Raw genomic sequence first — 144,179 nt, 5'->3', positions numbered from 1 at the left:
CGCAACCCCAAAGACCTGGTGGTGTCTTATTACCAGTTTCACCGCTCCCTAAGGACCATGAGCTATAGAGGAACGTTTCAGGAGTTCTGCAGAAGGTTTATGAATGACAAGTGTAAGGACCTGTTCTCTCTGCACAAGCTGTTACACATTTATTTTCATCTGTGCATTCTCTCTGCAAGTGCAGAAATGAACTGGATAAAAGCGCATTTCTGTTTTCCAWTTACAACAAGGAGATCGCTACAAATGCAGGGCTGCAAGGATTTAGATTTGTCTGTGCAAATTGTGGCCATACCTTGTAAATAATTGCCTTACAATATTTGACCCCATGGGCTCAGTGGTGACTCACTTCACTCAAGAGAAACTCTGGTCTACTTTTAAAGTTCAGTTTGCAAGATACCAGGTACCACGTGAAAAGTATTGAGTGTCCTCAGAAGCTCTTGATTTCCRTAGGAGCTCATTATGCTTAGCCACTTCCTCAGAGTTATTCCATTCCACAGGGCATTTGTTTTTAATGTTTTTATTTCATCCTAAAACTCAAGATTTGTCCCTAACAAGTTACTAGTCACTCACGTGACAATTGATCTGGATGCTATCAGTAAGTTGCTGTCACTCTCTGTGAGTAGGCAATTGGGCAAACTTGTAGGCTGTTGCTTCCTGAAAATACACCACTRTAGCGAGAGTACAACAACCTGCATTACAATTCATCAGCTGCTCACTCAGCCTTTTGCTAATGGATTGCTATACTTTCTAGCCAGCAAGAGAAAAAGTTTAYTAGCAAATTTTTTACTGCTTGTTTCTCTAAAAAATCTTCTCTATGATATATTAATGTGACAATAAGAATTTGCCAGAAGCCTTGTTCTCTGCTCTGAGGCCAGGATCTCCTCTAGATCCTGTGCAGCAAATTTTCCTGCAACCTGGAATTTGGAGAAACTAATGCTAAAGGAACTGTGTAATACTGAAGGGGAGAAAAAAAGTAAAAGCTAGCCCACAGTGGTTAATAAACAGGCTTTATAAATTGCTATTTTCTTCTGCAGTTGTGTGCAGAAAGGGTGAATGCTGTCCTTCCATTCCAGCCCAACTTCAGCACTTTCTGTCACATTCCCTAAGAATAAGAAGCTTGTCCAAAGCCCACAAACAGAGACTTCAAGAGTAGACTCAAGAAAGATGCATTAGAAGGCCTTCTGTGTTGGGAGGAAGGTTCTTTATTCTCTCATATAAGCATACTATGAGTTATTGAAATCTTTATCTTGTAGCAGGTAGCTATCTATCACAGCCTCCCAGAGTCAATAAAACATTACAACATGTTCTGTGTGTCCATAATTGTACAAATGGAGTGTTTTATAATGCAATAAATTTATCATTTAGCTAAACATTTGCATCTCATGGAAGCAATGCAGGGAGCAGAAAACCTGCTTAAGAAGTTAAAGTAATGCTGGGTGGAGAAGCACTGAGCCCAAATGACACAATCCCACTCTCTTTATCCCTCCTCAAACCTGGCCATCTTGAAACAAATCCATTGCATGTAGCTCTGTTGTCTGAAAGTACACAGTTGGATGGGCAGGAGATTAGTCTTGAATATGCTAATTCTTTGGCATTATCCTCTAAACTTAAGGGAATTTCTCAAGTAAAACGTAGGTAAACTCTGCTAATGCAATCTTCTGTGGATTCTTGCCCTCTACCATTAAGAGCAATTGGGAACTTTTTTTTTTTTTTTTTTTGCTTGACCAATGTGAAGTTTCTGGCATGATTTTCTTTAGGAGTATATGGAACAGAAAAGATAAAAATGGAGTTTTTCACATACCTTGATTAAAAATTGAAAATGAGTCAGCTAACTTAAAAATGACCTACAATGTATAACTTTTCCTATGAAAACTGACCTCTTTGTCTAATAAGAATTACCATTTACCAAAATAAAAGTCTTTTTCCAGGGAAAAAGGTGGCTTCAAAATACAAAATTAAAGAACTAACACTTCAGTATTTTTGTTAGCTGCTTCACTTCACAATACTATCTTTTGATAGTATTTGGTGGCAAAACATATTGAGGAAGAATTAAAACCTGTTTGCCACACTTGCTTAGCTCCTGCTTTGATTATCTGAAATATTTTAAGGGAACTCATCACTGATAACAAATGAACATTCAGAATGCATTTCTCCTTGGGTTGTCTTTCTGGTAATATTGACAGCAAAAGATATGCCTTAAATGATAAAAAAACAGCATTGACCATTGCTAGACCCACACAAATTGAAATAAGTGTGAATGTGGACATTTATCAGACAAGTGGGAAATACAGGAGAAAAAGTTATAAGGGACAGTGCTAGGACTTCCAGTAACCACTGCTTGCACAGTGCTGGGGGCAGAAGTCCTCCCCAGRCAGCACCTCAGCCTATCTTTAAGTCCCAAACCCAACAGAGGAGATGTGGGGAACTGAGGTCRGAGCTGCTCGTGGTACACAGCAGGTAGGACGCATAGGCTCTTCATCACTGGCACCCCTGCACCTTGGGCTTGCTCACAACGTGGTACATGGCGAGTGCCCTATCACAGTACCCTATGTTGCAGGGGCGGACAACACCCATCATGGTCATCTGGTTGTAGCCCAGATTTACTGTACCTGTACTACAGATACTACTGTAGTAGTAGTACTGTATCTATACTGTAATTGAGGTAATGGTTAACAATGCAATTGAGATTGTGTTCTTGCATATCTACAGGAATGTTTCTAGCTTCATGGACATGTCCAGAAAATAGCAATAAAAGAGAAAAGAYGTAGTTTTTAGAGGAGGCAAAATATGTAATACATGTAAAACATTTAATACAGTATATTCTACCAGTACTACTTAAAATTTACTTATTTTTAGTTTTCGGAAAATAACAGCAAAGGGTATTTATAGGTCTGTTTTCTCAATAGTTGTCTAAATAAGAAAGAACAATKGTTGTTAGCAGTTCTTTGTCTATCATAGAGGATGTTCTATCCATCTGTCCACTAATGCTCTATCTAGCTTCTAGTTGAAGGAAGCTGCAGTAAATGTTAATTGCTGGAATTCACACAGGCTGGAGTCACTGATGATTTGCCTTCTGCAAGGATATCTTTGCAATTTTTATGTTGACTTCAACTATGTTCAGTAGTGAAGCATTATTAATACTGAGCTCCARAGAGGTCCACCATGAAGTATGGTGTTTTTTCAGTAGATTAGGGGTAAGTTTGTTCTTCTGAATATTCCAAATAGATAGAAACTCTACTGGTTTTCAACTAAGTTCCTTCATACGCGTGGCAATGGGGAAAACCAAACACAGTTCACTTCAGACTATAAATCACTCCAGTTAATTTATTTTTCTCTTTTGTTCCTTTCTGAAGATGGATTGATAACAAGTGTTCATATTCCTCATGTAAACCATAATATCTTCTGTATCTGTAGTAGGCTATGGTTCATGGTTTGAACACGTCCAAGAATTCTGGGAACATCATATGGATGCCAATGTACTTTTCCTTAAGTATGAAGATATGCACAAGGTAGGTTAGATTTAGCAAAAATGTATTTTGTTTAATTCAGTGTCATAGCATTTAAAATATATGAAGTAAAAAATAGGGTTCGTGTGCCATATTTGCCCTCCCCAATGTTTGATCTCATTCATAAATTGCAGGCATCCAGTAGCTTCCATGGACTTCCAGCACTTTTGAAAACCCAGTAATGTACTCAGGAATCTGCCTGTATTCCAGAAGCACTTAACTACTGGCACAGAAGGGAGAGATGCGTAACTGCTGAGTGCCTGCTACTCAGCTTTGGGCATTTATTTAAAAGAAATCTTTCACTCTGTGTACTACACAAATAATAAGAAAAAATTCTCATAAGTGTTTTGTCTTACATATTTGGCATTTATTCTGATTATTTGGTTGTCCTTGAACCAATCTTGCAAGCAATTAGAGATGAGAATTTGGCATAAGGGGAACATAATTCTTGGGTCCTTATAGTATGTTGGCTAATAAATCCACTTTATTGTGAATCAGAAATTTATTAAAATACTACTTAAACTATGTAGATATCCATTTCCCATTGCAGTAATATACTTTTGAGAATTAATGAAAGTATTCAAAACACAGATTTGACTAACAGTTGGAAAATTAATATAAATGTAGTAAAAACCCTGCTCCTATGTCTAAACACGCAGAAAAGCAAAACTAGAATAAAACTCAATGGTTGGGTAAATTACAATTTGAATTTGAACTCAATAAAGATGGGCAAAATGTAATTTGCATTTATTGYATTTCTGATAGAGTGTGATTCTAAAAGAGGGTGTAACATATCAGGAATAATTTWAAAGTTTTGTAGCAATGATTTCATRGCCGTCATTCTGAGTAGCAAAGTATTCTTAACTGTTTACTGAATGATGCTGCTGAAAGTTGGGAGCATCATAGTACTTTTCTTCTTCCTATTAAACATTGCCATTTTTTTCTTGCCCAGAAAAAGTCTTGCTCATACCTTTCTGAGGGACCCTCTTTAGGGTTCTAGATACATAAATTAATGACTGCATGTTCTCAAAGACCCCCTCACCTTATCTTTTCCTTTCAATCTACATGAACATGTTTCCAAAAACTGACAGTGAAGGAAGAGCTGTTCTGACAGTTGTAGTCATGTATTTTATCCAGACCAAAATGAAAATAATTCCTATTTTCCCCCTGAAATACGCGGGTATTCCAAAGTGATCTGTTAAGAGTGATGTTGTCTGAAGTGAGAAGCATCACAATTACTTTCCAGTTCCCCATTCTCTAATATCTGAAGAAGCAAGCTTAYGTGATTATGCTCTCCACTCATCTGTCTGCCTTCCCCAAATAAGTTGGAAGGTGCGAGTTTATTTTCAGCAAATTTGAAAGGTGGTAAAAGTTTTGGATACTGATGTTTCTGCAACTTAGGCATTTGTATTTTTTCATCTTCAGCAGAATGCAATTCATTTTAAAATTAATCTAATTTAAAAAATAAATTCATTTAAAATATTGTACAATAAACTCATTTTTAAACATTCTCTTACAGGACCTAGCAACAATGGTTGAGCAACTGGTGAGGTTCTTAGGAGTTTCTTACGACAAAACACAGTTGGAATCCATGGTGGAGCACTGCCATCAACTCATTGATCAGTGCTGTAACGCAGAAGCACTTCCCGTTGGCAGGGGTATGTTTAAAACCCACAGTAAAACTCTTATTGTGGAAGCTGCAGGAGGCAGCTGACAGATTAGTAACCTCTGGGATGTGTTAAGAAGTTGGTAAAACACTGCTGTATAAATGACAGGAGGAAACTGTTGGTGCAATACGATGTTAGGGGCCTGTTTGTTTTAAAGTAAGGTAGAACCGACTAGAAAAGAATGGAAATATTCAAGACCAATGGTGCATATTCAACACCACCCAAACCTGCCTCATAAGAGAAAGGAGATATCTTTGGCTTACGTCAACTGATTGAACTGATTTGGCTTGCTTCAACTATTTAGTTGGCTCCTTCAGATTTCTGGCATGTGAAAGCCCACAGAATTTCATACACTTCATCCTGGCCTGAACCTGTGTGTTTCATTAAATCAGATTTTCTAGAATAGCAGGTAATACTAATTTGAAGGCATCAAATGACAAAAATTTGCAATTTTCATGAGCTTTTTCTTTTCATTGCTTTCTTCAGTTGTTTAAAATATGCGCCATATTTCTAACTTGAAATTGTCARGGTTTAGCTTCTAGCTGTTTATTCTTGTGAGGCCTTTCTCTAGGAAACAGAATGGCCTTTTGATGGGCTGAAACATCTGTCCTTTGAAAAGGGTAAGAAAACTGATCATTTCTCAGTCTTCTTTCTGATAACCCTAACAGAATGAATTCAGTGAGTCTCCCTCAAATTATTTTCCATAGACTGCTTCACAGGACTTAACAGCTCTTTTTAAAAATGAAGATGTAAGAGCTAGATGGAGAGTTCCTCTGTCAGCCTCACAAATACTTTATCCAGATAAAAAATGACTTTAAAAATGGAATTTTCTCTTCCTTCCCCACCCCTCTGCTTTGTTTGTCCTTCCACTTCGACAATTTTTGCTACAGCATCATATATGAAGCTTGTGTTTATCATGACCAGAAAAGTCTTTTCAGAGAAACTGCTTTACAGGTTATTATCCATTACTACAAGAGCATGGTCTGAATACTTTATTAGAATCATACAATCATAGGATCAGCAAGGTTGGAAGGGACCCCTGGAGATCATCTAGTCCAACCTCCCTGCTCAAGCAGCATCACCTAGAGCATGTTAGACAGGGTTGCATCTCCAGAGAAGGAGACTCCACAACCTCTCTGGGCAACCTGGTCCAGGGCTCCATCACTCTCACAGTGAAGAAATTCCCCCTCAAGTTCAGGTGGAACTTCCTGTGCTTCAATTTCTGCCCATTGCCTCTTGTCCTGTCGTATGGGACAACTGAAGAATTTATCCCTGTCCCCCTGACACGCTCCCTTCAGGTACTTAYACACATTGATAAGATCCCCCCTCAGTCTTCTCTTCCCCAGGCTAAAGAGGCCCAGCTCTCAGCTGTTCCTTATAGGACAGATGCTCCAGCCCTCTGATCATCTTTGCAGCCTTACGCTGGACTCTCTCATGTCTCTCTTGTACTGGGGAGCCCAGAACCGGACACAGTACTCGAGATGAGGCCTCACTAGGGCTGAGTAGAGGGGCAGGATCAYCTCCCTCCACCTGATGGCAACACTCTTCCTAATGCATCCAAGGAGACCATTGGCCTTCCTGGCCACAAGGGCACATTGCTGGCTCATGGTCAACTTGTTGTCCACAAGCACTCCCAGGTCCTTCTCTGCAGAGCTGCTCCCCAGAAGGTCAGCCCCCAACTTGTACTGGTGCCTAGGGTTATTTTTCCCTAGGTGCAGGACYCTGCACTTGCCCTTGTTGAACCTCATGAGGTTCCTCTCCACCCAGCTCTCCAGSCTGTCCAGGTCTCTCTGAATGGCAGCACAGCCCTCWGGTGTTATCAGCCACTCCTCCCAGCTTGGGATCATCAGCAAATTTGCTGAGGARGCACTCTGTYCCCTCATCCAGGTCRTTGATGAAGAAGTTGAACAGGATGGGACCCAGTACTGAGCCCTGGGGGACTCCACTAGCCACAGGCCTCCAGCTGGACTCCACACCACTGATGACAACCCTCTGAGCTCTGCCTTTCAGCCAGTTCTCAAKCCACMTCACTGTCCAGTCATCTAACCCACACTTCCTGAGCTTCTCTAGGAGGATGTTATGGGAGACAGTGTCAAAAGCCTTGCTGAAGTCAAGGTACACAACGTCCACTGCTCTCCCCTCATCTAGGCAGCCAGTCATTCCATCCTAGAAGGCTATCAGATTGGTTAAGCAGGATTTCCCCTTGGTGAATCCATGCTGGCTACTCCACCTTCTTTTCCTCCATATGTCTGGAGATGACATGCAGAATGAGCTGTTCCATCACCTTTCTGGGGATGGAGGTGAGGCTGACCAGCCTATAGTTGCCTGGGTCCTSCTTCTTGCCCTTTTTGGAGACTGGCGTGACATTGGCTTTGTTCTAGTCCTCAGGCACCTCTCCAGTTCTCCAGGACCTTTCAAAGATGATGGAGAGCAGCATGGCAACAGCATCTGCCAGCTCCCTCAGTACCCGTGGGTGCATCCCATCAGGGCTCATGGATTTGTGGATATCAAGCTTGCCCAGAAGCTCTCTAATCCTACTAATCCTATCCTCCTCAACCAAAGGAAAGTCTTCCCTTCTCCAGACTTTCTCCCTCACATCCAGGCTACAGGATTCCTGGGAGCTGCCCTTAGCAGTGAAGACTTAAGCAAAGAAGGCATTCAGTAATTCYGYSTTCTCTGTATCCCTTGTSACCAGGGCCCCTTCCCCATTCAGTAGCAGGCCCACATTTTCCCTAGTACTCCTCTTGCTGCTGATGTATTTGAAGAAGCCCTTCCTGTTATCCTCAACATCCCTTGCCAGACTCAATTCCAGCTGGACCTTAGCCTTCCTCGCAGCATCTCTACATACTCTGACTGCATTCCTATAATTCTCCCAAGTAGCCTGTCCCSTCTTCCAYRKTCTGWGTAYTTTCTTCTTCTGTCTGAATTTGGCCAAGAGCTCCTTGCTCACCCATGCAGGTCTCCTGCCCCTTTTGCTGCACATCTTACTCATAGGGATGCAATGATCTTGAGCTTGGAGGAAGTGATGTTTGAATWTTAGCCAGCTCTAGATTTCTTTATGGGAGCCCTTTCCACACTACCTCTCAGCCATTCTTGTTATCTGTAAATTTTATCAGCTGTAATTTTATAATTATTTTCAGATTCCCAATAAAAATATCAAATATCATCAGTCCTTCTTGGTTACTTGTCTTGAGTTAGCCAGTTGTTATTCATTTAATATCCATTTTATTGAGATTACATAATTCTATTTAAAAAAACACTAAAATCAAGTRCCTTACAAAAGTCTATTGTGTTTTTGCATTCACCTTTAATCAGTCAGACTGTAATCTTATCAACATTTAATCAGATTTGTTTGAGAAGATCTTTTTCYCATGAAAGCTGGTTCACTGATATTCATTACTACCTTTCTGTCTTTTYTGGCAGAACCTTAGGCCAGTTTTCTATTCCTCTGCCCAGATTATTGTCAGAGTAACTGACCTGGGTGTCTTGTACTGTTTGTACCTTGGCACAAACTTTTCAGGAGGTCAGTCTTTACAAAGAGCCATTGTTCAGACCTCCTTGGTTATTTGTGCTGTGCAAACCCAGTATGGAAATGTTCTTAATACACTTGGAGGAGAAGGAGCTGTACATTCTAGTTCTAAAAGTAAGAGCTAGAAACCAGACTCCGTTTTCTGTCATAATAGTGACAGGGCACCTCTTCTTGTCCCGGTTCACTTATGCTATGGTAAATGACGACTTCTTGAAATAACTGCCTCAACTTTACTGGCTTGAGGTAAAATTCCAGTGAAGACAATGAGTTTGCAGTTTCACTGAAAGACCAAATATATTCCATATAATTTCTGGTAAAGTCTTCACTGCCAAACATGCTGTGTTTTTCTGCTATTAAATATCTTGCTTTAAACTCCCATCGTTCCCTCTCTCTAGTTTTTCAAAGTAAAATTTGACATGAAACCTAATGTATGTGAAGACAGCAGACTATCGCATTTTCAGTAGGGTTTTACTGCAGGTTCCTAACTCTGATTATCAACTCAGTTCTCTGCTGTTAAGACAAGATCACCTAATAATAAGTCTGGTAAGATATCCTGAGGGCTTGGAGGAAGTGTGCTAGATTTTGCACGTAATAAAGTAGGTTTAAGATTGTAAAACCAACAGAGCTATATTCTCCTCAGTTCACTTGCACAAAGTTGCACCAAAACCAAAGTTTGTTCCTAAACTTTACTGTGGAGCAGTAGCACAGCTGCATGCCTTGCACAGCCAGCATGCTGTCTTCTTGCTCAGTGAAAACCAGAAAGGCGGTTGCAAAAGAAAGGTGAAATCGTCATACCAGAGAAATATGAGAAAAAAGCAGAGCTGCCAGTGAGACATTCCACGGGCAAAAGGGGTAAATACTGTCTCTGCTGGCCGCTTCATGTTCATCCAGATAAACAAGGCAATGCCCACTTTTGCTGCATGCACCATTCAGTACCAGACCTCCAGTCAAGGATCAAGAGCCTCTTTTTTACTATCTTCTAGAAATTTTTCCAAAGAGAAGACTATGGTTTGTAATAGAGAAGGAAGGGAGCTATAGCAGTTAATTTAATGTTTTGTCATTTGTTCATGGTGTGCTTTTTATTAAAAAAAATCCTTATTTTAAATTTCTTTTGTTCACTGTCTCTGGCTTTTACAATATTTTGTTACTTCAGAATGCAGCTTCATTAACAAATGCGTTTTTCTTCTTCCATTCATTTATGCAACAAAGAATTGTGGCAGTAACATGATGGCTTATTGTGATTTGTTTCAAATATTTTAATTTGTCATTAGTTACATCTATTTTATTATTTTGCTTTATTTTAGTTCTTCATTTTTTTTCTTTTAGCACATTTACTCTGAAGATAATCCTGAGCTGCTGTGAAAGCAGAACAATGATTAGATATGTTACTTATATTTGACTCATATCACATCATAATTTACAGTTGCATGATTCAAATCATAAACCAGGTGGGTGACTTTTTGACAAGTTATCAATTGGTACTGTAAAAAAACGTTACAAATACTCCACTGCTTATGTCCTTTATAAAACTTGTCATTTGTCCTTAGGTATTGTTAGGGAGATTCAGAAAAAAAGATGCTTATCTTTTCCAAGCAAGTGAAGAAAATGTTTTATCATTATTGAAGGGGAAATACAGGTTTTTATGTTACGTGCTATACTTTATGCTACTATAGTTGCCAGAGCAAAACTGAAATCAGTATCAGATGTTTATGATTGCAAGAATTTTCTTAAAGGCCTGTTGGATACAGAAATTTGACAAAAACCTTAAATCACACCTTCTCAGTCAGTGTCAAGTTCTTTTGATCTTTGGATCTTGAACACATGCTGGAAACACTATCATATCTTCAGGAGTTCTAGGAGAGTCCTGATTTCATAAAATGATCATTGCCACACATACTAATTCATTATGTTAATGTGTAATTTGTGGAGATTTCAGACAGTTTTCTCCTTGAACTCAATTATAGACTTGCTGCACAAAGCAATGGTAATTAAATTAAATGGGTATTCTTCATATGCATCAAATGCATAATTAAGCTCCCTGCATGTAGTTTTGTTCTTGTTGTTATGATTAAACTCTGCATGGTCCCAATTCTCATTTCATTTATTCCAGTTGCACAAGCCTGAATTTTGTCTTTATTTATACTCAGTATAAATGAAAAGAGAATTGGGTCTCTCAGTCTGGTTACTTCATCGGGCTGATTCACTAGCAAGTAACCCTGACAGATTTTGTTTAGGTTAAATAAATTTAAACTGTAGTGAAACAGTGGTGAAGAAGGCTGCAGCATTTGACTACTGACTTCAGCACTGCTGTCAGGTAATAAGTTCAGCAGAGCATAGAAATATTCCACGCATGAAAACATGTTCAGTGTCCACAGTGCAGCCTCTAAAGTCTTCCTATTCTTTGTGCACAAAAATAAAACTTACATGGCACAAAGTGGGTATGTTGTGGATGTTTTCTGTACATGTAATCTAGGCACTCACTCATACTTGACAAATYGCATTTCTCCATTTTGAGAACGTTAAATTAATCTATTGAACTTATATTCACCTTTAAACTTAATAGAAATTAATGATCAATATTATCAATAATCAAAATTCAGTAATCAGTTTAATACTTAATATTTGACATTCATTTTGGAGGTTCTCCAACTAGTGTATTCTGAAGGTACATTAATCTTGAAATGTATACCTGTTAGTTGATGGCATTATTAAACAACCATAATTGACATGGAAATCAGAAATCCCCAATTAAATTACTATCCAAAACAAAATCTGTATTTATTATTGCTGATTAAGGCTATAGAACACAATCTCACAAAATTCTAAATTCTTCCTATATAATAATCAAACCACGCAGATGGCAGGGCGTATGGTACCTGTTTTAAGGCTTCACAAGGGTTATAGCAGGTGAATTGAGGAAGATACTGAACCAGCCTCAGTCTCATTAAATTTCAATGAAAGTTAAGGCTTACCATCATCTCACAGATGATACTTGGTGCCCTGCATAATCAGACTAGGAATTTGGTGTCTTGTCATGTCAGCAGTCTAACTTGTGTTCCTTCTCTGTGTTTCAGGCCGAGTTGGGCTATGGAAAGACATCTTCACTGTTTCAATGAATGAGAAATTTGATTTAGTTTATAAACAGAAGATGGGAAAATGTGACCTCACATTTGATTTTTATTTATAAAAAATGCATGCATATGAAATCCAAATATAGCTAGAAGTGCTTTATGCATTCATTTATTACTTGCTGGACAAACTACTGTAGCTATTATGTGTAACAAGATTTAAAGAAAGGAGAACAATCTAAGTAAACCATAGCAAATACAATTATCTTTGATCCTACACAGCTGTTTATCTTTTAGTATTTTAATCCTTTGTCCACATGCAAGAACTTCCTAGACAATACTAGAATACTCAGCTGTTATGGAATGTATTATATGCGTATAAGGTATGTATCATATATGCAACTAGAATGTACACCTTTTCAGCCCCACATTGATTATTTAATGTGTTTTATAGAAGCTTTTCACTGAAACCTAAATAAATGTCCGTAAACCAAATAAAAATTATTGCAGAGGGAAACAAGTAACAGGCMAAAACTGTATGCTAGAATGATCTCAGGGGTTAATTGTCACATTTATTTTTATAGCAGGTATATCAAGTACAAGTAAATCCCATTCCAAAATAATAACTGATCCAAGTGGGGTTCCCGTTAAGTTCTGCACTCCTTTATCTGTATGACTTAAGAATGGGTTCTGTGTACTGCCATACTCTGCAAGTCAGGCCTTGTTATAAAATATAGCTGTGTTTGTCACTACAATCCAAAATCCACCCATGCTTTCAGGGACAGCAGCATGCAGCTGTTTTTGTGGTTGGTAAAGTTCAGCTCCATGCAAAAGGTCAGCAAATAGGAGCCTCTCAAGCTCCCAAGGCTAGTCCATGCCCTTAAAATGCCACTTAAATGCGAGACATCTACTGCAGATGTCTCTCTTCACAAATCAGTGTCTCTGATCCATATCAGTTTCCGGTGTAGATCTGAACTTCCCCCAATGGATAACGTAAGAGAAGGCAAAGTGCTGGGTATCCTCTAGTTCTATCAAAATCCTGAAAGTTAAGGGCACTCAGCACAGTTCACTGTTTGTACTGTTGGATCCCTTCACACCTAAGTAGAAGATGGATGTATGTTCCAGTGTAAGCAGGCAGAGGAAACAGCAGCACTGAAGGAAAAGAGTTTAAAAATATGCCACCAGATGGGAGTATTGCACAAATATTCATGCAGAATACAGTCTCAAGAATTATTAGCCATTAACAGTCTTGATTATTAGCAAGATTCAGGTTTATTTCTGTACCTTTTAAATTTTCTATGACAGTTGCACAAACAGCCTGAAACAGGCTCCTATCACAGTAAAATTCTCCAGAATTATTTTATCACTGTTCTTTTACTTAATGACATTTATGGTTTTTAGGTTCTCAGCTGCAGGAGGCCAATTTTTGCTAGTCTATTATTCTGTCGTGCTAAAAGCCGTGATGAAGGACTAGCATACATTTAGTGTTTTAGTTATGTTGGGAAACAAACTGTCAGTTCAGCAACTGGCAAGTGGTGTAGCATGATGTGGCTTGACAGCACTTTTCCTTGTATATTTGTGAGTGAAAATGCTTTCAGTGAAATTTTATTTCTATTTTTATATTTTTAGTACTGTATGAATATTAAGCACTACACACTATACTTCTGTGCTTGCTTGCTTATTGAATAAAAGATGTGTTCCATGCATTGTGGTTTGCTCATTTCATAGACCTCTTGTAGAAGCCACATAGGCTTTGTACAAGCCACTGAGCCTCTCCTCTTCACACACCTCATAACTTAGAACAAAGAATGATGGTGTCAAATCAACCCAGTGATCCATCAAACCCAATGTTATGTCTCTGACAATAGCTCATAATGACTAGCCAAAAGTATAATAGAGAGCAAACCGATAATGATAATGCTGGAGTGTAGTGATAGGATTTTGTATCTTTGTGTTTAATAGCCCTTCACAGGGTTTTTTCTCCCTGTTCTTCCTGCTGGTATTGACAGCATCTCATGGCAATGAGTTCCTCATCTAAATACACATTGTATAAAAAATGGGGTTTTCGTTTAGATCCTGCCATCAGTGTATTTTGATGTCCYTTTTTTTTTTCCTTATGTAGATGATGGACAGGCACTATTCTATCCATTCAAGATTTTACAGAATATTATCTTATACCTCTTAGGCCACTTCATGCTTAAAAATCCTTGTCTGTGTTATATAGGAGATAAAAACCCACAAACTACAATGAGCAACAAGAGGAAAGAGAAAGGATGTCTCCAGTGTCTTGCTACAGAGGAAGGCAAATCTCCCAACATTTCCTACTCATTAGAGTCAGAGGAAGATTTCATTACCATCAAAACTCTGCTGTCTCACTAAATCCTGAGGTCATAAGCAATACACCCTTTCCAGCTGCCTAAAAGGCTTTTTGTATTTCTRAAGACTCCAGTGAGCGCTACTCCCATTACTAAGCACAGCTTATCTCCTGTGTTGCAAAAAACAAACAAAAATAAAACAAAAATAAACAAATCCCTTTTTTTCTCAAAGCCAAAGGGGATCTAAAAAAGGCCATTGTTTTAACAGCCAGGTGTATATACAGGCTGATACCAGATTTAGCCTGTGCAGAGACCAAGATGGAAGGGGAAGAGCTAGTATAAGCAAAAAAATCTTTTCCTTATTGTAGAGAGTAATGGCCTCTGACTGATGCATCTACAGGTATGCTGGAGCTCCTTGTTTTAGACAACATAGTTGCTGCATTCTAGGCATCTGCTTTCTAGGATCAACAAGAATGTCTTCAAGCTAGAGATATTCTTTCGTACCCTTTGCTTCCCTTGTCTTCYGTGCTGCTAGGTAAAATTTATCCAAGAGTCAAGAGCCCAGCCAACACCTATTCCCAGATAAGACACACTGAAGTTCTTCCTTTACGCCTCTGATCCTTGAAGGCATTTCAGTGTTTCTATTAAAATTGGTAGGAAGTAAGCTCCTTCATATTTTGACAATTTGAACCTTCAGGACCTGTCCAAATGTGCTTTGTAGGTCTGTCTCTCTCTCCAAACAAACCTACCCYTATACATTTACTTTGACATAGTCTCCCAAATTGTCCGTGAATGTCCATGCCTCATTGATAATGGATACACTGCAAATGAGAAAGAAAAATAAGAGAAAATGAACAGACTGTAGTTTTTTTTCACCTTAACATTCAAATTTGGTAAGTTKCTTCTACTGAGGTAACTTACAAAGTTAGAACAGCAAATGGGGGTCAGTTCTGGTGAGAGTCRTCATAGTTAAATCACATAGCTCAGAACCCATTTAATGATACTAATCTGCAAAATATGGAAGGAGGATTTGGATGGCTCCATTGCTGTGGTATTTCAAACCAGCAATGGATAAACCATTTCCTATAAAGCACTGAATATCCTCAGCATTAGTTCAAACCATCCACATACTAGTATGACTTCACAGGATCAATCCATAACCACGCAGGTGCATATTAAGCATTACTCAAAAGGCTCAGTGATGATTTTCAAGCTGTCAATTTTAAGGAAATAGAAGTCTCATTACAGTACAGAAACAGGTCCAAGGCTTAGGTCCTACTTCCCCTCATCACTGGGAGCTATGAAACAGAGTCATCCTGAGGCTGTTCAGAAGTAGGGCCAGATGCTGGTGCAGCCCTGGAAAGCCCCAGGGCTGTGATGAGCACTGCTGTGGCCCAGGTGAGGCTCACGCTCCAGGCTATCTACCTTTGCATGTCCAGCCAGTAGGGTGCTTAATATACCAGCAGCAGTTGTTTGCCTCAGCCTGAGCTCTCTGAGAAGTTAACATGAGGAAACTGAGGGTGAATTAATCTAGGTAAGATTTTCACAGTCTCCTATGTGAAAGGTTTAAGTGTCCATGCATTTAAGTTTGGAAGTAAAGGGGAAAGACAAGAAAACTAATGAGTAATCATTAAAGATTCTAAGTCCTTTTGTGTAATCATAAAAACATGACATGGCAGCAACAGTTCTGACTATAATTACAAGGATTTATAAGCCTGAGTCACCATTATCATAAGCCATTCAGTCTTGCCTGGGTTATAAACAACTCCACTGAGTAGTTACAAGCAAAGGTTTAAGAGGGAGGATTAAATAACAGCATTTGCCTCTCCAATCAGTAGAAGAAGGTTAAAAAGAGATTCAGCTGAATCAATTATTAAATCAAAAACCAAATGACCACTGAAAAGGACAAAGAATAGAAATGATTAAAAGTAATTGCACTGTGCCCTTCTCAGCCATGGGTGTGATCACTAAATAATCCATTTGATTTCTTTAGGACAGGATCTGCAGACTGATGTCCTCTAGTGTTTGAATCATAAAATGTATGCAGATGACTTTCTGTTACTCAAGATAGTGGAGAAGGCACAGATCAGGCAGAAATAATTGCAAACAATAACCATGCTTTATTCTGAAAATGAAGAGGGAGCCTGCAAAAATGAACACCTTCATTTAAAACTCATAGCTTTCAGCATAATGGGGTTTAGTTCTCAAGGGTTGAGTCATACTCTAGTAAAAATAGCTGTTTTGTCTTCAGGGAGTAACAAGGAAGTCAACAATACTAATTCCACTGTTTGTCCTGGTCTATCTGCATATAAATCATCTTTCAAAAAAATGGGAGAGCAATGGCAAGTTCTTCAGGCAGACTGGAACAAAGCCTCTTTCTATATCTCAAGCTTGAATCATAGGCGCCTGTAACATCCAGTCCTTCTGAAAACATTCGGGCTGTGAGGCCTTTAAAAGTAATGCAAAAAAGTTCAAAAAACACATGGCTGTTTTCTGTACTCTGTGACCCTGACAYGTGGGCGCTATTGTCTCTTAGTAAGGGGTAGTAACGGTAGGACTCCCTACTACAGTTTTTTCACAGGCAGTGAAGTTGTTTATAGCAATAGCACAGAGACAAGACGGAAGAAGCCTTTGTGCTAATGCAGGAACCTAAATGACATTCCCTGATTAAACTGAGTTGCAGAAACCTAAATGATATTCCCTCATTAAACTGAGTTGTGGTAGTATCATTTTTCTGGACTGTTGTACTTCATCACTGAGGAAACTGTAAAGCCAAGCAACAACTTTTCTGGAGTTCTCACTGCACATGGATGACGAGCTCTGGTAATGCATGCTGGAGTAGCTTTAGAAGCTACCATCTTTAGCTGTGCACTCTGCCTCTCTGYTGGAAATGGCCACCATGGATGAGAGACAGCAGAAGCAAATGTGTGCTGGCTCCTCAGGTACTGTAATTTATAGCCTGATATATTAACTTAAACTGAAATGGATGGCAACAGGCTAATTTGTGAACTGGAGTTGTGAGGAGCTAGAGCATGTCCTCCTGAGCTGCCCCTGCCTTGAAGGTGGTAACTTTTAATGTCTCCCCAAATAACTGTCAGAGTTCTTTGGCCAGCCAAATACAGCCTGTAGTTAGGAACAGTGAGTTTCACATAAGGACTGAATTTCACCTGTGAAAAACAAGAATGAATTAGCTAAACCCCACTTTTGGAAAGGAAGTTGTTTTGTAGGCGGGAATGCTGCAGTAAGACATGCTGTGTGACAGCACGCAAGATGCAGAAAAAACAGTAATGTAATGGCAGCTGACTTCTCAGACTGATTCCAATCACCACCACTAATATGCTGACTTGTCTGATACGTATGGCACATGAGTGATACTCAAAGCAACTGCCACCCAGACATTAAATCCGCTGTCAGCATCTCTGTCACATACTCAGCTTTTGCCAGCAATGAACATAAGATGACAATTTAATCTTCACACGAAGATAACAGTAACACAGCTGGTGTAACAGCGTGCTAAGACTTCAACCCTCACAGGTCTTACAACTGCTCTCTTACAACTTTGGAAAAGAATCACGCATAAAATATGTGAGAACTAAGAACTCAGCATGAGTGAACCAATTAGAACAAAGTAAGAACTAAGCAAAAAGTTTTGATTTCAAGCTCCACATGGAAGACAGTACTACCCTTTTGCCTATACATCACACAAACACATGGCTGGTGCTTAATAAATACACAGAAACTTATCACAGGTAGCAAAGATGATGATACATATTCTCTGCTCAAAGCCTGCACTTGCACTGCTGCAGATTCTCTCTCAGTTATGCATGTAACACTTACTTTTGCACTTTGTTCCTGGTGCAGCAAACCCCAAAGAAAGGCTATCCTAACACTACTGGCACAGAAAATCATGTAAATACTGTAAGAGACTTTTATTTCCTCGGATTCACAGCCCATTTACTCCATAGTTAGTAGGATTTAAATCCACAGAGGAAGATCCACAGTGGGTTTCAAGTTCAATTCCTTAACCAGCCTGCCTCAGCCACTGACACTTGAGAGGCAGACCCTTTCAGACACGTTCATTGTTCATTCGTAAAAATAATCAAGGTTAGAGACTATTTCTGAATTGTTTTTATTACTAAAGATCTCACAGAAGCCTGTGTATTCGTCAGTTTTCCAAACGTGACAGAAAAGATACATAAACAAAAGTATGATATAGGCCAAGTTGTAAACACTAGCCTTTTAACATTGCAAGTGCAGATCAGATGGGCACTTTGTTTACTCAGTAGTCTGAAGCAATTCAAATGGAGTCTTTGAGATGAAGTATTCGTTTATAAACTCTTTATTTTTCTTCTAGCAATGGTAACTATGATGTGTGCGGCCATTACGTTTCTGCAATCTTACCCACTTTTGCTCGTTACATTACTTACGGGAGTATGAACTCAAAGGCAGCACGTAAAAAAGCCAGGTTACACACACAAATACTTGCAATGTCTTTTAACAGAAAGAGCTGAAGTGAAGAACACCCTTCTGATACTCTACATGGGGTGCCACCCCACGATAAACACGTATCGTCTGTGCTGAATCAAACCTTGAAGGGCCCAGCTTTGTGCTGAAAGGATCACCGCGGCACTGGCGGGAAACTCTCCCCTTCGAGGTTTTTCCAGAAGTTTCCGCAGCAGCCGGGAGCGCCGCCGCTGGGCGGTTGCCGCCGCGGGAGTTCCCCTGCCTCGCGGCGCTCCCTCGGCGGCCCGTTACCAGCCCGCCGCGCCAGGCGGAGCCACGGCAGCGCCCTGCCCTCATGGGCCGGCTCCAWTACGGGCCTGCCTTGCTGTTGCCARGGCACCTGGGCCCCTGCTGGCCAATCGGGAGCGAGCGCCGTTGTTGCTACGGCAACGGCGTCCCGGCAACAGGAGAAGTTCAGGGTAGCGCGAAAGGAGCCGGGCAGCTGCCGGCCCGGCCGCTCCCCCCCCCCACCCCCGACTCTTCCCCCGGGCTGCCGCCGCCGCCGGCTGGCAGGTAACGGGGGGCCGCAGAGGAGAGGAGGGAGCCCGCCTGCCTCAGCTCGGTGTAGGACCGTTGAAGGACCGGTTGTAGGCCCGGCCCAAGCTGTGGAGTGTCCGGCGCGGCCGCTGTGGGCGGCGGTTGGCCGGCGGGGGGTGGGGGCGGGGTCGCGAGCCCGGTCGCTGTCAGCGGTGGGGCCACAGGGCCGCGCTGTGGGTCAGGGTAGGGCTGCGGGAAGGACAGCAAGCCCTCCCCCCCCCTTTTCTTTCAACCGAAGTAAGTAAATAAATGATCCTGCTCTCAGGGGGAAGGCTATCTCTTATTTTCCCCCGATTGGGAAGAAAACTTTTTATGTGTAAGTTATTCCACTGTTCATTTGTCCAGAGGGCTTCTTTCACTTTCCTCTGAAGTACCTGGAAGAGAGAAGTTGTATAGCCCAAGACCTAGACAGGCCAGTAGTCCATTATTGTATCCCATCCTAGAGCACGTCATGAGAACTAGAATGACCTGTTCACGTTGATGAAGTACAGGGCAGTATAGGGGGAGGCCTGTGTGCTTTTGAATGGCTTGAACTTTCCTCTCTCAAAATGTTGCAGATTGGATTTAACTTTTYGGGAATGTCTGCTTTTGGAACACTAAATTATATAGTCCCTGACCTTATAATATGTAAAATTCTCTTACCCAAACAAAGTATGCATCCTGTAGGTTGTCTCAGGCTTTTGCGTTACTTACCAGAATTGAATTTTGGAGTGGAAGTACCATATTTGCTTAAGAACCATCACTGGTTGCACTGAGGTTGTCACCACTGACTACAAAACTAAAAGTTTCCAGATCTCCTGCCTGAGCAGGAGGAGGTATGTTTCCAGCTTTACTACCTTCTTTGATACACATAGGCACAAGTGAGAAAGTTAAGCCACTTGGCTAACATTAGACCTTTCAAAGGACAGAGCACTTGGAGGTGATTTGTCTGCATGAGTGATACGTGTGCCAGAATCTGAAAAGCTCTGCCTTAGTGTGTCACGTAGGCTGAACCTACTTGAGGGACCGGATACAGTACTGAAGCAGTAGATCATTCTTTCTAGAGAGTCTTTCATGTGTTTTTGGTACTGTTTTGCATTTCCCACACAGCAAGTGCTGCTACTGTTTTCCCTGGTTTACATGCGGCTGTACAAAATGAGAAGAAAACCTCTTTGTTCAGCCTGCAAGTAGGACAAAACCTGGCTCTGCATAGACAAGATTTCTAGAACCAACCTTTCCCCCCAAGCCATGGAAAGAGAATAGAGAGGAGTAGCAACTGCAGACTGAGAATACATTAATTAAAGATTTCATAGTTGCAGATAGGGAGATAAGAAAAATAAGGTAATATGAAGACACTATGTATACAAAGGATAGCCTGTGATTTGCATATCAGAATCTTTCATGTGACTAAAAAGCATGGGCAAAGATGCCACGTATCCCAGAGACAGGAAGCACCAAAAAACAGTTGTTAGGTGGGAGATAACAGTGACTTCCCAAGAAGTCTCTGCTTCACCTACCATTTGGATGCCAGAGTGACTGACTGTAGACGTCTTTGTGCAGCCTATTTCAGATCACCCTGTGGCTTGAACTCTAATGTGGCTCTGCTGCCAGTCGTTTGATRTTACCCCATGGGTGAGAACAACAAACTGCTAAAGCCAGTAACTATTCACTCTTTTTATGCATGGCAGAACTTATAACAGTAATTGTTCTCTTACAGTTACAGAGACTAGGCACTCTTTCAAGGAGAAAGAAACAATAAAAGGTAAGGTTGCAGCTATCTATTTCTTTTAAGTTATATAAAACAGAGTTTATTAGGCTTTTTTTAAAAAAGAGTTAACAAGTCTCACCTTCATTTTCCCTTATCAGCCTTGCCAAACACAATACAAAATACTGAAGCTTGTAGAAATAAATATAAAAAGCAAGGAAGCAGAGCTTCATTTATCCTTGTAAAAAAAGAAGAGGACACATCCTATTGTTTGTCTGAAACAGTTTCTTATTAACAGGATAATGAGGAAACTATCTTCTATATTTCTATCTAAACTGGCCAGAAATATATCCATCTGTAAGGCCCTCTATCTTATAACTATAGTCAAACATGGCTCAGATGCAGGAACGTCATGTATAGACACTTGAGGAGCTTTTATTAGTTAAATTGTTGAAATGAGGAAAAAATAAGGGCCAAATCSCTCAGTGGCTGTAAATGCTGTAAGTCTCTTAAAGATAGGAAAGCAAGCAGAGCTATTCTGATTTATGATAGATGAAGATCTTTCCCTAAGGCTAGTAGGAGTGTGCTTAAGACATCATAAATCAGATCCATGGCTTATATTTGTATGCATCAGTGTGAATTCCATGTAACAGACAAATCAGGAACTATTTAGTAAAGCTGCGTTATTCCTGATTCACACATTGGTATTTTGCTGGTGTAAAGACGGTCTAAGTAAGAAGAGAACCAAACTCAGTATCTGATAAAACTAACTGTTCTGTGTAGTAATCTTTGACTTTGAGTATATGGACTCCTTATGACCTTAAGGTCCATGGACTATTTCTGAAGAGTCTGTGGAAGATGATTAGAAAGGCAAGCCTATTGTCAGAAGACCTACAYTGGCCGGACATGGATGTTTACTTCCACCAGAAAATGTCCAAGAATCTAAAAAAACACCAGTTGCATTTATTTTCCACAGGAGCCGTTTAAGGCTGCATCCGGATTTTGTGAAGTCAAAAGCAAGTTTTGCTAATGAGCTCATTAACAGCAAGCTGTGCTTCTTCTTAACTTTTTTAACTTTTTTTTTTTTTTTTTTTTTTTTTAAATCCTAGCCAAATTACAAAGTCACATAGCTGCTGCTGTCTTTGCTGTTTGAGCGGTTCTTTTGCTAACAAATTGATTTAAACCCACAGAGATGTCTGGGAAAGCAGTAAATAGGGAAGAGTAGCGCTGAAGAGTCTGAATTTTTCTCTAGCTTGGGCATAATACAGATAGCTGGCATAATTTGTTTATTGTCAAAACCCCAGTACCTGAGATAGAGCTTGGTGATGCTCAGAAAGGGAATAGCAGAGTAGGCTTACATTTGTTTCGAATGCTCTTGCTGTCTGCTCAGATTTATGACAGTTCTTGCAGATAGATTTTGCAGCCAAGAACACTTTCATTTAACATGGTAATTTGTGCTCTCTTGGACTCTGGGAAATAGACCCTCCTTGTTTACAGTTTCCAGGCAGCCAAACTTGCATGGTGCTATTGCAAATGTATCAGTCAAATAATTATAGTAATGATGATGCTTAGTCATGTATCAGAAGAACAGGCAATAGTTGTTTTCTACCTGAAYAGTGGAGAAAGAATGTTTGGAGGTTAATTTCTTTCAAGGGATGGCTACAGAGTTAGGACTTCTTCCAGAGGTTGCTGCTGTGGATGGGCTATGCTAGTAAATTAAGTGTGCTTGTGACTGTTTCCTGACACTGAGAAGAACTGGCTTGGAATAGTCCACATCCAGACTGATAACGTTTCTCATCCTTTTATAAAACCCCTTTGAAATGCTGACTGCATGCAAACTGCCCATTGGGAATGGTTCCTGGCTAAGTTAACTCCTGAAATGTGCCCAAGAAACTGCTTGACCCAAGCTATGGTTTGGGTCACAACCAGTCTAGAGACTGTTCTAACAATTTGACTGTGCAAATAATGAAATTGCAGTGCCCAAGGACAGGACTCAGTACAGCTGAATTTGCTACTTGTTAAGTAGTAGGGATATTCTACTCAGATCTACTTAACTTCTATTTGGTAACATGAAAGTAAGACTACTCAAGTTATCGGAAAGGGTTTCGTTATTTGTTTTTTCTTCCTGGTAGTAGTCCAAAGCACTGAATTAAGGAATGGAAACTTAAGGCTTTTGAGGTGTGATATATTGTTTGTTTTGTGGCTTGGGGTCAGGGAGAGAAAGCTCTTCTGTCTCTGTGATATGCTGTACAGTGCTGTATTTTTACTAGGGGACTAGTAAAGTCTTGCTCTTGTCCCACCATTTTTACTAAGCTGTATTGGCTTTGCTTTGTTTTTACTTTTCATCTCCTTACAGGGAATTTACTAAACYTCCTATATGGCTTTTGTTATTTGTATGTAACATGCTGGATTTTCAWAGTGCTGTAGAAGTCAAAGAATTTCCTGCACTAACATTTGCCTTTTGTACTGTAGTAACTGAATGGCAGGAGCTAGATGCAGTTGACTGGCACGTATCAGAGAGAGACAGAAATATTCTACTCTCTGTCATTCATTCTGAGGGGGAGCCAAATTTCTGGTTTCAAATTGCATTTATACAAAGGAAAACAGTGCCTCAGACTTCTAAAATATTTCCTTCTAAGTCTCAGATTGAGTTAGCTACATAAGTATCAGTAGAATTACCCTGTGATGCAGTGCATAAGACTGAAACTATTTGAAAGTATTTGTATGACTAATGACCATAAAATAGTGTGTAAGAGACTGGGTGACAGCACCATCACCTGGATCCATTTACTCTTATTAGCACTTAAGACACGTTCAAAGAGGCAAAGACAAATGCCTCAGCACATCTGAATAAGCCATAGTGCAGCAGTTCCCAAAATTTTGAGTCACAGAGCGGTGTCAGTTCTCAGAATTTCTAGCAAAAGTTCACAGAATGGATTTGTAATCCTAAATGCTATTTGAGTTGTATGGGTGCACGGAGCAGATGCAGACCACTTAACATTGCCTAGTGGGTCACCACCGAGCCATGCTTAGGAAACCATTGCATATGCCATGCAGTACTGTCTCTGTCCAATTATTTTCCCTGTTCGCTTTTCTGTTTATACTTACTGTGTAGTTTGCCACAGATTTCCTGATGAGGAAAATACTAATAGCGCTTCATAAAATAGAGTAATTAGTGTAATGAGCTGGTGTCTGGTACATGCATTTTTCTCCTGCAAAAGTCTATAATAAACATGTAAGCTACTTAACTGTTTAGTTAAAATAGCATTTTTTTAACTAAAAAGTTGAGTTTTTAATGTCCGTAACCTTAAAGATAATAGCCAAAAACCCTTTGACAGATAATTCTCTGTTATTTGGTAAATGAGTGTATTAATGTCTCTTACTCTAAACAGTGCATTTGAAAGCACCAACGCAGGAGCTTTTTCATCTGGTCACTGCTAGTCAGCTAGAACTGAGTCAAAAATTTCTGTGATTGTGTTGGATACTGTCACAGTCAAAATTTTTATCAGCAGATTAGGCTTCTTGTCAAGAAGTCAGTTTTTGTCTCTCTTTTTGCTGTTGCCAGCCATGCTGCTTCTTTTTATGTCCTGTATTTTAATGTACTCTCATAATTCTGTTTTAAATCCAGGGAGACCATGGCCAGAGTGGCAAATGCAGAGGACTTAAGTGCCTTACATCCCTCCTCTCAAGGAATCACATTTACCCCACGACCTCAGTCTACACGAAGCAGAGCATCATTGTGTGGCAGTAGGCAGAAGTCAATTAAATCAGGTGAGGGTTTGTACTGAGATCTAAGTTTTCATAGCCTTGGGGCTTTAAATCAAAATCCTTCAATTGCCGAGAGGACAAGCAATTCTCTCTCTTCACTTGCAGGTAGCGTTGCCCCCTTAATCCTTTCTGTCCTGTTATTTACTTTGGGGTCAGTGGTGCCTTTCAGCATAGCAAGTTGCCGTGGCCAAAGATACCTTGTGCCATGTAGGGCTGTCCGARGCACATTTTGTGAAGTGCTTTGAGAGAAGATACACTACATTCCTTGGATCCTTTGGACGTCAGCAAAATCAGTCTTGTTCTGTTTATGGAGAGAGGGTGGAGGAGGGAGCCRTGGCCCTTCTCATCTGCCTTCTCTTCCTCCTGCTTGCATACTGGTAGGGAAACAGGCCCTTCTCTGCAGTCCATTGGATCATGAGGGAGAGATTCCTGCTTTAGACCTCTGTCTCACTCATATTCTTGAATCATACAAGATAACTATTGCCAATTATTATACATTATCAGACTTGATCTACATCTTATCCTTTAGGAAATCATTTGAAATGGCTATACACTTACCACAGAATGCTCATTTTTTGGAACAGTAAGATTTATAGTTTGTTCCAATCAATCTGGGATTTGCTGCTAATCCCAAAGTGGACATTTCTCTTGCAAGTGTTTTTAAATTATTATCATGCAAGGCTTCCTCCATCACAGTTCATGTCACTTTTCCTTCTCTCTTTGCCACGTAGTTTTAGATTTAGGGTCAGATTCATTGTTGGGGTAAACTCTGACAGCTCTATTGATTTCACCAAAGCTGTATCCAGCTGTGAATTTGAATGCTTTCTTTTGTCAGAATTGCTCAAAGTAAAAACGAAATGTACAAGGCATCCATGATTGTATCTTTTCTTTGTAAGAAAGGGATGAGCATAAGAAAAAAGTTGGCTCCTGTAAAACTGCAGCAAAGCTGTAAATAACAAAAAGCCATGTTTTGCGATTTTCCTTCTTGTAAACAAAGCTTCCTCTGAAGGCAGCTACATGTTGTTTGAGAGCAGATCCTAGATTAAAGTATGGAAAAAAGGTAAATGCATATGAAATCACCTCTGTGTTCAGATTTGTATATAAAAACTCCCATTGATTCAAGTGGTAGGTAATTAAATTCTCATAGCTGTGGCTGAACCTGGCTCATTATTAATCCAAAAGAAACATCAGGCCGAATCTTTTAGTCCTTGTTTAATTTTTACTCAGGTCTAATGAGAGCCAGAAGTGTCTGAAGTAATAGAAGGCATCCCTGTATGCTACATTGCACTGTCGAGTAGTTTCACTCTCTCTTCATTGCCAGGCATTTTTTAGGAGCGGAGTGCTGACTTGCTCTAAAAGATTTAGGAGTGGTAGACTCCACCTGCAGACAATGAATGGTGACTCTGCTGGTAGATGATATCTCTATACAAKGCTCAATAACTGAAAAAAGTCTCTAACTTTTACAAGGTGAAGGGGTCCTATCTGTAGTCTGAAAGGGGAGGGCTTTTGTCAAAGAATGTACTTAGGTACTGTGATTTTATTTGTGTTTTAACTTTGWGCACATAACTGAATGTTCCAAGTTCTTGTTTTGGCTATAGTATCAGGAAAAGATGTGAGTATCTTATTAAAATACTTACAATTGTTTATTGCTTTTAAATCAGTGGATAAACAATAACTGATCTGCTTGATCTGCTTGTATGTCTATGCAGATCATACTGAATATACTGGTTTATACTGAATTCTCAGAAAAATATGTGACTTTGCCAGGCTTAGGAGTGTGTGATGACTGCCTAATATATTTTACAGCTGCATCTGTGAGCTCTGTCCCAGATCCCACATTATTCTCCCGGGACATTGGGCAGATCTTACTTCAAAAGACAGCTGAAAAAGAAGATGAACTGAAAAAAGCATTTCAGACTCTTGATGTTGGTCAGACCCTGACAGTCACAAAGGGTGAATTCAGGAGAGTGATTGAAACTTTTCTTTTCCCTCTAACACAAGCTGAATTTGATGCTATGCTGGCAGAGGTATGCTATGTCATTGCTGTTTATAATCATTTAGAGGCTGTTCTTATTGATGTCAAGAACAAAATTTCCACAGGTTTCAATGGAAGCAGGTTCCAAACCAGTATTATGAAAGAGATGCTAATACGATCATATCGTTATGTGAGTAGTTCAAATCAAAGCAATAGAAAACTTGCAAAAGAAATGTTAACTGGATTTGACCATTGGTATTTTGTAAGAGGATTCTATTTGTGTGGCTGGTCTCACTAGTTGAAAGAGTTGCGATTTASTAGAAGATTCCATGATTAATAAGCAAAATAAAACAAAAAAGAACTCTTGCAGCTGAAACTAATATACATGCAGTGTTACCAATGTGGGTAGATTAGATTGTAAACTTTGAATCAGAGACCAGGTGCTTTTTGTCTGTACTGGGAGTTTCTTGGCTAACTTCCAGTAGTTGCCACTTTATAAACCATAGACAGAGTGGACGTTATAGAACATCAGGTATTCAGATGATACTGTGACTAACAGTTATCCAAAACAGGGAAGGATTCTTAAGCACAGTCTGCACCAGGGTTATTGTGCAATTAAATTTCTGTCCAGAAAGTGTAAGAGATACTAAGGTTTATATGTTTTTCTAATAAGTTTGATTGTTGACTCTTGTTTGTTTAGTGTGGGTAAGCTGGACTAYTATAATTGCATTTTGAACTAATCAGTCTGTAAAAGGCTATCTCCGTTTTAGCTAAGATTGATGTTAAATTCTTTGCTAATAGTAAATCATCAGTATGGGGACACATATACACTTAAAATATATTAAATATTCTTTTTAAACAACAGAAGAATGTGTTACAGATGTTAATGAAAATGAATAGACTTTCACAAATAGATGTAAAAGATCAGAGAGCAGAGAAATGACAAATCCTTGTTTTACATGATGGAAAGACTTGTAGGCTATAACTCCTTGTTGGGGGATTTACCAGATATTAAATTCATGCTCTACTTAATTCTGGAAAAGTTGCTGATTAATGTATGATGAGTAGAAGAAAAGCAAGGTTATTTATTTTTGTCTCTTTAAGAAAAGAATAAATTACTATTGCAAATGGAAGTAAAGTATCTGTTATTGCTACAGGTCTTATCCATGTTCTTATCCATGTTCTTATCCATGTTCATTGAAATACAGATCCCCAACATTGGCAAAGTTACTGTGCCATATCTTGACTTCCTGTCAAAGTTCACTGAAGTTGCCAAGAGTCCCAGCATGCTAAAAAGGTAAGTGTTTCATATTATGTGCTCAAATTGCTCCTAAATTGTAGTCGTGAATCTCTTGCCTGTTGTCTATCTTTCAAAGCAGAATCGAGCTTCTCACTTGAGCTTCTAGTGAGATAGAGATGTAGTAAATGCTTTTCTAAAACTTTTCTTTTCTGAATACATAATTGGTGTAGTTGCCATAGGAATGTTATTTGATTGCCAAAGGGAAGGGAATGATTCGCTAAGCCGTTGATCTGCTAATGGAAATACATTAACCTTTAAGTCTTATGAGTCTTAAGAGTTATTGTGTTTGAAAGAAATTATAAACAATTGCATTTATTAGAGATTTAGAAATTATTACGCAGCTTGCCCTGTCTTTAAGGGAAATATAGAAACCAAGCTAAAGGTCCCAGTAATTTGAGAGTTACAATGTTAAAGGATTAATTCCTTTAGAAGTAAATAACCTGCCTGCCTCTTCACTTCCAATGCAAGTAACTTGTCGACACTAAAGTTGAAGAAACACCAACTTTGTGTGATCTGKGATTCTTCTATTTCAATGAAGAATGCTATTTGAAAAGTAAAATGGAAAGTAGAGCCATACTCTACATAAAAATAAAAATATTCTATACTCTTACAGTAGCTTTCTCAGTGGACCACTTAATGTTTTGCACCACCACACTTTTCCTCCCCACCCCCAGTGCAATGTAAAGGATGGAATTCTGCAGAGGGGATATGCAGGGAAATTCCTTTTCCTTCATTTTGTACTGTGGGGTTGTATGATCTGGGCTTCAATAAAGAGTTGCCTCAGAAAATATTATGTAAATTCCAGTCCAACTTTGTTCCCAGCAAGTGCAAAGCCAAGAAAACTCTCACACAAAGAGTGAATGAAAGAGTGTAATACTGAGGATACAAAAATGGGATTAGGACTTTGAAAGGAGGGAGGAGGAAGAGGAGCAGCAAAAGAAAAGCTGAAAAAAGGAGGGACCTAAGCTACTCTCTCTCTGAAACAGAGGAGCTTAAAAAATTCTAATTAATTAGTGAAAACTAATTAAATAACAAATGAAGGATCTTTCATTGGGTAAAAGGTTAATCTTTTCTTAATTACATGGAAATATTAAAAATGGTAAAGCGTATTCACTTCTTGGCCTTTTGGCTAAGATCATGTGTAGTATCTGTTCTTATTATATATGTGGAGTTAGATCTTCCTCTAACTTTCAGGAAGAATATATAAGATACTTTTCTTGATTTATATTTAAACTCACTAAAATATAGATGGTAAGGGTCATGCTTATAAGATATTGTCTTTCAGCTATCTTGTTTGTTAGAGAATTTCACTGAAAATATGTGCAATGTAGGGAAGCAAAAATAATGATAGGATTGTTACAGCTGTGAATATATGTATATATAATTTCACCACTAGAGGGCAGGATRGGTGCTGTTTTTCCGAAGAAGTTTTTCTGAGAGGAATTATTAGAGCTATTTTCTCTCCTGTTTAGAACTTGGGCAATTCCACTGAATTCAGAGGCTGAAATTATGGCAGAGCTTGGCTTTTAGGACTTTAAAGCACAAATGTTAGATATGAATAAAATTTCAGGAGAAGGTGCTTGAGGCTGAAACCACTGAATGGGACTTAGCATCCAGAGAACCCCTTTGTGAATGTAAACTTTGCTACTAATTGACTATGAAAATGACCTGTTTTCTTGCTTGATGCAAGTCAATGGCAAGAAGAAACAAAAGCAAGTTAACGTATCTTTTTTATTATTTTATTTTAAATAGATTTTTAAAAGTTCCTAGTAATGGGTGCCACATCTGTCTTCTGCCCAAAGGGATCTAGATTTGTGGACGTTTTCTCAAGAAGCAGTGCAGGGCTGTGAACAACAGCTAGAATGAAAGCAAGATCAAGCCATTGTCATACGTTTGTAGTTCTTCACATGCTAAGGCAAAAATCCCACTGATGTCAATACAGTGGCCTTCAACAATACTATAATGTGTGTGTTACACAAACATCTAATCTTTTTTAATGATACTATTTATTTTTAGGTTGAAAAACAGCCGAAGTAGCCAAACGATGACATTAAGTCAACTGGAATCCCTCCTCAAAGAGAAAGTATGTTGACCAGGGTAATAATACCAGCTAAGTGCTGGTRTAGTAATTCACTTCAGATATAATAATAAATATTTGGTGCTGCTGGTATACTGATATTAATTTAGTAACATCTTTAGAAGGATGCTGCCATGCGGTTCCGTAATGCAGATCTGGTCAAAATGGTGCATTTGGGTTTTGTTACTGTTTTTGTTTGTTTGTTTGTTTGTTTTTTAATGATGCYAAAATACTAAGTAGTATTTTGGAAGCTTCTGCTCTAATCCTCACTGAGAATCCCTTTTTAGCATCAGAAACCTAAGCACTCTTCTCTTTTGAGCTGTCTTATAACAGATCTCTGGCATAGGACTGTGTTAATCGCACTGTGATTTTATTTCTCAATTACTAAATGCTTCTGGCTCAAATAACAAGGCCTGATTTATTTAAGAAACCAGATTTTCTGTGGCAGTACAATTTCCATAATTGTTTACCTGTTTGCAATACTATTGTAAAATATTTTATCATATCAGAAGAATGGCATCTTAGGCATTTACATTCTTTTTGCTTAAAAGTATYCAGCCACCAAATCTATCTGTCACCATGGTGATCTTGCATTATATTTGGATATTTTTAAGTTAACCCAATGCCAGATATCATGCCTGATAATAGTTACTATTTTCAAGGACACGGAGCTCCTCAGGAAAGTATTCCATGCCTTCTAGAGCATTGTATTAGTCTGCTGCCTCTACCCCAAGACTCTTCATAGAAGAAAAACATACCTTAAACATAACCTGATGTAAATTCCAAGGAAAACCCAACCTCCTGCTGTGCTTGGCATGGGCTTGGCCTGTAATTTGGGAGAGTGAAATAAAATCTTCCTGATTTCACAGCTGTTACTGCACCTCAGGGCTGCAGTAGTGTTTGCAACCCATTTGCTTCCCTTACATTGAGAAAGACGTCTGAATATATCCTCACTCTAGTCTGAATAAAATATTAACATATCGCAAGGCTGTTAGGACAGATTGTATCCAAGACAATCTTTCCTCACTGTAGAAAAGCCTATCAATCATAGCTGGATGTAGTTATTATTAATGCCATAGCTTTTATTCATTTGGCTATATGCAGCTAACTGAAGAGTAACATTTACGTTTTCATGTTAAGTATTTCCTATCACAAAAGAAACAGCTGAAATATCTTCTTATTATAGAATTTATGAATTGAAAATATCCTCCAAAGTCCTAATTAGATTTCTGGCGCATTTAGTTTACAAGGTTCTGTAGTATGTTTTTTTAAGGACATTGTGAAATATACTAAAAATACATATAATAGCTCTATTAACAGAAAATATTAACTTAAGGTGAGGTTACTACTACATAAATATTTCAGGAACAATTCAGTTAAATAAGTATTTCAAGGTATGTAAGTGTATCATGTATGCAGATAATTGTTCAGATACACTTGAGAACTCATACAATTTTTGAAATAAATATTCATCAGTGAAATATCACAGTAGTTAGTCCCAAGCCAAACCATATTGTGTTTCCATTTGAATGCCCCTCATCGGTTAAGGATACRTTTATATTTGTTACTTTGACTGGGTTGTGAATTTGTGTGTGCACATTAAAAAAAAAATAGAGAACAAAAGTCTTAATGCCCTCCATAAAATAAAGAATACCAGCTTTCTCCTTGTAGGGAGAAAAAGAAATGCATGTTTGGACCTCCTGCCACATAAACCTGGGCACATATACCTCTATTTAGGCCTTATAACTACAGCAATTTCCAAGATCAGGAAAACAGCAAGTCAGTGAAAAGCAAAGGGGAACTGAGATCTGACAGACAGCCTTGGATTTCTCATGACTCTGCTGCAGTTAGACACTGTAGCTGTGCTGACATTTCATTTAATCAAATGATCCGAACACATCCTTGAGTGCTTTTATGATGCTAAAGTTATCAGTTGTACTTGTGGAAAGTACACCTTACTGCCTTTGTAGTTAACCGTACCTGCTTAGTAAAGCAAAGATAAGCTAGGAAAAAATTTTGAATATTTCGAATGCCACGGCAAAGCTSTTAGGTTTAGCTTTGACTGTAGGAGTGTCTCCATCATTTCTAGTTATATGCAATAAAATGTTACTACTGAAGGTCAGTATCTTGGGAAAAGCAAGTTTAAAAAAAATCAAGGAAGAGAAGTAACAGCTGTAGAAAATACTGTAGGAAAATGGCCACAATGTTTAGAATCCYCAGTGCTGCTTTGTGAGCCTTCCCAGCAGGAAGCTGGGCCAAATGCTAAACAGATGTGTGCCTGGGTATATGAATGATGGTGCATGAAAAAGCTCTTCTCTACTGACTCAGTGAGTGTTTGAGGAAGTAAGGCAGCAGTGTAGTTGCAATAGTTATGCACTTTTTTATGTGTGTACTTTCATATAATTCCAGAACCCCAGACCTTTCTTTTCCATGATCCTGGCCAGTGGATGTCCTGACTACATGCTGCTGCCTTGGTGCAGTAGAGACTTGTTCAATAAAGGGCTGCTGAGCTCCCAAGCACCCAAACCTGTCTTCTTCCTCCATATTGAGTGAAATTTCACTGATTTGGCTCCTAGAACTTCAAAAATAGGAACAGAATTTGGTCGCCAATAATATTTGCAAAAGGACATGCCATCACAGAAAGGAGCCTAGATTTCAGTGACATAGTGTTCCTGAATGTTAAAAAATAAGTCGGTGTTCAAGAAACGGTTGCAGCCTAGAATAGTTTTTTATAACAGCAAAAATACTCTGTGGAGGTGAGTCCATACCTCCAAATGATACTGTCTCCTTAAGAAAGTAATCCAGCAAGCAAGAAAAGGAAATAATGAAAACTCAATTTGTCAGCATACAAAGATGGCTCTATTCTGCATGTGCACATCTATTTTATGTGAAAGTCTCACTACTAGCTAGCTTGTGTGAGACCCCAATTGTTTCTCTTTAAAGATTACTGAAGTACTAGAATTGATGCACTTTTCATGAACAGTCTTACTGTAAATGTGAAATGTAAAAATGGGCCTGGAAATTTATTTATTTTGTATCCTCATTACACGAATTTCAAGGTCTCTAAAAATTGTTCAAGGGGTATAAAGGGCTATTGGTATGAAAAAGCATCAGGCCCATATATCTTCCTCACTCCGCCTACTTTTATCTCCCCTCCCCCATTAATTTTGATTTTACATTTATGAGGATCTGAAAATAGTCTAATTCTTTTCTATCTGATTTGGGCCTATCTTTACCAGCTGGTAAATAGGAAATGTTCACCGTAGGAAGCCAATACTCTGCAGAGTGTAAACAGATGGAATCAATATAAAGTGACAAGTTAGACTGTGCTACTGAGAATACAGAGCCAAAACTAAGAGCATAACAGTCACGATACTTATTTTGTTCCAATTCATTTGGTACTGAATAGCACTTCGTATATGCACAGCTGTGTCCTTCCGTTTTTTACTTTCTTTCTTCTGGTTTGATGATGACAATTTCAAAGAAAAACTTTAATTAAAGATTTTACACAAAATGGCCCAAAGTAGAATATAGAGAAAATGAGCACTGATGTGTTTATAGCAAGAGAAGAATATTTTTCATGCATTTATTTTCTTTCTTTATTTTTTAACAAAACAAACAAAGTATGATACATGTATCTCTGTCTGTAATATACTAGATTGATAGATCTTTGCAGATTGAAATCTTCCATTTGGTAATGATGCATATCTCATAACTCTAAAAGCTTCCCCTACCCTCTTCTTCCACTGATGCCTTTTATAGTAGAATGCTATGAAGGGCAAGAAATCTAAGTGTGTATCTCTGCATGGGTGTGCTAGCTGAAGGAAAAAGACATTCAGACAGTGAGACTGCTACAGAGTGCTATCAGACTGTCCTGAGATGGACTGTGGAAGCGAAGTGACTGAAGGTCTTGCTTTTCCTGCCCTGTGCAGTTTGGCTCACATGGAGGAATGCACCTCCTTCTCTCCCTGGAATGTTATTTTGGAGACCCCATGATATGAGATGTGATGCAGCAGTCCCTCCAGGAACASTGACAGGGGCAGTTAGCTTCCAAGCTGTCCTGTGTTGCCTGCTTTGCCTTGAAAGCACATCTGAGCTCTAGTCCTTTTGCCAGAGATGGTGCCAGGTGTTAGTGCATGGGGTTTTCATTGCTAATTTGTACATTTTTGACACATTTTCACAAAAATGGAAGAAGGCAACRTGTTTTACCACTGTGTCCCCAACTTACTCCTTACAGCATATTTCTGTAGAATATGCCATTCCTACYGCTAAAATTTTACTATTTTTGCTTTTTTTTTGGCAAACAACAATCTCCAGATTTCCCATATGTTGTTTATTAGAGTGACAGAACAACTCTAATGAGGGGCAGCAACTGCAAGTTTGAACACACAGATTTTGCTTCTGATCCTCATGTCAAGGGCAAGCAGCTTTTTTTTCTTTTTTTTTTCCCTGCAGAAGAAAGAGTGTATCTGTCCCAGTCTCTCCCATACGTATCCCCCTCGATAGGCAAACCATCTCAGCACATCTGTGCAGAACTTCCCTTGCCTCCCCATCCAGCCTGCTGCCTTCTCTGGAAAGCACAGTTCTCCTATCCATAATGCTAGGGGCTTGTTTGTCTCAGGCATTCCCTAAAGCCTCTCTCTGACTCATTCAATGCCAGAGAGAGGGTATGTGTTGAGGCAACAGGAGTGCATGAAAGCCCCTTTCCAGATCTTCATTCCTGCCCTTGCCAAATATCTTGAGCCACCAGGCAGGTTCCATGAAGGCTGGGAGACGGAAGCAACACATGGCACAGGTGACACCTTACAAGTAGCGATCTATGGGACATGCAGTTGCTGAGGGAAATGCCTTGATATATAGTAGTTGGCAGTTGCATTGCTATAAAAATGAACTTGTGGCAGGAAATCTTTTCACAGTAAATTGCAGTCTGCATAAGAGTACGTTTGGAAGTCCTTGCTGTTACAATATCTATGGAGGACGTATTTTCAGTGGATACCCTTTGTGCTTCTGAAGTATAAGAAAATACTTTTAAATATTCATTCTCTCCCTTCCCAAGGGATCCCCAAGTGCTTCACATGCATAAATGCTGTTGAAATGCAGTCACTGCTGGGGTGGGGAGCAGCAGCCAGCTGGCACATGTCAGTGACAACAGAGAACATTATGCCAAAGACACTATGGCAAGGCCCTGTGGTTGCTGAAAGTGCTGTGATAGCCTTAATACTCTGGAGAGCAAGCAGGAACATTGTTKCTAGTATCTCTGCTGAAAGATTCTGGTAGCATAAACTAGTTGGTACTTATTTAACCTGTCATACCCAGCTGGCAGAAAAATGCAAGTGCCAGACAACGTGGTGTCCARACCTGTGCTTCATCCATTAAATAGCCCATTTCAGTTAAACCGGTATACAGGGAGAAATTAGTTAATATTTTTGCATTTCTCTCTCTGTGAAAAGCTTGGAGTTATGGTGGAAATATTTTGCCAATCATGGCAAGACAAATTCTAGTCTAGTTTGGTGAAGCCTAATCATTTTTTATTTGAATTTGGTCATGCCATCTTAAATACATCACTGTAGGAAAAAAAATTTTTTTATGAATAAAAATTGTTTTTCATTCTGTTTTTAGCCAGAGAAAAAAATCTGTCCTCTTCCATCCCTTTTACCCAGGCCGAGTTGCCAAGGAGTAGTCAAATCTGGTTGCTTTGATTCATAGCTACTTTCTCTGAGCAACCTTTGCTTACCTCAGTGAGTAGTTACAGCCACAGATAGGCCTATATCACTCTGTATAAGTGCTCAGTAATGGGAGTACCAGATTTGGAATCTCAACTCTTCTGTTTAAAACAAACAAATAAGATACGAAATCCTAGCTCCACTGAAGTCCTGACTTCACTGTGATCAGGATTTCCTCCAATTACTTTTCCTCCTTGTTATTCCTGGTAGCACTGCAGAGCATATGCAACTGAGCTGGATTTAATTCTGGCTTAGGCAGCCGCATCTGAATGAATGAGTAAGTAGCAGTGGCAGAATCTTTATTATTGCTGCTATTATGTGAGCCAGAAAGAACACAGCCTGACTTTCAATTCCCAGGTTGTATTTGCAGAAGTAGCAGTTACAAAGAGATATTTTTAAACAAGGCTTCTGAGCAAATTCAGCATAGAACAGAATAAGCACAGAACCCTTGAAAATTCCTTTTTTTTTTGTCAATTTTCTATCTGTAGGTGTACTTTAAGGCCAGGATTACAGAGAGTTTTAACAGACTTAGAGAAGGGAGTTGCAATTGCTAAAATGTTAATATATTCATTAATTTGTCCCYGGTATCCTTTTTCTGTTAGCCCTCTCATCTCCTTTKTGKTTTTTTTTTTTTTTTTTTTTTTTTTTTTTTTTTTGTTTTTGGTAATTTTTGAAATGAAGAGAAAAAAATGAATGTTTCAGTATATGTAGAACACAAATAATTAACTAATATTATGAAAGGCATTGATACTTACGAAATGTGGACCTGCTATGATCTTTGATATTTGGTTTCTAGAAAATGTCTAGGTTTCATTCATTGAAGGAAGCACGTTTTTTGTCTACTGTTTAATATATGAATTGTATCTGAAATTCATCGCTTTGCATAAAAGAGTTTTCAAGTTTACCAGTGCCATTCTAAAAGGAAATTGCCTTAGACATTCAATAAATGCAAAATATTCATTTCTTATGGAGTGTTATTGTTATATTTCCTACTATGCCAGGAAAGGTTGTTCTGTATTATTGAAAARGGTATAAAATGACATTTTATATTATGTATTAGCAATGCTTTCCGGTGCTTGCAGTCGTGTCAGTTGTGTCAGTATTAGTTTCCTGTTTATTGAAATCACTTGTAATTTGTAGATTGCGAAGAATGTGAAAAGCATTATCAGGAACTGCAGACTTTTTGACTACAACCATTCAGGACAGATAAAAAGGCACACGCTAAAGCATATTATTGAGATCACCTGTTTTAGGATGAAGGACTCAGAATTTGAAAAGTAAGTAAGAAAACAACTAAGATTTCTCTGTGAGAATACTAATAAATGGTGGGGCCTTTGTGATCTTCTGGATGACACTGGCTGGGGGGTGCTTGTGGGAGGCTAATTTGCCCGTTTGTCTGCTGTGTGCAAGCTGTAGCCTACAGCTTTCTTAACTAAATGGATGCAATAATATGTAAGGATAAAAATGACAGTAATTCATTCCAGAAAGAATGAGTTCTGCATCAGAATTTAACCCAGCTTCAGTCAGCTTGATTTTCRAAGCGGGGCAGTGGTAGTGGTAAAGATAGTGGCGAGACATTTGGGACTCCTCTTGAATGCAGTCTCACAGAGAATGACATATGGGGTGGACTTTCTTGGCTTCAGACCAGAACAGGATYGAGGAGGCTGAATGGAGATGCTGGTGCCTACTTGTTCCACTCTGATCAAAAGCTGAACAGAAGAGAGAACGAGAGCCCCAGAGGCTCTTTCAGAGAAAGAAGTACTGAGCAGAGGAAAGGATTTCCCTACTCTGCTGACAGGAGGTGTTACAAGAGCCTGTTGGTTGACCTCTTCAGTTTCTTTGGCTGACACATGAAATATATAAAACCTTCTTGAAATACCATTCAGCAGAACCAATAGTCCAAGTGAAGACAACATTYGTGTGCAGGACACAGACCTGATCTCTGGATCAAGAGCCCTTATTCTTTCACGGGGATTTGGAGCGGTTGGCTTCTGTATGGGAAGAGGCTTCCCACTCTTGCTGAGATCAGTGAGTGGTGAAAGCTGAGAGCTATTGCCTCTCTCCAGAAAAAAAGATCCTGATTACCAGGTGTCTGGTGAAATTTTGCCTTTGAAAAAGGCAGCAACTCTGATCCACTGTTTCATGCTTTTGCTGAATCGCTGCAGGTATTTTGAATACAGCTGTTTTTTTATCTGCGTGGTAGGAGGATGCTGTTATTTAAAATAAAATGGTAGCATGGCACACCTTTACATCCTGTGCAGCTCGAAGCAGTGAATAGGAAACTCTTACATGAAGTGTGATACTGTGATCTGCTTCCCTATCCCATAGCATGATTTTCACATAAAATAATATGGTGAAATGGAAACTCAAGAGTCTGCTTCCAAGAAGGGTAAAGCCAGAAAGCAAGCAGACGATTGATTTAGGGGCACAATAACCCAGATTCAATGACTGGCACCTGATTGAATGTGAAACTCAGACATACCACTTAACCTTTTTGATCTGGAGTCTGTGATTTTGTATAGGGGGATAATACTTGCTTGCCTCCAAGAGATTATGTGAAGTTTTTGTAGTGTTTGGAAACTAGATTGYTCTGCTTCTTCAGTGCTAAATATTATTAATATTAGGAGTCCATATGATACTTCAAACATTATGGATTCAGTGCCTCTGCTAGCTTTCCCTGACAGAAGCTATAGCAGAGCATGCTCTTTCAGAGCAGAGAAGTGAGARGGAAAAATAGCCAGTTCTTTGACTGCTGTAGAGGATTCAGGAAGCAGCATGGCCTTGGCATGACAGAGAGAGTACCAATCTGAGGAGCGTGATGTGGAGTTTTTCCGAGAATCTGTGTTGAGGGGTTTTCTAAGATTGTGCCTCTATGTTAAAGCCACTGTGATGGGATTATTGAAAGAGATCAAGTGAGGACAGTGCTGGTAAATTGATGCCAATGACATGCAGGGAGAATAGCTACAAACCTCCCTAAATCAACATGAGTCTGACTCTTTGTTTCTGAAGGTTTACTTCATATAATTATGAATGACTTTTCATGGATTTGGATTCTATGAAATCCAGCAGGAAATATTATTTTCTGGGTAGGGGCCTAAAAGAAAATGAAGTAAATTAGAATARTGTTTTATTGTTTGAAGATTTTTGTTTGGATTTTTTATTTGGTTGCTTTTTTTTTTCATTGTGAACAACTTCCAAAATAATTTTTAGTCCATTCTTATTGCCTAGTCACGCTATTTCACTACRTGTATATTTTCTGGCTGGGATACTTTCCAGGATTAGATCTAAACAAAACCAATTAAATAATTTGGTATGAGCAATAGTAGAACAGAAGCAATAATATTCTAACACAGGCAATGAAAAAAACAAAATGATACTTTATTTGACAATAAACCTTGTGTTTGGCATTGCAATCTGAAAAGTAATAAATCTATAAAAATGTTACTACATCTCAAAAGTACCAAATAATAAAAAAGATCACAAATTTTTATTTGGAAGATTTAAAGCTCTAAAATGATGAAGTTAGTCTGATAAATTTCTGAAGCTTAACAAATAATGGTACAGAGTCACCTCTGTATGAAACAATGGAATATCAGAAATAGTATAGACATAAAATTTAGCATTTTTTGTTACTGATGGRATATCACAAAAACTACTGTGATGTTCTTTTGAAGAAGCCTATTAAAATTGAGAGTGTTTGAGTATACTCACACTATACCTGAATTTCGTATTATGGATGGACCATAAAGTAACTGAAAGTGTATTCTGCTTTCAAAATAAAAGTGTAAGGTCATTAATGCTAATAATACATTTAAGGAAGGATATTMATGCCCAGTCAAAGGAATAAAGGCTTTTCCTCTGAAAGTGCAGTTAAAATCRTGGGTCAAGTTGACTTCTGTGCTAATAATTCTGCACTGATCCAGTTAGATCTCAAGGACAACATAAAACAGAGGAGTGTACTGGCAAATCTGCTTTTCTRTCTGCATGTTTATTAATGCACAAAACATGTATTTCCTGTAATCATCATGCCCTAAAAGAATATTGTCCAAGTGAGAAACTTAGGTCATATTAACTAGGTTTATTTTGTCTATATCATAGCTGGTTGAGGAGGCACGGGAAACCMAAGAAATTCCTGTCTAAATGCCCTCAGCTATCTTTCAAATATATCTTTGTCTTCCTCTGAGATCCTGATAAATTGTGCAAGAAAAATGCTTTCTTTTTCACAGACTAGGAACCTTATTGATTCACTCAGCCATCCCAAAAATCAGGACTGTTGAGAGTGTTGACAAGGGCTGAGAAACAGGAAAAATCTAAAGCAAATAACAAAAAATCTAAGCAAAATGTGGCAGATTTTTGTATCTCCCATTGAATATTTAGATTCTCTGAATTATCATCCAGGAAATTCCCTGACAAGAATTATACCCTAGTGTGACAAAAATGCTTGGGCTTCTTAGGATTTTTTAGCATGCTGGGGTGAGATAAGTAGGCGGGCCAAGTAAATGCTAAGAGTCTTTTTAGACTGTTTAGATGTATCTATTCCCCCCTTTTCCCACTCAGCTCCCCTCCTCACACTGTGTATATCAACAGTATTATAGCAGAAGATTGGAGTGTCATATTCCAAGCCGAGCAACCTAAAAAGTCAGTTTAATCAGAAGAAAATAAATTATATTTTATTTTTGAGGTTTTCAGTGATGTTTCTTTAAATCTAAACAATCTATGCGTCAAAGCTGTGGGTCCGGGGAGATTCTAGAGTGTTGGCTGCTCAGCTAGCTGCTAGACCACATTTCTCTGATATCTTTATCATGTTTCTCTGGACAATATAGCTTCAGCAGTATGGGCTCGTGGCTGTGATTTTTAGATGAAATGAATTTTATGGAAGGTTTGGCCCCTGTTGTCCTTCAGATTTCTAATTTTGAATTACAGTATAACATAATTCTCTTAAGGTGTTWCTTCCTGCAGTGATCTAGAACAAAAAGAAAACGATATTATTACTTGGATAAAGTTCTGCTGCCACTTTTCTTCCTGTTGCCCCTTCACAGTGTGGTCTCCTGAATTTATTTCTGCTTCTGGACTCTGCAGCTGTTTCTGATTCAAGCCATAGCTTGGTGAATATTTGCCTTGGATTGATTAACAAATATTTTTTCCCATAAACCCTCTTATGGTCATTCTGGGACACAATGTCAAGTCTTTCAGTTAACTTTAATGGACTTTGGATTGGTCCCGTAATATTTGAGAGGGCTTTTGCTCTCAGGAACCTGACATAAGGCACAGCCCATRAAACATCTGGTCTGGGGACACTTACTGGATGATCTAGGGAAAATACTCTTTTTCAAAGAGATGTGTTTGGGATCCACAAACCCTGCTAGAGAGCACTGTTTGTTCTTATAGCATTTATTTCAGATTGGCCAGTGCAACTCTAGAGAGACAGAGCAATTGTATTACTTCACCAAAAGGATATTAAAAATTTTCTGAAAAAAATCAGAAGTCTACTGGTTCTGAAACCCAGTCTTACCTAGGAAGAGGCAAACACTTTGCAGATGGACCTCTCATCCAAAGACTTACATGATTATGTGAAAAATAGCTCTCCTTAAGTCCAGATACCAGGTCTTGAGCTTTTAGGCTTTCACAGTTAGGCAGTCTTGATCATCTAATCCTAATGGGCTGGCAAGTTATTCAGGTTTCATACCAGTGCTGACATTCTCCATTTTTCTGGGAAACAATACCTATGAAATATATATATAAATATGCACACACACGTATATGTGTGTATGTTATATATATAAAAATAGGAAATAGGTGTGTGTACATATATGTGTGTGTGTGTATATATATATATATGTATATACACATACATACACTAACACACACACAAACCTATTACCTTAACAATCTCAATGATGTCTTTAATTCATTGCAGCTGAGCAATACAAACCTCATTATTAGATAAATGACTGAAAATATAGGAACAAAATCCATCTGATTTCTCCCTGTATCTGATAAGTGGAGTTAATTTAAAAATCAAGGAAAGAAAAGGGATATGGCAGCAATTTTTAAGTATGGAACTTAAAAGCTTTTTCTTAAAAGTCATGTGCTCAAGACGAAGCTGTCCCTAGGCACCCTTAATGTACTCATGTGGCAGTTATGCAGCAAATAACTCAAAGTTATTTTCTTTGGCAGCATTTTCAGAGCAAATCTTTGTGTAAAGAATGATTTCTTTTTCTTGAACAATGGGCTGGATTCATAAAAAGTAGAATGAGTACATTTGTTTAGTTTTGAATTTTAACAGTTAAAGGGTGTTTGTATGCATTAAAAATAGAAAGTAGAAAAATAATAAGTAGCTGTACTTATAATTAGCATATTTTGACACTTGGGAAACCAGAACCCATTTCTGCACTTACTAAATGTGAATTGTTTCAGTCTTCTGAAAATTATTAATAAAGAGTGATTCTTCAGGAATATAAACTGAAATTAAAAGCAAAACAAAACTTTAAAATGTATAGAACAATATTACCTTCCCCGTGGATGTTTGTATAACAGTCTTTTCAGCACTGAGATACATACCTTCTAGCTTTTAATGAAAAATTGTGCAAAGATCTCTCATGGATCTAGGTAGTCCAGCTGTATTCATGGCACTRATTCAAGGATATTATGGCTGTACAGGAATGGGTGCTTCAGCCTATGAGAGCCAAAACTAGCATTACAGTTAAATGTGGCTTGGATTCATGTACTCTGAAAGAATGTGTGTTTGCAAGAACAGGGCCTTAGAGAAGGTCAGATCCAATGCCCCTTAATGAATGTATTTTCCTTGATTTCAACTGGGTTCAATCCAGTGCTTTCATCCTGGGTGTATAGAGGAAACAGTGGTCAAACATAAGCGGGACTGAAGATAAGCAGGTATTTTTCTCATGTGACAACCTATGAATTAATTTATGTTATATAAATAGGGAAATAAATAGGGAAGTCAGGAAAAAATAGGGAAGTCATTTGATGGCAAGAAGGGCAAGGTAATTCAAAGGCTAACTTAACATACTGGAGGCTCATCAGCCTAGGTACCCTCTACAGTAAGTGAAAAGAGAACAGCATCTCCAGAGAGTAGTATAGAGGAGGACCATGAGTTGGGATCTCTGAATYACCCTGTGGTAGTGCTTGTTTTCTGCCTTCCTTTTATAGAGAAGGATAAAAGAGATTGCTGTCAGTGTTTAAAGGTCTTTGGGAATAATGTCAATACATTTAAAAAATCACAGAATCACAGAATCACAAACTAATCATTGTGATGATTAGGATCACTAATTTGTTTTCTAAGGCATATTAACATAGGTTACTCAAGAATGATGCTATGTAATTTGTGTTCTCTTTATATGCCCAGATGAGGGCAATAGCAAAATCTTACTGATTTTTATCATCATAGTAGACTCTGGCCCAATTTTGGTGGCAATTCARTCTCTCACACATGTCCCAGGTGTATCCTGAACCCTTCTGTAAGGATATGCAAAGCATGATGGTGATCCTCACCTATTCATGCGGATTTCAGGTCCTGTGTAAGAAGCTGGAGTATAAAGAAGTGCTGGCAAAGTGCAATTTTGAACAATTTTTGCAATTAGTTCTGTATTTCTATTTCTTTATCAAATGGGATTGACTTTTCAGCCTTGATATATGCTGATCTATAGTAAGGCACTTTGTTCAAAACAGCAGAAATTGCCTGSGAGTAGTAACAGAAAGTTTCTATGGGAAGCAGCTTTTCATGTGCTAGAAAATGGAGTATTCCATCAGTTGCTGAAAACTGTCACTAATGTAGGATAATGACTGAAGAATATTTCTGTTCTGTATTAAGGCCACAATAATTTGTGTGTATATCTGGGTTTTTTGGTTGTGTATTGGGTTATTTTAGTAGATCAAAAATGGAGCTGTAGACAAGGGAGAATTTTAGAACTCCTAAAATRTGCCAAGGTGTCATTCCTGATGCTAAGGTATACTATTAACCTGATCTTTCTCATTGCATTTTTGTAAAATAGAACTGTCAGTGTTCAAATAATCCAATCACACAAATGTTTTTAAAGTATTCCTTTTATTTTGAATGTATGCATGAAAAGTTTGTTCAAACTGGAAGTGAATCTATGCATTTTATTATATGTGTTTCTATCGCACTTCACAGATGTCAAAGTACTGTCTATGTATTCATTCTGTATTTCCATATGTACAACTCAAAGCTAAAATAATCTTCATTCTTTAAAATTTCCCTGAAAATAAATTCACAGATAATCCTCACCCTTTGATAAGACATAAAGAGAGGCTTGAGGGGTGAAATAGGATATGGAGGAATTGCTGGGGAAAAGAAGTGAACTCCTCCAGGAATTATACATATATTCACAGCTTACATGTATCAAAACAAAGGTATATGATTTACTGTGATAACCAACATAGCCCCATGGGTAGGGCAGTATTATCATTACAGCTTTACAGATGGGAAACTGAGGCAAGAGGCACATCAATGACTTCTCAAATGCATTAATTTATCTAATTTTGGGATCAAGAATTCCTGTCTTTCAGTACCTCACAAAAGTGATTGGACTATGGTGACCCTAACAGCTAATCATTCCTTCGCAGCTTGACACACAACCCAAAGAACAGAGGGGAAAACAGGGGATGTTACAATGCAGTTCTGCTTAGTTGTCCCAAATGGCATTTGCCCAATGACTGACCGGGTTCTCTTCTCTTTATCACCTGAATGGTCCAATAAATTGAAAGCAGAATTTGGCACTCCATATTAATGCAAGTACTGGATTATTAAATGGGTGGGATTTGTCTTCTTTCTCAAGAGCTTAAATGTTGTTTAATTCTTGTTCTCACAATGAGACTCCGAGACTGTACTGGAATCTTTTGAAAGCAAAACAGAGAAAGTTAGATGTAATCAAGGTTCTGATCATGCAAATACTTACCTATGTGCTTACATTAAGGATGAGAATACTCCAGGTGGTCTCAGCAGAGAAAAATAAATGACATGCATACGGATTTGCAGGTTTGGTGATTACACTGAGATGACTTGCTGTCCACAAATAGACTGGGCTGAAGAATGCAGCAGATCCAGTATSCTTGCTCTGGAGTGCAATGTCCATTAGAAAGGCAAGACATTTCAGGGCACTAATTACTTCAGCCGAGTAGTCTTAATTCATTGTGCTTCTCTGACAGAWCTTTAATTTATGTGACTTGAATTACCTCCACCACTCTGAAGAGCTGCTAATGGTTGACTAGAGAAGCAGCTTGGATTGCCATGTAAACTGGAGTTATCTTGTGTGAACACCTCTAATACTTCTGTAATTCTAGGTCCTCCCACCATAAGTTCATTATGAGTATAACTTGCCTTTTTCTTTTTTTAGTCAAAATATGATAAAAATATTCCATTGCATATTAGAAAGCCTAATGCAGRCTTAGAGATTTTAGAACACATACCAGGAAAAATTGTGGCTACTGTAGTTTTCAATGACATTTTTCATAGATTTCTAAAATAGAACAATAAATACTATTAGTCTTTAGTCTATTAGTCTGACTATTAGTCAAATATTAGTCTTACATAAGTAATAATTTTTTAAATTAATTTTTAGTCAAAAATTTTTAAAATTTGCTGGATGACTTGCTGATCTGGTAAAAAGGCTAAACTTCCACTCATAGTCTTCTACTATGAGGCTCTGAGAGGGTTAAAGTCCTCAAAATATCGAGAAAAAGTACTAAGCAGAGATAGGAGGCACTTGTGTTTTCATACATTGGCAAACTCAAAACCAGAACATGGTCTCATATCAGGTGCTGTCATGCCCAGGATGTTGGAAAGCTGTGCAAAAAAAAAGCCACAATCATGATTCAAGGAATGYTTTGAATGCTTTAGAGGTTAATGTTAGCAGACAATCTGGTTAGCCTTCAAAAAAGGAGAAAGGAGTTTAAGAAGTGACTACATCATCTAGTGTAATATCTTCACTAGCTAGACAATTCAAATGAAAAATAAAGTGCTCAGTTTAGCTGTTATTAGTCCTTGGAACAAATTCATCAAGACTAGCTAGATGCATTTCTGTCAGACGTGCATTGCTCAAACACAAGTTTTATTTTATATAGACATAAATTATGGGAGTAAATTCTGAGAGTGGAAGTTGGGAGAAAATTATTTGCCTGTGATATACACGATGTTCTAATGGTGCCATTTTAGCTCTAGACTTAATGGATCYATTTTAAACAACAGAATTTTAACTTCCATTTTAAAAATTGCATCTTCCTAGGTTTCATGACTAGGAAGATAAAATAAAAGCATGAGTCACTGCAGTGCCGTCTGAAGGGGGTTGCAGAGATAGCCATGGGTAACTTATGATAAGTTGAACCTCAAATCTGTAACAAACTATCATTCTGGTGAATGAACACTAGGCGACAGTGGCCCAATTTTTCCAAGCAATTGACTAAAATCTGAGAATGGCAATTGTCAACAGTATTATCAACATCACTGCAGATTAGAGGAAATACCTAGAAAATAAGCTCTTGCAACCAGAGATTAATTTCCAAACTRTGAAAATTAATACCACGTGGAAATGAGTTCTAATTGCAAAGTTCAGTTCACATTTAATCCAAATGAAGCTGCTGCAGAATTTCCAGGCTGCTGTAAAACCCAGACAAGTTGTTACAGTGTTTAGGTAYGGTTTATCATAAGTTTCCATGGAATTTGTTTAAGAATATCATAATATTCTTATATTATAAAAAGCAAAACTTCTCTGTGCAGATACATTAAAATTCATGTTCATGTAGATGGCCAACCAAATGGCACTGTATGTAGGATTTGAATGATATTATGCAGACAGCTCACATACTTAGACATAATCTTGGACAGAGGAAGGAGGCCAGAAAAGAATGCAGTGGGAATGCAGGAAAAAATGTCATTCTTTGCTTGTTCATTTTTTACATTCTTTTGTACATAATTTTCTATTTTTTGCTGCACTTCACTACAAACATGTTTTAGAATAGTAATGTCCTGTAAAAAATGTCTTGTTTTCTAGGCTGTGGAACCATTACTGTGTTAGAGATTCTAATGTGGTGGATTATAAAGAATTTCTGAAGAATTTTGGCATAAATACAGATACAGTTAAGGAAAAGAGTAGAGAAAACCAAGTTCCAGGTATGTATTCAGAAAATAATTGAAAATCTTAGGAAATTTGGGGGCTTTTCATCTTTCCAGTGATACTAAGTGTGCTTCAGTAATTCAGTTGCTGGGTGACTGGAGTCAGCGATTTAGTCCTGTACGTGGATGGAAAAGGTTGTGTTTGAGGTGTTATACAGCAAAAATCTACCAGATTTACACATGAATGTGCAGACCTATGGAGGTGTGAGTTTAAGAAGGTGCTCAAGTTAAAAAATTTTAAAAGACCATTTCAATACATTCCAAARTAATGTAAATATGTTTGCATATCTTAAAATTTAATTTAGTATCTTTAACAAGGTGTTTTCTCCATCACACATGTTCATACATGATATTTTTGTCATAGGATTATTCACGGGTTCTAGGCTAAACAACTAGTTATTTTCTCATGTCTTTTTATTTTTTTCAAAAAACCCAGCATTTAAGCTTTGTTCTGCAGAAGAAAGCCGATAAAGAATTATCTGTATTTTGCAGGCTAAACAGCATGAGCTAAAATTTGAGCCTGTTAGCGTCAGTGTCTCTTTTTCTTTTACTCAAACACTTCATGAAGAGAATTACAACCAAATAAACTAATCTATACTGATCTAGAAAAGAGAAGCCCACAGTCCAGAAGTCTGAATTGTGATTATCCATTTCCTGACAAAAATTCATCCCTTGGGTGGCAGGAAKTTTTTCTGAAACAACTTTAAATGGATAGCCTGATGTTCAAAGGTCCTGCATGCTGCCAGTTCACATTGGCTTCAGTAGGATTAGGGAAAGCCTAACTGGTTTAAAATCATAAAGTTAGAATATCTGGTTTTTTAATGATACTTTGTCTTCTGACAATTTTAAATGACTGCAGTGTGGCTATATAGAGGTTCGTAATGCAGTACCATCGAAGACAGTAACAATCAGTAAAAGCAAATATAAGTACCAAAAATAGAGTTTATTTCCTTGTGTGGGCTACTGACATTCTTGAGAAATAACCATAGGAAGTTCGGCTCCTCTTCCTTTGCAGTACCTAGAACTGAGCCTGATTAATCCTCATAATTACCCCAGCTGCCTAATGGGGCCTGGGACACAACCTCCCCACTTGTTCCACCATGGGATGCCTCGGACATTGAGCGCTTCCCACTCTGGCCTTGTGAGGTGTTCCTCCACCCCTGTCTTCCTCTGTACCTCACAGTTCCTTGAATTCAGCCTCATTTCACCTCTTGCCCTCTGCTTTCCAGTCTTATCTCTGTCATCCCATGCGCTTTGAGAAGTGGAGCTTTGTCCGCGTGGAGTACTTATAAAAAATTGCTGAACAACACCAGTTTAAAAGGAGGTTTAAAAATCATGCAGCTAAATCAATGGTAACCTCTCTGACACGTTTCTGAGGTACAAAACTGGGTGATACTGTTTGATAAATATCAAGCAGGATAAATATCACCTAAAACTAAACTGAATAGGACACTTTTAAATAGAATTGAGGTTCACACAAATAATTTGCATAAGTTTAAATAATTAAAAATGTAGTTTTAGTTGAATAGGAAGAAAAACCTGTGTGATCAGGCCATCCAGAGTAGAGGGAGGACATGCCTTAAGGGCAGAGTAGTCATATTTTGGTATCCTTGTCCATACTGAACAGCATTTTGTTTCTTATGCAGCCCCAGGGGAATAACTTTGAAAGACTTTTGTGCCATTTCTTTGTGCAGAGTCTTGTCCAACGTACTGGTTGCTGCTAGGCTGTGAATCAAATATACCACATCCATAGCAGTCCGTTTACCCCAGCGAAGGTACCTGCCAACAGCACATTGAATGGACCAATATACAACAAACCACTACCACAAAAAGAGCCAGTCATTTCAGCTGAAAGAAATATTCCACAGACTGCTTTTTTCCTGTGGATGGGGGATCATTGAGGAGGAATATTTGACTCACAGTAACTAAAAGCTCTTCCAAGACTGTGGGAGCTAAGAAAGGACAGTGAGATAGGCATATGAAAATGAAATGGAAAAGAAAAGAGGTTAGTAGGTTAGAGGTTTCAAGGTTGGTAGGTATGTTTATTATCAACAACTTGTAGCAAAACTGTCTTCCATAACCTTCCCCAAAATRCATTTTGGAGAGTGGATCATCCTGAGATAGAATTAGTTTCTGGTAGTACTTTCTGCTGTTAAACACAATAAGGTTACCTGTTAAGATTGTGAGTGATGTGAATTAATGTTTTCAAGGAAACGTAAAATGAAAATGATAACTACAAATGCACTGATTTGTTACAGTATTTTTTCCCTACTGATCAAGTTTGAGAAATACAAGATAGTTGTATTTCAAATTTATTTATTTATTTTAAAAAATATTTATCTAGATAACAAAAATAACCTTTAAGAATTTTGTTTTTGTTTTTGTTTGTTTGTTTGTTTGTTTTTTAAGTTGACAAAGCTGCAGACTCTTTTAAAATCGGTTTTACTTAACAGCACTAACCTGCCGGAAGATAAAGGAGCRGAAACAGAAAAATCTTCTGCAGCCTTCACCAGCAGAGTGCGCTGTGACAGACTGCAGTTTGGCTAGCACCGAGAGGGCATTTAGGGAGAAGGTAAGAGAGTGCCCTTAATATCTTGAAATACTTCCACAGATGGAGAGGCTGAGCCAGACATCACAGGAAAAGAAAATTGCCAGGTTTGGAAGCTAGCTTCTTTTATGAAGAAATTTCATGCACCGTGTTTCTTGTTTACTTTAAAGCCAGATAGCTTTGGTAGCAGCGGTAGTTGTATTTTACTTCGCACTTTCCAGTCTTACTAGATTCAAAGCATTAAAAACATATGTATTAAAATGCCGTATTCCTAAGGCTTAAGCAAAACGGAAGCACACTGAAGCTTGATAGCTAAGGTGTTTCATACTGTGAATTGTTAGATCACTCTGTCAGATCAAAGTAATTAATGACTAACTCTGATGACTAGCTATCATTGTCTGACAATTATTTTCTGTCCTGCATGAAACAATTTATTAGTGGGCGAGTGCTGCTACAGAAGCAAATTTTTCATATGTGGTGGCAAACTTAGAAAAGAGATTGAAGCTAGAATAGATATGGCAAATGACCTTTCTGCATGCCTTTAGATGTGGTTTTACCACAGACAGTTAAGTATGATGGGGGAACATAATTGTCACTACATTACCTATGTTCCAGCTGCTCAATGRGAAGGTGAAAGGAAACCAAATTTTCCAACACTCATTCATGCACTTTTATGTCATGAAAATCTTCACTAAGCAAGCAGAAGCTGAGACTTCTGGATTGTGTATTTTATTACAAACTCGGATACACAGACCTGTAACTGTGCTTTCTCAGCCTTGAAAAGATAGGAGAGGAAGAATACACAAGGTTTCAGGGACATCGATATCTTGACTGTTTTTCCTTTTTTAGATCCTTAATAGGGAAGTCAAGACCTGGATTGGAAGCAGAATACATCTCACCCTCCCTAGTCCTTGATGTTTATTTTGGGCTTTCTAAAATCTCTCTATACATTATCTTTACTCTGTGATTTCTGCAGTTTTGAATAAACAGCAATCAGCTTAGAAGCAGATGGGGTGCTTGTCAAAAAATGGGAGGGAAAGGTAAGAAAAGCCTCAGGGATCCTTGCAGTGTTCAACAACCCAGTGTGAGCTAACATTTCAGAAAAACAAACCAGTCTTCCTATTCTTTCATGAGCCTTATCAAAATCTGCAGTAAGTCAACTTTCAGGCATTTTACAAGTCTCATAAGCAAAACCACTTCCACATAGCTGCTTTGCAACAGCCCATGAATTAAAAAAATAACTGAGGAAATGTGTAATATGTTTTTACAGCAGTTATATTAACTATTCCATTTCTCCCAACATTTTCCAGCATTCATTGTGCTAACGACCCATTTTAATAAAGAGAACCTTGATAGGAGGTTATGCAATGGATGGTTTTAAAGTTATATTAAGAAAGATGTTATCAAGCAAGCTGATCCACCAAGTATTTTTAGCCCTGAATTTTGAGGTAGAGTTATTATCTGAGAAACTTGTCTGACTTGTCATTTGAGAGTCTGTGATTGGGAATACTGTTTTGTAGTGAGCTTATTAATTAAACATCTGACRGTCAGAGCATGCCAGGGTAACCTATTTGATCAGTTCAGAGAGAAGAACATTTGAAAAGGTCTTGTAAAAAATGCATTATTGTTTTAAAAGCTTCATGARCTTGATTTTTCTGAACAAAACACCATAAATTGTATTCATTACAGCTGTGTTCAGCCTATCAGGACATTGAAAAAGCCTTCAGAGCAATTGATGTCAGTCAGAGTGGATTTGTGTCTTTGGATTACTTAAAGTCGGTCATAAATGGCTTTATATTTCCTTTACCAAATGAAACTTTTCAAGAGCTAATGAATAGGTAAGAACCATATTATTTTCTTAGGGGACATTTTTTAGCATTGCTGTCTCATAACTTTATTATTGCTTTTAGTGACTACCATCATTAATTCATTTCATTTGTGCCTGTGTTACAGTGTGTAAAGTACAGTGTGTAAAAACTGATAGAAATGTGTAAAAAAGCCAAGTCCTGTGCAGGAAGGTATATAGTTTTAATGAAGTAGCAGCTTTAAGTTGCTGTTTTCTTACTTCTATTGTTCTGAAATTCATATTTAATTTCTTAAAGGAAGTATTATTCTCTTCCATTCAAGTGAATAATGATGTGGCATGGTGAGAATTTGCTGGAAGAACAGCTTCACTGTTTGCRCTGTATCTGCACAGTGATAGTGTAACTCTTCAAGGCTGGCTGTTTTAAAGATGCTTCTGTGGCGAGGCAATGAACTAAAGTCAGTGAATGAACTGATGCAGAAAGCTTTCACTGTGCCCTGTTCATAGTTACTGAAAAACACAGAAAAGGGATATTTGTGAGCTGCAGAGTAAAGTGATTTCATCCCTGGAAATTTGAATTTAAACTATATTGAGACAAAAATCTTTTGAACTTAGGCATTGACATTGTAAATGTTTATATAAAAACAGTTGAGGAATCACGTCAACTACTAGATTCAAATCAATATACTAGTTTACTTTAATCAGGCATCTAATTGYGGTATTATACAGTATTATCACCAAAACTCAGATCATCTTTTGGGCAGTATAGTATACAGAAGAAAAACTAATAGAAAAAATTTTCAGGCCTAGCTTCAAGGATCTCAGCAGACCTCTATTTAGGTTACAGCACATTTTCTAAAATCTCATTTGAGATATGATTGATAGAATTTCCTTGAACTTAAGCAGACTAACTTTGTAAACCCATATTTCCTTTTTTAAAGCCAAACTATCATAGAAGTGGATGTTTTTTGTGTGGCTTTTGGTTAAATCTAGACCAGCCTTTTTCAGGATTCATCTTTCATCCTCAGAAACCAAAAACTGAGAGAAGAAAACTGCCAGAAGATACTTCATACTTGTTGGCAACTGTGCTAAGGGCATATGGCTAGTAAAAGAGAAGAAGAAAAACAGCTTAACTCTTAGACAGCATTTTTACTCCAAAATATTGCTTGAGCTTTTACAACAATAGGGCAAAGCACCCAAATCCTACAAAGTGAGGAAGGCAATAACMAGATCATATATTTCCATTTAAGAATTCCACAACTTATAGTTTACATATTTAAATTGCTTGAAGTATAGAATCATCCAGGAAAATAATCAATTGATTTTTTCTTTTATGCACTAGTTAGCTTTAAAGACCTCRCTGCAGATATATATTTTACAGCAGCAGGTGCTGTATGAGAGTATCATCTGCAGTAACCATATTGCTTTGTGCATTCAGCAGATAAATCTGATTTGCCTCTAGTCATTCACAATGTGATATAACCATGATCAACTATTATTTTGTCAAAAAATTGCTATTACAGTTTCTTTCAATTCATGTCACTTGATAGCTTAAATCTTAAAGGAAATCTTGCTCTTAGAGCAGTTGCATAGTGAAAAGATTTCTGTATGTGTTCTTCCACTAGAGCTTTCTCTAACTTTTGAAAAATAYAGTGGCATTTTAATGATGCTGTAAACAGAAATGTGCAAGCCTATGTATGCCGTCTTTCTTAGGTGGTATTTCTCAGATAATGTAATTTGAAAGATCCACCAGCTGAATAGAACAACAGCAAAARTTTCTCATAGTTATCTCATTCTAATAATGAAATAGTTTAATTGTAGCTGATAATAAATATAATAACAATTGACGGGCAAGGGATGTGATTTCAAGATTTTAAAAATTAAATTTAAATAATATGGCATGAGATGTGGCAGGGAGCTGTTTATAAGAAATAATACATGACAGCATTTTATAGTTGATGTATTTACATCTCATGGGTTCCTGGTGTGAAATTCAGGGCCTATTTAAGTTGATGCAGTTTTGCCCTAGACTTCAGCTAGGATTTAATCCCTGACTGGTTTAGGACCAGATTACCCAAGCATTTATCTCTCAGTGTATGTCCCTGCTACAGCAAGATCAAATACTTCAGAGGTAGACCACTGAGATATACTTCATTCAAAGGACATCACTCATCTGACTCCCAAATTCCCTGAATTCCATCATTTCTGCTCTTGAAAATTCTTTCACTCAGAAGTGAAACATCATGAACTTGAACTTATAGAAAGAGTTGTATAAACAGAAAGAATGAATTACACGACATATCAGTATTACCACATGGAAAATATTCTRGTTGTGTTTTGGAGCATTCTATGCATTATGTCTTTTCACAAGTGCAGGCGTGTGAGTGTGGGTTGAGGGAGCAAGTCATGTGTGACCAGTATAAAGGCTTTCCCAAAGGATGGCCTCATCTTATGAGACTTCCTTTTCTAGTGGCCTCTCAGACTTCTAATTGGTGGCCCTTATTTGGGATATAATGTTATTGTGTCACTTGGTTGGGACTTTGGTGAATATAACACGGGACTGAAAACCTGAGAAAAACTAGCAGCAGAGATAGTTTTAAACGTTTTTTATTACTGTCATGTTTTATTTATGTAACACWAAGGTATTGATGATTAAAAATTTTTCAGTGGATACTATTGTGTTGCAGATCACTAGATCACTACTAGACAATACATCACATGATTTCACCAGATATCCATGCTGTTACAGCCCTTATCAGTCAAATCTTCTGGAAGTATACTCCTTTTCAATAGAAGATGACCAAAAGTATACTTCCAAAAACCGTGCAGTATTTTTTTTTTAATTACTTTAATCTGGTATACAATAGTAGGTTAAATACTGGATAGCACCCACAAAATGTAGTATTTTTCCTGCCTCTGCAATGGAGTGATCATTCTGTGCCCCACTTATTCCACCGATGGCATCAGCATACCATACTTACTGCCTTTCTAACAGAGCTTGAAATCTGAGGACCAGTGTGGTGACTCTGAAGAGAGATTGCTTTGGAATTAACAAAATATRCCAAAGTCCTTGCTCAGGTTTTATTCCCACTGACTTTAGTGAGCATTTTGTCTAAACAGGACTTTGCTCAATTTGATCCACAAAACTTTAYGCTAATGAGTTCCTCTTAAGCTCCTGTATGAGGGTCTGATTCATCCCTTTCTATGGTAAAAGCTACAAGAAAAAAAGTGTYGTGTTGAGCAGCCACAAAGAGACAGACCCATGGAATAGATCTTTTACCAACCTGCAGAATGGGGGAAAAACACTACATCTTCTGGATTGATTAACAGCACCACAGAAAATAATGTCAGTTCTTCACATATCTGTGTTCACATTTCTTCCTAAGTTCACTTCAGCTCCCAGCATTTTGGCAGTTGTCCTTGCCAACCTCTATGTGGAAACTGYGTGGCTTCTGAGAAAAGAGGTAGATGCAGAAGTGGAGAGGTCTGTTACTCTGATTGACGCAGCTTTGGCTGGTTGCTCRTTTTCAGTGCAGAATTGCTCTCTATAGTGTGATTTGAGTGATTTAGTAGACCATAGATATTTGAATGGGAAGGGATCTCAGTTGGGGGCTCAAAATAACAGTTGTTATCTCAGCCTTAATTTTAAAGATCATCTGTTATTTCATACTGTTTGTTTCATACTCGTTCATCCAAGACAATAATCAGATATGAAATACTTCTCCTTCACACAGAGTTTTTTAATAACTCCTCCCTCAATAGTATTGTTGGCAAAGCCCCTCCTGCGGGGAATGAAATGGCTCTCCTGGTGAAACTCAAATATCAGCTCTGTCTTTCTGCTTTTTACCTTGATACCTGGGTGCTTTGCTCTGCCCAGCCTGCTCTGGACTCTGGAGCCCTGCATTGCTTATGTAGTCTAAGATACGCTATCCATCAGCTGCTGGACTTGCTGAACTGTGCTGCATGCATGTTAGYCATAGGCAGGACCATTGGAAAAAGTCAGGCTCCATCTCTTGCCAGAAGATGCTCTGTGCTGTTACATTTTGGTGGGCCAAAGAGCAACTGCTGGGATTCTTGTAACTTTGGGGTTTTGTTTTATTGGCTGAGCTTGAGAAACTGTTATGAGGTCCAAAGATTGGAATTTTTTTGTAAAAGATCCAAGAAGTCTTACAAACCTCTGACTACATTTGGTAATTTTTTAGATTTGTCCTATGTATCCTGGACTAGCAAATACTCTGAACACCGTCTGCCACCATTCTGAGGAGCATTAGCAGTTTTAAAAACTTTTCAGAGATGACTAGAGTAGGAAGTCAGCATATTTCTGATAATACAGGAGAGCACTATGTGAAGGAGGGCACATTTAGCCATGCTCACTTGGGCTGTACTGCTGTACCATTGAAACTGAATAGGAGATATGCCAATGATTTTGGGGGGGGGCATTGCATCAGATCTTTATTTTTTTAAAAATAATTACTCGTGATACTAGTTAACCTCCCCAGATTTTTAGCACAGTTTAAYGCTTCCAAGGCCTTCAGAAATTTCAAATTAGATAGAACCAGAATCATAAGATTGAAAAAATAATCAAACTATTTGCCTTAATTAGTTTCTTGACTGTTACGTGTAAATAATGAGATGCATTAAATGTTGTCTCATTGTAGACATCTCTCATGTGAACATCTACATCTGAACTGCTTCTCCTAGACTCTATTTTATAGTCATTGGAGAGGAACAATGGGCAGGATTCATCTAACCAGTTTTAGATGTCTGCTTTTGGATGTAATGAATCCTGCCCTGAAAGTTCCTGTTTCTCCCCGATGACTATAAAGGGAACTTAGAGTGAGGTACAGATGCATACATTTGGTTAGATGAATTCTCACTTCCACAGCTAGACATTTGGAATTGAGAAAATAAGTTGGCTCAGTTTGCATATTTAGTAACAAAAAAAAGCTATAGAAGATTACTCTTAATTATGAATGTTGCATACATTAATGTTATAATGAAGTTGTGATATTCTAATTCAAAATTCTTCTCTGAATATATAGTGTTTTTAAAAGAAAAACTTTAAAAACTGTTCCCATTCATTTTTTTTTAATCAGGTATGGACTGAAAGCCACAGGTAAAATTGCTTGGCAGCAATTTTTAGAAAAATTTCATGTTCCTGGGAGTGCCTTTGAAAACAGGCAGACAATTCCTATGAGAAAAAAACATAAGTAAGTAGGCAGTTTCTTTTTTTGTTAGTCTGAGTAACTTTAGTATACATATTCATTGAAAATGAGAGAAATGTATTCATTGAATGATCATCCTTGATTAAATTCAGTTAAATAATCTTTTGGCAATGCTTTCTCGAAGTGCACACTCTTATTATTTATTCAAACCTTGAGTCTTAATGAGATGATATATTCTTCCTGCTCTAAGAAGAACACAGTGAGCAGAAGAAGGTGAGAGATTAAAATAGTGAAGACTGTCTTTCTCCTGTTACAGAGTAAATCCAGTTAGAGGAGAAGATGAAACTCTCTGCAGTGACACTGTCCTTCAGAAGTTGCGCAGATACATCCAAGATGCTTGTCCCTCTTTAAAGCAGGCATTCCTGATGCTTGTTGAAGTAAGAGCAATTATTTTTAGGTCTTGTCTTGGTTAATGACAATCAGTCATTTATGTCTTATATCTGCTCTGGAGTTACCTGATGRCTGCCTGCCTTTGTTTTGCATTATATTAGCTCAGAGAGTCCATGTTGTGTTTTTTTTTTTAACTTAGATATGTGCAAACTGGGAGAAAATATTCTGTAACAACATCTCTGATAAACAAAACTATTGACTTCTTAGAATTTCACTGGGAGTTATGCTGGCCACTTCTTTAATCAACCCTGGGGCTCCCTTTTGAACCTCTCCTAGTATTTCATGATATATTATGCCAGAAATGAGAAATGGTGCCTTTGGTGAAGTTGCATTAGTATCAGAAAAATAAATAACTTTCCAGATATGGCTAAGTTGTCCCCAGCTTATACATCCAAAGATTGCCGTTGTCCCTTAGGCAATTTATTTATGCAATTCATAAAAACTGGCAATTTATTTATGCTTTGATTATCTATTATGACCTGCAAGTCTTTCAGAGTTACTGTTCTTATAAGCAAGATTCCTCATCTCTTCTGGTGTTCTTTCTCCATTTCTCAATGCAGAACTTTACTAGTAAGCTTTTTCTCTGCTTGTGCTTATATTCCCAAATAATCATATTATGTCCATGGTTTCTTCTTTTGTTATTTATTATTTCATTTGTCTTTCAGTCACCTGTGGTCATCTGATGTTTTTTAGACTTTTTTCAGGTTATTTATATATAAATATGTTTATATATCTGTTTGTGTGTGTGCATATACACACAAACACACACACACACACACACACACACACAGTTGTGTTTACTCTGATAACACACACATGCATGCATGCATGTTCATGCATGGGCACATACACACGTCTATATATACATATGTATGCATACGAAAGATGTATAGCACAGGGCTGAAAATTTCTTAAAATGGTGTGCCAAAAGGCATAAGAAAGGCGTGCAGTCGTCTGTGGCAGCAGACTGCCCCAGGACAGCAGCTCCAGTATGGCCCAAGTGTCTTCCTTGCCTCTGTCAGGGTCCTGAACAGCCTAATCTGCTGCCACCACCAAGGGCTATAGATCCAGATGTGTGAGATGGGGGCTGTTGCCATCCCCATGTTGATTATCTCAGTKTTGGGCATGATGTCCTGATTATGCAGGGGTTCCTCTCCAAACCTGATTCCTCATTGCTTCTCTCCACGCTTGTTCCTACTGGTCAGGGCTACCCATCTCCAGGACCAAATGGATCTCCTCCTGTCCTTGCCTACTACAGTCTCTTGTGAAGTGTGGTAGCTCCCAGAAATGCTGATTTCCTTATCAATAAGATGAAATGTGATTCCTGCTGGCTTTRATACTTAATGCTAAAAGAACAGTATGGAGCATTTTTGGGTGTCATGTGAAGATCAGAGAAATAGTCTTCCTGGATGGCAAATTTCCTTTTTACAGTGAGATACATAAAGTATCATTTAGCAAATGACACTTCTCCTGCTCAGCTCCTCTATGCAATGGCTCAACAGAGCAGTGATCTCACCAGCGATCTCATCATTTAATGTCTAAATGTGTGTAAATTTGAARCATTCCTAAATATTTATATAGCTGTTGGAGAGGATTTTCAGCTATTACAAAAAATACTCAAATCAAGTAAAGCAATTTCCCCATGTCAGAGAGTTAACAAAGTAAGTTTCTTGCTCTTCTTTTTTTCAGGAGACAGAAATATAAACTTCTTCTATTCCCAGAGTTAAAGCAAATTTATGTTCTTATCTAAAAGGTTTTAATAGGATTATGTCACAGGCTTGTGATTTTTCATCACATCACTGCCCAGCCTGCCAGCAACTGCCTGCTAGCTTTTTCTTCCAGCTGATTTTTGTCTGAATTATTCTTGATTTTTTGGAGTCTAAAATGCTACTGCTCTGTGTTAATCCATATTTTGAAAACTAAGTCTTAACCTAAAACCCATATTTTCTAATGTGCAGTCTAGATTTGTAACGTATCCTGTCACTATAGTTACTCATTTCACTCTAAAATGTTGAGTCAGATCGATGTTTTACAAAAGGATAAGTGAAGTACCCTTTGATGTTCTTTTGTGAGTCTTACAATATTTTGTGATTTCCTGTAAAACCAAGATCATTGAAAAAAAATTGTTACATGAATATTTCAATTTCAAGGAACTAATACTCATACAAACCCTCTAGCCCCCACCTCCCATCAAATGTTTTCAGAAAAAGGTTTCCCATAAAGTCTGAAACACAGAAACTCATTGAGTCTGCTCGTTTTTGTTTTGTTTTGTTTGTTTTGTTTTGTTTTTTCTAATGAATGTCCACTTTGCTGGATAATTCTTGTTCTTGATTATACGTGGTGTCCCAGTTGCCTGAATAATTGGCACGTTTTTATTTTRGTCTCTTTTTAAAAAAGGAGTATATTTTTCATGTCAAGACAAGGAATTCAAGTAATACTGAGAAGTCTCCTAACAGAAGTCCTTAAATGCATGTAATTTGTAGGAGAAACTAACCTATTTTCTGTCCAATGCTGAAACCTGGCATCAGGTAAACTCTAGTGTTCCCACAGTTGCAAAAGTTTTAAAGGCATATGGTTACTAGTTCTAGTATTATACCTTAATAATGCAGAAAGTGAATACTTACTTATTTAATRTTACATGCTGAAGGAGTCCAATTGGTTGTGACCGAAATTTAAGTTAAAAATTGGCATAAATGTTTGCAGGATAAGACTACACTTTCATCATGTTTTAATCATTTGAGATTAGTAGTTTGAAATAAAAAGGGAGATTTCATAAATGTCTGTGTCCAAATACATTGCTTAGCAATGAATATATATACTCCTGGTCCCTGAACGCACAAAGAAATTCTAGGAAAGGTAAATCTGTTTTGATGAAAGTATAAAATCAGTATGAAGGTGAAGTTAATTAGAATCAGAACTAAAGAGTAATTATTATAGGCTCGTGTTATATAATATGAACAGAAAGTGCCATCAAGTATTTGTAAAATATTTGTGTTTACAGTCTTGTCATCTAACAGGTAGGCAGTAATATATGTGCGATGCTGACACACTATTGAGCGTACAGTTGCATAGTTCAAGCTTTTTAAAAGTATCTTCATCTGATTTTTTTATAGAGCTTGGATTCCTTTATCATGTCTAGTGCTTGAAAATGAACTTTTAATAAAGTATAACCTTACCAGTTCTGTAGCTTTTGTGATGTACTGAACTCTGTTAAAATGCCTCCCTGTCATTTCTGATAGAATGTCATGATATGTATGTTCCATACACTGGACTGTGTGATTGTGCCTTTAGTGGACAGATGGAATTTTTTTATTACTTTGCTACATATTGCACTTCTTAAATTGTAGAGTCTATATTTCCGAATCGAATGAGCAAATAATAGACTAAAAAAATTAAAGCTTTCAGTCTGGTTGACACAAGCAAAATGAGCACTGGGCATATCTTTCTTTAGAAGTACTATTGGCATTTTTTTATTGGATGGTTTTATATAGATGATATATYGCAATTCCTTTCTATTATAATTACATAAAAACTATTCTCTTTGGCTCTGCAGTATTTTATTTATGTACGTATATATATGGCCACAAAAAGAAAGAATTCACCTAGCAATTTATAAGAAAAGAAATCAATTTCATACACTGCCATAGATAATAATAACACCTACAGGATTCAGGCCATGATTCAGCAAGGCACTTTACTGCATGATTATAAGTGGTTTACTGGACTGGGGCATTATTGAATGAAATTGTTAACAAAGGCAGAGGTATTTGAGATAATGGAAAGACGGGCTGAAGATAGAACCACTTCATCCCTAACATCTGGAGTCTCTCACACTGAAAGGAGTATATGTAAGAATGATCTATACTTACGCAAAACATGATTTTTTGTTAGAATACATCAGTGCAGCCCCATTGACATTGCTTATGTTGGATTGACTTGTATCAGGTAATGAAAGTGGCAATAAAATTAAACCATTTTAAACAAATAAAATTAAATTTGTAAGGTAGCCAAATAAGCAAATGCAATCTACTTAATAAAGGCTGATATAGTATGCCTTCTCTTATTTGTATTATCTAAACTTTGAACAAAATGTGGTTTATTTTCATCGTAACAGATATTTCATCTTCATAGGTAAGACATAGTCATCGTGTACATTTGTTTCTTGTGATGTACAAGCTATCTTTGTAGCTTCAGTAGCAGATTCCCTAACTTGTTTACTAGGGGAAGAAGGTATATTGCCAAGTTTTGTTTCCATAAGATTTAATGCGGTGACAACAGTCTCTAAAGAAAATTCAAATACCAGATAGTAGTTTCACAAGACCATTATCTTTTGATTGCAGAACTTTAAAGTATTTCCCAGACCAGCTGATGAAGTAAATAATTGTTCATCCTCTATATTATTACTGCCACCCTGGATCTCTGTGGGGGACTAAAGGGAAACAGAATTTTCTTAGGGTGAATTTTATGAAGAGAAAGATATTTATCTAGTGCTTAGCCAGGAACTGAATCACTGGAGGAACTATTTACTCCTAATTTTTCTTTTATTGTTCCAAAGTYTTTATTCCACTCTTTCTTCTTCTTTCACCCCATCCTCAGGTTTCTTTAGAGAAGATAAACAATTTAAAAAAATAAAAGTCCAAGAACAAACAGGATACTATAAAATCCAATAGATAGATAGTCATAAAAAAGAGTTGGTACACGTATTTAAAACTCTCCCACATAAATTATGGATATTACTTGCCATGGGAACTGAGAGAAAAGCTGTGCCTTAAGTGCAGCAACATAAAAATATCCTGGTTTCATTTCATGAACACATCCATTGCCTATTACCTTACAGCCTGAGTGAGTACCCATTGGCATGACAATGTGATAAGGGCATAAACTAGCATCCATACAGCAGAGCTGGTTTTTCTGGAAGCAGAGACAGAAAAAGAGAGACCTGAGTTGACTCCACTCAGACGCAGAAGCCTTTTTCAGTCAGATACAACTTTGTGTGAGCAGAGCAATTAAGGAATGAAAAGTGGGTAATAAGCTGACCTGAATGTGAGCTGGTCTGTGTAAAGCCAGTTCACATAACCATTCGCCTRTGGCTCAGTTTACCAGCAAACTACATAATCTATCCAAAGATCATTGTACTTTCATTTCCGTAGCTTTAGTCTTCCATCCAGTTAGTGCTCCACTTGTATATTCACTGGGAACTGAAGTAGAAGTRCTAGATTCAAAGTATGCAGGCTCCTGGAAAAGCTATAGAGCTATCAGTTAATGTAGGTCAGGATGATCTAGAGATGTAGAATAGCATGTTAGAATCAGACTTGCTTTAGTAAGTTTGTTTGCTCTTTTTATATATGCTTCTTTTTTTTTTGTCTTAGAGATGAGATGGAAAGATCACAAGAGATGAGCTTCATCACATTTTAGATTACTTCTTACCTGAAATAAAAAATAAAGATTTCCAGCAGCTAATGCAAATAGTTGATCCAGAACAGACTGGATACCTTGACTGTCATAAATTTTTAGACTTAGTTGAAGAAAATGAATATCTAGTAAGTGTTCCTTTTTTTAATTTTTTAAGGTTAGCCTATTTTATAATGGCTGCAACAAAGTGCCAGAATATGTTTTAGTAAAATGTTATGCTCTGTATAGAATCTTCATCTAAGTTTGTATGTTCATGTACTTCTAGCAATGTAAATCTTCATAATTGTCACATCTAGACTCTTTTCTTCTGAAGCATCAATTGGAAAGCGTTCTTCAAAAGCATCAGTCTCATGGTTMTTGGAGATTTTGAAAACTCCCTCAGAATCATTGGCTTGTTTACATGTGTACRAGAGATGAGAGGCTGTAGTAAAACTTCATAGCTTTTGGGTGTCAAATCTATTTTGCTGATATTTTGCAAAAGAGATGTTTCTTGTTTTACCTGTTATTCTTTATAATACTATGTTGTTTCAAAATATATGCTCTATGCTACATAAAGATTGCATATTTTCCTGTGTACAGCTTTGACATCTTCTGAGTTTGTAGTTTTCTTCTAATATCTTCCTCTAAAACTATTCACCATGTGTACAGATAGGTTATTTGCTGGATCCTGCAGTCAAAACTTCTGTTTAGTATGTCAGTTTCCTTAGAGAAAGATAATATTTTCAATCCTTTTTTGCTTACTGAACTCTACTAAGAAATAACTTAAGCTACTGTTCGCATATTTGCTTCCTAGTATTAAGAACCTGTTGTTAATAATTTTCTATATCAAATCTCTTTCATGTTTGCATTAATATATCAACTGACTAATTCCATGTTTAGCTTTTGTCTTAGSTAGTCTGGTTAGTGTTTTTGAGAGATATCAAAGGAATCCAGCAGTGTCAAGAGAGATACTAGATGCACAAAAAGAAGGTCCCATTGAAGAGTCCTGAATAGTATGCATTGCTTTGAAATACTTTGATGTTACTAACTGAAATAGGCTGCATTCCTTTCTAAGGGCTCCAACAATAGCTACATTTGATGCAGCAGCTCAAGCCCCTTCTAGCTGCTTTTGACTAGAATAATGGTCTGGGTGAAATTCTGGGACAAACTTTAGTAGTTGTAAAATTGACATATTGTGGAAAGCACAAATACTGACTTTGCCTGCGTATGCAACTGATGTGCACACTAAGTTGGACTTAAATTGAGCTGGTTAGGCTCTTTATTAGAGATTGTCACAGAAAACTGACCATTCTTGTCATTTTAAATAAACATCATAAATGAAGTAAATGATAGCATAAGGGAATGCAGGTAAAGGAAATGCTAAACCTTGTAGAWCATGGTCACCATGGGATGAAATACCACGAGGGATGAGACAGTAGCTGTGCATGACATGAACCTGGTGGTTGTGATTTCACACTTGGAGAGTGATTTTCTGCTCTAAGGAGTAGGTTAGTTTTGAACTCTGTGGTAATTTGCAGCTACCTCTTTATGAAAGCAGCTGCAATATAGCCTGAGTGTCCAGGAATCCTTTCCATTGGTCTCCTGAGTAGTGATGCCAGCTCCATCAGCATGGCTTATCCTCTAGAAGAGGCAGGTTATAGGTTCTGCAAATAAGAGATCCAAGAAATCTCTGCATTTTTATTATTTCTTTAGGGAACAATTCAGTCAGGGGAGACCTAAAAGCAGGAATGGGCAAAACCAGAACCTGTAAACAATCTGGGCTCCCAGCCAGATAAGACAACTAAAATGACACAGACTTCTGCCTCCTTCCACTCACTGGAGATTTGGCATAGTGCAGTCCTGAGTCAGATCTGCAGTTACGCTGAGATTCTCTGTTAAATTGAGATTCTGTGTTTGTTTCTTCTCAGAAGCTCCTGTTTTTAATGTATTCAATTTACAAGTGAAAAGACACTTTTATTCTAATTGCTAATGCTACAGACAGATCCTGAAGCAGGTTCAGTAAGCCAAATTTTGTCATTATTGTCCCCCGTGCAAGTCTATTGTCTTCAAATTATGCCCTGAGTAGGATGAGTGCTATTTGCAACTCATTCAGTCCTAGTGAATTTTGCTTTACAAGACTGAGGGGAGAAACAGTAAAAAYACTGCATTGTTATCAGTTGGTAGACATGACTCTTGAGTCACTTAGAGGAGCAGGTGTATGAAGTGAGGTATACCTTTTCTTACACAGCCACTTTTCATTCAGTTTTCAGAACAAACATTTTCAGAGGTAAATGTTGGTGAGTGAATGTCCTGCCTGATGTTGTATCTTGCTTTGAATTCAGTAAGCTAAAGTTGTTTTAATTGAATATAACTTTGTTTTAAGTTAGATGGGTCATAAATGGCTTAATGGAACAAAACGAATCAAGAAGACTGCTTCTGTTACTGTAGTTTGGAATACCATACATAATAACATGGTCCATTTTCAGTGGATGTTGATCTTATGACATTGTTTGTCATTTTAGTACATTCTTATCATGTGGTAGTACTATCAYAGTTTAACCTCAAGGATTCCTGTCCTTCCCCCCTTATTAATTCATTCATTTCTTAGGTGACGGAGATCCTTCCAGATAAAATCATAGAAAACTGGAAAGATTTTCATAAGACTTTGCAATCCTATGATCCTAAATGTACTGGCACTATTAGCAGAAGTCATCTAAGAAAAGTTCTACAGATGTATTGTCCTTCTTTGTCAGATCAACAATTTATGAAGTAAGTTGATGATGTATAAATTGTAACAGATTTAGTGTAATTTCTTTTCTTACTRCATCTTTCTGCCTGTCTTTGAATGTGATAGCCAGAGCTGGAGTAGTTAGGATTTCAGTTTGCATTGAGCTTATAGAAAAGAAAAAGCCAATGGAAGAGATGCTTCATTCCATATGTGATCAGCTTATAGTAAATCCCTTGTTTATTTCCATGAAAATTTTGTCTTGGAAACTCTTGTGAGTTTGGCATTTCACCATTTCAAAGGTAAGACCTTTTCTACAAAGGAACAATTGATGTAGTGGAGATCCAAGCCATTATCAAATATTATTTAGTATTTCCAAACAGAACATAATAAAAAAAATAATTAAATTAATGTTGTGTCTTTCCTCAGTAGATTATTGCTGTATGGAGCAAGGAGATTAATTTTAACATTGTCAGCATGAAAGATCATTTTGAATATTGGCAGAAACCCTATATTGGGGAGCATGGGCAGCATACAGTCAAAATATCTATGTCCAAAGAGCAGGAAATTTAGGTATTTTATTGCAATAACAGTTCAGTTAAGTTATAATCAGATTTAATCTGCTCTCCCACAGGCTCTAGCTTTCTCTGCTTACACTTAGTGACTTTCAGGAAGATGTGGAATTATTTCCTACCTTTGATAACATAATAGGAAAATCAAAGAAATCAGTTGCAGTCTGACCCTTACAACCCAGTGTCCTGCTGATCATTGTGAGTGAAGAGCAAACACAACAGCATCAATAGAAAATGGCTTTTGGAAAATAATCTTTGATCCTGAAATATGAATGAGCATGAGTGTGATCAGCAAAACCAATTTCACTGTGTGCATTTTCCTTTCTGTAACTATCTTAGAGAAACTTTGGGTGCTATACATTGGGTTCATAAAAGTCATGTTCCCAGTGCAGTGTGTTATAACTACATGCTTTTATCATCTGTCAGTTTTATAGCTCTGTGTTGTATGCTATATAATCACTGGTCATTGATCATGAACAAGTAATWATCCTTTGAATTACCTGGGACTCAGCAGTTATACAATTTTCTAAATAATGTTTCTACCATTATTTGTGTCAATGAAAGATCTCTACTGTAAGAGAAGTCAGGAATTACTGCCACTTTGAATTGTAAAGTGGCCTTTACTTGAAATTCAGAGCATTCACTGTAAGAAAAATGGCGTAGAGAAAGGCAAAGAAAGGCAATTTTTGGGGGGTTTAATTCATTCATCATTGTGGTCAATGAGTATTTTGCCTTTGTTTTAAAAGGATGCAAGATAAGTCCCATGAGATCTGCTTAGCAGAATCTAGCAACTAAGATCTTGTTCTAGCAAAGCACTGGAAGAAGTTTGTCTAATGCTTTTAGGATTCCTGTTATGGTGAATATGGAGTACATTCTCATATGTGCATTGTTGAACTGCAGCATTGCTGAACAATGCAGCAGTCTGTGTGTTGCATAGCCAGACATGTTTCACCGTAGATGGAGTGAGGTTGTAATCTTCTAATAAGAGCAGCATCTTAAATATATGTCTAAAAGATAAGGTTTGAATTCCATTGTCAGAGACATTCAGGGAAATCAATTGCTATATAATCTTGTATTGACCATGTTCAGTCCATGAACACAGTATCATTCACACTTTATTATTAATTCTTCTCTAGTAAACATTTCTAAAAATCCCCTGCTCTTAGCAATATCATGTATCAGGGCCATGTTCCAGAGAGTAGATGACTGCATTGAGGAAGAAGTTTAATTATTGTAATAAGAATTTATTCTTATTATAAGAAATTATAATAAGAGGATTTATACTCAGCCAGGCAATAGATGGTCTGCTTGATTTGAGAAATTTTTGGTATTAAAATAAATAAGTAAAAATTAGAATGGCTTATCCACAGCTGAAGAGATATTTTGAAAAATCTACTTGGTGATAATCTATTTTTAAAGTTGTCATTCAGTGACTTAGCCTGACTTTTAAAAAATATATTTTTACTCACATTCTTTTATCTATCTATTTTTTTTCAAATATGGTATTAATTTTTATGTTAAATCTTATTTAAAACTACCCTATGAAAATATTGTGGATTATGCAAAGAAACAGTGGATGGCACTGTTCATTCACTGCTCTAAAGTGGTAAGAGATGCCACATTTAAGATGCTGTATTTTAAAATAATAAGAAGATGTAATTGACTCTTTTAAATGCACACATACTGGGTTAAGACTTATCACATCTGTGCTGGGAATGTCATAACCAGATTGGAGATTTAACATGGATGCTTTAAGGGACGCAGGGTTTTGGAGCAAAAGGTGATGAAGTGACTGAAATATATTCTGAATTCCAGTGGTTCAGCTACATCAGTCTTATTTATTTGAAATGATACTTCTGCTTTGGGGGGCTTCTACTATACTTGGTCTTTTGYGTTGATGTGACTCATCCAGAGGCACTTGAGGACAATACTGCTATGGCTGCAGCAGAATAACTGGTGTGCTTGTCCCAGATGGCTTCCTGTGAGATGACATTCAGACTGGAGAAAAGAGGGAACACTTTTTAAGGGCATTTGGAAGCCTTTTAYGGATTRTACTCACAAAGCAGATGTTGCTCTATGGTGTTCATAGACATTTTCWGTGTGAAGACTACTTATTTTAACTGAGCAGGGCTTAGCAAATACTAGAAAATTGATATTCTTTCCTCTCCTTCTTATCCCTCTGACAATTTCTCTCCTGCAGTGTGTATGTTAYGGGTTAGACTTCTCAAAAGAAATGGAGATTTTTTTCTATCTATCCATCTATCTATTTGTTTATCCATTTATGTATTTATTTATTTATTTCAGATAGAAGGCATTGGGGCACTTGATATGTTAAGTGCCAAGTGTTTCTTTAAGGTATTTTTTAGTGGCATTCTAAATAGAGCTGGCACTTGGGATAAGCTGAGTGTAGAGAATGCTCTGCTTCCACAGTACAAGTACAGGAGCCTTCTACTTTCGTTCAGGAATACCCAAAAGCTTTATAAACACGAATTAAATCTTGGAAGGCTAAACAGCTCACTGAAGCAGTGACATAGTGATGACAAGGGCTCTGATTCATGAGGTCTTCTAATTTATACAGGATTGATTTAAGGGGGTAATTTAACAGGCTTGGAGAGCTACCCACCCAACCTCTCTGCTGGAAGTTACTGTCAGTGTAACAGAGGGGGCTGAACAGAGAGTGTGTCTGCCCCTGGGCTGCTAGGGTTACTAGTCAGGATTATTAATTTAAGTTGCTAGTGATTTAATTTTACATTTATATGCCAGGCTGCAAGTTATGGTAAGCAGAGGCTTTCATTCATAATTTCTGTTAGGTTTGGTTGTGCAGTAGCTTTCTTTGTAGCTACATCTTCCACTGTTGCAGCCAAGTTTGACAGACCAATGTCAGGTGAGACAGATCTCTTGCAGTTGTCCACCATTTAATTCAAGTGTTAATGATGCTGCGTATTCACTAAGGCTAACTATAGGCGGGAGAAGCCTGTCTCCTTAAGCTCCTTCTAGAGCTTAGAGGAACTCCTCCAGATAATCATTCAGAGTTTAAGTTCCTGATTTCTCTGTAGGCTACAAAAGTAGTCTAGGAAAGCTAGTTTCCAAGGCCTAAAGACAGCCTTCTGAATAATGTCCTTAACTGTATATGGAAAGCAAATATATTCCTTTGATCATCTTTGTCTTAAGACATTTCTATTATGCATTGTTCCCAATCTCCCAAATTATTTCAAATTCTTATTTTATCCAGGTTATGCTGTAAATATCAAGATAATTCTTCTGGTGGGATCTTTTACARCATGCTTTTGGATAGCTTAAAGGTTGCTGTTCCTCCTGATGACTTAATTGATATCGGCTCATGTATATCAAAGGGAAGCCAACAAAGAGCAACAGATGCTTCAAAAAGGTATGCTATTAATACAGTTTTCTGTTTAATGTAAAGAAAAAATACGTATGGAAAAGATACTTTCAGAAAGATTGAGATTACATGTTGTTTGTCTAACAGTAAGTACTGTCCTAGACTGATCTCTTATTTCACAGAGATATATTCAAATTTGTACAACACTCAAAGCATGTCATCAGGAGAGAAAACATGTATGGATCATTCACCAAAGACTCTTGGATTCAGGCAAAAATGGCTGAGCTCGCTTTACAGGGTCCACAAGGACTGTATCTTGCTGCATCATTCAACAGTTGGAGGTTTGCCCTCTAGATAACATCTGAAGTGTAAGCTTGTGATCCTCTGTAAAACCAGTGTAGCTCATTACTCAGGAACTGGATTTGAATGTTCTCGGAGGATTGGAAACTCTGCTCCATCTGATGTCTGCTACTTCTGCAAGCCATCACTACAGCCTCCGGCTGAATCTTTATCATTGATACTGGCAGCCAGGTTACAAAGATATATGAGCCAATGATTCTTTTCACTTCTTACCTTTTAATATATGGAAATGCCTGCATAAGCCAGGAAAAAAAAAAGAAAAAGAAAGGAAAAAAAAAAGCATCTCTTGTAATGCAATGAGCTTTGCTTCCTTCAGAAATATTTTTTTTATTTTTGTGTGGAAATCTGCATGCATACTCAGGCTCCAGACACATATATTTTCAATTGAGCGCAGGTAATGCTTTACCCTGGTCCTTGAGCACTGGGTTAAGGTTAGGATTAGAGTTGGGTTAGAGTTAGTCCATGGAAGCACATTCATGGCCTGTCTTCCCTCATTTTGAGAGTAATATTTGCTAAAAAAGAGGATGCTATATAAGAAAATGCTATGTGCAAAGCTCCCATTGCTGTCAACAGCTCTCAATACAGAGGAATCTGAAGCCAGAAATTCTGTCAGTGATGCACCTTGCCCCAGCTTCTTCTCAGATTTCTTTGTTTCCTCTTCAACTGTCTGGTCTTTGTATGCTTCCTAAGTCTCTGTGTGAATCCCCTTCTAAGCAGCTCTGAAGATTGCCTTGTCAATGTATTCACACATTCTCAGAACTGACAGCTTATTCCTATGGCTTAAAAAGCCCATTTTTGTTGTCTCCATTTTGCTGCCTCAGAGCCTTGCCACAGGACTGCTACACACTTTTAAAGAAGACTGCATGCTGTAGGGACACCAAACATGGGCAAAAACCAACAGCATCTGAACTCTGACCCTGAATACCGGTTTCAGGGCCACACTTAATACAGCCTTCAGCAACACCGTTGCACAATGGGTTGTAGGCCCACCATGACTTTTATGTTTCTGTCATTAACATGAAGTAATTAGCAATGGATATTTGGCAATATGAGGAACCAGCAGCAGGATTCCTGAGGACCCTGCACAGGACAGCTCACACTCACCAGTCCACTTCTTGCCCGTTGCCAAACTCTGCTATAGCGAGGCAAAATAGAAGAGAAGCATACTGCCCACTCTCTCAGGCCTGTCAGGCACTGGGACATCCTTCTCTGTCTGTCACAGTGGGGTCTTGGGAAGATTAGGAGCCCTTTAGGATATTTTTTAAAAGGCAGTAATTTGCCTTCTTGCTAAAGTGGCTTTTGGCTGAGAGGCCATTAAACTGCTTTATACAGTGCTATCAGTCTCTGCCTGTTGAGAAGTGGTCAACTGTTTGGAACTATTGCCTGACAACTGTCAGCCGGTCACATGGCATCAGTTCTCAGGCAGATGGCTTGAATCTGTCAGGACAGCACAAAAGTGAGTCAATCCCTTGTGCAGAAAGCTGATTACTATACTGGGAACTTACCATGTTTGACCTATTTGCTTCAGACATAAGCATTTGGAAGAATTCAAAACAGAAGYTTCAGATTTTTGGTTCCTAAATTGGTCAATATCTTGAATCTATGTCAGATGTRTTCCTCCTTCTGTATGTATGAGCAGTAGCTTACATCTTCCCTCCTGTTTCTTTTGTTCTGATGTTGTCTGGTGGTGTCATTGGTAATTCTGATCACTGCAGCCTGGCCAAGGCAATTCTGGTATCAACACCTTCTATACATCTTAGCCTAGAGTTGAAGGCTTTTCCCCTCCTCCTGAAACTGCTCAAATAAAATTTTGGCACACAACTAATCTTAATGTTACCTCTCTCCTTTTCACATTGTGGATGTTGGATGGCTCTCATTTCATAGAATCATAGAATCAGTAAGGTTGGAAGGGACCTCTGGAGATCATCTAGTCCAGCCTCCCCRCTCAGCAGGGTCACATAGAGCATGTTAGACAGGGTTGCATCCGGGCGGGCCTTGAAGATCTCCAGAGAAGGAGACTCCACAACCTCTCTGGGCAACCTGGTCCAGGGCTCTGTCACTCTCACAGGGAAGAAATTCCCCTCATGTTCAGGAGGACTTCCTGTGCTTCAATTTCTGCCCATTGCCTCTTGTCCTGTCACACGGGGCAACTGAAAAGAGTTTGTCCCCATCCCCTTGACACCCTCCAATCAGGTACTTGTACACGTTGATAAGATCCCCCCTCAGTCTTCTCTTCCCCAGGCTRAAGAGGCCCAGCCCTCGCAGCCTTTCCTCATAGGGCAGGTGCTCCAGCCCTCTGATCATCTTCRTAGCCCTACGCTGGACTCTCTCCRGTAGCTCCATGTCTSTCTTGCACTGGGGAGCCCAGAACTGGACACAGTACTTGAGATGAGGCCTCACATTTACAAAATTATGAGAAATCATGATTAGTAATGGAAAAGGAATACTACCAGAAGTCTCTAGGAATGTAAGTCTGGACTCCTTCTTACCAAAGTGGTCATTAAGGGCCAATAGTTTGCAATGGGTAGGACCTAGGTATTCTCACACCTTTCTATCCTTAAGGTTTTTTACAGTTTGGGGTGGTTACAAGTGTCCCTACTTGTGAAAGACCTTGTTCCACAGTGGATCTTACGCTTAATCTTTAGAGTTTTGAGCAGACTGGCTCTGTCTCTGAAATTCTTCCCTAATTTACTTTTGCAGGACACTAGGAGACATGTAAGACCTTATGGCTAGCTCTATTTAATGTTTTGGGGGAATGGAGTGTTCTCACAGTTCTGTTCCAAGATCATCCCCAAAGWAGAATCTGAGTTATACTTCAGTCAGGAAATCAGCCTGTTTTCTGCAGGCTGAGATTGTTCCTCCTGTCCCTAGGGTCAAGAGAGATTTCTTTTCCTACTGATAGGAACAGATCTTTCAGAGATTTCCTGAGGCTGGTTTTACTGAGAGGTCCAATGCCATTTCTAYGGAAAGACTGTCAGAGCAGAGAGCTGGCCAGATAAAAAATGCAAATGAATCACAAACATAGATCACATTTCTGTCAACAGGACACAGTACACTAAACTCAGGATAGTGGCCCCCCTAATAATTTCTGTCCTCAGTGTCTACCAAGCCACTGTCTGGAGGATTATCCATACCTTTAGCAAGCATTATAGCATCCAGAGGTGATGTGTTAAAATTGATCAGCGGTTGTTATGTCTAAGTGAAGAACTTTGACATGCAGCTCCAGTGAGCTGTTAATGTGCAGGGAGTGGGGTTTGGCATCTCACACAGGGTAAATGTACTTACAGATTATTACTTGAAGGTAGATAAAGATGATACTTCTCACTGAATACTTCAAGGTGGCAGCTGGGCAAGAGACGGCAGGTGGTTAGCCCAGGGAAACGCATATGCTGATTGCTTGGCTAGCTGCTAACAAATGGAACAGATAATGGCATGAGTTTCCCTGCCTTCCCAGCTAGGAGTCTYTCTCCTTTTCATGACCGTCAGTTACACAAAACTTGTAAGCCTGCGTATCTTAAGACCCCTACCCCCTCTCAATTCTGACTGAAATTGGTTGATGGCTCCAGTTCTGGGAGGAAGGCTGACAGATGTGGATTAAAAGATTGATTGCATTATTCCTGTTTCCTTAGGAAACCAAGATAGAATTGGTGCAGGTTGGAGGGGAGTATGATTTAAAATATAAGCTTCCCTGAAATCAGGGTAKATCTCAAGAATCCCTAGTGGCTCTTGTGTCTCTTAACAGGCTTTGAACTCTTTGTGACTGTGTAATTACTGCCTGAAAGCAGGAATAGTTTTCTTAGAAATATGTCAGTAACTCTCCAGTTCTTCTGCCCTCTTTGTGTAAGGTAGGTAGTGTATTTTCTTTTCTGCATAATTCTGGAAGTTCTGTATCAAATCTGAGACYATTTTAACCAGTTTTTTAAGTACCAATTTGAATAAATAGCAGTATTCTATAATATTTTCTTTCCTTATTTTTTGTTAATATTCATTGTTCAAGCCACTTGCTTACATTTGACTTCTTTATTGAAGACTAATGTAAAACAAAAGCTTTAAATACTTCATATCCCTTAATATTAGCTGTTGATAGTGTTCTCTTCCTGTTGAATAGCAAGCCAAAATTATTTTGGTTCCTCCTTTATTTTACTGAAGCATTAATGGAATGAGTTTTTATTATTCTTGATATTTTTGATATCAAATCTCATGTTGTGTCATGGCCTTTCAGATTTTCATTATATATACTCATGTTGTTCTCTTATGCTGTGGTTACATGTTTCTCTTACGCACTGCCAGTTCTCCTTAAGTTGTTTTCCTTCTAGACCCATTTCACGTGAGATCATGGTTGCTTGAGTAGGTGGAAATCTATTGCTTGTTTCACTATCCTCCTTTCTTCCTTTTGTAAGGGTCATAAACTATGTCATTCCATCATCCTTCTTGCCTGAGCTGTATTTCACCTTTTCAAGCAGTTTTTTTCTGTGTTTGTTAGGATAAAATTTAGAAAGACTTTCCCTTCACTAGATTTTGTGGTATCAGCAGAATGTCACTGATACATTCTGATTCTGGACAACCTCTATTCTGCTGTAATCATTACCCAGCTGATTACAACCAGCTCCTTTCCCTGGATGATTTTGCCTCTTTTTTGTTTTGGCTCAGAAAAATCTCCAAATCTCCAAAAGCTTCAAATCCTGTTCTCCCTGTTGGTGTTGCATAGTAGGCAACCCACAATTTTAGCACCCATATTTTTGTAGGCTTTTACAAGTAGAACTCTCAGTAATGTTTAATTTATTGAATATCTAAGAATCTTACTAACAGTCTTGATGTGATATCTTGACAGTATATCCATCTTCATCAGCTCACCTGTCCGTCAGTAACAAGTCCTCTGCTTATTTAAGTCATGAGAATTATCTCATTAATTATATCCATTAATTTATAGTTTAGATTATTTTTAGACTTCCAGCTCCTGTTGCTTATGCCATATAGTTTTTTTATATTCGTATACAGACAACCACCATATTTGATCAATTTGATCCATTCTATCAATTTTTCTCTTTTCTCTGACACTGTAATCTAACTCAGTTTCACCTATTTTTAGGCCCCCAGCTTAGTTGCTGTAATTTATACTTTCCCATGTGCTTTTATGATAGCTCCTGTCTTTAATCCTAATTCAAGGACTCCCTACTAGGTTATTGAGGTAGTAAATACAGAGAGCTGTTCACTTTTTGATGAGGTTGATTCTAGTTTTACCCAGTAGCCTGTGGAAGTATAAATCCCTGCCAAGGAGGGTGGTRTTCCTGATGACATCGCAGAAGAAACCATCTTGAACTTTAATTGGTATGGTATATGGAATGGTATAAACTCAGATGAGTTTATCTTCCTCACCTGCACTGTGGTTACTTTTTCATCTTCTCAGGGTCATTCATGACAAGCCTTTTGTGGATAAGCAGAACACTATAATAATAGTCAGTGGGATGGGATGGGAAAATCTGGTAATGCTTTGGCAACCTCCTGCAYTGAGGCAAGACAGCAGACATCTGAGGAGACCAGGTTCCTTCAGCAGATGGGTCCATCCAGCATCCCCAGGAGGGAATCATCAATCACTGTCACCTTTTGATCACTCTTGGGAGGTTTAGAGTTAATCCTCTGTGCAGTGCTCAGGTCAAAGCAAAACTCTCTTCATGAACATCTTTTCAAAATGAGAGTTAAAATTTTAAGATTAATTTCAATTTTAGGGAATACTATAAAATACACTTAATAAATCTATAAAAATAAGAYTACTGAATAATTTTGCATTTCGCTTAAATGGTAATACATGCTCTCAGACTTAACAATAATAATTGTTTTAACTTCCCCTTTCATGGGCTATAGTAAATCCATAGCAGATGTAAAATAGATATAAGTGGGACACATTACATACTCTTTAATTTAATTTCTTTTCTATCTTTGTAAGTTATTAAATATTTGATTGTGACTTACTTTAATGGCTTACTGATGAAGGTTGTGGTATTTCATCAGGAAAAGTATATAGTCCGTATCTGCAGACTTTCTTATAGACCCTGGGAGAGAAAGAGGTATTCTGGCCATTCCTCACTAGGGAAAAAAAGTGGAGGTGACTTACTTGGGATCCATGAAGTGGAAGTTTCATCTTCCCAGGAAGAGAGAAGACTTCATAAGAGACATTTTCTCCTTTCAAAATCAATGGAAAGACTCATTAATATCTTTCACGTTGGCTTAGCCCTCTTATGGCACCTGAGTATGTATTAAAGGATATATATGGCTCCTTACCTGATGTAGTCTGACAAACTAACTAAAAGTCTGTGATTTGGAGGTCATGGGTTTGCAAAATAAATACTTCAGAGCAGTATCATTCATCTTTTATTTTTCTCTGTAAAGTAAACTATACCTAAGAAATGGTTGCACAATATAGGTCTTGGAATCAACATGTGCTTTAATTTGATCAACCTATCTTTTTGCATCAAAGGAGCTTCTCACACATCAATGTCTTGTTTGTCATTAATGCAGTCTAGTTCATTATTGCTGAATCAAATGTTTGAAACTACAAAAAATAAGTGACTTGTCTGCATGCACAATCTTTCAATTTTAGAATGAAACAGATTGAAGATCAAACTAACAAATATACCAAGAATAGAACTGTTGATGAAGTAATTGAAAGGCTGAAGGACAAAGTGTTACAACAGGCAGCAACTATTAAAGACAACTTTCTTGCCTACAACAAGCAATCAAATGGGAAAATTACTAAAATTGSTTTTCGGAAGGTAGGAAAATGTTAGATGTTTTCCTCTGTTCTGTATTTTTCCCAGAAAGATGATTATTGCCTTAGAGTTGTGCTGGTTCAAACAGCTAGAGTTAAATCTTCCAGGATTGTTTCAGTTACTAATTAGCTAAACAGGCCTCATGTAGGTTATTATATAAGTAAGAATCTCAGCTTTCCTTTAAAAATACAAAAAATTGTCATCCTGTAGCAGCAGTGCATCTTGAAAACTTCCATTCTCATATATGTCAAAAGGAACGTTTATGAGTTGGGACTGGGGAGAGAAGAATGAGACTCTGCAACACACCCTTCATGCAAAGTGAGTGGGCATATCTTAAATAATTATTTAACCTTAACTCAGAGTCTTTAAGCCCTCTTTGTAACTGCTTAGTAGTAGCTCATTGACACTGGATCTGCAGTACTTGCTAGTGTCAGGGAAACCTCAAGCCATCTAATAGCGTTTTAGGGCACAGACTGGTCCCCAACAAGAGTCGTTTTGCAATGTAATTATTTGATTTTTGGATGACTTCAGATACTTTGTTAGCTGGTTTGGGTACAACATCTCAGTGCTAGAAGGATCTACAACAATGAGAATGTGTTCAAATAATATAGTTCTTACTTGTCAAGACTTCCAGWTGAATTTTTTATATTTCTTTTTTGAGGTAGGGTTTTCTGTGCTGTTCCCAGGGCCCATCACAGCTTTGATTGCATAGCTAATTCTGYATGCTGTCCTTTGGATGGACTTGTGAGGTCGTGGATTTGGGATTGTAGCTGTGATGCTAGTGGCACCCAGCTGTACATTTCTTTCTTTTCACAATTCAAATAAAAAATGCTTTGCTGAAAGTTGATGCTGGGCAGGAAAAGAGATATGATGGCAGTAAYATTTCCCTGCTCCACCTAATTTTAAGCAAAGAGCTTCTGCTGAGTAGTGTTATCACAGTAATTCATACTCTGTCCTTTGTCCAGATATTGAGGGAAGATAAGGAGTCAGCAAGGGTCAAAACAGATACGTACTTTTGAAAATAGCTGGCATAGGCTTTTGGGACCGTTTGTCCCAAGCATTTTTTTACTGTGATCCAGTAATAAACGTCATCTTTCCATCCATGTACCATAGGCTGTGCCTATTTTCACYAGCTGCTGTTACAGGGGCAAATGTAATGACTCAAAGAAGATGACAGAGCTATAGTCTTCCTTTCTACCCTTCTCAGCATAGACCCATGAGGTGTGTGCTCCACATCATATGACAGGGCAAAGGCTCTGTTACTGTAGAGCCTTCCCCTGTGAACACTGTAGCTGCATTCAGCCTTGCATCTTCTTACCCTCAAGTGGATACCTTTCTGTAGTTGTGTGCTGGAAGTGAAATAGATTTGAAAATAAGGGGAGGGGAAGAGGAAGAAAAAAACATATRAAACATATTTCCTTTTTCTTAGTATTTCATTATTAATAATACACTTATTAAGAATATAGTTAAACTGCAATGCTCCAGTACAGATTTGACATCTGTGGCACAAACCTTTGGGGCAATTGCTTTGGTTACTGCAATTAACACTTATACAAGCTTCTTAGGTATCACATTTTGTTGCCTGCAACTAATGCAGGCAGTAATGTTCTTTTTGTCAACGTTAGGCTGAACGAACTCATTCAATCTGCTGCTCTTGCTTCTGCATTGACTGTCTATGCRCAACTCTCATTTAAGAGATTTGTATAACACCAGAAACTGTTAAACAGTCAGTCTTTGTGATTTCATTGTTCTTTTGTTGCACTACAGATGATGAATTCCTTAAGTTTTGGCAATGCACAAAGGATAGAAAAACATAATATATCTGCATCCAGGGATGGACCCTTGGACCCTGCAAAGTCAGCAGAGTTCAACTGGGTAGGATGTTGCCTGGGAACTATCTGGTGTGAGAGAGAGTGATTGAAAAGGACTCCACACTAGAACTGATGTGACAGGCTGCTTCATGTCTCAGGGAACTGTCTGGGCATGTGCATTTTCTGGTAAAATGCAAACTAAAATTCTCGATCACTCTTCATTCGTGGTCTTTAAAGATCTCCACCCCTTTGCAAAAGAAAGATGTTTTTAACCTCATTGTCCAGGTAGAATTCCAACTTGGGAGTTTTTAAATTCCTTGTGCTTCAGTTTCTCTGACACTTCTGCTGAGATGTTTGTCACCACCTGCCCTGAATTGTTCAGGAGCACAGATGCTTTTTGTTCCAAAAGTGGTAGTTTCAGCCATAAATGAAGAGCATCAGGAAATGGTRTGTAGCACCATTATGGACACTGTGGGTACCTGTCCTGGACTCCAGCTGCTGCTTCAAAAGAATGTATGTCTCCCTCTGTCACATCTGCCAGCCTCTTACAAATGTCTCAGATATATCAGGTTACTGCAAACGGCACTAGGTACCAACATTCAGGGAATATAACCTGCCCCTAGGGTGTCCTGGTGAGTAGATTGTAAAGCATTTTGAGTGTCTACCAAAATTTAAGTGCTCTCCACTGGTTCAATATTCTTGGCCAAATCCTGATTCTGTAGCTGGACAGATATGATGCCCACTCTGTTTCCCACCTTAATGTCAGATTTACAAAGTGCTACTCTGATCCACAGAACAGAGGACTCATCTAGAGCAGCCAGTTGCTGTGCTCCAGAGGTAGAGTAGGTTACTCAAATAGTAAATAGTATAATATGGTAGTTGTAGCTATAAATGTGGCAGTCATAGCTATAAAAGGGAATTAGTTTTCTGATTTGTTATTCTAGCCCAAGCAGTAGAAGTGGGCAAATTCTGTCTGCCTGGGAAGTGGATAAGCTCATTTTATTTGTATGACACTATGTTAGAGAGGGATGGAGGAGGCAGAATCCACCCTTAGGTTCCTCTGATGAGTATTCTTGGTATTCTTGAATAACTGAAAACTGCAGACATCAAAGCACCTCTTAACCTTAGTAGGTTTATACCAATACTGCCAGTTTTCTGTGTTTCTCTTTACAGCTTACAGCAGTGTCAAATGTGTGAGGAGGGTCAGTTAAGGGGAATGCAGAACTCTACCTCCTTTACTGCTGGGTAACATGGTACCTCTGGCTTCACTGACCTGGCTCTCCTGAGAGTTGGGCAAATAGGCACAGAGTTTGTCTTCACACCTTGGGACTTGGCTGATTATTAATAGAGTTCATATTCAGGAGGACGGCCACTGAAGCTCTGTCAGGGGGCCTGGGTAACATCAACAATTTGAATGTTTCTCCACTTTGCRGTGTTTCCTCACTATAAGGCAGTCATCAATTCCTCTTCCTTTAAATGTACAGAAACGATACATTTTGTGAGCTGTTCAGCACAGGACAATGACCTAGTCTYAGCTTTAATACAACTTAATATTGTATGCAGTTTGGCAGAATTTTATCACTTTTTCTCTATAGATGAAAGTGCTAATAGTTGAGGCTGTAGTCACCCATTGCTATYGTGACTGATTCTCTCCAGCTTTGACTGGATTTGTATGGCAGATTTCCTTATCACCACTATTAAGAATTTGATCTGATGGCAAAGACTTGTTCAACTGCACATAAAATGTGCTTGCTTATCCAGAAACTTTACATTCTTTGAAAGGAGTGATAATTTGCTAATTATTCTCTTTCTTTTTTAATGCTCCTTACGCTCTTCAACAATTTAATGATTTTTCTTTTAATCTGTACAATTAACTAAAATATAATAGCAAGAGTAATTGCTGTAGAAACAATTGGAAAGTCAGGACAGAGCTGTGCAGAGTAGTTGTAAAGGATATGCCCAAATCAGGAGTTACAAAGCAGCTGAAGGAAATGAAAGGGCTGCAACTGGATCTATTCAGGGAAACAGGAGGTGGGAGAAGGAGTAGAAAACCTCGCTACAGTCAACTGGCAGGTAATAGAAGAAGAGTATAATGGCTGGTTGCTRGTACTCCAGAATACTGTACCTATTTGATGGAGATAGAGGTCCCCAGAAGGGGACATGGGAAGAATGGAAAGTGGTCTGAAAGGTCCTTGCCAAAATGGATTACATAAAATGCATCCTTGGATCTACTTTGAAGAGCAGCATCCAGAAGGAATCCCACTTTCGACGTTATTGTAGCTGTATATAGTTCAGGGGCCTGAGCCCACTTTGCAGCATTCCTTGTCCAAGAATCAGTTGTGATGGTCTTGTAGGGAAAAGTGGTATTAGCAAATTCTACAAATGGCAAATTTCCACAGTCTGCTAAATGAGCTGAAGTGATGGCTTCTGGCACTTTCCTCTTCCCAGGTGAAGTTTAATCTTTGTCTGGCATGCAATGCTTTTGCTTAAAATGCCAGTCTCAAAGATATAGTCAGATTTTGTTCTCTGCAAATTCAATTCAATTCTGTATGGAAATGAAGTTATATGGAATAGGTCTACAGGTAAATGTTTTACTGTATATGTAAGGAAGAGCGAACATTTTTAGAGTTATTTCAATTTGAGCTATGGGATAAAACCTCCAAACATTTATTATTCAAAGTAGTGCATTAAACAACGAAATAGATACTTATATAACTTATTTTATTTCTCTTCYGGCAGATGTTGGAGGATCATAGCATGCCAATGGATGACAATCAATTTGATTTACTAACAGAAAAGTTAGGATTCCTAGATGGAGGGTTGAGTTATCTGGATTTTGTGGCAATATTTGAAGGTAAAGGAATTTTAACAGCAACACAGTATAAAACAAACCCTTCCTGGAAAATGCAGAACTTTCTCTTTCAAGGAAAGGCTAATGCTGAAATAAGGAACAGATCAGTGGTATGAATTTTAGGACACTGATGACCTTTCTCTTCATAGTTCATTGATTCCTGATCTAGTTACCCTGCTGTGAATCTAACCCAGGGCTTGAGGGAAACTRGAATATGTGAGATGTGGACTAAGTAAAGGCCAGGAAAGGTATGATGGAGTTTTACTACTAGACTGCAGAAAGTAGTGAACTGGTCTCTCTGCTTATGTAGACCCTTCTCCCCAGCATTTCTTACTCTTGTTCACAGTCTTGGGACTGTGTTATATCCCAAGTTCTGATAGTGATCTCTTATATAGTTATAGTAGTGTTGTTCAGCAACATCTCTTTTTCTGTCTAAAAGGTCAAGAAACAGAAACTTACCCTTTCAGGTACAAAAGATCTGTTAGTAAGCCTTTAGTGAYAGGCTTTAGTAGCAGCATATGTAACTAGAGCTCTATGATGTGACCTGGTTACTTACTCACTTGTGGTTTTAATTTAAGGTATTGCTTTTGAATGATAAAGCTGTTAAGGGAGTTTGCTACCAGAGGGTGCTGAAATGCAGTTGTCTATAATGTAATAGCTTTATTGGAGTATGAAGAATTTCAGTGAGATTGTGTAGACACAGGTGTATTGTCCACACATATAACGAGGATGTGATCTTCATTGATTTACTGCTGCTGAGGAGTGAAACTCGGAGAAATATCTTTGTAATGTGGGAGCGTATTGTTTCAGTTTAGCTACTTGCCTTACTCCATCAGTAATTTCATTGATTTCACAGCAGTGTGAGTAAGGCTTTCAAATTTTGACTCTTAGAGACTGATTGAATCTAAATGCATTTTCTTAGACTGGAACACTAGGTGAAGGTTGAGTCTAGTAAGTAATTATTTGTTTCTCATTTCTTTCATATATTTTTCTTTTATTCTTTAAATCTAGATTATCTTCATAAYATTCTAGTGCCACAGAAGTCAATATGAGTTTTGCCACTGACTTCAAAAAGGCCAGTTTTAATTTCTATATTATGTTTCTATTTATTATTTTTCTCAAAGGTGTCCGTTTACTTTTCCCACAGTGTTTCTATTATTTTTTACTGTCATTACTTCTCTTTAGACCTAGGAAATGGGGGAGAGCTTACTTGTGGCAGGACTGACATAGTATTCAGGTTTTTCTTCAACTGAGGCCTAGTGTTTAGAAGTATGTGCATATGGTCATCTAATCATCTGCCCATCAAAATATTTGCATCTGGTAGCCTAGTAAAAGATGCTTGAAACAAGTTAACCTTAATTGAAAGCAAATGTGACAACACKTTGGTTTAAGTCAAGAATCAGAAAAGTTTTGTCTGTATTTAAAGCTTTTCCTTTTGACAGTCATGAGAATCACAGCTTTTCTTTCAGGAGGTTACTAAAGCTCATAGTTGTAAAAGAAACTGCAACCCACATTTAATATAAGGCTCAAAAGCATAAGGTAAAGAAAAAAAGTGACTTATTTTTCTGTGATTTGTAATTAATTGCAAGGGAGAAGAAGAGAAGCTCTGACCCCTTCGGCTGTAGTTACAGTGCTGATAGAGAGATCTGATTCTCTTCTAATAGACTTTTGTGGGAAGATAACACAAATAGAAATTTTCCTGGCTACACCGTAGTGGAGACCAGGAATGAAAAAGGGAGGAATAGTGTGTGCATTGGGGGGAGGAGGGTTACAGGGTAAAATTGTAAGAAACAGAACATGGCACTGTGAATACAGTTTAGTGGTGTCACTGGAGTAGGTGTACAGGCTTTTGTTGTGTGTAGGTTACTTCTGTCTTCACTTCCATGAATAGATTCCTTTAGAAAGGTCTGTTAACTTAGGATTTTTCCACTCAGTCAGGAAATGACTGAGTAGTCATTACCTGGTGTAATGGAATGTCAGTATGTATGTACGCTATTCTTTGAGAGTTTTTCCCATTTTAAAAATCTGAGATGGATTAATTAAAATTATTATAAAACATACTGGAAATTTGCTAAACATATGAGGAAAACCATGCCTACAAGATGGTGACAACATTTAATCGGCTGGGTGAACTACTGGTGCTAATGTTTTCTTCTCATCCAAATGTCTGAGAGATCAAGTGTTGTAGAGTGTGATCTTGCTATAGCTTCATCTATTTAAACCACTTTGCTGCAAGGGAACGGTAGATGTGGCTAAGCTTTACAGAATTAGTGTCTTTCTTGATGAACTGCTGTCTATATCAACCCAAGCAAATACAGATACAGATTTCAATAATCTTTTAAAATACCCTTTTTAGATACCTTTTTAAATGCCCTTTCAGCAATGCAAACATACGAATGAACAGTGTTCGTGTCCATGTGAGATGGGATAGTGGGATGTAGTRCGAGGGTTTCATGGACAAGAGCACATTCCCAGCAAATCCTTTCTGCTTGCCTGCCCAGTGACAATTCTACTTTTTCCATATAGTCTCTATATGGCTCATATGTTGCAGAAAAACTCTAAAATGTTGAAGAGACTTTAAAAGATGTTATATGGTCTCTTTTCCCCAAAAAGCAAAATAGGTACCTAGAGTATCATAGCACAGTGAGCAGAAGGAATCAGAAAAATCTCAAACAGTGACCAAAATAGCTTTTCTATTGCCTAAAAATACCTTAGCCCTTCAGGAAGGGAAGTACATGCTGTGTGCCCTGCTGGAAAGCTGGCTGTCTCCCTTTCCTGATCCTGTGGGCTGTGAGATATTGAAAGTTAAAGTTGTGACAACATGAAGCTGCCATTTGTGCAGGACTGAATCTTGCCAGACCTGAACATCAGGCAAATTAGTATTGGAGTGACACTGTGTAGGTGAACTGGRAAGTAGGATGGCAAAGCTTCTGAAATACGTTGTGTTGGTTGARAATAGTGGAGTGTTTAGCCATAACAGAATTACTCTAGGGGAGGTGGTCTAACATGCAGCAGTTGTGCYATACAGACAAAGATGTGAGGAATTATTTTCTCTGATACTGTCTGCAGGAGCTGCAGACAGTGTTCCCTCACAGAGACAAGCAATATGACAGCAAATCATGGCTTGCTTAGTATTTATTTTCTCCTCCTCCAGTCTGATACCCTCCTTCCTCAAAGCAAGCAGGAACCGGAGAAGGCTAGAGCAAAAGGAAAAGACCTTGTCTTAGCTATGCTCTCTTTAGTTAAGATTACTCTCTAGAAGCTTCTTTTACCTTGTATTGGGAAGAAGCGTAGCAGCTGAGAAAATTCATGGAAATCAGATGGACACTACTAATACTGTATACGGCTATTGCACTTTATCATGTTTGGGCTGTAAAAACCGTGATTGCAGTTTTCTTGTTTTGTTTATGTTATTTTGCTGTGCTATTTATCAGATATGTTTAATATCAACATTTCAATGCTTGCTGTGCTTTGATTTCATTACTCCAGATGCCAGATTGAATGGGCCAGGAGCTACATTATGTCACAGCCCAAACCACAGAGGAAATAATGCTAAATATCACTACATGACTGCTGAAGAATGTCTCAGTCAGCTTAATGATAAGCTGATGGAAGTCTATGGGGTAAACACATAGAGCCATGGTTTGCTTTTGGCAGGGAAGCTAGTTGTTATTGTGATACAAATATTTGTTCTAAAAGTTGGTTTGGGGGAGCTGTCAGAAAAGTGACTCTAGAAATTATGATGAGTTTCATGCTTTCTGTTGTCTCAGAAAAGTTCAGTTCAAATACATTCATTTTTCAAGGCAAAAACTGTTTTTTCTAACTGCTTTCTCTGCAGCCTTTACCAAGAAATTAAAAGCTGAGTTATTTTTTCCCATTCTTTCGTAAGCATAGCTTTTACAGATTTTGTGATTATCATAGAATATCTCTGTACTACTCCTTCATAGAATACTCCAGGAGCATGAGTGCAGTCTATCAACAATAGGGTTTTTTTTTTTTTGCTTATTATTTTCTGTAATAACCATTAGAATGTACTCCTTGAAATCCCACCAGGGATATACATAGAATAAGAGAGGTCACATTTAACAAAAGGAAAGAAGCTGCAGGCATTAACCTTTTGCTCAGTTCATTCCATTACTGTTCCCTGGGAGAAYTGGAAAAAGCAGCATCAGGAAAGGGATCCTCTCTTCAAACTAACTTGGAAGTCCCAAGCAAAGTTGATCATGCTAACAAGTAATTTCTGAAAATCTTCCCCCTTCTTAAAGGTGTTTGAACTTTTTATGTCTATTTTGATGGGGGAAGCTGTCTARCTGCAAAATTAATTGCTCTCTTCATAATAGGTTTTCCAAGCATGTATAAGACAAAAGGCAGAAATGAGGTACATCTCAATATAGAATTGACAGGAAGTGGAGGCCAGTTTGCAGATTTGCATGGCAGCTGGCTTTTTGATGCTCACTGCTTTTGCTCAGTTCTATACATGCATGAAATGAAAGCAATAGGCCTGTGGTTTACTGCAGACTATCCTATACTGGCAGAAGTAGTAGTTTGGCATTGTTTAGTAAGGTGTACTATAAATGCTTTGTATTCTCAAACTGCCTTAAACTATTTGCCTACTGTCAAAACAACTCTAGAGCAAACATTTGTTATTTATATTTTAAAATATGTAGTTGACATGGTAAATACATTTAGTCAATGTTCCTTGTTAGGACACCTATTCTGCCTTCCGTAACACAGACAGTAACCATGACGGTATTGTCAACATGCTTGACTTTCGACACCTCTTGGACAGCTTTCTGTTTAGTCTTAGAGATGAGGAGTTCTTGCGCCTACTTGGTATGTTGAGAATGAACTTGACCTCCACATTAAACTATCGAGAATTTTGTCAACTGTTCCAGACCCAAGAATCTAAGGAGGTACCTCCTTGGCTGATTCCACCTCCCAAGTAAGAAAGAAAAAGTTGTGTAGTGCTTACATCAATCTGATATGTTTATAGAAATGAATATGCTGTATGAAAGCTTGTATTAGATGTAATTGAAAAAAGATGAAAACATATCTTTGTCAAACTGAGGTTGGGTAGCTCTGTAAGGTTATCAGTGATACAGGATTCAATTAAATAAATTACTGAGTCCAACCTTCAGTTAAAATGAGTAAATTACCCCTGGAGACTGTTCAAATCCGTAAGATTAAACATATACTGGTACCGGAATTAGAGACTTAGAGCTGAGCTAACCCCCAAACTGAACAATGTAGCTATATCTTTTGAACATGCAGAATTGGACAGACAGTTTGGGGATGTTATTTTGAGTGGAGGAGCAGTAAATATATTGCCTGCCTGCCACAGTCCCTATCAGTTCTGAGACTAGTATCATTGTCAGCGTGCATTAGAGTAATCTGGGGGTCCGTAATCCAGATCTTTTTGCCACCAAAGCACTGAGGGTAGATAAGATCAGATGAAGTGTGCAAAAATGCTGAGGTGCTGTAGAGTGGGTGGAGAATAGGGAAACTATTGCAGCAGCCTCCTTTATTCTGAGAAGTGATACTGTCTAAAATCTCTGGAATTTTAAGGCCTGAGTTTTTCTTTAATGATAAATAGCACTTAGGCACTGAAAAATTAATTGTAAAAACTCAATGTGAAACTATATTTAACTGTGCAAACAGAGATAAATTGATAAAAATAATGACAAGATTCAGCAGGACTGAAAAAGATTGTGAGCAGCAATTCATCTCTGCTGTGGCAATGAAGATGTGATATATACACATAGGCTTGTTTCCCAGTTTTTATTTGTCTCTTACAGTGTTACTGTTGGCTCAGATGCTAGTAATATTTATCTGCTTGGTTTGTTTTTCTTTTTTCCTGAATTGGACAACTGAGTGAATCAAGAACATGAGTCTTAAACAAGAAAGAAAACTGGTGATCATCACTGGGTCTTGCTAACTGTTGGAGTCTGAGATCAATTAATGTCTTGCTCTCATTTCTCTTCCATCTGGGATTTAGTTCTAAAACTTTCTCATTTCAAAAACTGTTACTGTTTTGAAATCTAACAATGAAAATATAGTGATTGAAAGCCATGAGAATGCTTACAGCTTCCCAGCTAGGTCTTTACACCATTTTAAATGATCAGTAGTTTAGGTTTATGGAATCTTCTCCCAGATAGTAGGAGTGGGGAAGCTCTGAGAAACAGAAGGTTCCCAGGCACCTAGTATACTAAATGGGGCATTTATTTTTGTTAATCCAAACTGAGCCGTAGGCAAAGGCCATTGAGGCCTGGAGCTCTCGAAGTTCAGACGTAACTCGGTTTGCAGCGTTACAGATTTCCAGGACCTAAGTTCTGGTTTTGCACATGCCATGAGTGGTGTGAGAACTCAGTGGGTATGTCAGATGTATAACATAGTCTGCAGGCTAAATATTTTGTTGTCTCTTGTCTGCAGTCTTGATCTCTGTGGAGTTCAGTCCAAGAATGCTGGTGAACTGGGTGAAGAAGCTGTGTATGTCTTCAGTGTTTTCTTGTAAAGCAACAGCCAGAGGAGAAACTAATGTTAGGAAGTAGTATGAGATGGGCAGCTTTGTGTTGAGAGAAGTGAGCTGCCTCTCTTCAATTTTCTATCTGAAAGTGCTTAGGAAAGTTAAAGAGCTGTCGGCTCCAAAAGAAGGGCTCCTCTTCTAATGCAGAGGAAGGTGCGCTATTTCAAAGAAGGGTGAGATAGGACGTCCCTTCCCCTCAGTTCCTAGTTTGGTGAGTTCTTGTGTAGCACATTGATTTAGTCACCTTTCTGCATAGTTCAGTAGCTTTGCTGGATCCTATTCCAAAGCACTTGTTAATCCCTACATACTTGGACTCTCCCAGAAGCACCAGGCCCTCAGAAGTTCAGTGCTTGTAATGCTAAGCAGTGACTGGGTTAGTTTGCAAATCGGGGTCTTACTCCCTAAATTTAACAGCTATGTCTTGTTATTACTGAAAGATAGTTTTCATCTAAGTTATTGAAGTAAATCAAGGATAATCTTCCTGGAGTCACTCCAGGATATAATTGTTTCTGAACTAATTAACATTTCCTTCTGTGTATATAAATGATCCATGCTGGCTCTTGAGTTTGAGGGAGAATGAAACAACATTGATTTGAAAATAAATAGGGAATTACAAAATATAAAGCATCTTTGCTAACCTGCAGCTAGGGAAATAAGGCAGTATTTAAAGAATTAAGTTTACACAGATGTGAAGTAACAGACTTTAATGTGTATCTTAAAAACTAGGAAGTGAAATCACCACTACCATGAAGAACAACAAAAGGCAAGAAAACTTGTAGAGATTAAAGATTCCACTTACATACAGCATAGCTAGTTGTTATTCTTTTTTTCTTTTCTGAGAAAAAAACAGACGATAACGGATGCAGAGCTAGCTTGTGATCAGGCTCATTACTACCTTGCTATCAAAGCAAGAACCAGATGGCATGACCTAGCAAGGGTAAGAAGAATGTTTTCTTTAAATAAATAAACTGCACTAATATATTTCAGAACATTATGCAATGTTGATCTTCAGATACTATAAATATTCAAAAAAACCCTTGCAAAATAGCTCATTAATGATAAAAACTTACTATGYGAGTAAAAAAAAATCAAGTTTGAATAATGTTCAATTTTTGTTGTGTTAATTATATAGTAGCTGCTATTATAGTTGTTTCTAAAACTTTCTTCATATTTTACTGTTGTTGGTTTTATTTAACGGTTCCATTGTAAGAGTAGCAATTAGTCTCCTCTGAGGCCTGTTTGACTAGGTGCTGTACACAAACACACACACCTATTTCCATGCTCACACCTAGTGTTGCCCAGCACAGTGAAGCCTTGATTAGGGTGACCGTCCAAAGGGATTCTCATAAAACAATTCATAAAAATTAATTCTGATTTTTTTAACTGTTGAATAATTGCAATGCTTGGAGAAGAGTAATAGAAGGAAAAAATGAATCTAAATTTTTCACTGAATGTTTGTGTAAGTGAGATAATAGTACTTGTTGGCTGAGATTGTAAGATGAATGGTAAAAAAAAAAAAAAAAGCAAAATCTGATACATATTAAGTATGTAACAACTTGGGGAGAAAATCTGCAGGTCTGGTATTTTCCAGTTTTCATCTTCCACTGGCATGCTTCTGCAGTGGGCATACCCAYAGATAGATAGACAATTTTAATGTTTATATCCCTGTATTCACCRTCAATAAGAGACTTTCCACAGTCAGTCCACCAGGATATGTTCTTGAGAGTTGCACAACCATAGCAGAAACTGAGAAACACTAAAAATCAACTGAGAAAACATTTTAAAAAATGAAATTCAGACTTACATGATTTTCCATTTGTTTCTCTATTCACATTATTCATTAAGCTTTTAGAGATATCAAATGTTTTGTCAAACTTGTTCATTCTTGTTAGTGATGATTTCTTTTACATTCCAGAGTTTTCAGGAATATGACAGTGAAGGAAATGGCATTATACAGCCAGAGGATTTGAAAAAGGTCTTGTTCAGATTTGGCATTCCAGTCACCCCAGAAGAATTTAAGAAGCTTTGGGCAAGGTATGACAACTCTAAATGATTAGCTCTTACAATAATGTATCTTTTATAGGATTACAGAGCCTTTGGCAGTGCAGTGAGTTACAATAGATTACAATGCACAAAAAAACTTTTCTTTTGTTATGAATGTGACCCTAGATCATGACGATGTGTTATAGGAGGCTACACTGTATCATACTAAAATCAAGAATACAGTTAGATCCGTCAGTTTCCAATGAATTCAAAGACATTATGACTTCAGTATTACTGCTCCCTTTAATTTAATATGCCTGTGTTCATCTTGGATGGCATCTGGGTGTCACAAGTTAAATTAACTTGATTTTCACCAATTTTGTTTCTACATGGAAATGCCTATGTCAGTTTATTCTGAGTGAAAGTCAGCTCCAAGTGTCTCAGGTCAACTGGGAACTGCACACAGAACTTCCATCAAGGAGCTTCATAGAATGCCTATATTATACAACTGTCTGAAGTCAGTGCTACCAGCCTCTCCTTTTCAGACTACTAAATTTGCCTGCAATATTTTCAACCTAAATAAAAGTGATTCAGTCAAAAGAAAAATGCTACATACCAAATACATAACAAAAGAGAGTAAGGTAATTTCATGCTGTGTAAAGATGGCAAGTAATATCATGAAATGTTTTTATAGACAAGTAATTTGTCGTGAAGTGGGGGGAAAACACTTGTCTGCTCTTAGCTAAGAGGAGCTGTGCTATAAACAGTCTTTAAAATGGCATTGATGTCAGCTATATGTGACATTATATAAAAACCTACCTTCATTACAGGTTTTTTAAAAAAATATAATCACTCTCCCCAGCRTATGGAACCCAAATGTATTGCATCTTCGTTTCAAACTGCATTAACTATATATTTTTTTCCTAGCACTGATTCATCTCTGAATTATTTTCTGCTCCATTAGATTTTACTTTCCATTCCTTTTCCTTATGGATGCCATGGCACACTGAAGAGTATTCTTTTCCTGCAGTCATCTGCTGCACAATTTCACTCCCATAAGCCACTGCTTTTATAGAATAGATAAAATCTCTTACGTGCCTGATACGTCTGTAAGTTGAATAAAGGAATTAGAGTGAAGCTGAGGGTAAATTAGGCATTACCATGCATCAGAGCACTAGCAGTGGGAGGGACGGCAAAGGACAAACCTATGGAAATGTTCATACCTAAGAAAATATGAAAAATGTTTATGAAGTTATGCACAGGTTGCTGAAGGGTTGTTACAGTTCTGAGCATCTCAGATTTGTGTGACCTGTTTGAGACATTTGGGGTGAAGTTTTAGAAGTCAGACGCTCTTTGTCTCAAGTCAGACACTGCAAAGCAGCTGTACTGAGAGCTGGAGAATGCTCATGACAATTTGGTCCTCAGGGTAAAATTTCCAGAAATGACTGTGTGATTATGAAGCATAAGTCCTATCTTTTGAGTCTCCTATGAAGTCACTCACTCATTCTCTGTGTGGTATGGCATCTCTACAAGGAAGGGAAGTCAGTGAGATTTAAGCTGCTAAGTCACTTAAGGATATCTGTAATGCCTTTCTATGAGGAATACATGAATATTTAAAAGGAGCATTTCTTTTTCAAGGTATGATACAGATGCAAAAAGATATCTTACTCACCAAGAATTTTTACAGAAACTGGGGATAGAGTTTGCACCCACTGACACAGAGCTCAGCAGACATATCACAGAAGACAACTATGTACACTTAAAAGTACATTATAATAATAAGCAAAAGAAGCATTCAAAGCTGGAGGAGCAGCAGAAACAGCAAACTAAAGCTCTGCATGTAAATGAAATGAAAGAGCAGATCAAGTAAGTTATTTATGAGCTTAGCATAYAACTTTCTGTGTTTGTGTTTAGTTTGTTAAGATGACAGTATGTACAATGCAAGTGTTATTTTACAAAAAAAGTCTCTGAAAAGGAGTCTTAGAAAGTGCTGGAAAAGGTTTATACATAGTGTTATTCCCACAATTTTTCTGGAGATAAGCCTAGCTCAGCAAGAATTATGAAACAATTTTTAAAATATTCTCCATGGTTGTATATTACTCATTTTATAGACTGCAGAGAAGCGTCTATATTGATAAATCAGAGTGTCCACAAACATTCCCAGATGCTGGAATGTGATCATCAATGCAGTTAAACTGCCAGAGCAATCTTTGTTGGCCATGTCAATTAGTATTTTCCCTGATCACTCCCAGCATAGTTCAAGAGCAAGAATGCTTCAAGGACCATACCTAATAAGCAGTTTGCAGGCAGCTGCTCTTTTTCAGTGGCTGAAAAGGTTCACCAGCAGAGATGTGCCAGCTAGCCTCTGTGGCCAGAACATTCCCTGTTTATTATGATAGATACAGGCTGTGGTTCCAGTCCTGACATTGCTGTCAGCTCAGACTAAGCATGTACAGTTTGGTCACACTGCAGTTCTCTCCTTCTTAGGCTGCTCCTGGCAGTGTAGGCTTAGAGCTACGTGCATGTGATCATCAAGAGCTTTTATTGCAGCTGCAATGGCTAGACATATAGGACAGTTTGGTCCCATATTCTATCCTGGTTCTTGGAAGAGAGCAAAGTAGCAATCACAGCTGGTTTCACAGCCCTCTAACAGCAACTTGAAATGTGAGTGAATACCGCAGCAGAAGCAGCAAAAAAACAGCCACAACAAGGATGGACCTTTGCTCTATATGGGAAAAATAAACCTCTTGTCTCCAAGCAAGCGGAGCCACTGCCTCAAACAAAATCAACACTCACAGAGTTAATAGGTCATCGCTCCTGAGAAGAGCATTTGACAAACAAATGACAAAATAATACCCTACTCAGAGGGAAGTCTAATGATCCATGCTTGCCCTAGTGAGTCAGTGGTAATTAGCCTACTGCTGTTAATAGGATTCCCAAACCTGCCGGCGGAATGAGGCAGCAGGAGAATCCACTGCYGCAGTACAGTGCTATGAAAACTTTATATTCCAGGTTGTGACAAGATATCACCTGAGTGCTTATCATGTTTTATGCTCATGCTTTCCCTCCTTTCTAGAACTTCTTTTTTTTCAATAAGTATAAACCCACAGGAGCAAGGCAATAYACAAATATATATCCCAAGAGCACAGAGTTGCTTTCTTTTGTGCTTGGAAAGTATGTAGAAGTTGTAGGAATTAATGCATTATTAWTAATAATAATAATGATAATTCCCCATGACATTGTTGGTAAAGGTGTTACACTCATAAACAAAGACAAGAAACCATCTCTTGCAGGTAAAGAGTCACTTTCAGAAAACATTAGACAAAAAAAAAGAAAAAAAAAAGAGAGAGAGAGAAGCCTCTAAACTAAGACTTTCGGCTTTTTATCCTGACTTTTTAAATGCTATTTTTCAATGTCCCAAATAGTATGAAGGAGTCAAAGGCAAAACTCTCCTTTCTGTCCAGCATCACAGCTCTCCCATCTGCACTGCAGCTCTCTGTGGTGTAAACTGCCCTTGTGACACACACAGGTATCAACTAATCTGTGAAAAAACTGTATAATATACAGCAGAGAAGGTTAGGCAGCCAGTTTGCGRTAGGTGTTGATTACTACAGTATTTGCAACTGTCTGATGTGAAGTTTGRGCCCTAACTATCTTGTGCTGGGCTCTTCCACTCCATTTGTTGTACCAGCCAGTTGTCTCTAATCTTACACTTGGATGAAGAGCTTTTTTGCTCAGGAACTATCTATTTCTTACCCGTTAGTGCAAGCCCAAGCGCAGTCTGGCCCTACCTCCAATACTGTAACTAATAACTCATACTGCAAATAGTGAAAAGGCTGTACTGCAAGCAGAAATTATACAGCGTGGCCCAAATATGCAGATATTCATCTTGAGGCAGTGGAGAGTAATTTAATCAATGAGGAAGACACACAAGGTAAAAAAAAATTAGAACTATTTGGTTTTGAAAACCTACCATGACAACAACTATATACACATGCATATAAAAATAAATACCTACAGTGTACAGTGATGGCTTAATCATCATTAGGAGGAAAACAGAAATTGGCAGACTGGATCAGAGACCATGTAGTTCAGTTATCTGGTAGTAAGCAAAGCCAGATGTTTCTGACTGATGTGGAACAGCCTTCTGAGAGACGGATGTGGAAAATTCCGCCCCCTAAACTAGGGCTTTCTCATCCTGGACTACGACAAAGATTAGTTTTTGCCTGCAGATAAGATTTTCATATCCCKTTCACAAAGGAAGTTTTTATTAATTGTTACTATTCTGGATTTTTCTGTTTTATATATATGAAAAGATATTCAGTTTTGTTCATAATCTTTCAAATTTTTGGAGTCAGTGCTGTCTTCTGGGAATAAGTCCCATAGCTTTATTGCTTGTGGTCTGCAAAATTATGTCTTGTTATTGATTATTCCCACCTTTCAATTCCACTGAATGTTCCCTTCTGTTTCCCACCCTTTCTTACCCACTTCCTGGCCAGTGGGAGTGGTGCTGTGGTAGCAGGTCCTGTGTGACTTTCTCTCCTGGAAAGCTGTAAGTGCAAAAAGAGTTGCTTTGAGGAGGAACTCCTCAAATTTCACACAGGGCCTTGGAAAGATGTAAGTGACTCTTAAGCCAGAGTCATTTGAAGAATGAAATCTATCTGCGGGGTGACTGTGAAGGCCATGATCCAGTGGACTGTCAGCCTTCCACTCCAGAAAGAGATAAGACAGCATGAGACACAGGAAGCAGAAGTGGGCACCATGCCCTTTTACCATAAAAAGTCAGTGTGAGGAGATCTGTTCTTGGGCAGGAGAGCGGATGTAGTGGCTACAAAACACAATCTTGATCATCCCCATAGCTCTCAGGCCCCAATTCATTCTCTATGAGTTGGGAAATTGATTGCTTTCACCTGTCAAATTCTGCCTGAGGGAGGCAGTTCCCCAGGAATGAATTTCTAGGACCCACTAGGTACCACTAGGAGCAGCACCCACATCCCCTTGTGAGATCATGCTCAAGCTCTCCCTTTACCATTTATACAGAGGCTGTATCATAGAATCATAGGACCATAGAATCAGTAAGGTTGGAAGGGRCCTCTGGAGATCATCTAGTCCAACCTCCCTGCTCAAGCWGGGTCACCTASAGSWTGTYAGACAGGGTTGCATCCAGGTGGGCCTTGAAGATCTCCARAGAAGGAGACTCCACAACCTCTCTGGGCAACCTGGTCCAGGGCTCTGTCACTCTCACAGGGAAGAAATTCCCCCTCACCTTCAGGCAGAACTTCCTGTGCTTCAATTTTTTGCCCATTGCCTCTTGCTCTGTCGCATGGGACAACTGAAAAAAGTTTGTCCCCGTCCCCCTGACACCCTCCAATCACATACTTATTCACATTGATAAGATCCCCCCCTCAGTYTTCTCTTCCCCAGGCTGAAGAGGCGCAGCTCTCGCAGCCATTCCTCATAGGGCAGATGCTCCAGCCTTCTGATCATCTTTGTAGCCCTATGGCTGGACTCTCTCCAGTAGCTCCATGTCTCTCTTGTACTGGGGAGCCCAGAACTGGACACACTACTCGAGATGTGGCCTCCCCAGGGCTGAGTAGAGGGGCAGGATCACCTCCCTCCACCTGCTGGCAACACTCTTCCTAATGCACCCCAGGAGACCATTGGCCTTTCTGGCCACAAGGGCACATTGCTGGCTCATAGTCCACTTGTCATCCACCATCACTCCCAGGTCCTTCTCTGCAGAACTGCTTTCCAGAAGGTCAGCCCCCAGCCTGTACTGGTGCATGGAGTTATTCCTCTTGAGGTGCTGGACTCTGCACTTGCCCTTGTTGAACCTCATGAGGATCCTCTCTGCCCAGCTCTCCAGCTTGTCCAGGTCTCTCTGAATGGCAGCACAGGYCTCAGGTATATCAGCCACTCCTCCCAGCTTGGGATCATCGGCAAACTGGATGAGGAGGCACTCTGTCCCCTCATCCAGGTCGTTGATGAATAACTTGAACAAGACTGGACCCAGTGGGGAATGCCACTAGCCACAGGCCTCCACRCCACTGATGACAACCCCCTGAGCTCTGCCTTTCAGCTAGTTCTCAAGCCACATCRCTGTCCACTCATCTAASCCACACTTCCTGAGCTTGCCTATGAGAGTGTTATGGGAGACAGTGTCAAAAGCCTTGCAGAAGTCAAGGTACACAACGTCCACTGCTTTCCCCTCATTTACACAGCCAGTGGTTTCATCCTAGAAGGCTATCAGATTGGTTAAGCAGGATTTCCCCTTGGTGAATCCTTGCTGGCTACTCCTGATCACCTTCTTTTCCTCCATGTGTCTGGAGATGACATCCAGGATGAGCTGTTCCATCACCTTTCTGGGGGATGGAGGTGAGGCTGACCGGCCTATAGTTGCCTGGGTCCTCCTYCTTGCCCTTTTCTTTTTGAAGACTAGAGTGGCATTGGCTTTCTTCCAGTCCTCAGGCACCTCTCCAGTTCTCCATGACTTTTCAAAGATGATGGAGAGTGGTCTGGCAACAACATTGGCCAGCTCCCTCAGTACCCGTGGGTGCATCCCATCAGGTCGCATGGATTTGTGGATGTCAAGCTTGCCCAGAACCTCTCTAATCCTATCCTCCTCAACCAAAGGAAAGTCTTCCCTTCTCCAGACTTTCTCCCTYACATCCAGGYTCTGGGATTCATGGGAGCTGCCCTTAGCAGTGAAGACTGAAGCAAAGAAGGCATTCAGTAATTCTGCCTTCTCTGTATCCCTTGTCACCAGGGCCCCTGCCCCATTCAGTAGTGGGCCCACATTTTCCYTAGYCCTCCTCTTGCTATTGATGTATTTGAAGAAGCCCTTCATGTTATCCTTAACATCYCTTGCCAGACTCAATTCCAAGTGGGCCTTAGCCTTCCTTGTCGCGTCTCTACATACTCTGACTGCATTCCTATAATTCTCCCAAATAGCTTGTCCCCTCTTCCACATTCTGTGTACTTTCTTCTTCTGTCTGAATTTGGCCAAGAGCTCCTTGCTCACCCATGCAGGTTTCCTGCCCCCTTTGCTGGACTTCTAACTCACAGGGATGTACTGTCCTTGAGCTTGGAGGAAGTGATGSTTGAATACTAGCCAGCTCTCCTGGACCCCTGTTCCCTGTAGGGCCTTAACCCATGAGATTCCTCCAAACAGGTCTCTGAAGAGCCCGAAGTCCGCTCCCCTGAAGTCCAGGGTTGCAMTCCTGCTTGTTGCCTTACTTCTTTCCTGCAGGATCCTGAACTCCACCATCTTGTGGTCACTGCAGCCAAGGCTGCCCCCAATCTTTACATCTCTCACCAGTCCCTCCCTGTTGGTTAGGACAAGGTTAGGTGTCCAGCAGGACACCTTTCCTCGTAGGCTCCTCCACCATTTGTGACAAGAAGTTATCATCAGTGCATTGCAGGAGCCTCTTGGACTGTTTGTGCATTGCTGTGTCGTCCTTCCAGCAGATGTCAGGGTGGTTGAAGTCTCCCATGAGAACCAGGGCCTATGATCATGAGGCCACTTCCAGCTGTCTATAGAAGGCCTCATCAACTTCCTCTTCCTGGTCAGGTGGCCTGTAGCAGGCACCCACAACAGTGTCAGCCATGTTGGCCTGCCCTTTGATCTTCAGCCATAAGCTCTCGACTGCCTCCTTCTCCCCGCCTAGGCAGAGCTCAATGCTTTCCAGTTGTTCTCTCACATAAAGAGCAGCTCCACCATCTCACCTCCTTGGCCTGTCTTTCCTAAAAACCACATACCCATCCATGACAGYGTTCCAGTCATGTGAGCTATCCCATCATGTCTCTGTAATTGCAATGAGATCATGGCCCTGCGCACACAGATCTCCAGCTCCTCCTGTTTGTTCCCCTTGCTGCGTGCATTGATGTACAGACATTTYAGAGAGGTAGTCATGCATGCAGGTTTCCCAGGAAGGGTATAAGGGGGTCCCCCATAGCCATGTCCCACATGCACATCCCCTGCTGAATGCACCCATTGGAGCCCCCCCAACCCAAGTTGTGTTTTATTGACTACCCTCTCTATGACACTCCTCTTCCTCCCTCCTACCTAGTTTAAAGCCCTCTTTACCAGGCTGGCCAACCTGTTGACAAAGACAAATGTACCCYGCTTGGTGAGGTGAGTCCCATTTCTCCCCGTAAGTTGTTGATTTTCAAACCATGTTGCATGGTCATAGAATCCAAAACCCTGTTGCCAACACCAGCGGCATAGCCCGCTGTTAATTTGGAAAATTTTCCTACTCCTCCTCCCATGCCTCCCCCTAATCGGCAGGACCGATGGGAAGACCACCTGGGCTCCCAGACCCTTGACCACCGTGCCTAAGGCCTTGARGTCTTTGATTTTTTCCAGTTTGCTCTCTGTATCATTMGCATCCACCTGAAAGAGCAGCAGAGGGTAGTAGTCTGATGAGCGGACAAGCCTTGGTAGCCTTTCAGACACATCTCGTATCCTTGCCCCTGGAAGGCAGCAAACCTCTCTAGAGGAGGGGTCAGGTCAGCAGATAGGCGCCTCCATCTCCTGCAGCATGGAGTCACCCACTATAACCACTTGTTGCCCTCTTCCGCCTTATCACGCAAGGCACAGGCTCAGGCAGCCCAGTTGCTTCCCTTGAGATCAGGTCTGGGTCCTCCTCATCCTGGAATGTACTAAACCTGTTCTTCAACTGTATCTCCAAGTCTGCAGGAGGATTTGGGGCCTTTCTTCTTCTTTGAGAAGCAATTAGTTTCCAGCCTTCTTCAACAGTGCCGTGCTGTACAATTTCACTCTGCATCCTATGTCCTTTCTCCTGGCTTTCTGCAAGGGGTGGGAACCTCATCCTAACCCTTTGGAGCAATTTTGGTGCTTTGTGATTATACACTGTGAAGCAGACAAAGGCTTTAGACATCTTAAAATTCAAAACATACTACTGAGCCTTAAAAAAAAATTTTTTTTGTTGTAACTCACAGGAACGAATAACCCAAATTAGAAACAGACATTGAACAGTGGCTCTCCAGTTCTTCAGGAGAAATATAAAACATTTGCAAGAAAATACTTTTTGGCAATGTAGTTTGATCTATGGTTTAAAATGTCATGTGCTCCATGCACATATTTACTGCTGCAAGTGTAATAATTACTGCTTGGAAACCTTTACTCAGTCCAAAAAAATGTTGCATGCTTCAATTTTCTAAAAATATAAATCTCAAAAACTGTTTTGATTTTGCTTGATCCTCTCATTGGCAAATTTTGAGTGGAAGATAATAGCAAGGAAGAGCTATCATTTAACAGAATATTGCTGAAGTAACATACAATCATAAAGGCTTCTAGAATTTTTCTGTAGCAAGGATACAATGTGGACCATAGCCTTTAAAGCACACCCTTAYAGTGTTGAAGGAGCAGTGGTATTTTTTCTTCTGGGGCTGGAGGGGATTGATGTCTCAGCGAATTTACAAAGTGCCAGTATCAGTGGTTTTTGACTTTTAGGCTGCTGCAACTTGCTTGCTAGGTGTGACAGTCTTGGTCTTTTGGTGTACTGAGGCCCAGCACCCAGCCTCCTCCATCATTCTCACCTCTGCTGGGAAATTTGTAGGCCTCTGAATAAAAGTTGAATCCCAGACATGTAATCAGCAGATATTGGTTCTGTATGGTTTCATATCTAGGAGAAGGACGAGGTAGCCTTAGCTGGTTAAACGGTAGTTAGATACATGGAGATTCAAGGCAGTTAAGCCAGCCTGAGCCATTGGCCCCACTCTGATACGCATTCTCTGCAGCATTCATCTGTATTCTTTCCAATACAAGTCTTGCTTTGAGTGAGACCCAAATACCACATAGTAACAGGAGTATTATGTGAAAAAGAGGAAGGAATTAACTAGAAGAAAGAGATTTGAAAGTGAGAGAAAAGATGATAGCTCTTTAGGGGCTTTTAGAAACTCTAAAACACACTGGCAATATTGCAGACTCCTTGAAAAGAATCACATGGTGTTTTGAAACTTCTATACAGTATAGATTAATCAGAAGGAAGCTCACAGCTATTTTCTGGAATATTACAGGCGTAGGAGCTATCAGTGTTTTTAATGGTGTGAAACCAAGCCAGGGTGAGAGGGCAAACCATACAGCTATAGAAAGCAAGTTGAAGGAACATTGCACTCTCAAGGAAAGCTAAATTCTTGAAAGATATAGATTTTATATGAGAATGCGAAAGGAGGAATTCTTTGAAGAATTTTTAGCTGATCTCAAAATAATGAATCAGTTAAGTAGCATGACATTTTGAGAGAGTCTGTCATAAGGGATCAGACAGTGATTGGAATCAGAGATCAGACCAAAGGTGCCAGGAAGCTAGGATTTAGAGTTCGGTAAATTAAGCAAGCTAGGCCAGTCATAAGGGACAGTATGAAAGTATCAGGAGGAGAACAGGAGATGCTGGCTATTGGAAAAGCAAAATGAAAAGCTTTTTAAAGAGACTCTTCAGAGCTTTCTACAGGAAGTTGCAAAATTGAGAAATAGGAAAATTCACAGATTTAAATTATGTCTAGGAATTTGGAGATACTGCAGCCACTGTAACAAAATATAGTTATTTTGCAAGACCTTGCAACTGAAAAAGCAGAAACAAAACAGAATACCTAACATACCCCCAACTGATCATGTACAAATTGAACGTGCCTTGAAACACCACACAGGGATTCTCTGCAAAAGCTGCAACAGGGAACTGCAGACTATGGATAAACACCTTTAAATTCTGAACTGCTGCTTAGCCAATGTTACTTTGAAAAACACTGTAAAAAAAATTGAATCAGGAATCTCTGCATATAAAGAAAAAGTGTTGAAACTGAGGGTGTGTACTGAGAATCAAATTCCTACTGAATRACTGTATTAACTTAAATTGAAAAGAAAAGATAAAAACAGTAGTTTAAGTTTAGGTTTCTGGGCACAAAAAGCTAATATTGGATCTAAAAATATGTCTGTCCCTGGGCTTGATTAAAGCAGTGAATCTGGTGGAGGAACCATTAACGAGGGAGATCAGTCCCCAGAAGTCTTTAATGTCAGAGATAAAGTAGACAAAGAATATAAAATTGTATTCTCCCAACAATCTGTGCTACTACAATTCCTCTGGTTATGAAACAGAAGCTTATAAAGGAGCTAGATCACACAGGAAGAATGGGGAGAAGTTTAAAAATGGAAGAGCCAGTTAGCAGCAGTAAGGAAAAATGACAACTTACTGAGATTGTCCTTAGAACCAGTGAGGCTAAATATATGTGTCAGGATAGGCACTTTCCTATAAAGGACATCTCCTGGAAAAGGACTGCATATGGTTGTACAAATACATATAAACTTTTGTACAAATTTATATCCTTCTACTGGATCCAAGCAGAATTCCTTGCATGTGAAGAGTTCAACACTATGCACTTTCAGTCCAGCATACAGGAAATGCTGCTTTCACAGACTCTTTTTTGACTAAGAATTAATTCTTGAGATTTCACATGGAAGCATAAGAAAGGCCATTCRCTTGAAGCAACTGCTAAAATAGACACTGAAGGTGTCCAGTAGAGAACTGTGAAAAAGCACCCAGGAGGGTCGAAGAAGGAGGATTAGACAGAAATACAAATGTAAGGACAGAGAAATAACATAAATGATTAACTGAAAACAAGACCCCAAAGGACCATTACAAATATGCTGTCCACAAAGATAAGGTATCCAGAGACCTGTTAGCCTAGTGAAAGTTACAGGAAAGTTCATGTCAAGCCTGGCAATCTGTGCAATTAGCTTTTGAGTTGCTACATGAAATGCACATACAGGTCTGGCAATTTGGGAAAAGTTTCCAAATTTAAGGCATTAATAAAGACAACACCTGACCTTATATGTCTTGACACTAGAAGACAGACAAAGTTGTCAAAAGATGGCTTACAGGCAGTATTATTGAAAAAATAAACAGCGGAAATCTAGCCTGTGGTTTTAARGCACTTGTGAACACTGTGATTTTAGGCACAGACTGGGAGTGTGGGACCCTGGATCTGCTATATGATTACAAGAAATGCTACATATTTATCAATCTGTTATGGTCAGAAATGACACAAACCACTTCGTAGCCACGGTGAAAGAAAGATTAACTCTCAGAGTATAAAAATGCTGTGACTTTTTGGTGTTGTTTTTTTCGGCTAAAACCATTCAGTGTGACAATGAAGTTTAAACTGGAGAAATAATTATTGATCCAAGATATACTTTCTAGAGCCTTTAATGAGTCTGTTCTTGAAAACAACACAGAGAATGACATAATATGTGGAAATTTAATTTAAAAAATTATTTGCTTTTGGAAGAAAGTGGGCTGGATTTGCAGAGGCTACACAGAAGATGACACAATGCAGATTACCACCTATGGGGTAGACAGGGCATTGCATACCAAGCCCRTATCACAAATTCAGATTAGTTTTCTATGTTTAGTGCCATACACTTTAGAAGTCACAACGTAGTAGTGTCAGTGTATTACAACGTGACATACTTCACAAAGTATAGGGGATTCATACGGCTCAAAAGGGACTCATAAGTCTCAAAAATGTGAAAGAAAAGAGCATATGTGGATACATCTGAACTTGTTGTAGGTATGCAACTTAGGCATTCACCTGAAATTGTATTTTTATAGAATTTAATGTCAGAACATGTCAGAGCATATGCTAACTCTTTATTTGTTTGGGTATGGCACCCCAGAAATGTTGTCTAGCAACGGTCCACTGTTCAGCAGCTAGGACTTGAAAGGATTTGTAAGGGATGATCTCAGTATATTCCATCCAATCCAGATATCCTCAGTTCAATGGTGAGCWGTGTTGAAACTGTTGAAAGACATTTCAAGTAGGCTGTGAAGCTCAGAAAAGACACAAACTTTTTCTGAACATACAAACACATCTTTGAAAAATGGTTCATTGCCATTTAAACTTTATCAAGCAGACAGGCCCAGTATTCCCAATTTCATCCAAATGACAGTGGAAGATAAAATGGGTCTGAATCATATAATAAATTGCTAACAACCCACAAAAGTCATATTATAATTCATATCTTGTAAGGTTAGTGATGCTGTTCTTATGAACAATGGTGTTTCCAGGGTTCTGAGAGTTGTGGGGAAATTACTATGTGTTCATATGAAGTACAAACTCCAGAAGGACAGACTCTTAGGAGAAACAATTGGCAAGGAAAATATATTGCCCTTGTAAGAAAAATACTGAGCATACAGCCTCTTGAAAATAAATGGAAAACCAAGGATTCTGCCATGATGTGAGTAAAAAGACAGCACTAGTAACTAGAACTGAGATCAGATGCCCCTGAGGAGATGCATGAGAGGCAGTAGAGCTCTGAGGGTCCTTACTGAGAATTGCTATATGAAGCATATGAAGTTTAGCATGTCCTTTACTGGTCTTATAAAAACTGACTACAYGGTATTCATACAAAGGAGCAAATACAGGAACTGGATACTGGCCCATTGACAGTGGCTTAACAGGGAGCAGAGTGAACTGGCCTAAGTTCTTAGATCTACAGACAGGCTTGGCAAGAGACTGAGGCAGTGAATCATGCTTAATTATGTGGGTTATGATCTTGAACTGCATTATCTTTGTAGAAAGCCTTTTATAGTACAAATGCTGGTTCTCTAAAGAACTTATCCTCCACACACTGTAGCCTAGGGCTGTCAGAAAGAGCAGTCCCAAAGCAAATGGAGTGCAGCTGTAGTTGTTAACCAAAATCAAAACTTATTATTTCTTCCATAAGGGTATCATCTTGTAAGTGATAAATATATGTAGATRATTTATTTATGCTTGATAATCTCCATCAAGACATAATTCACAGCTATTTTGATCTTGCATCAATCTTAAGTGACTTTGGCACAGTACTTTGGTACGGTAATGAGAGACGTCTGTGCCTGCCTGGTYCTCTTGAGCCAATATGTGAAGAGGCATGTATTGACTCAAGAGTTAARAGGCTGGGAGGGATATTGCTTGGGTTTCCAAAGTTTCATCAAATGGTTGCTGATGTCATTGAGATGTGAGAAAATAAGTGGGAAGAAGAGCCAATGTTTTAAGGCCTGAAATTGSTAGTGTGCAGGAAACGGTAATGTCTTGGGAAGTTTTAAGGTACTGTTACAAAGCCCACATAAGCCAGTAGGAGTGCTGCATGTCTTCCCTTGGGCATGGATCAGACCCTGCACTACTTCAGTTTTGCTCAGGTCTAATTGTTTTTGTTAAATAGTTCCTTTTACTATATCAAAGTTTCAGGAGCTTCAATTTGTAGATAGTATTTTACCAAAGCTTTATCATTTTAACAGCTGTATGTTTTGTATCTCTGATCGGGACAGACTGTAAAAGATAGTTCTTTATCTTTTGTGTCTGCAGTTCTGAATGGGCATAGTAATCAGTTAATCATCCAAGAGTCATTTGTTTACAGTGGGAGTTTTTACCTATACAATTCTGTGTGCAAATTAAATAGCSGGGAGTAGGGGGAAGGGAGAGAGAAAACATGAAGTTTTCTTGGAAACAATTTGGCATTACAATAATTTTTTTATCAGTCTTTGGATAAACTATATGAACTTACCACACACAARTAAGCTCAAGATCTTAAGATCTTCTCTGCTCTTCCACCTCTATTTTGTATATTTGTTTTTATCCTTTTCATCTTATTTAACAAAGGAGCTAAAAAAAATTGCTCTCTTTCAGGAGTAAATTTAGGGATTACCTCCAAGATTTCAACCAGGTCTTTCAAAAAATGGATAAAAATAGAGATGGCTACATAACAGTATGTGACCTGCACAAGATACTGCAAGAAATCAACTATTTCCTTGACTACGATCAGTTCAATGGTCTTCTAAATGGGTTTGTACGATTATCTCTTACGTTTCTCTCTGGTCACATCTAGCAAAGGCTGTAAGCTTGTACTCAACATTAAACACGTTAGAAGCTCTGTTAAAAGTAATGGAGGCACCCATATGCTTAAAACTGCATATGAGTGAAAAATCTTTCTAGGYTGTTGGTTCTGCAGATAATGAGAGTGAAATGGCTTCTTACAATGTTCTGTGTATGTATGTTTGCTAGTTTGTTTTCTTCATTTATTTTGATTTAATAGAGCAAATGCGTGAAAGAGGTCCTGTTCCAAATAGAAACAGAATTATATCAGGTTATAAAATAGTAATAATTTTCAAATGCTGCTGCCATGCAAAGCTGTGCATTTGATGTTGTGTGTTAATATGACCAAGAAGAAAATTCTCTTATGTAGAGGCTGAAGAACACAAAGGACCTGCTCCAGCATTAGATAGTAGGGATTTTCCCAGCCCCACAGAGATCATATTCTTGGCAGCACTGGGCTTTGTGGTCTAGAGCTTGCCAGACCAGACTCTTTTTTTGAAATAAAATTAACAAAGTCTTTTCACAGTTCACCTTTAATTGGGTGATCAACTTTTTATGAATTGAAACCCTAATAAGAATCTGCTGCTTGTTTCTTTCTCAAAGACCTCTTGATGATAAACACCTCTATTCATTGTAATTTTGTGCAGATTATTCCTTTCTTGATCCAAAATAGTCTTTTCTAAATAATACAGAGTAGATTAGCATATGCATTTAGTTTTATTACTAAAATTTTAATGCCCACTTGGCAATTTATTTTTCTGCTGAAATGGTGTTGATTATTTCCTTTTCCACACACTGTCTCCACTATTGGAGCCAGCTTGACATGGGTGGTATGTGGGAGTGCTGTGCAGCTGCAAGATGCAAAATCAGGGCTCTTGAATATTTTTTTCTTACTAGCAGATATTGGATCTGTCGTTAATTTCTTTTCCAGCCTGTTTTATAAAGCGTCCTCTTTGTTTTACTGGCTCTCGCCATTAATTAGACATTTTTGTAACTGGATATTCCRGTGATTGGTAGCTGAAGCATTGGTCCCCAGTGAAAGAGATGATAAAAGTACATTACAGCAATTCAGTCTTACACAAGAAATTTATTACGTAGGGAGGCCAACTTTGCTATCAAGGCTTGACTCTCTAGGACTTGCTTTGACTGTAACTCTCATTCGAAAGCTTAGCGCAAGCATGAAAAAGTCCACCCTTTCCCCTGCAGCACAGCAATTTTCTACCTATTACCTGTATGTAAACAATCTACAGTTCTGATAACTGCGTTTAAAGTTAATGAAGTCTATTAAAAACCCCTTTGCAGTTGGTAAGTCTATATCAAAAAAACCTAAGTATAATGTAGCCTGTAGAMTCTCTGTCTTTCAATGGTAGGAAATTCCATAAACTGACTACACTGGATACTTACTGGGTAAGCAAAYGTAGAACATGTCCCTACTATTGTACTCCTGTGTGGTAATGAGTTCTACGGGCTCATAAACAGGTTCGAAGCTTTCCTTTTATTTGTTGTAAATGTACCAGTTGTCATTTCATTGAGTGGTAACATGCCACAGGACATTGGAAGATAGTAGTAATTTTTTCATTTTATAGTTAAAATGGATATTCATCCCRACTTAATCTTTGATGCTAAATAACCTTTATTTTCATATTTTTGCTGCATATTTTAAACTTGCTTTAATTYCAATCTTTTTGTGGTAAAGCATTCTTGTATAGAAATTAATTTAGTTTTGTTACAAAGTCCTCTACAAAAGATTCCAAAATCAAATGCAAGAGCTCATCTTTCCCCATGCTGATATTTGATGCAAAAATATATTCACTGTTGTTACCTGGAGCTATCTCTAGTCAGATACATAACYCTCTGAATTTCTGATGTGACAGAATGTGAAACTCTGCAGTGTCAGTGATCCAGCAGATGCTTAAGCTGACAGACAGAAATTCAGAAGTTGTGAGAGCAGTCTGGAGCAACTTTGGGCTGGGCTCTTATGTATAACTTGTTCACAAATGGTTAGAACAGACCTCCTTAGCAAAGTGCTTTGCAAGCCAGAGACAGCAGCTGCTGGGGCGAATGTACCAGCCCTTCTCTGCAGCTCAGCAGGTATACCAAAGGAGGGAGGGCCACTGCCTGAGACAGTGAGGCTAAGTCCTGTCCATCACTTGGCATTTTATTGCCCACAGTTTAGGTTAAAAGTTTTGAGCTGCTTCTACTGACACCAGGGACAAGAACCTCTAAAATTGCCTGCCCTACCATGCAAAGTGAAATACAGGTTCAGAAGAAAGTTATGTTCTTCTGTCACAAACATGAGGAGGAACTTGTATGGAAACCAGTTTGGTTTCTTACTGTAGGTAGAGAAACTGAGTGAGTAGAGATAGGAGCTGGTAGACCCATGCAGTGTACCACAGAGCTGTAGTAGATATACTAGCTTGTGTTGAGCAACAGTTTACCAGATTACTTGTGGTACTGCTTCTTTCTCTAGAAATTGTGATAATCATGACAAACTGGCAGGCTTGAGCAGCACTTTAGAGCTCCTTTGCAATCTGCAAGCCAAAGGTACTTTTACAAAATAGAAAGTAAAGGCAGGTACCAGTGCTTGGTATAATGAAGATCTGCACCTCAGCAGAGCCTGTTAGACTGTATTTACAGTGTGACAGGAAGAGAAGATCCTAGGACAGGGTTGAGAGGCTACATGTTGTCTGTCCACATCTCATGATGGTAAGCTCAGCAGTAAGTTGAGTTCAAAACACAGTACTGTGCTTAAAAAACATCAGATGAATGCTGATGGACTGGAACATTGTGCACTTTGGCTCAGGCTAAAGCACTGGATGAGCCCAGACTCTCCTCTTAGGCATCTGTAGATTGCCCTAAATCTGTGTCTGAGAGTGTAGTTGCATTAATTGAGAGGAGTGATGTCTGAGACTTAAGAAAGAGCTTGGGCTGGCACTGATAGGACTAAACACTGATGGCACAGGCATATCCTGAAGTGCAGCTGAAGTACAAATAATGCATCATCATAATTAATCAGTACAGACAACAGTGAGATAATTATTTAAAATCATTGATACTCCTTCTGTGTTTTTCCTTTAGGTTAGGAATCAGCATTCATGACAGCAAGCTCTCTTATTTTGATTTCCTGAGAGCAATTGATGATGGCAGAGCATCTAAATACCAACAGAGACAAAAGCAGGCTGTACCACCTGCAAGCTTTGCAGCTCTCAGCTTAGAAAAGACTCTAATTAAGATAAAAGAAATAGTTGCATCATCTTATGATTTGTTGTACAAGGTAAGTTTCATGTGGTCATCACATTTTATTTAATCTTTTTTTTTTCCTGCCTGACTGAGGACTAGCCTAAAGGCTTAGAAACTTTTCTGCTGCTAACTGCATGCTACCAAAAACCTTGGCCTGTGGAAAAATGACATTCTCCTCCAGCTGTCTCTGAATTGTGTGCAAGGCATGTAAATAATACATCTCTTCCAAATAGCTCTTTGGAGTTTCTTAAGCTAAGATTTATTACACATAGACATGATGTGCTACTGCAGTCAGGCATTATGGTTTATCAGTGTAAGATGGAAGGATCATGCAACTACTGAGGATACAGACGTACAATCAGATGTGAACGCATTACCATGGCTGCAGAAGTTAGCACTGGTCAGGTGGGCCTCTGCAACTACCTATGTGCTCTTGTCCACTTCTCATTCTAGCATAGAGAGATAAGGTGCTTTAGCAGTCAGCAGCATGTTCCCTAGTTTTCCTATTTGTAAAATGAGGACAATAAAAATAACCACTTTTCTCTAGAATTTTGAAACCTCTGAATGAAAAATGCTGTATATTAAGTAGTTGTAGACTGTTATGTCTGAGTCTGCAGAAACATGGTAGCCTCTGGGAGTAAATAGTTTTTGATGCCACAGTAAGATTGTTTTAAAGCGTGGGTAAGAATAATCAGAAAGACTCTAAAGAAAACATTCCTGTCACAAAGAACTGTAGAGCCATGTCAGCTGCACCGCCAGTGAGAGACCCAGTTTAAGCCCAGGGCTTTAGAGGCAGGTTTCTGCCTCCAAAAATGGTCTCACTACCCCCCGTTCCCCAACAATGTGGTCCTCCCACCTGCCTTGTGCAATACTAGTACTTGTGCTCCTGCCCAGTGATCCAGGTCAGGGAGCTTCAACTTGACAAAATCCTAATCAGTTTTGCATGGGCACATGAGAGCTGCTGTCAGCACAAGGGAGGGGAAGGGGGAGTGACAGGGAGGAGAACAGGCGTAGACCCTTCCTTTCATCAATGACTGCATTTATGAAGTCTCAATCTATGGACTCTTATCACGTAGGTAAAAATAACACAGACTTCCAACAAAGATGTCACTAATGGTGTCAGTGGTGAAAAAAAAAAATGTGTTACCGCAGGAGATGCTGTTTCTTTAAATAAACCTCTTTTCATACTGTTTGGAGACTCCTGTAATGTTTATAAACTTACTGGGGTCATCTTGACATTTTTGGCCAGATAGCCTGATGATTATTAAACAGGATACTGAAGTATTAATATAGTCACCTTACGTTTTTCACAGTAAAGCAAAAAATCCTTACTGTGCTCTGCATTATTAAAATAAGAAATAGATAAATTCAATAGCATGGGTTAGTGTTTTTTAAATTTTAATGGGGGACATGAGGCTTTCTGGAGGACAATATCTGTCTTCTCGTCCTTGGATGCCTTGGAAAGGGAAAGGTCACAGTTTTGTCTACTGAGTGTATGATTTGAAGATGACCTCTAGCATGAGCAAAATATCCATCTRATCTTTTAGAATGCCAGTAGGTGTTTAAAATAACTTTAGAGACTAACACAGTTTCTCCATGGGGAGTCACAGTTTGTCCACCATGTTATGGAAAAGCAGAACTTTTCTCACTTCCTTTATATGAGGTGTATATAAAGTTCTCCCTTTGCTTCTGAGCCATTTTTTGAATAATAGTTGTTGCTACATATGTGATGAGGGACACTATGCAGCATAAGCTTTTAACAAAATACTTTGTTAGAAAGAGGCAAGACTAAAAGCACAGTTCACGGAGTCCAGCTAGATTCAAAGAACATTTCTACAAACCTTTGAAGTTTTATACCAAATAGTTAAAGAGTTCYGATTGGTCCTCTCTGTCAGTATAATCATTTCCCCCTCATTTTCACCATACTTCAGCACAGTGCATACTGTATGCCCAGTGCTTTTTTTTTCCATAAGATCTTCAATATATAAGTGAAGATCAAAATATCTTAAGAAGCTAAAGGATCCTCTTTCATATTCCAAGGATTCCTTTCCAATATTATTTTGATATTGTAGTATTTATTTTGCCACTCAGCATGGTTCATGTACATAAAAATATACATCTTTAAACCCATTATTTATAAATATAAAAAAAGATTATATTATACCCATATGCTGCGTTGCTAGAAGACTAATAGAACTTTAACCTTAAGTTTTGAGTGGTGCAATATTCGTTTACATTTATGACATTAATGATTTATATGTACAATATTATAAGTAAATAGCAGAATAAAGCAAGAAAACACAGTAAATTGATAGCAACCAGGTGGATTGAGAGAGGATATGAACCACGGCTTTTCTAGATCTCAGTGCTTTTTTCACTCAACTGAATTGCTCTCTTGCCTGAACAGTTGTTATTCCTAATTCTGAAATACTCTCCAGCTGCAACTGTGATAAACCTAATCTGTTCTCCCCTGGGAAACTTTTGGAAAGCTCCCACGAAGGATAGGCAGGGTGCATTATGCAAGGGAAGACAAGACCAGAACAAGCAAGCCTTTAGAATGAGTTGAAACTAGTCTAATGAGAATGAAGGACTATCAAGTCCTTTGTAGCATAGACAGAGAAAAATAAACTTGCCCAGGCAGTGAGAGTTATTATTCTTTGGGTAAGGAAAGGCAAATAAATATGCTCAGATGAGTTTAATTAAAAATATTTAAAATAAAAATTATTTAAGGCAGCCCTCAAATATTTTTGTTTGTTTCCTCTCTTGTCTTAGCCATTGCCTGTTCTGGAATATTTGGATGCTTGGTATGATGCCTTTCTGCTCTTACTGCAGGTTATTGTTTATTTGCATGTTTATATATGCACTTGGCACAAAAGTACAGGCTATTTTTGCCTTATTTAAAAAATGCATTTTGTTTTTTAAAAATGATAAATTTTTAACCAAGTAGGATTCCAGTAAATGTTCTTTGTTTCTTTGTGTATAAAATACCTGCTTGTAAAAGGCATACAGGTCTCAAGTATTTCCATGTAAACTGCTAAATGGGTACTAAAAAAGAAACCTATTTGGAATATTTAGCTTTGCTTAAGTAATGTGAATTTTTGCTTCTCAGGCATTTTCAATATTTGATAAAGAAGATACTGGGGTAATTAAAACACTGGAATTTCGGCAGGTACTGGACCATTTCTGCTTTAAATTATCAGACGAACAATTCAAACACCTTCTCAAGAAACTTAAACTTTATGAGGATTTGACAGTAAACTGGAAGATTTTTCTGGAAAACATCAAATTCCACTCAGAGGTAAGAATAGGTACAAAGCTTTAACATTTTTTTTTAAGATAAGATCTAATGTGTTGGCTACTAAACATATAAATTCATGTATCTTTYTGTTGATCTCTCTTGAACTGCATGAAGTCCTAACCTCCTTATATACTATTCCCCAAGGTTAAGCTYTGCACTTATATAGGCATATAGGTCTGTACGTGTGGCAAGCTGAAAGCATGACCACAGATGCAGCCAAATTGCCCCAAATGGATGATGTAGGATATTAGATACCCAAATATGCCCAAAGAATTTTGTTCTCCAAACTGTTAGGTGTTGTATGAGCAGGAGGTGGATAGAGTGGGAAGCCCACCAGGTTCTTGGTGCCAAACAGTAATAGCTGGGTACATGTAGCAGGAAGAGGTGTTAGCATGGAGACATAAGTACAGGGGACCTAAGTATGGAGAAAATATTGACTGCAGTCATGGGTGGAATCTTCTGTTGCTCTTGCAACAGAATATGCATCTTGCGACAACTCAAATTAGAGAGCCCAAAATTCACTTAATAGTTAACTGTACCACRCTCACCCAAACTTTTTCTCTATGGTAGAGATTTATATCTGCAGTATCTCACTCTGTCTTGTTCACTTGGTGCAGATTGCAAGAGCAGATTCTTCAGTTCATGCTCACATCCTTTTATAAGTGCAGAAATCCTCAGTGYACTTGTAAATAGCAGGAGCATATCRAAAGGTGCAAGTAAAAGCAATCTCTCCCCTATTTTAATTTCACAGTCCTTCCCTTTCCTCTAGTTTCACCCATCTTAGGCTGCAGTACCCAGCGGCAAGTGGGTGTAAGTAGGTCTGAGTGTAAAGGAATACAAATGGCATTACTTTGCAGGTCATTTCTGAATTTGACTGAGCATGTGAAAGCTGCATTCTAGCATTTCTATRTAGCAGTTCTAAAGAACTTCAGTAGTAGCCTGCATCTCATGTTCTAAGAAATAACTGTGTTTCACTTTCAAAATATGTTCTTGAAGCACAAATAAAATGAGAAAAATAATAATCATCATCAAATGGAAAACCATAAGAGAGACRTGGAACTACTGGAGACAGTCCAGCCATAGGGCTACAAAGATGATCAGAGGGCTGGAGCCCCATGAGGAACGGCTGCGAGAGCTAGGCCTCTTCAGCCTGGGGAGGAGAAGACTGAGGGGGGATCTTATCAATGTGTATAAGTACCTGAAGGGAGGGTGTCAAGGGGATGRGGACAAACTCTTTTCAGTTGTCCTGTGTGTCAGGACAAGAGGCAATGGGCAGAAATTGAAGCACAGGAAGTTCTGCCTGAACATGAGGGGGAATTTCTTCCCTGTGAGAGTGACAGAGCMCTGGACCAGGYTGCCCAGAGAGGTTGTGGAGTCTCCTYCTCTGGAGATCTTCAAGGCCCRCCTGGATGCAGCCCWGTCTACTATGCTCTGTGTGACCCTGCTGAGMRGGGAGGTTGGACTAGATGATCTCCAGAGGTCCCTTCCAACCTAACTGCTTCTATGGCTCTATGATATGAAAGGCCTACCACTTTATTACCATGGCAATAACAGAATGTTGTGCAAAACAAATCCGTATAGAACTATATGGTAATTAAATCTTGTGTCATAAAGCAGAAACTGAAAAACCAGTGAGGTCTTTATCTTAGTCTGTTAATAATCCAAGTCAGAAAGTCTGTTCAGCTTTAAATAACTGCAGGGCTTCAGTGATTCATGAGRGGAAAGAGAGGGACCATAGTTTTCAAATGAAGGAGGACCCATAAACTGCTTCAAAATGTTTGTAATGTGTTACAACTTTTGGAATGTTTTATAGATTTTATATGTGCGTGTCAGCTACCAATAGGCATAGATTTACCAGAGTGTTTATTAAAAGTGTAGTTTCGTTCAAAATTTTATAAGGTTGCTTAAATGTATTTTATTCTCTGTAAATTTAGCATTAATATTTATAGTAGTGCAACTGTTACTTTGTCCTTAGTGGCAGRGCTACATTTAATTATAGTTACTTGAAAATAGTTGGGGATTTTAAAATATTTATATTTTCATCTTATTAAAATTAAAATACGATCTTAACAGATATAATAGATTACATGGTTCTCAAGTGTAGAACATTGGAATGCTTGGTATAGGTTAGAAAATGCTGTGTCTTTACCCTTTATCCTGCTTTTAGGCTGATATAATTCCAGTAAATTTCAACTAAGTCATACCAGCACAAAGACCAATTGTATGGAATATAAAATATCTGTATAATTATTTTAAGAATGTATTTGTGTGCTGTAATACTGACCCATTAGCAGGCTTATGTGTTAACTTCAGAATAGGTGACTATTTTTGTTAGGAAAGATTTTGCTGTAATGTCTCTTCATTTTCCAAGTAGGTGCTAAGCCTTCATAACAACTTCAACAAGCTGTGCACTCCCAGGATCAGACTTTGCAAGAGTGTACATTTTAACTCGTAATCTCTTTAACAGTCCTTCAAGAGCCTGAGTACTTTCCACTTYAACTTAGCAGAAAATAAGGCACACATCTTTCAGGAGGTACTTGGTCCATGAAAGGAGTGGAGCTTTTACTACTTGTTTTGGTATAACACATTCTCCTTGAACACTTTTCTGTGCTGTGTCACGGGAAGAGGGGATAAATTCATCATTTAAATCCCAAATTAATCCATGTAGGAACATTTTTTGAAAGACAAAAACARTTGTGAACCAGGTTCACAGTGATTTATCTTCCAGATGATCTCAAATCTGATGTTTTCCWTTTGAGTTCAAAACAAAATTCCCCATGCCTTTGCAATTTCATCCCACCCTGGGCTCACACATATCCACGGGCTTCTGTGCAGGTTCYGGGAGAAGGCTGGTTGTTAAATTATTCACCTCATCCAAACATGCTACAAKTCTGGCCTGCAAAGTATGTAACTAAATTAATGAGGTATGCAACTCATTCAGGCACATTAGGAAAACGTATCATTACACTATACAATTTGATCRCTGAAGTATATTAAAAAGTAACAAGTAAAGTATGCAGCTTGATCATTAAAGTATGGAAAATTTACTGAACTAGTAAAGTATGAGCCTGGGATGACTTTTGTCTCAAATAGCACCTCATAAATAAAACCCACAACCACAAAGGCAAACATTCACAAACCCGAAAGCCATACTGGTTTAAATTGTAGTTTTAAACTTGGAAAACAGCTGAATAAGGAGAGATGAAAAAACATTGCGGAAATTATTTCTAAATGTTTTATGTGTCGTGCAGATCTTTTGATGGCTCTGACATATGCTAATGAGCTTTAAATTCTGACTAATTCTCTAGAATACACATACAGCATTTGTAGGTCTGATCTGATTTATATGAACAGGGTTCCCACTGAATCACAGCTCTGTAGGGCTATACTATACAAAAAAAGAACTAAAGAAATACTAAGTATTTTAAGCAGTATGAYTGTAGTTTAGTATTCAGGTAAGAAAGAACTGTGATTATTTTACTTAGCCCTGATGTTACTAACCAGCTACAGAAGAACTGAGAAAGGAAACAGACAGAGAGGACATTGTCTTAGGTGGGATGCTATTAACCACCAATGGACCCTCTGAGGGTACTTGTAAAAAATCCAGACCCTGAAGCTAGGAATCTACATCATGAACCTTACTGGTCTGCCAGCCTTATGATTAATAAGGCCTAAGTGGAGCTCTTGTACATTAAATTAAGTGGCTAATACAGTCTGGCCTAATGGAAGCGGCTGTTGGGAATCAGACACCTCCTTCCCCAAAGAAAATATGTCTTTTCCCAGTGTGAGCTATTTCAGTTGGGGAAGGGAAGAAATAAAGAAAGCCTGTTAAATGTTGTAGTTCAGGGAGTGCCGGTYAGGTCTAGAACAGCAAGGTTTTTACATAGAATCAGCAGCACAAATGTGGGGAATATGTGAGGAAAGGAGGGCTTGTGATACGTGCCAAATACTTTGCTGTTTTGCCTTCCAGGAGCTGTGGCTGCTGAGTGATTTGCTCTAAGCTTAGTAAGCCTTGAACTGTCAAGTCGCCCTGGTGACAAAGGCTACAGAGAAGGCAGAATTACTGAATGYCTTCCTTGCTTCAGTCTTCACTGCTAAGGGCAGMCCCCAGGAATCWTGTAGCCTGGATGTRAGGGAGAAAGTCTGGAGAAAGGAAGACTTTCCTTTGGTTGAGGAGGATAGGATTAGAGAGCTTCTGGGCAGGCTAGACATCCACAAATCYGTGGGCCTGGATGGGAGGCACCCACGGGTACTGAGGGAGCTGGCCAATGTTGTTGCCAGRCCACTCTMCATCATCTGGAGAACTGGAGAGGTGCCTGAGGACTGGAAGAAAGCCAATGTCACTCCAGTCTTCAAAAAGAAAAGGGCAAGAAGGAGGACCCAGGCAACTATAGAYCAGTCAGCCTCACCTCCATCCCCAGAARGGTGATGGAAYAGCTCATTCTGGATGTCATCTCCAAGCATGTGCAGAAAAAGAAGGTGATCAGKAGYARYCAGCAAGGATTCACCAAGGGGAAATCCTGCTTAACCAAYCTGAYAGCCTTCTAGGATGAAACCACTGGCTGCGCAGATGAGGGAGAGCAGTGGACGTTGTGTACCTTGACTTCAGCAAGGCTTTTGACACTGTCTCCCATAACATCCTCCTAGACAAGCTCAGGAAGTGTGGCTTAGATGAGTGGACAGTGATGTGGCTTGAGAACTGGCTGAAAGGCAGAGCTCAGAGGGTTGTCATCACTGGCATCAGTGGGAGTCCAGTTGGAGGCCTGTGGCTAGAGGCATCCCCCAGGGCTCAGTACTGGGTCCCATCCTGTTCAACTTTTTCATCAACGACCTGGATGAGGGAACAGAGTGCCTCCTCATCCAGTTTACCGATGATCCCAAGCTGGGAGAAATGGTTGTGGAGTCTCCTTCTCTGGAGATCTTCAAGGCCCACMTAGATGCAACCCTGTCTACCATGCTGTAGATGACCCTGCTTGAGCAGGGAGGTTGGACTARATGATCTCCAGAGGTCCCTTCCAACCTTACTGATTCTATGATTCTAAGTCTAGCAGGGAGGAGAAGGAGAGTAGCTCAAGTTGAGGAGATGGCAGAGAGAGCAAACAGACCATGTCTCACGCCCATTCAAGGGCGGGAATTGAGCTAGCAAGGGGTTTGCTGGCGTGTCTTTCAGCTAACAAAGGGAACAGCTGGAGTGAGCAGGAATGTAATCAATAAAAGCCTTTGTTTAGAAAAATGTAATTTCATCAAAAACAATGAAATTTGAAGATCGCTTTGATTTCTAGAACTTTTTTTGCAGAAAATAATTGCAGAACAATTCAATATCAAATCAGGAATTTCATTTAGCCTTGTCCTGAACTTCCTGTTTCTACCTTAGGTTTTCCATATTTGTTTGTGTTCAGCTTTCTGTTCTGAGCTTTCCTGAAGTCTATCTCATACTGCAGAGTGCCTTCTTGGCCAGCTGAGTGTATCTTATTTTCAACCAGTTCAGTCTAATCTGTCTGCATGCAAAACTGCAGGCGTGTTTGTTTGTGCTTGATGCTGTTCTTGCTGGGGAAAGGCAACTGCCACTCTTTGCATTAGTAGCCCTGCAAGGATTCCCCTGGTATAGCAAGCACTCATCTCTTCTTGAAGCCTGCCGCTGTGAAAACTGTACCTCCCAGTCCATTATTTGCTAGTGAAAAGCATTATATGGCTGTCTCCATCTCTGTTGGGCATGTTGCTGGTGGAGAGCCTACAGAGGTGAAGCCATTGCTCCCACCTCACATTACTCTCAGCAGCAGCAGTCATGACCCACTGCACGAGCAGCAGAGACCAGCAGGCCTACTGATCACTTCCTAGCCCTCTGTCAGCAGCATCACAAGCTGACTGTCCTCACATACAACAGCTGTACCTGAAAGAGATATTCCTCTTGGGATGTGTGCATGTTTATGTGTATTTTCCAGTATTACATCTGTTTCAAGCTGACAAATGTCAAAGCTTTCCTAATGGTGTGGAATAACCCCATGTTAGTCTTTCTCCATAGTGAAGCTAGTTTAAAGTTTCCCTTCCTTGCCCCTACTCTTTTACACACTGCCTTCCCCACCGTTGCAGTGTGYTGTCCCTCATCGTACCAGAACTGTTTTGGGATCCTTTCCCCTGACAACACCTGCTGAAGCTGTACCTTCCTTTCCTTCTCTGTTCTGAGTGATGAAGAAAATAGTAATGAAAATACCTGGAGGAAACAATAGTTTCCTATTCTGCAGCCAAAACTGGTTAGAAAGTTTCATTTCTTTTTTCTTTTTTCTTTTTTTTTAAGTCCCTGACAAACTATTTCAGCCCTCTTGAAATGCATCTTTTAGAATTTAAGTTCCACCAAAATTTTTTTTTTAATTCTGCACTTATTTAGGGGCAGGAAAAAAAATAACAGCAGATTGCTCCTTGGAATGGAAGTGCCTTTGTGGGTTGCTCTATATTTAACAGGAGAGGAGGGAAAGGAGAAAATAGGGATAATGTTTTTGAGAACAGGCCATCAAATATATTGCATGTAGACTAGCCTCTCTGCTGCTGTCAAGCCCTGCTGGGCATTGCTGTGGGGRGAGGAGAGTAGGGAATAATCACTGGGGCACCTGTTTCTCTATTCGGTGCTACATAGGTCTCTCTCTGCTCTGGGGAGGACATTCTTTTCCACTGTCACTTTTGGTGGCTGAATGGATGTTGTGCAACAGCAGGAGTTGGATTCAGTCAAGCTTACCCATTCTTCCTGGGAATATTTAGCTTCTTTGTCACTGTTTATCACTAGCTCAGTTGCAGATAGACCTTGCCCAGTGTCATTTGCCTCATTTTCTGTGTTTTTTATTGAGTGAAGACATTTTTTATGCTCCTTATTTTATGCTTAACTTTTAGATAAAGAGAAGTACTTCATAGGCCTACCTCTCCTTGTTGGAGGATATTCTTAAGGACAAGTAAGTGTAAGTCTTTATTGTAAGACTAAATAAAGAGGGAAGGAGAAAAAGCACAAAAATCTAAAGAGAAGGCACAGCAAAAAATCTGAAAAAGATAACATGGACGAAAGTGAAAGTTAGGAGGAGATATGGGAAGAGAGAGTTGAATGGAGTGAGGATTTGGAGGAAAGAGTGATACATCTGAAGAAAAAAAAATAGAGATAATTGAACCAAAACCCTGATTTCTGTGCAATGCTCTAAGAGATGAAGGAGCTGCTATAGGATACTGTGTGTGGCCCAGGGGAACAGACCGTCTGGTTCCTCTATGTCAAAAAAACTAGACTTCTGCAGGCCCCCACCAGCTCCTGGCTAACCTATCTGCCTGCTTCCTTTCATTGTTTTGGTCCTTTGATAAAATCAAATCAACCCATCAGAGGCTGGTGTACAGGTCTTCCCACAGGAAAGTTATTCAATGTAGGGTGATTCAAGCAGGAAAATTAACATAACCTGAGATAGTTTTCATCCTCCTGTGAAATTCAGACTGACATCTGAGAGGCAAAACACATATTTTCAAACATCACAAACAAATCAAATTTCACACCTGTGGCTCCTCCTGTTCATAGCCTGATTCTTTAGGACATGCTGGAGAAGTCAGTGTGAAGGACTGATGTCCTCTACCCTTCACATTTGCACTACTAGGTGTAGCATGATTGGGTAGCTCATATATAAAAATAGACAATTTATTGTTATATTGCTTATTATTTTGTATTTGTTTAATATCATAGCTATTCTAATTACATTAGAAAAATGCCTCATTCCTCTTAAGGAAGGGCAAGGAAAATGTTGGTAAGTGTGCCATCTTTGATTCAGTGTGTCAGATCATTTTATCAAATCATTGTATCCCATTACAAATTCTAAACACTGCTAAGTGTATTTTATCCTGAAAATGTGACCTCAGAACTTGAATCTGTCTGCTGCAAAATGTTGGTCAAATGGTACATTACGGAGTGACCCTCAATGGAGTTTTCATCTTTTATTTATAATTGCATTTAATATTGCAAGCTCTTGTTGCACACCATGTATCAAATCCTCAGCAGGCGTAAATCAGCACTCAGGTTAATGGAGCCAGACTGATCATTGCCAGATGAGGATGCAGCTTTCGTTTTTGCCAGTGATAAAACACAAGCTTCTTTATAACACTGGAACTTTTAAATCAGAGTCTGAAAGCTGGAACTGGCTGGCTGGTGAATTGCTGATTATTTGAATACTAGAACAAAATGCATTTCCACCCCGGTCCACGCTTAGGCAACTAACTCTGCTGCTTCCACACATCTTTAGGGAAGAACCTTTCATGGAAAATAACTGGAAGATATGTGTTGTTAGGGACAGGCCCACAGGCTAAGCACACAAGCTTCTCAAACTGTGTAAACTGTCAACAGGATGGTTACTTCTGGCAAAGGTCATCCTCATGCACAAAGAGGAAAATGCMTCCTTTTTCAGGGGAAAGATACAGGGGCCTTCTTGTGTAAGCAGTTTCCCAAGACCTTTGCCTTCTGATCCTTCTGAGGTCAGACTTGTGGTAGAGGAGAGAACAGGACCAGAGAAATTGTAATTTATTTTGATGAACTGATGTACTTTATAATTAAAAATTTTTCTTAATATATAAATCTTCCAAAACCAGGAAGGAGCTGCAGGAATGGAGTTTCACTGAGCAGGTGTGGGTGGTGGAGCCTTCTTTTATTACTAATCAGCCTAGTTATGCCATTTATAGAAAAGGACATCAGGCTGTGCACGGAACTTTCTAAAGAAGAGAAAAATAGCCGTGCCTTGAGCAGCAAGTGATCTACATCAAGTGGCTCATGAGAAAAGCCTCACAATAATGCCCCCTTGCTCTTGGTGAAAGCTGGAGATGAAAGTGGATTTGCGTAGTCCTCCCAAGGCACGCTCTAATTCTGTTGGGAGGGATGGGGAGGCAGTGAAGAGCCATGAGATGTGAGAGGCCTCCTGCCTGCTCAGATGCTCCCCAGGGCCCAGATGCTGAATAGGACAATCAAGTGACCCAGCTATCCCAGCCCCATGGCACCATGTGGCAACTGGTGGTGGTGCACTGCAGGTAATTTTTCCTGAGAAGCCACAGAGCAGGAGCAATCTACCAAGGCCTGGACTCTGTATTCCAGAGTAATATAAATAAAAGAGTTTGAGATGAGTGAAGAAAATTGCAGTGAATATCAGAAAATCAGGTAAAAGAGAAGTAAGCCCTTTTCTTTCTTTCCAAGTAAAACTCATCTGTGAATGATTTGAAAGCACTTCTAGGACATAAACGGCACAGCTCTGAAGCAGATTAATTCGTGTTACTCCTTTTAATCAGGAGATTAAACTAAGATACAGCAAAGCTAAGAAATACACCCACGCTATGTATCATATTAGTATCAGAAATAGAAATGGCACTTAAATATCCAGATCCCCAGGCCAGAGCCTGAAATTTGAGGTTCCAGCTCCATTATTTCAGCTATAGGTGATTATTTGAGTTCTAGATGGTGTAGCTATAACTATACACTGAATGTGCAGTACACATGCAATGAAATAACTGAATAGAAAAGATTTTCTAATTTTCAATCTGTGCTTTAAAGAAGAACAAGTGATCTTTTTTTATGTTGACTTTCTAACAATTTTAAGATCAAAGTTGATGAYGTCTTACGGAATAAACAAAAAGCTCTTCAAATTAAATAAACTGGGAGAGCTTGCACTTTCAAAGTATGTTTCTTTAAAAGATTGCAGGCAGTAATATTTTCCCTAAGTCTTTGGCCATATTAGAATAATTAAAAGCAGAGAKGCAGTGCTTTTTAGTTTTTTAGAATGTCGGAGAGGCAGAAAGTGTGCCCTGTGCTGCACCATRCCTGGCAGTCTTCATTTCCTGACAACAGCATGGACTTGATTCCACGTCTGCATGTATAATTCCACTTCTCATATTTCTTCTCTTAATAATACAACTGTAATACCTACCCTGCTGATATGTTTTATGTAAAGCATGTTTAATATTGAAAAGTGTTATTTGCGTCTGAAGATAGTGGAGTCTTTTCTGATTAGCAGACAGGTTTCTTGTAGTTCTGTAAGAAACATAATTTCTTTTCTATTCAGTTATAATAATCATGTGAGAAGTGACAGGGAAACAGGAGTGCAGGACCAAAAGCCATCTGTTTTTCTSTTTTGGTATTTCATATGGCATGGAACTAGAAGGTGGCAAAGCCTATGTGCTTAAACTTGGAGGTATAAAATATAATAGCAACATTTAACATCCCATGAAGAAATACCTTTGGAGCAAAAACAGATTTTTTTTTTTTTTTTTTTTTTTTAAGAAGGACCTGTTACCACAGCAATAGTAAAACTGACTGCCACTTCTGTTTATGAAAACTTTGCTTTTAAGATATTCAGCATATTTAGTTAAGACAGTGCACTGGGTGGAAAGTTGGCTTTCACTTCTGAAAACAAGTAGTTTCTTTTCATAATTCTGATACGTTTTGTTTTTATTATTATTCCACATTGTGCCATTGAGACTAATTTTATAACTAAAACTTGATTCCACTTTAAAAGGTGAAATTTGTTGCTACTTCTAAAGGTAGAAAGTGAATGTTGAATAGACTTMATTGATGCTTACTTTTATGAAATGTAGCTTTTTGCAAGCACAGTGGGATTTTGGTGTTTTCAGTATGTCCATACAAAAACTAAGTACTGTTTTACTCTTCAAATGGTTTATTCCAGGCAACCATATTTTGTAATTTTTGTTTCTGCTTGCCACAGGAACTTCTACTGGATTTACTGACAGTGTGGGTTTTCACCCTGTAGAATGCAWAATAAGGAGTTTAGATAGTATGAGGTTTAATGGTAGATTTTAAAAGCAGTACTCTGCTGTTAGATTTGAGAGCCAGACACTGGAAAAAAGGACTGTGTGCATCTTGCCCTAGCATTAACACAGTTTTACCAACCACTTCTCTCCTTTCACCTTACACATACATACATTTGCCACCTTCAACTACTATGGATAACCGGATAAAAAAATACTACAGTAAATACATCTGGAATTTAGACATGAAGGGGAAATAATTGCCTTCTCCTTCATTTTAAGACTGATGGCCYTTTTAAAGCAATGAGATTTCCACTGTGTGCTAAAGATTATTCAGATGAGACAAATATATTTGGGATATTTGGGCTAGTTAGCCCTCAATTCCATTTTTCTGCATTAATAGAATAGCCCTCTTTGTAAGATCACCCAATTTTTTAAACCTCTGTAAAAGTTTAGATCAGTCTTGGAATTCTATGCTTTTGTTGGCCTCTCACCAGTTGGATCCTGTTTATAGAGTTCTCTTTTTTTTCCTCTTTAGCTACTTTTATATGGCCCCTTTTCTCTTTTGTGGTCTAAGCCAGAATTCCTGGAAGGAGGTTTTACTGCCTGCAGGATCTGAGGCCACCTTCTCCATGGACTTTTCCCTATCCGACTGGCTGAACACCATATCATGATTGATAATTTATTTGGTGGATCCATTAGTGATTCTGTGTGTATGTTTTGTCTAGACAAAAGAAGGGCAAAAAGTCACTCTACCTAAATCTTCTTGGGAGCTGTCAAAGAAAGGCATCCTCTCCCGGATACAAGAAGTAGTGACTGCTCGCTTTAACACCATTGCAAAAGAGTTTAAAGATATTGACTCATCAAAAGACAACACAGTATCAAAAGAGGAGTTCTGGGATATATGTAACCAACATTTTCTGCTGCTGACTGAAGAACAAGTAAGAGAACTTTTTTTTTTTGTTAAGTGTACAACTGGGTAAATTATCTGTGGCTATAGGAATGTGTTTGCATAGTGTTGAGTATAGGCAAATAGTTTAACAATCTGGATGAAATGAAAATGTTTTAAGACTATCATTCCAGGAACATTTGTTGCTATATTTGCAGGAGATTATTTTTTTCGTTATCTCTGAGTATGGTTGTGAACTATAATAATCACAGGCTTTCTGAAGCAAAGTCATGGTGATGCTATTGCTAATAGCTAAGGTGTGAATTTAAAGCACAGTAGCTCCCTGTCACAAGCTCCATATCTGGGTACTTGCTATTTTAAAAAAATTCTTWTTTCAGTTTTAAGCTAGTTCACTTCTCGGGTTTGTGGGGAAAAAAGCATTCTCAGCATGGAATTAAAAGTACTTCCATGGGGATCTAATGCAATTCCCTTTTTCTTAGTAGCTATTTTGTCCTACCTTCCTCAAACAAAGAAAGGGGTGACTATTTGACATTTCCTGCCCACCTCTCAGTGACATGTCTGCATTAAAGATTCCTCTGGATCAGCCTCTGCAGAGCTTCAGTACTCTTGAATTTAGCTTGAGTGAATTAAGTCATGACATGAATCTGGCAGTACAAACTATCTGATATGCACAGTGCTTATCTCGGGGGAAGCTGAGAGTCCRATCTTTTATAGGATTCTGTTTCTGCTAAGCTTAAAATGAAAGAAACCATTTTTTATCTTTGTTAATGTTGTTTCAGTGTGATCCACTGTAGTCCAAAGACTAGGTGAATAATAAAACAGAAGGAACCTTGACCATGAGATTTCAGATTTTGCTCAACAGCACTCCAGCCTTCATGTTCAGAACAGCATCAAAGTCATTTGGCAGCATCAATGTCATTTGGCAGCAAACTGAAAGTCACAGAGCCCCCAAACTCATATGCATGTCTGCACTACAGAAAATTATTGCAGTACTTTACTCATTGCAAATATATTCTCTGATTTCTTAGCCCTGTACTTACCACCTAGCAACTTTGACTATATATTGAAAACAAGAGTTGGGCCTTTTTGTAATTACAGTAAAGGGATTGCACAATCTGCCTTAATATCGGGCAGCGCTGTGCATGTGAGAAGTTGCAGATTAAAGCACTGAAGAAAATCAAAGTATTTTCCACTTTCCCCTTGAAAATAACGTGAAAGAATGAATGGCCTTTGTTCTGTAGTCCTAATAGTCATACTTTTGGTGAGACACCAAGTGTAAGTGCCATATCTGTGCTTAGAGTATCAACACCAGATGAAACCTAAGTGAAAATTTAGTGTTGCTCTTCCTCATCCCTGCAAAATGCTGAGTCAGAGATTCCAGGGTGATCTCACAGCTGAGCTCTGGCCTAGGAGAAGGCACAGGCTCCAAACTGAGTTATGAAAAATCTCTTACTTTTTTCTTTTTTGGAAGTGGTAAAGCTAGTCTATCCAGCTAAAAAGTCCTCCAGACTAGATCGTGTCTGCTTTGCACTCGGAAAGAAGTGAAGGGAAGTAGGAGCTATTTTATACTTAAAAGAACCTCAGACAAGTGAAGAAAAAAAAATCATGATAGAATCTGTCATCCATAATAGCAACTAGAAGCAGGCCTGAGGAGCTTCACTTACATAAGCAGCAGCCKCTGTTTGAGTGAGACTCAAGCCCTGTATCTCCAGAGATATTTTGATTTTGACAGGCCTCTCAAAGATATGCCTACGTAGATCTATATGAAGATGCCCCATGAGAGCCTTCCAATCTGGATACAGGATTTGCCACTGCTAATCCAAAACCCTGCTGTTCAGGCTGTTGTCACTGCTCAGAGTCATTACAAAAGTGTTACTAATAGTCATAGTCTGGATGACTTCAAAGAAGATGTCTCCTTTTATCCTTTTCTGGATGATGGCCACTTACTGTTTGCTATTAGCAAGGCTCAGCAGGAATCTGTATAGAATTGTGGATGAAGAATTTCTTCCTGACGTTAGACCCATGATCCTGTGACCTTTTCCAGAAAAGGCTGAGGATGGTAAACACACTGCAAGCAAGGTATTTATTAATATGCTGGCTACCAAAATCCCCTTTCCATTACAGGCAATTATTTCCTCTCTGCTTGAACTACCATTGCTATTTGGAATCCCCAAAAAGGCTAAATTTCATTGGGTGTTGAAAGAGTTGCTAGCTATAGCTAACCCAGCTCATCAGGGTATTGTTCTATTTAATTGAAGTTTGCAATACACTTTGAGATCCTCATATGAARTGTGAAGTAAAATCACAAGTGCAAAATAGAATTGTTTATAATTCATAATGTGGTAGCAGCCAGGCCAATGGGGGAAAGTTAAAAGGAAATTCAAAATGTATCCTTTGCCCTTTGAAGTTTGACTGCAACTTGGCACATGCATCAAAGAGGTGACTAGTTTCCTTTAGGGTTTAAGTCTCTGCCGAAAAAGATCAAATCAAAAGCAATCTGAAGTTCCCAATTAGATTTATATTAAAAATCAATAATGAAGGCCCTAAAAAGGCATACTGATGACTCTTGAAATGCTCACAAAATGAATGCAGCTCATTTAAGGGCACACTGTAATAATCCTGGCTTTGATTAGTAGCTTATATCATGAGTAGTCCCATTTAATTCAATGCAGCTACTTATGGAATAAAGTGCTATTCAGTGGAAGATTAGCACAACCTCATCCTTAGAATTCTATAGGTAACCATGAAGGCACATTACTTGCACTGTGTTGTGCCACCTTGACCTTGAAAGGTGCTTCAAGCAACAGAAGTAAGGATATAAAAATCTGTCCCTGGGTCTTCTAAAGGCTGTCTGTACTATAGAGGTACGGTTCCTGACAATATATTGTGACTAAATGGTTCTAAAGGCTGTAAAGATTTTCTGCTATGTTCTTTTGTGATGACTCATTTTTGCCCTTGGGGTGAAATGAATTGGTGATGCAAATACAATAACTGAGGAACTTGAACAGCCTATTGAGATGGTAGTAGAACTTAGTTGCACCTGATAGCATGAGAAATTTGCCTCAATGGTACTTAGGATATCGGTGCACCATGTATTTGATTTACATATCATGTTAAAATGTTACTCTTCTATACTGCAACTCAATCACTGCATCTAATCACAAGATTTAGTCATTTAAACAGCTTACTAAGGGCCCAACTCAATTAAAAAACATCTTGCAGAAATACATTTTCATTCCTTTCCTAGCCTTGTGCAGGCTTCTGCAGAGAAGCCATAATTTTTTCTAATAAGGTGGATCCTAGGATTCCTTCTATGCCAAGCCATCTTCTCCCTTTCTTTTCAATATGTTGGGGATTCTAGTTTTTGTTTCTGAACTATCATTTACAAAAGTCATCTTTTGCATCTTTATTAGTTTGAAAATCTTTGGAACACAGTGGATGTCAGTGCTGGTGGCCGGTTGAAGTATCAGGACTTTTTGAAGAAGTTTAGTTCAGAACTTGTAACGATGCCATCAAGCACTTCCAGTGCAACTAATTCTGCGTCTTCTACCAAGCCAGTTAKTGGTGCCTTGCTGGAGCCACAGGTATCTTCTCAGCGTGAACGTCCCAAGACATCATCTTCTCTGGAAGGGCAAAAAAGAGTAAGTGACAGACATTTTAGGAATTTTCTGGAATTTCATTTCTGTGCGTAGGCTGAAAATAATCTCCGTGGAACTCAGTGAAGGCATTTCTATCAATTGCCCATGAGATCAGGCAAACAAACATCTGTAACAAACATCTGTTAATAAGCAAGCATAGTAATTTGCAAACTGTGTTACAACAGCAAAAATTGGGCCAGGTAGTTAGTGTAACTGCTGAAGTCAAAGAATTTATGTTAGTTTATACCAGTAACATACCTTGTTACCTTGCTTATTGCAAATAAAATTYGCAATACTATTTAAGCAGTCAAATTTTTGAGAACAAATTAAACAGGTGAAGTTTCAAAGGCTCAATGGCTGCAAAAGCAACAAATATAAACCCTTTATCTGTGGTCATCTGCTAAAGCTAGGCATGACTGGCAGTTGCCATTTTCCAAATGATGTTTGCTGGCCTGTCCAAAAACATTCTCATCATCTTACTCTGCCTTCTGGTGGGTGACAAATTACAGCTGTCAGTGACTGATAGTCTAACTGGCAGTCTTGCCATGAAGGCCAGTGGTCTGAGAGAGGCAGGAGAAGTGGATAAGAAAGGCAGTAGTTTTGTTTCAGCTCTGCATCTGTACCTATAATTCATGTCATTGAAGCTCATGGGTTGCCTGAACTTCCATGCTGTCATCTTCCACAAGTAGTGGAATTCACAGAAAGATGAGAAAATTGTTATAGGTATGAAAATGAAATAATCTTCTTGCGGTTGCAGTATGTATTCCTCGTTYTTTGGCTACAGCCAAACTTGCAACAGAAAAATACAACATTTAAAATTATTCAGTGCTCCAAATGTTCTTGGATTTTTCTTACTCCTTCTACACGAGATGTTTAGCTATTAAGAAAGAAATAAAAGATTGAACAAATTAAAGATACGAACAGCTTGTCCAGAGGGCTGGTCTAAACATTGGCCCACTGGTAATTAATTATCGCATTACCTGTAGGTTCTTTCTTAAAAGGTCCGGACAATTAGTTACACCCATCCTTCATGCTTTGATCCAGTTTTTACAGAAAGCAATGGAAAACTCTTCACTACTCTCAGTGGATGCTAAATTGGACACTATAACTCAGGTCTCCTAAAACTCATGRCTGTTGGAAAGCCTCTGGACAGCCTGAACTTGATCCTGACTGGATAAGGATCAACTGATTCTGAGTGAATAAATGCCCTGGCAGCATTGCATGGAGAGGTGTGTAAGGCCTCAGCAAGTCTGCCCCAGGGAGATCCCCAAGAAGGCACTAGGAAGTYTCACTAAATATGGGATTATATGTTGGATCTAGAAGTGTAAATACTTGCACGTGTATCATGCTGTGGTAAGACGAGGCTTTGCTTCCAGCTCACCCCATAGCACTGCTTAGGAAGCAATCAGRAAAACACCACACGCCAGGGTCCTCTCATGTTATTTTTTGCTATAGCTCTGCGTGTAGCCACAGTAGTTTTGGGTTCTCCCAGTAATAAATCAAAACACCATTATTTCATTATCCAGTGACTTTACATTGATCTGTCTTTTGTGAGATAGTATTAAATAGGTTATCTTTTTGGAACACAGTATCTGTCATTTAACAAGAAATAGTTTGGAGAAACTGTAACTAAATTACAAATTAAGTAAAATCAAGAAAAAGTAGTCAAGGCTTATTAAATGAATAGTGTCATTTTGACACCAGGAGTTATTGTACCATTTTTACCTGCAGTTCCACAGACACAAATCAAACCAGACTTAGAAATGGCTTAAAAGGTACATTAAACTCCAATATGAAAGACTAGAAACTGAATTTGTCATTTGATGTTTTGTCTAAACAGCCAGTAAAACTTGGGAGGAAAAATTACCATTACCTCCTTCTTTTAGATACCAGCATCCAGCCGTCCTCAGACAACAGCAGCATGTTCTGGACTTATCCTTAACTGTGAACCAATAGAAAATAAGATAAGAAAGAACATCAAGCATTCCTGGAGAAGAATACTGAAAGAGTGCAAAGAGAAGGATGTCAGTAAGCAAGGAGAAATCCCAATGTCAGACTTCCTAGGTTTGTTACCGTCTGAAAAACGTTTTATTCATTCTAAGATGCGTTTCATTTTCTCTCTGGTGTCCCRGCCATAGGAACGTCTGGCCCTGGCAAGTGGCATCTACTGCATGACTGCTCCATCCTGCTATAGCAGAGCAAGAATAGCTTAAAGTAGCCTTGGGTGCAAAACATTCTTACTCGGAATTAGCTATTCCTTGGGAAAGGAGAGTACCRCCTTGCCTGTTGGTACTCATGACATATATACAGGATGGCTGATCACCTCCCTAAAACACTAGTCCTTTGTGGGACTGGGGAAATGTAAATAAAAATATTTACCAGACTTTTTCCTCGTGCTTTGTATGTGCTTATGGTGAAATCCTGGTTGCACTAGTCTTGGTGGCTGAGGGCCTGCTAATTTTGAAAGACCATGGATTTTACCCTTGTAACGTCTGAGCTATGCAGCTGTTCTGTTATGTTCTCTTCTAGAGGGATGAYCTTCTGTGCCTTCATATAGGACATTTGCACATGTAATAAGACTGTATGCRCCTGAATAATCAAATGTAAAATCCTAGGTGAGGGAACACGTTGTTAGCGTGTCAGAACTTTTATCACAGTTAATATCAAGAAGTACTGGTGCATTTAAAATAACATGTTATCAGTCAGCTAAAACCTTGTTCAGTGTGAATTGCCATGCCTATAAGCATACGCATATACATGTAGCTCTTCACAGCGCAAGACATGCATAACATGTTTATGCAGCAGTCACTGCCTGCCAACATAGCTCCACTAAAAGTTGTCCATGGAATACAATTTTGRGCTATTTTTAAGAGTGACAAAATGAATACATTTTTTGCATTTCTGTGTTATTTCAGATGTAGCAGAGAAGTTCAAGTTGAATTTAAGTGAAGAGGAAGTTAAACAAATTACAAAAAAATATGATTTCAAGAACGATGGAAAATTTGCGTACTGTGACTTCCTTCAGAGCTGCATCTTGTTTTTAAAGCCCCGGGAAACCTCCTTGCTACAAAGGATGATTATACAGAAGCCGCAAATACCAGTATGTATAAAGCTTTTAAAAATTAAAATTATATATTTTTTCCAATTTTTGCTGCAGTGACAGAATATTTCATGGCCTGAATCTATAGTCAATTTATGCAGGGACTTTCCAACATTTTCCTGTTTAATTCTGTGATATTAGTTGCCTAATACTCATTTGGTATCTCCTTCAGTTAGAGGATTTAACTCCTTGGGATCATGCTCTGCATATCCAGGTTATATGATAAATTTGCTAAAACCTGCATAGTGTTTAGAAATAGAAAACATGGGAGCTGAAGTTGAAGACTCTTTGAGCTTAATAAAATCATCTAGAAATAAAAATTGCAGATGTCTCTTGGGACAGCCCCAGCTGGAGATACTGTCAGTGTGCTATGCCTCCACTCCACATGAGCACTGTAGGAAGAATTCAGAGGAAACTTGCACTTGCAGTGTTGTTAATGGTCTCTAAAAAGAATCTAATAGCTATGATTAGTCAGCACACATTATGCCCTTACAGCTCTCCCYGTCATACATACCCTCTCCACAAGCTGCAATGAAAAGACAAGGGAATCCCAGCAAGACAGCTACACATGGCCTGTTCCCCCTTGACCATGGTACCAGTCTAGGGCAGAAAAGATCAGAAGAAACACAGAAATCTGGGTCTACTGGCCYGGAAAATGAGACATTGGTAACTGCATCCCAGTCAAGTTATGAAGTAGGAACACTGCCAGATTCCAAATCTGCTCATTCAGCAAGCTTGCTACATTTTTAGCCTGTTTCTGACTGTGCCTAATTAGCTTAGATATGGTTAGTAGCAGCATTTTATGGAGAAATTACATTACTGAAGTGTTTTCATCTGTGGAACTGTGGAACAGATTGCTACCAAGGTAGGAAGAGAGTATCATTAGGAAATATCAAGTATTCACTGCCAGTAGAGAGAGTAAGGTAAAACTATTAAGTTTTGCATCAAAGAATTTCATTATCTTACATAAGGTTTCCTTTATACACAAATGTGATGCTGTAAAATTCCATCCCAGTATTCTGGAGTGGATAACACAGTAATTTTTAAGCCCCTATGCTGTTGTCTCAAATCATTTTTATTTATTCTATTCAGAAAACATAATGAGGAGTTCAGTCCAAGTTCTGAGCATCTTTATATAATGTAATATTCAAAGTGAAATTTCCTCGTAGATTGCTCAACCCATTCCACCTAATAAGTATACAGATATACATCAAAAGGAATAATAAAAACAAATAAACCCTTTTTCTTGTGGCAGCCACAACTACTTCTCTTTCCCAAAAGCCTGAGAGAATCAGTGGTCTAGGGCTTCATGGAGGCACCCTGGCACTGAGCTGTGAAAACAACCTGAATTCTAAAAGTCACTGTAAAATGCTCTTTCTCTCCCTTCAGACCACAGGGGTACTCAGTATTCTGGGTGGCAGACTGTATTATTCTTGTATCCACTCCTTCCTCAGCTACGTATTCTGAAGGAGGAACACACCAAGAGCAGAGAAAGACACTGCAGCTTGTGCCTAGGCCTCTCACAAAACATATAGGTGCAGCATGGCATCTATGTCCAGGTAGCAGATGAGTAAAATCRACCGTACATTTCCTTCACACTGAGACATTTGTAAAGGTGCTAGTGGCATGTGCAACTGGCACAAATGGGGTGCTATTGACTTAACCCAATTACTATAATAATACCAGGAGAGTGTGGAGGGAGAATGAGATGAAGCTGTAGAAGGAGGGCGGTACAGGAGATCTAGACACTGCCAGTGAATTCAGGCTTGCTGACTTTTCCCAAGTCACTTAATCATAACTCAAATATTATGGGTTTGTACAAGTGGATTGAATTTTGCCATAATGAATAGTTTCACACTTCATGTGTTCAAGGTTCAACAAYGTAACAAGTTTAGTGAGGCTAATACAAAAGAGACAACATTTCCCAATAAAAATTAACTCTTGTTCCAGCTGTTGAACTGTACAAATATTAAAAAATTGGTCACAAGGTATTCTATGTGCTAGGAAGAACRTGGAGTGGTGTTTTATTTTTCTTAAGTACTCTACTGCTCCAACAGTTGGCTTATGCATTCAGTCACTTCTTAGCAAGAATTTCACTCTGAAAAATGAACACCACAGAGAACTGAGAGTGACTGAAAGAGGGCGTTGAAACAAGGACAGGTATAATACATGTGCAAACACTGAGATCTTAGAAATAACACTGACCTCAGAATCAGATTCAAATAATAAAAATTTAGGACTTTGAAAGTGATTAAGTATATCGTCTACACTTCCCAAGAATATTAAAATGTTACAGGTTAAAAAATCTCATGTAAACAGTATCTTGCAATAATTTGTAAACAAGTATTCAAGCAGCCTAACACAGGTTTATTCAGTATTTCATTCTAACATCTTTTCATTCTGCATTATAGTCATGCATGGTTGTGTTCATGATATTAGTAAATGCTAGTGTTTCTCATCCAACTTTGTCAGCTGAGTCCTGGACCACAAACCACATCATTCTTCAGTGCAATGTTGAGAATTCAGCCCCAGATCCTGCACTGCTGGAGGCCAATGAGGCGAACTTTTAAATCTTACGATGAAAGTCAAACTGGATTGTTAAGTATTCCAGATTTTAGACAAGTAAGTTGCATTTAGSAATTAACAGTCAGACAATTACAGTAGTCTAATCTAAGCTTCCTAACTGAAAGTTTTCTGAAAAATGGTACTGAACCTGAGTGTATAAAGTCATCCTGGCTTTTGCCTGCGATTTTAGCTCTGAGCATTACTCATGGTAATCTGTCTCCACATATGTATACACCTCCTTGAGCACTGTGGTCTTGGTAGGGTCCTACAATAGCAGCTTAGATACAAATGAGAAAATCTCTCCCTATACAGAGTTTAAATACGCAGCTGGAARTAAAGTGTTGACTGCATAGAATGAATCCCTTGGCAGGTCTCCTTTCAGTCACTGCTACAGCTTCAGGATCCCGTGACCCAGTGTGACCCCTGTGAATTAGTGTGTTCCCTTCTAAATGTAGAGCAAACTCAAGTACTCGTCATTTGAGAGTCTCTGTCTCTGGTTTCTCTTTCTGCTTTTCAGTGTGTATCATATTATTGTATTAGGTAGGACAATATCTTCTGCAAGTATTTTAACATTCGCATCTCCTCAAACAGCAAAAATGCACCTGTAATCCTTGAATTGGAAATTGCTTCTTCATCTAGTTCCATAAGGAGTTTGATTTTTGTTTAGCCTCAGCTTTATTGATTTCGAAGTCTTTGACATTGCTTTAACTAGAAATAATAATCTCAATCTGTTGTAGATTTTAAATCTTTGCAATTCCGTTGCAAAAAAAAAAAAAAAAAAAAAAAAATCATATGGGGCCCTAAACCCATGTGATGCTGTCTCCATTAGGACACCACTTGGTATCACTGCTGCTTTAGAGAATGACCAACCAGTGGACAGGATGCTCAGTCCCAGTAAGCAAATGCTGAACTGCAGTATGCAGAATTAAAAGGTGTAATTGGAAGCTCCCCTGCCTCTGGAGTGAGGGAAGCCAGCTTGTTGCCTGGCATAGTTTAGAACCAGTCTAAGACCTGTGAGATTGTACCTGTCACAGAATTTCTTTTTGTAATTCTTTACTTGTTTATGTTTAGTGGGAACAAGATTTGCTCTGGCCCTACTACATAGCCGAACTCTTTATACCTGCCTGCCCCTTTATGAAGGCTGAGCAGCAAGATGTATCAAGGTAGTTATGTCATATATATTTATGCCTGAGGTTCTATGTCTATCATTGCAGCTTTCTGAGTGCTTAGGTACTGCCTCATCAGACCAGAGGAGGAGTGAAGATCAGGCCCACTGCATTTTCTTTTAAATTGCCATGTTTATCTAGGACATATGATGATTACTATTTCCAGTTAAAGCAATGTCAATGGCTTTGAAATCAAGCATCCTACAACAATTTAAGCAAAACACGCACACAGAAAACCCGGTCAACCAAATAACCTCCACATGGATCTAGATCAAGACGCACTCCCTGATTCCAGAATACTACAAAGATTTTTTTTGCTGTTTGATAAGATAGCAAATGATTTGTAGAGGATATGGATTCCTTTATCTCCTAGGTAACTTAATGTACTGAAATAGCAGTGCTCTCCTACCTTCAGTAACAACAGCATCATGACTGTATTATCCGCAAGGGGTCCCTAAGGCAGTTTCAGATGCTGAGTTAAGAGGGAAAAGGGGAAACTAATCTGAGTTTGCTAGAAAACCAATGACAAAATGGCACAGCACTCAAGGACACATAGTCAATGGTTGATGGTAGCTTTCAGGACTTAAGTTCCCAAGTGCCTATAAAACCAGACTTAATCTTCAGAAATTAACACATTACCTTTCATGTCGGAGAATTGGTGGCTGCAAATTGCACTGGGTGGACTTTTTGAAAGATGCAGATATGTAACTTGGCTTTTAACATCTGCTGAACCAGATGCTCCCTGGTCAAGTTGAGTTCTCAGGGGAGAGTTCAGAAAGAGTGCTTGTAGGCCRAGCATTTGTCTCTGGAGAACTAAAAGCCCAGAGGGCCTCATGAGCATTATTGCATACATACAGGTTTGCACAGTTTGAGGGACTGGATTATTCCCTCTGTTTCTCTGGATGCAGAGAATTCAGGTCATTCAAGGAGGGTAGAAAGGAAGATTATTTTACCTCTTGGTATACCAAGTCAATATTAGCATTGGAAAACTAAGAGAGAATAGGGAGGGTTTGATTTTCAAATATTCCAAGAAACCTAAGACTGAGTAGAGCAGAATCACCAAGCTATTTTGTAAAGAAATTTTAGTGAGATAAATTGATTTTTTTTTCCTTTTTACTAGTCCAAAGCATTGGAATATATTTTATTGTTTCTGTCTTTTGCAGGTTCTTCGTGAGTACTGCATTAACTTAACTGAAGAAGAGTTATTTAACATCTTGGAATATTATGATAAAACTCTGTCTTCAAAAATATCCTATAATGATTTTCTCCGGGCATTTTTACAGTAGGATTTGGTCAAATGCAGGAAGCTGTAGATAAAGTAGATAAAGAGAGTGTCTGATTTATAATTTTGAATTTCAAACTAATAAATTAATTGAGTATGGCTTTTTTGTATCTATTCATTAGAAACCTCAAAATACTTTACAATTCTGACAGAGTGGTCCTGTGTTGTGGATTAAATCTACATAGTGAGGGAATTAATTTTGCATAATCCATTTATCAAAAAAGAAAAAGACAGCAATTAACAATGTCAAAATAATGCTTCCTAAGACTCATCCAAAAGCAATGCATTTACGAAATTTCTTTTTAAAATTTTTTTGCATTTTATTAATGACACACTCTAACTTCAGTAAAGAGGTTTATAAGGCATACTATTCAATTTCCTCAATTGTAATTTTCCAAATGTATTACTTTTAGTTTATTATCTTTCATTATTCAAAAAATCATCCTGTCCATAATCTTTTTCTTCTACTTGATCATGCAGTGCCATATTTGTATTGCCAATGACATTACACATTAACATGGAATGGCCTTTGAAACTTGAGCAGATGCCAATTGTGCATGGACATGGCACCTTTTTCTGTTAAAGCTATTCTACACCCTTCAGTGCAGTTGAAAAAATAAACTACTTTACTAAACAGCTTTGGCTTCTTAACTGCAGAGGTATATTCCCAGTGCTAGCTTTGAAGTTTGTTTTTTAAGGATAATACGTATTTTATTATGTAATAAGCAGTAAATTGCAAGTAAACCCTCTGCTGAGTTTCCCCCATTCAAAAAAGTTATGTTTGAGTATCTTGTGAGATGCTTTGATCTTGACAAGGAAATTAAAAGATARTTGTTTTGACTGTTGAACTGTTGTGATAATGAAAGGATATATGATCATTAGTGCCTGCTTCCTGGGATTATATCAGCACTTAAACACTTACCTTTGCTGAAGATTTGTTAGACAAATATATCACTTTCTAGTTCTAGTTCTAAGGCTGGAAACTGGTCACTTCTCATGGAAGGAGAAAGGCCTCTACTCCTCCTGAAGACTTACACTTCCAGTTGAAGAACTGGTTTAGTGCCCTTGAGGATGAGGAGGAGCTGGACTTRGCTTCAAGGGAAGCAACTGGGCCAACAGAGCCTGTGACTTGTGGGAACACTTGGAAAAAGTGAGTGATTGTTGTGGGTGACTCCATGCTGCGGGGGATGGAGGCACCTATCTGCTRGCTTGACCTCTTGTCTATAGAGGTTTKCTGCCTGCCAGGGGCTCATATATGAGATGTCATTGAAAGACTGCCAAGGCTTGTYCGCACGTCAAGCTACCACCCTGTACTGCTCTTTCACATGAGTGCTAATGATACCAAAGGCAAATTGGAAMTGATCAAACAGGATTTCAGAGCTCTGGGGATGGTGGTCAAGGGCCTGGGAGCGCAGGTGATCTCCTCCTCAATCCTGCCAATGAGGTGGAAGGATAGGAGAAGGAGTAGATGGATTTTCCAAGTTAACAACTGGCTGCACCGCTGGTGTTGGCAATAGGGTTTTGGTTTCTGCAGTCATGGGACCCTGTTTGAAGATCAGTAACTGATGGGGAGAGATGATATCCACCTTACTAAGCAAGGCACACATGTCTCTGCCAACAACAGATTGGCCAGCCTGGTAAAGAGGGCTTTAAACTAGGAAGGATGTGGGGAAGGAAAGAGTTATAGAGAGAGGGTAGTCAGCAAACACAGCTCAAGTCAGGAGGCCTCCAGTGGGTCCATGCAGCTGGRGAAGTGCATATGAGACATGGCTATGGGGGATCCCCTTGTACCCCACCTGGGAAACCTGTATGCACAACTACCTCTATGAAAAGCCTGTACACCAATGCATGCATCATGGGGAATAAGCAGAAAGAATTAGAGATCTGTGTGCGGTTGCAGGGCCATGATCTCATTGCAGTTACAGAGACATGGTGGGATAGCTCGCATGACTGGAATGCTGTYGTGGATGGCTATGTGCTTTTTATGAAAGACTGGCCAGGAAGGCGAGGTGGTGGAGTTGCTCTTTATGTGAGAGAGCAACTGGAATGCATCGAGCTCTGCCTAGAGGTGGYTGAAGAGTGAGTTGAGAGCTTATGGGTGAAGATTAAAGGGCAGGCCAACATGGGTGACACTGTTGTGGGTGTCTACTACAGGCCACCTGGAAGAAAGGAAAAGGAAGTCCATGAGGCCTTCTATGGACAGCTGGATGTAGCCTCATGATCGCAGGCCTTGGTTCTCATAGGGACTTCAGCCACCCTGATATCTGCTGGAAGGACAAAACAGCAAGGAACAAAAACAGTCCAGGAGGCTCCTACAGAGCATCTATGATAACTTTTTGATAYAGGTGGTTGAGGAACCAACAAGGAGGGGTGTGCTGCTGGACCTTGTCCTAACCAACAAAGAAGGACTGGTTGGAGATGTAAAGGTTGTGGGCAGCCTTCACTGCAGAGACCATGAGATGGTGGAGTTCAGGATCCTGTGTGGAGGAAGCAAACCAATAAGTAGGATTGCAACCCTGGACRTCAGGAGAGCAGACTTTGGGTTCTTTGGAGACCTATTTGGACAAATCCCATGGGCTAGGGCCCTACAAGGAAGCGGGGGGAGGGGAGGGCAGGGGGAGGTGTAAGAGAGCTGGCTAGCATTCAAGCATCACTTCCTCCAAGCTCAAGGACAGTGCATCCCTGTGAGTAAGAAGTCCAGCAAAGGSAGCAGGAGATCTGCACAGATGAACAAAGAGCTCTTGGCAAAACYCAGACAGAAGAAGAAAGTACACAGAACGTGGAAGAGGGGAGAGGCCATATGGGAAGAATATAAGAATGTCATCAGAATATGCAGGGATGCAACAAGGAAGGCTGAGGCCCACTTGCAATTAAATCTGGCAAGGGATGTCAAGGACAACAAAAAGGGCTTCTTCAAATCAGTAGTAAGAGAAAGACTGGGGAAAATGCGGGCCCACTACTGAATGGGGCAGGCGCCCTGGTGACAAGGGATACAGAGAAGGCAGAATTACTGAATGCTTTCTTTGCTTCAGTCTTCACTGCTAAGGGCAGCCCTCATGAATCCCAGAACCTGGAAATAYGGGAGAAAGTCTGGAGAAAGGAAGACTTTCCTTTGGTTGAGGAGGATAGGATTAGAGAGCTTMTAGGCAAGCTTGAYATCCACAAATCCATGCGACCTGATGGGATGCATCCAYGGGTACTGAGGGAGCTGGCCAATGTTGTTGCCAGGCCACTCTCCATCATCTTTGAAAAGTCATGGAGAACTGGAGAGGTGCCTGAGGACTGGAAGAAAGCCAATGTCACTCCAGTCTTGAAGAAGGGCAAGGAGGAGGACCCAGGCAACTATAGGCCGGTCAGCCTCACYTCCATCCCCAGAAGGGTGATGGAACAGCTCATTCTGCATGTCATCTCCAAGCATGTGCAGGAAAAGAAGGTGATCAGAAGCAATCAGCAAGGATTCACCAAGGGGAAATCCTGCTTAACCAACCTGACAGCCTTCTAGGATGAAACCACTGGCTGCGTAGATGAGGGGAGAGCAGTGGACGTTGTGACCTTGACTTCAGCAAGGCTTTTGACACTGTCTCCCATAACATCCTCCTAGACAAGCTCAGGAAGCGTGGGTTAGACGAGTGGACATTGAGGTGGCTTGAGAACTGGCTGAAAGGCAGAGCTCAGAGGGTTGTCATCAGTGGCATCAGTGGGAGTCCAGTTGGAGGCCTGTGGCTAGTGGCGTCCCCCGGAGGGCTACAAAGATGATCAGAGGGCTGGAGCATCTGCCCTATGAGGAACGGCTGTGAGAGCTGGGCCTCTTTAGTTTAAAATRGACTGAGGGRGGATCTTATCAATGTGTATAAGTATCTAAAGGGAGGGTGTCAAGGGGATGGGGCCAGACTCATTTCAGTGGTGCCATGCCACAGGACAGGAGGCAACAGGCACAAACCAAAACACAGGAAGTTCTGCCTGAATGTGAGCAGGAATTTCTTTCCTGTGAGAGTGACAGAGCCCTGGATCAGGTTGCCCAGARAGGTTGTGGAGTCTCCTTCTCTGGAGATCTTCAAAACCCACCTAGATGCAACCCTGTCTAACATGTTCCAGGTGACCCTGCTTGAGCAAGACAGTTTGGACTAGATGATCTCCAGAGGTCCCTTCCAACCTCAAGCATTCTATGATTCTTGAATTCATTTTCATTGGTACAGTCGAAAGTCCTGTCATCATCACCTGTCTGTATTTTGTTTCTCTAATAGCTTTTAGGACTCATGTAATTTTCATAGMCTTCATAGAATAAGGTTGGAAGGGACTTCTGGAGATCATCTAGTCCAACCCTCAATTCATTAAAGAATTAATTGCTATTATTTGGAATACCTAACATATAACACAACTATCACAATAGTTATTTTTAAAATAGTGGATGTTACTGTTCTGATCTAACTGAGAATGAAAAATAAACTACCTAAATGATTTATTTTTTTTTAACTCCTACAGCACCTGTTTGATAATTAGGTCCAATTTTAGATTGAATATAATAAGACTTTCATCTCAGCACTGCTTTACGGTATGTAGTGCAGTTACTGTGTTTTGTGAAAGGATCCAGGAGTTGTGTCCCTTGTTCCACAGTTTTCAAGATATCTGTTGTCTCCAGGAGAAGTGACACTGGGAGGGGGGTGTTTCTGGATTTCTTGACACATCATGCCGGAAGATTTTTCATTAGTTCGACTGGCAGGAGTATGAAATCCAACAACTCCAAAGGGATTAAAGAACAATCTTTTCACTGTGCAAACAAATCAAATCATGCTGGGTTTTTTTAGTGTGTTCTTAAAGGCAAGGATGGCGCTTGCCAACTGTTTATCCAGCCTCAAAAACAAACTGAATTTCATCTGCCAGCATTTTGAAATAACCTAGGTAATTTTTCRTATTAAAATAGCCAACTGCTAGATGCATAAACTTTGTGATAGAAGAGAGGGGTCTTCTGTAACCGTGCTCCCTAAAGAAGAGAGATCCCTCTTGTTTTCACYCAAAGGTAGATAACGTCAGTAGAATTGAGCATTACCCCGTGATACCCATCTCCTGCTGCTCTGTGTAAGCACCGGGGCAGTTCTGAATACAAAAACGTCAACGCAAAGCGAGAAACTTCATTTCCGAGCAGATGACGCCGCTCCCGCGCCTGCTGCCGRAGGCTCTCTCTTTTCTGTCGCCGCAGGAGCCGCAGGGGCAGCGCAAGGGCTCAGCCCTGGACCCGCGGGGCCGTGGGGCGAGAGGCGCTGCAGGCACGTGGGCTAGGCCGGCTGCAGCGGTACTCGATTCCTCACCCTACAGAGCCGAGGTAGGGGCTGAAAGTCGTCTGCAGGTACAGCCCTGAGCCTTAAACTCATTAGSAGGTTCTCTCACTTCCCTCCCCAGACAATCCTAAAACGTGCACTATTTTCCTTACACACGCACATGCACGCGCTTGAGCGTAAAGTCCTAGTTACGAGCAAGCCCTCRCACTCGACCTGGCAATAAGCATCAAGCACTGGATTGGGCTAATCAAGCTTAATGCTGTTAAGCTCCTGTGGAGCATCAAGTGAGGTAAAACAGACTCCCTAGTCAGGGGAGATGTCCTGCTTCAGCAGCCTCCTCGGGAAAGCCTAGGCAATGCAAGGTGAGAACCCRTAGGAATTAACTCGGCTGTTCGCAGGGCAGCTTTTTCTCAGTGGGAGCATTTCCAGGCCCTAATACCCAGCCTCAGCACTTCCCTACTGCTCTGACCCAAAGCTGGCTCCCTGACCGTCTTTATGCCTCTCCTGAAACAGAGACACTCTCCCTTCAGCAGTACTTTGGTGTCATTACGGGTTTTCATTTTCTTAGTTCTGGAATACAGCAAGCTGATGAAGGGAAACTGAAGTGACTAACGAAATCCTGCTGCTGTACAGGACTCTTGTATTACAGCAAAACCAGCCATCCACCCGCCAGACCGCTGTCATTGCCCCACCAGCGTGTCCTTGTGCTCATTGCTAAGTCCCTCAACAGGACAGTTGCATGCCCACCTCCACGCAGCGTGTAACGGCACGGCGCTGGAAGCCAGAGGTGTCCTGCTAGCCGCTTCCACTAGACATTTACGTACTCCGCCTGTTCTGAAAACCCTCATACAGACAAAGAGCTCCTCAAAGAAACCCTCGAGGGCTGAGGGCGGCCTCCRTGGCAGAGAGGAGCCCTCAGACCAGCCAGCCTGCCTGGCAGGAGAGGCTCTCCGCAAACACCAGCTGGCACAACCCTGCCGGAGTCCATACGGCTTAAAAGCTTGCACCAGCCAAGCACCTGAGGGTTTCCAGAGAATTAAAATGCAATATAGATATCCTTCACTACATAGAAAGTGAATTTTGTATATAATTAGACTACAAAGAGGAGATAATATCTTTCCCTTAATTCCCTTCCTCCCCCACCTTCCCTCTCAGGTTTTTCCACACTTCAAAGCTCCTGTAGCTGCCGACTTGCACTGGAAACATGTGCTGCTCATTAGCACATCTTCAAGCCCACCTGAGCTGCTTGGTTTCTTTAAACCCCCTGCCCCGAGGCTAGCCTGCTGCTATTGCCAAGCAGCAGTGTTTAATTTGGAGGTGGGCTGCTCTGCTGCCTAGGCAGGAGGCTGATTCAGGAGCGYGCTTTCTGAGCACAGCAGAAATGCAAGGCAGAAAAGCTCTTTGCTAGAAGCATGAGAAAGTAGGGAGTAGGGAAAGTAGGAAATTAATCAGCAAAGGGAAAGAAGAGGTTCATAGTYTGAGGCAGCTATTTCTATTCTAGGGCTTGGCACAACGCATCCAAGACCAGAAACAAACCTCTCAGTGCTCAAAGGGTGAAGAGAAGGAAGGGCAGAGGGAGGCCTGAAGCTGGTCAGATTCACAGGATCTGTGCTGGCTATCTTCTGCRTACAGATGTGTCATAAAGCCCACAAGACCAGAACTATTTAGAAGAAAAGTCCTTGTTCAGAACACAGGCATTTCGTTTGTTTGATTAAGGTACTACTGTGTGAAGTACATATATTTATGTGCAATTACTGTTTTCATCCAGATGATATAGAGCAGGTCATGAACAGTAAGGGATGCTCCAAACATGGCAAAATGAAAATCAAATTTAAAAATCTGTTTTTTTAAAAAAAAAGAAAACTTCTCTTTTTGAAATTTTCTCTACTAAAGGCTGTCGTGCAATGGAAAAGGCATTATTATGCYGTGAAAAGAGGCACAAAAAGAATTTTGTATTATAACAATACTTAAAATATGCAAATAAGATATCTTCACAAGGTCCCAAAATTATGCTTGGCATGAATTCTTAGCAACAATACAAATATCATCATCTTCAAATAAGCAGGTATAACATGCTGCTCAAATAGCTGTAAAAACAACCTCATCACMGCTCTGGGAGCATCCAGTTTTCATCTTTGATGTAGATAGATTTTTTTTTAATAGGAAAGGGAARAAAGTTATCCTGAACATCAACTGTGTTGAAATAAGCCTTAGTGGAACAACTGTGTATTTAACACGGAAAGGAGACCTGCTGGTGGTGTGTGTATTCAGCATCAGTGTTATTATAAAAAGCTAGGTCTGCTATTGCTGAATAACGGGGTACGCAGCTGACGGTTCAGCAAGGCGGTGGGAGCTACCTGCGTGGAGGGGCTTCTAGGTTGCTTCTTTAGGGGGGGATTTAAGACACCCCAGGGCAGAGCAACCTCTACAACAGTTTATGAGTTACCAGCGTGTGAGGACGCTGTGGGGGCTCAGGTGCAGCCGGGCTGAGCACCGCAGCACGGCCTCCTCCTGCCGCCTGCCCCAGCGTGGGGCACTCTTGCACAATGGGAGAAGTCAAAAAGCTCYAAAGAACTCAAGCTACATTTATTATAGTTAGCTTCAGATTTATCCCAACGCTCTCCGAGCACATGTACCTTTCCTTTCCATCAGCCTCGCTTTCTAGGAGCAGTGGGAGAAGAACAGGATTCTGGAAAGAGAAAAACTTTTACAAAAGTTAAGTGATAGGCACGGAGGGACCCATGTATCTTGGGTTTACAAACCAAGCTGGCCAGTCCCTTGCAGACTTCTGCTTGTAAAGCCATGTTTATAACTAGATCAAGCAAATTACTTCCAGCTTTGGCTTCATACCTAGCAACAGCGTTTTGGGGACTTAGTGCTGCAGATCCCTACTACATTGCAAGGTAAACATGCTCTCCCATCTGAACAGCTGCTGAAACCATTGCAATGGCAGATAGAAATTAATAAATGGAAATGCTATTTCTAAATGGGAACTGAATGGCTTGTTCAGGTTTACAGCTGCAGTACTTGAGTTGGGCATCTGCGGGCACTTCTCTSGTTTCAGATCTGTACGTAATGGGTGTAAGGTGAGCGCAGCTTTATRTGTCTGAAAACAGTGAAATGCTGTTGTAACATTCCTATTTCAGAAATGTTTATGGTAATACGTTAAAAGAAAGAAAGGAAAAATGCCTTTACGCTCTTTTTCACTGGCTGAGAAGTGAATACCAACAGCATTTCCTATGATAAATGGTAACCCTGCTCCTTTTGCCTCCCTGAGGAGGAGTTGCGGTAACATAAACTGAGGACAGAAGCCATTTTTTGCAACCATGTTTGCCAACTTCTTCCTTCAAATGACTCCTCCTAGCTTACATTACACCCGATGTAAATTTGAGTTGATATGAAAAAAGACTAGTAATTTTATGCTGTTTACCACCAGCTGGTTGCTAGTCCGCCCCTTTTTTTTTCTACCACGAACTAGTATTTCCGGCATTGTCTTTTCTGTGCCCCACGGCTGCTGGTGGCTCCCCCAATCCTATTTAGATGTTGCCCCGTCAGCCCTAAGGCTGCTTTCTGGCAGGAGTTTCATTAATTCATTAGTTCCCACAGCCATGGGATTATCCACGGGCTGCAGTCTGGTGCGTGAGAGTCTTGCTCTAGCTAGTGTCAGTCTTTATCACTGCCCGTAGACTGGCTGAGCTTATAAAAAATGAAGAACGAAAACCAGTATAAGGCAGAACGTTCATTGTGCTGCAGATATCCTTTCACGTCTGCTTTCAATGTCAGTGCGTTTATAGAGCTTAATTCTGATTTCGTTCAATCAACAATGTACTGTGACTACCCTGGCTTCAGTGGATTTATTCCAGCGCATCTGAGATGAGAATCAGACCTGCGTACCTTATTTCCTCTTCTGCTGCAATCAGTTTTTCAAAAAAAAAAAAAAGTCGCAGCTATTTCTGCTCAGTCTAGAGCAAGTGTGGAAGTGGGGCCTTGCCTGAGGAACAATGCATCTTTCTCTATACTCTGTGCAGAATTCCCATCTTGTGCATTAGAATAGATGTTGAAACAGTTCTAATTAACATTTTTAATTTGCATTTTAATTGCCTGCCAGGGTGTGAAATGACATGGCTGGGTAAAGGAACGTTTCTTCTTAGTTGTGGTGGTTCGCGTAGTCCCAGCGAGGGAATGGGGGTGGGAGCGTCCTGGTCGGTGGTCAGTTTGTGGACTTCCCTGGACTTAAGCAAGGGCCTGATCTGCAGCCCCRTAAGCTAAGCTAAAAGGGTTCACGTGGGTTTTGTTTGTTTGTTTTTCTCATGAGTGGGCTTCTCATAATTAATTTTTGTTTGAAGATAAACATCAGATCTCGATTTTAAAATTGCCAGTTGTAAAGAATCAACACAATCCTTCGAAGGTCAGTCTGTGATTAATTAGTCTCTCTGTAAAGATCAYGTTAGATACATACCTACRTATAAATATATATATAAATATATTTTTTAAGATGATGCTATTTCAGCTCTGAATTTGTCTACGTACAGCTTTCAGCTTGTGCACCCTGTAGTGATTTGCAGATTACAGTGAAATCATCCTGAACCTTTTCTTTTTTCAGCAAAACAAAACAAAATCTGAAGATTTTCACCTTTTAAGGAAGATATTTGAATCTTATTTTCTTGAGTCTTTGTGGCGTCACCTTGGACTTCTCAAAATCRTTTTTGAATCAGAAAAGTTGGAAGGAAGACGTTTTCAAATTGCAACCATACTGATGCCGGATTCAGAGGAAACGCAGCTTCCTCCTCCCACCCAGCTTTGCCCACCCAGCTGTTGCACTAGCTCTTCTGGCCTTGGCCCCAGCTGGGCAGCCCAGGMGCGTGGTGCCACGCAAAGCCGCCTCTAAGCCCTTTTTTAGTGCCCTTCTTTCCGAGGCAGGGTCACTCTGGCCTGTATCCTTTACGTCTAGAGATATGAGTTCAGATAYGGCCATGTTAAAATG

At 39.1% G+C, this 144,179-nt stretch overlaps 2 protein-coding genes and 1 non-coding gene across 4 annotated transcripts in view; all 3 read left to right on the top strand.

The window, feature by feature from the left end:
* The window catches only part of SULT4A1 (sulfotransferase family 4A member 1), a 32,146-nt gene extending 18,670 nt beyond the window's left edge, over positions 1-13,476 (top strand). The window contains exons 4-8 of one of the 2 annotated variants that reach the window (XR_014898168.1): positions 1-112; positions 3,415-3,509; positions 5,026-5,164; positions 10,029-10,150; positions 11,777-11,855. The exon at positions 1-112 is cut by the window's left edge and continues 15 nt beyond it. Coding sequence is in view for 1 of the 2 variants with exons in the window: in XM_085324428.1 (XP_085180554.1) it covers positions 1-112; positions 3,415-3,509; positions 5,026-5,164; positions 11,777-11,889 (459 nt within the window). In the remaining variant the exon portion in view is untranslated. Of the gene's footprint in view, positions 113-3,414; positions 3,510-5,025; positions 5,165-10,028; positions 10,151-11,776 lie in introns of both variants that reach the window. The other variant, XM_085324428.1, reaches the window with a different exon arrangement.
* A 10,968-nt stretch (positions 13,477-24,444) lies between these two features.
* EFCAB6 (EF-hand calcium binding domain 6) lies at positions 24,445-133,923 on the top strand. Its single transcript, XM_085324440.1, has 30 exons — positions 24,445-24,580; positions 26,384-26,604; positions 27,761-27,849; positions 29,869-29,935; positions 36,793-36,929; positions 46,680-46,798; positions 49,255-49,373; positions 51,039-51,187; positions 56,250-56,269; positions 62,145-62,308; positions 64,768-64,928; positions 68,689-68,844; positions 75,755-75,926; positions 77,691-77,798; positions 80,474-80,588; positions 84,075-84,208; positions 85,292-85,527; positions 87,015-87,071; positions 87,949-88,045; positions 89,024-89,142; positions 90,730-90,957; positions 103,774-103,929; positions 107,038-107,233; positions 110,309-110,497; positions 121,987-122,199; positions 125,582-125,809; positions 127,693-127,870; positions 128,722-128,906; positions 131,379-131,528; positions 133,801-133,923. The coding sequence occupies exons 1-30, from the start codon at positions 24,445-24,447 to the stop codon at positions 133,921-133,923; spliced, it is 4,422 nt and encodes a 1,473-aa protein (XP_085180566.1).
* Positions 28,962-29,090, top strand: LOC146584620 (U2 spliceosomal RNA). Its single transcript, XR_014898176.1, has one exon. It is a non-coding gene; the product is annotated as a U2 spliceosomal RNA (small nuclear RNA).
* Positions 133,924-144,179: the final 10,256 nt, after the last annotated feature.

The sequence above is a fragment of the Rhea americana genome, unplaced genomic scaffold (genome assembly GCF_003343005.1).
Source record: "Rhea americana isolate MKP2758 unplaced genomic scaffold, rheAme1 scaffold_91, whole genome shotgun sequence".
NCBI classification, from domain to species: domain Eukaryota; kingdom Metazoa; phylum Chordata; class Aves; order Rheiformes; family Rheidae; genus Rhea; species Rhea americana.
This window is presented reverse-complemented; position numbering and strand designations above follow the sequence as displayed.